This window comes from Phoxinus phoxinus (genome assembly GCF_949152265.1).
Source record: "Phoxinus phoxinus genome assembly, chromosome: 12".
Lineage (NCBI taxonomy): Eukaryota > Metazoa > Chordata > Actinopteri > Cypriniformes > Leuciscidae > Phoxinus > Phoxinus phoxinus.
The window spans coordinates 13,626,382-13,748,885 of record NC_136887.1 but is presented as its reverse complement, the minus strand read 5'-3'; the positions used below and the strand labels follow the sequence as shown (position 1 = coordinate 13,748,885).

Here is a 122,504-nt window from a genome sequence, read left to right as displayed (position 1 = left end):
TGCCTCTTTGAGATGGTACCACAAGATGGCGTTCACTTGCAGAGCGCAAGTTTCTGGATGGCACAGAAGTCTGAAGTAATGCGTTTAGGTAAAAGAGAGCAGAGCCAGTGGTTGTTCTGTAGGTAAACGTCTTGAATTTGATGCGAGCAGCAACTGGCAGTGGCAACCAGTGCAATTTTGTGAGGAGAGGAGTGACGTGTGCTCTTTTCGGCTCGTTAAAGATCACGCTTGCTGCAGCATTCTGGATTAGTTGCAGAGGTTTGACAGTGCAAGCTGGAAGACCAGCCAGGAGAGCATTACAATAGTTCAGTCTGGATAGAACAAGCGCTTGGACAAGGAGTTGTGTGGCCTGCTCTGATAGGAAGGGCCTGATTCTCCTGATGTAAGGCAAATTTGCATGACCAGGCAGTACTAATAATGTGGTCTGTGAAGTTCAATTGATCATAAATCACAACTCCCAGGTTCCTGGCTGACCTTGGAGTTATGGATGACGAACCTAGCTGAATGCAGAAGTAGTGGTGTAGGGTTGGGTTGGCCGGGATCACAAGCAGCTCTGTCTTCGCAAGGTTTAGTTGAAGGTGGTGGTCCTTCATCCAGCCAGAAATGAATGCCAGACCGTCGGATCATCAAGCTGGAATGAGAGGTAGAGTTGTGTGTCATCAGCGTAGCAGTGATAGGAAAAGCCATGTTTCTGAATCACAGATCCTAGTGATGTCATGTAGATGGAGAAGAGAAGTGGTCCAAACACTGAGCCCTGAGGCACCCCAGTAGCTGTTGCGCCTTAGACACCTACCCATCCACGACACTCTAAAGGACCTACCTTGTAGGTAAGACCATTGGAGTGCGGTTCCTGAGGTGCCCTTCGTCTTTAGGATTGACAGGAGGATCTGGTGGTTGACTGTGTCAAAGGCAGCCGACAGAGTGCAGGATGAGTACTGAGGATTTGGAAGCTGCTCTTGCCAATCTCAGAGCTTCAATTACCGAGAGCAGGGCAGTCTCAGTTGAGTGTCCGCTTTTTGTCCAGGAGGTTGTTATTGGAATTACTTGGTTTCCTGTATGATTTGATAATAAAATGTCTCATCTTCTTCATAGTCACAAGCATAGACAAACACAATGTGCTTAAGCCAACAAAATGCAAACAATTATAATGTGTTTGAACGCATCCCATTAAACATTCAATCAAACACAACCAAACAGTGATATGTTTAACAAATATAGATATGGTCGCAGTTCAAGGTTCGCTGTTTATTGCGGTTTGTGCTTGGCATAATGTTCTGCATGTTTTTTTTTTTTATATTCTGAATATAACATTATGTTTTTGCAATGCAATACAAACATTTTTGCTTTAGAACAGTGAAACTTGTCTCTCTTACGCAATTTTTATGGTTATACATTTTTAAAAATATATTTCTGTTTGATTTTCTTGCAGAATCACCCAGTACACTGTAAAAAATGTGGCTGCGATTTGTTAAAATTTGTTGAGATAACTTAAATATCCAACTTAACCAAACTAAACTAAAGTTAACTAAACTTAATATTTTAAGTCAAGCTTGAACACATACTTTTTAAAGTTGAAATAATGTTGGATTTTAAGTTGTGATAAATAATCGCAGCAATTTAGGGACAATGGAAGCTGATCAAAAACAAGGCTTTCATAAAGACAAAAGCTACTTGAACATATGGTGTTATATCGATCACATCTTTTCCAGGAATAACTTAATATTCTATTGTTTTAGAATGTTCCACAACAGTTGGCCGGCTCTACTGACTGCACTGTGGGATCTTCATGTTGATAGTAAGAAAAAGAATGGGATGGTAAGACATTTTTTTTTTTTGATATATTAACTTCTCTTTTCATTACAATGAAAAACATGAGGGCTTTTCACACTTGAAAAAGTTAACCCTGGGTGATTATAAACCCCAGGTAAACGGAAACCTGGGTTATCTTGGTTCCCGTTTCACACTGATCATCATTTACCCGAGGTTAACAATTAATCCTGGGTATTCATATGCTGCTAGCCTGGGAAAACCCAGACCACTCTCAGTTGTAACTGAGTTAGGGTCTGGCAAAGCTCCATAGACAATTCATTTCCACAGGGGCGTCACCAACGGACGTCAGATAGATCTAAAACCAATCAGAGCGATGAATGACATGACGTATGCAGAGCGACGGAGAAACATCTCAAGACTCTCAGCAATTCTCTGTTTGTGTTAATGAAAAGGACAATTTTAAATCGCTTGAAACAGACGCGATAGCTGATTCGAACGAATGATGTTGTGATGTTCCACGGCGGCATCCATCTTTGTAATGTACAAAATCTGCGTCAGCGTCTCTGCTCTGTCGTCATCGTGTAAAGCCCGCCCCAACGTTTCTGATTGGTGCCGCGATTTCGACGGATTGGAAATGGGTTTCAATGGGCTCTTTGCCAGACCCACTTGCAGAGCAAATCTAAATTTGCCGGAAGTGGTCTGGGTTTTCCCAGGCTAATATGCTGCTGTTTCACACTGCACAATATATTAAATAATGGGATAACGTCCTTATTTGCATATTTACTGTGTCAGTGTCACTGATTGAACGAACACAGCACACAATATGTTAACATAAATGCTCAAGCATTGCTCATCCTCATATTACATATAGCCAACTTCACTATCAAGTTGATGGACTTTTCAGACTATAGAATTAAATGGACTCTTCTTCACTGCAATTCTGCAGTTTTCTGACAGTGTTTGATGAACGCTGAATTAACCATTTTATATAGAATGCACAGTGTTTCAGTGACTGTCCAAAGCAAGTAAATATACAAGCGTGAAATGCTACTTTACGCGGGGTTAAAAGCGGTGTTTAGAAGGACAATAACTCAGGGTTGAGCTCAGTGTGAAAAGCGCTATGAAGTGCTTGCCTTTGATTTCTGTATACATTTTTTACTGATTGATTATGATTGATCAATTTGATTTGTGACAGGGTTTTATTTATGTCTCAAAACTTTATTAAACATGCTACATCCTGACTACAACACTAGGGGTGCTTCTCAATTCTTATTTGTGCATCCTCGTTTCCTTTCCTCGCTTCCTTTCCTCGCGTCTCAGCTCCGCCCCCTGGAGGACGCGGGGGAAGGCTGCAAGGAAAGGAAATGAGGACGGAGGAATCGAATGAAAGCTTTTTTATACATTGGAATACTTGATTACTCGAGCGTCACTTTACAGCGTCATCAGCAGCGCTAAAAAGATCTGCCCTTTTGTTGTTGAAGTTTGGTTGTTTAAGAAATTCATAATAAATAATAATAAAGCAAGATTCCCTGTTGAAATATGTGACATGTGTGGTTTATATAAACTGCAATAAAATGATATAGCTATAAAATTATTGTGACTGATGTGAAGGGGGAGGAGAATTTTCACGTGCGTCACGTTAAGTCAATGAAACACTTCCGCATAGGATACACTTGTGTATCCTCGCTCATAGCTCCTCTGGAAACCTCCTCACTCCTCGATCCTCGCCTCCTCACAGTGAAATTAGAGAATTGAGATGTCCTTCAAGATGGCTGAGCTCGATCGGTTTCCGGGTCATAGGATGGAGGACGGAGGAGCGAGGAGACGAGGAGGGATATTGAGAAGCACCCTAGGTATTGTTAAAGACACCTCTGTGCTGCAGTTGGATGGCTGCAGAACAACCAGCATTTCAATTAGATCATTTTGATAAAATGCTTGACATTGACCTGGTTTTAAACTTTGAAACACTCCAAATGGAGCAATGATTACGAAGATAAATTTGCTCTGCCAACTTCTGGCATGAGACTGCTAGCGTGGCGCTGTTGTCCTCAGACTGTTGTGACACATGTATAGTTCTGCAATTAAACCCATCTACGCTGGTGACCCCTGCTGGTCAGAACAGTGGAAATGCAACAAAAACTCAGGCCAAACACACATAAAAGCACCTTTTACAAACACCTTGCAAATGTTTTAAAGTGCAATTATCAAATGCAATTAACTAATCATCTAATACTACTAAATATCAAGTGTTTGTGTAATATGTGTTCTTTTATCAATTTGTCAGAGCTTGTTTTGTTTGTTCCATGGATTGCTCAGCTAAACAGGCCAATAAGAAACAAGTAAAGGCAAATTAGGCTTTTTTTTTTTTTAGCTTAATTTAACTGAAGTTAACCATTAACTTCCATTAACCATTAACCAACTAAGTCATTGGAATGGTTAAATTACTTTTTTCGGGTTGAATGGTGGCCATCTAGCTTCCCCCTGCATGGTGCCTGTGAGCGGAAAAAAACACCCTTGCAACTTTGGTCCAGCGGGCCTCAGCGTTAGGAAGTATCGCGTGATAGATCTCGCGATGTAACGAATTGCTTTATGGCACCGCACACATACACGCCCCGTCAACATTATAAAAGAATGCAACGTAAAGTTTAATTTTGATACTGCCTAATCTAAGTCTATAATTGAGAGACTAAGCTTAAAAAAATAAAATAAAAATAAGCAAAAATATTTCTTAGTCTCTTGTTTTTCGCCATATTATTAAGGATTACGTTTGATAACACAATACAAATATACACCATCTCAACATTTATATGCTAGCCTTCTGTGTATCATACCTCAGTGGACATGACTCCGTGCGTTCGCCGGCTTCTTTGAAAACAAATGCACATGACCAGAGGGAGAAGATGGGAGAAGGGGAGGAGTCGCTAACGAGTTTTTACGACAGTGTTGTCAAATATCTATTCCGAAGCTGTAGGGGGAGCTCTATAGAGAAACCTGCGAGCAAAATGTGAAAATACAGCAAAGAAATTACCAAAACTGCTTAGCACCGCTTTAAGAAATTATTTATTTTAATTATATTAATGTCTAATTAAAACGTGTACAAATTTATAAAACTGATCAGAGATCTGGTAAAACCCATTTGCTCAATGGTTCGCTGCTGGGAGGGCGATCTCAGTGAATCCGCATGATTCATGGGTTCACTGAGATCATCGCCCTCCAGTGGCAAACCATTGAAATTTCTAAAAGTTTCAAAAAGGTTATGACGTAACGATTCCAGGAAACCAGGCAGATGATAAAAATAATAACACGGGAAACCAAAGAGTAATTTCTCAGAATTGCAGTGTGACACAAACAATGATTGAAACCATAGGGCTTATAAAGGCAGAGATAATAAGGCAATGAGACACAGCTGAAAGTAATGAGAAATGAGTCCAGGCAATGGATTATGGGAAATGCAGTTTGTTATACGATAATGGACTAGAGAGGAGTGCCCTCTGGTGGAGATAAAGGGCACTCCAGCTGGTGGACCTGACAGTTAACACATGATATAGCTAAAATTGACTCTTCTGATTTGTCTGATTTTCTCTTTATGGTTTAAAACATGAGAAATCATCTTCATACCTGCAGGAGAAAATGGCAAGCAGTCATTAACTATGTATTTAGGACTTTTTAAATTGAATACACAATTTTAAATAAAACGATAATTAGCATTTTAAATAAAACGATAATTAGCATTATAGTCGACATGAATTGACTGTTCGCAAAGACCCGCCCCAATTAGTTACTGTCGCTATGTCCGACAAGCTACGCCGCTCTCACGCCACACCATGTTCTCACGCATTGAAAAATACATCGCGGAGCAGAGAGGACAACGACAGGCAGGACAGACCAGGTAACTTTTCAGTTACTTTTGATAAACATATTAAACAAAGTCTCACCTTTCAAATTTGGTCATTTTTTTAAAGAAATTTAAACAATAAATACTGTTTTGTGGCTCTTTAATGTGTCTGACAGATCGCTGTAGAGCCTCAGTTAAAGCTGCTCGTGAACCGATCATCTCTTCCTTCTAGTTTATTTATAGCATCAAATAAACATGTATGAACATAAGAAGGAATGTTGTTTTAACCGCGGAAGGCGTCAGTACACTCCGCTTTTCAAGTTCAAATCCTCCCATGTTAATCTACTAACTCTCCTGACTGCTTTGTCGGACAAAATGACGGATGGCGAAGTCTGATTGGTAAGATCACCTGTCAATCAAGCTCCTTGCGAAGGGTCAATTGGAAGTTGCGATGGTCTTTTCTTTCTAGTGTGTGTCAAGCCCTCGCGCCAGTATACACGTCATCAGAGAAGAGATTAAAGATTACGAGGGCACATGAATTTAAAAACAAAAAATTATTATGTGCACGGATAAATAATTTACAATAAATATTGCAAGCAAGAATTTTTCAATTTTGCTTTCATGGTGCAATACATATTTAAAAAAATGTTTGAATCTCTTGTTTCTCTCTTCTGCTTTAATGATGACAGCAGCACAAGAGCTGCATGAACTCTACAAGTGTGTGTAAATCAGCTGCTTTGTAGTATTTTTAGGTCTGTCCTCTATGGGTAATGTCATTTAGGTAATGTCATTCTGACATCCCAGCCCAGTGCTCCATGTATATAACAGTCCAGAAGAGGACACAACATCACACAAAGCCATCATTACACAAAGTCAAAAGTACTTGGAAAAAAGGTATGTAGGTTTGAGCATTACATTTAACTCATATTTTTTAATGGATTCAATTTAATTTGTGGTTACTTTTATTCAAAGTGACTTACAAATGTGAAAAAAAAACCTATCTAAAAGATCCTACGTTGTTTTACAAAAAAATATATGTTTATGTACAGTATCTAAACCAGGACAAAGGGTAGACTGTGGCTAGTTGTCAGTAACTATAAGCTTTTGAGTCAAAACTCCAATTACACAAATGCTTCTTCTGTGTTTTTATAACTGTTTTACCATTTAAATTTGAATAAGTTATTTAATGGGAGGTTCCATTGTAACTTACCTCATATAGGGTGACAACAATGCAATAACAGTTCGATGTTCAACAGATTGTCTGACCTTCAAAAATAAACCCACCCTGAGAAATATTCACGGGAGTAAAATGTGCAGCAACTAGCTCCAACCTCTATAACATAAATAATATCGAAATCATCAGAATTCGTCAGCCACCAGTATTTCTCAAGGATGTTTCACCTCATGCTTCGGGTTTAGTTGCATTAAAGAACACGGGTGGTAGGGTGACTTTGACTTCTGAAGTTGCACCAGCTTTAAATGTGCATGTCTCTTATTTGAAACAATTAATTACGAATGTATCTATCCTCGGAAACAGATATTAGATTGTTTTGCAGTAGTAGCTAAAATCAATTTATGTGGCTTTAAATACCTGAAAGATATCAAATTCTGGGTGTGAGGCTTTACAGAGATCTATTTTGCTAGGCCAGTAATGGCCATACCTGTAAGGAGTGCATTTAATCATTATGCACTGAGTTAGATGGAGTTATCGAAGTGCCTTCATGAAAAGATGTGATTACCACAGTGTGTGTAAGTAAGTTGTGTGTATATACATAGGGACAAGAACATGGTTTGGCACAGTAATGCGCTTAGGGATTTCTTCTATGTGGCATTCACTCTAAGGCTTTTTGTAATTACACTGGATATAATTTCATATATGTGTAACCCTTATTTCTTGATGCCGTATCTGCGTTTACTCCAGTCTCTTCATCGTGGGTAACATAAATGAAACACGGGTTACAATGGTGATAATTCATGTTTCTTCTTTAATCAGAAGCATCGGCATAAAAGCATGAACCGCCGCCTAACTCGCATAACTCACTTCACTTCTCTTCTCACCCCCCCCCCAGTGCGCTCTGCCTTAAAGGGGCAGGAGCACAAAATAACCTCTACACAAATATATATAAAACTTTGTATTAGACAAATAAAAATTTATGTTCAATAGATTATTACTGTTTAACATCTGTTTCTTGTGAAATGAAATAAAATAATGAACTAAGGTTACATAGGCAATATATATATATATATATATATATATATATATATTTATATATATAGGCTAAACCAGATTTTTGTTCCAGATCTTTGTCTGAAGAAAATATTTGTGAATGCTTGCCTATTCAGAAATCACACCTGCGAACTCTAAAATGTTTGGGGGCGGATTTCTTTTTTTTTTTTATCAGAAGGTGAAATCATTTCTGAAAGTTCTGATATTAGAATTGAACTACATTTTGTTTAGGTAGCAACATTTTGTTGGTGGTTGAAACACCAATATGGTAAGAGATGACCATAAAAATTACTATTAAACAACTTTACAGTTTTAATTATATGAATTGATAATATGGATTGACAAAAACAAAAAGTTTTATCTTATATATAAACCTCAAACCTCACATTTCACCCTAATAAATTATTACGTATGAATAAAAACAAATACATTTTCAATTTGTGAGTAAAATAAAATCTGAGGTAAACATAACTTGACGATACTTTGATATTTTGCTCTACATGTACACTGCACATACAGTACTCGCACCCAAAGCTGTCTTATTTAATATTTAAAAACATGTTTTCAAAAATGAACATAACTGCTTCAAGATTCACGTTTTTGATGTTGGTATGTGTAATTCACATTGTACAACAAAGCGTCAAACTATGGTCAAGTTATGTTCCCCGCAGACCTTATTTTACACATAAATAATAATAAAAAAACATTATAAAACCACATAGGAAAATCTCGAAGGAACCAGTGGCGAATTAGTCTTCTGGGTTCTGCTGTCATATACCTGAAGAACTCTATCATTATTTTATTAGGCACCATATCATACAGTATACGGTTTTCTGAGTAAGTTTTAGTGCATTGCTATGCAGTTTCTATGGTGTTCATACGTGGTTGCTATAGGTGGTTACTTACTGGCCCAAGTCAAAAGAGCCCTCCGTTATATTCTTAAGTTATGGTTCAGTCACTCTTTCAGTGCAAGCTTATATGATTTATTTCTCCCCCTGCACAAACAGTGAAGGACGGGAAGAGAAGAGGTTACTGGCATCTTGCACGTGTCTGGTGCTGAAAGGCTTTAATAACCTCTACACCTTTACCAGTGACCTCCACAACTACAAAATGAACAATAGCAACTCTGAGGCATCAGGGGAAGCCCCTGTTTACACTCTGACCTCATGGCTGACCCTAGGATATGAGCAACAGAGCAAACACGATTGCAAGGAATTCGCTGCAAAGATGACTCAATCCAAACAAGGACGGATGGAAGATATCCCAAAGGAAGACGCTATCAGTGTAGTTCTGCATAAAGAGTGGAAGTTAAAGATTGGTGGGTCATCAATCATTGATGGAAAAACATGTAGAATGACAGCAGGACCTCAATCAGTCAATACAAAAGAGCCAATCAAGAGCTCTGTGTTTGAAAAGGAGGCAATGATGGATAGAGATGAACAGAGGTCACTGGCTAAACGCCAACTGTTTGAAAAAAGGAAAAAAAATATTGTATCCTAGATTAATGAAGAACACAATGAAGAAAGAGGAAGAGTCATGGAAGACGTCAACCACTGCCTCAGGAAAACAAACATTAAATGGGCCCAGGTCCAGAAGAAAACTTCAAAAGGACCTAATCCCGAGCCCTGAGGTCTTCCACAAGGATGACACACACACACAATCAAAAATGGAAGAGAGGTGAAAGAGATCTGATGTCTTACTTGTTGGTGTTTTTGGATGAGTAAGTAGTTTGATATGTGTTTATTTGGATTTGTAATTTGCAGCTCTGAATCAAGCAGATTTTTTCGGTGCAAGCAATCATCCAGACAATCACACAGGGGGCGAGTGGTGATTTAGACAAACTGCTTGCCATCTGGATCTGGCTTTGCCACAACATTGGTCAGTTTCGGTCTTTCTCTCAAACACACATACTCAAGGGTATCTTCCACAGCTTTTCTTTTTTACTTTTTACTGATTTAATTATGTCATTTTCCTCTGTACAATAAAATCTTGGTATAACTTGAGCTGTGATGCTGCTACACAATAGCAGGATTTAATTAATTATTATCTGGATTTGAATTATTGGACACAATATCAGACATACCGTAGGCCTCTGTACATGATGTCCTATATTCTGGAAAGCATTATGGCTTGTCTTATAAGAATCACCTGCCTGATAATAATCATGAATCATTATTGCAATAAAGAAACCAACCGTAAGACATGTGTTGGAACTGTCATTGGCTGATGCATAAAAAAACTAAATCTGAATGGTTAGTGGTAAAACTTGAATAATTAATGGAAACTAGGCAAACATCTGCTCAGATGACTAACATATTAACAGATACTGGTTTTGTCTGTTACCTGTAGAGTATGATGTGAAGGGATATCTGAGCCTCACTGAAAAGGTTTGCTTACCTGAGCTGGTCATTTTGGTGCTTTGGTTACTCCAGCGTCTGTTTACAGATGTCCAGGTAAGCAATTTAGAATTATATAGATGGGGGCATATACAGTTTGGACACTACACTTAAGTTATGTAATTGTGTTGGATAAATTATCAAACCAAATCGCAAGACAGACAGTACATTCCTCCAGCAAATTATTTCACAAATAAAATTTCTTTAGATTTTTATACTATATAAAACAAGACATATACTGTCTATAATGGACCGTTCATATTATGTGATGAATTACACACATGTGGTTACTCTGATGGACACCTGTGTGAACTTGAGGGGACTAACTTTAACTGTACAGTATCCAATAAAAATCACTGACACTGACATTACATACATATTATGTGATGTATACACACCTGTGGTTTCTCTGATGGACACCTGTGTGAGAGGACTAACTTTAACTGTACTGTACAATAATGTACATTATTGTCTTATATTCTACTTATTGGGGTATTTTGGGCAATTATTATATTTAGAGTTCTGTTGGAACAAATGTTTGTCTAACTGACAGTTATTAATGTTTATGTAAATATACAGACAGCTAAATAAAGTTCTGCTCTTATCAATAGAAGTAAAGTAGATGCTTCCACTTTGGGCAGTCGTTATTATGACTTCTCACACATTTAAGTCAGAAAGAAAATGTGATATAAATGATAATTGATTCAAGGTATTTAACAAATAGTTTATTTGCATGAAGCACATCATAAAGGGTGAGTTAGCTCTCTTCTTAACAAATCAATTAACTACATTCATGCTGGCACACCCTGTGCGTTTCCCATTAGTAAATACGACTTTGCGTGATCATTCATGTGTGTTTGACCCATAATTCGATTTTTTTTTTTTGGTGTATAGTCACCCGAGCCATAAATGTCATGTTATTACTTACAATGTAGCTGTTTTTTTCACCCAAACCACACTAAAACCACCTATACCTAATCCCTGCACCTATCCCAAACCAGAAGAAGAAGAAGAAGAAAAATCTGCAAAGGCATGAAAGTGAATGATTGACAGGATTTAGTTATATGTTATAAGCTGGATGAGAGGTTTTCTCACAGCAACAGAGCCGTTATAATGTTATCCATGCAAAACACACAGTTTGGCTCTTTCATTTGCTGCCAGCAGGCAATGATAAAGAAAATCACTGATCAAAGTAACTTTGCTGTTGTTTGTGCTGTTACAGTACATCCAAAATCTGTCTTGCTCTTTTACCTGCAATGAGTTATTTAATTATATCAGATATCATCATATTTGTTCTGCGATGTATCATTAGATCATGCAGATTAAAAAATATATGAAACTAAAGAGAAACTTTCAAGGCAGACCTTCATGTTCCTTCCTGATCTCCACGCTGAAGTGGATAAGAAGTGGAAGAAGCCATATTCGAACTACACGAAGGATTAGCCGTGCGGGGATATGTGAAGATGCCCCCTGTGGAGGAGACGCTTGCGAGCTATCTCTCCCAAAGTCAGTCATCTTCTTTGAAGGCTCCTGCCCTGCTTATACCCATTATGTTTTTGCATATTTTCACCTAGTGAGGCAGGCATCACTGTGGCATGTGGAGTGGCTATTTCATCCCCCCCTAGCATCCGACCGGAGATGCAATGCGAGTTCACATTAGAAAGGGACTGTCTCAGGTTATGACTGTAACCATGGGTTCCCTGAGAAGCTTAACGAAATACTACGTCTCTTTCCTATTTTATTGGGTCTGCATGTCTCCTTGAGACAAAGAAGTTGATGACGTGTACTGTGGGCACCCTCTTACTTCTGGGCGCTCCGCTAGTGACGTCACGGGCTGTCGCCATTCAATTTGATGGGAAGTGTTTTCACATATGCACCAGACACCCTTAGGGCGTCCCACAGCATCCGACCAGAGATGCAGTGTCTCAATGTTGAATATAACTTATATTATATTATATTTATAAGTTACATTAAACATTACCTGAGAATTAAGTGGTGCGGCACACATACATACCGAACTGAAAGACCCGTACTAAAAAATCTACAAATACGTTTACCTTTACACCCCTAATATAAAGTCAAAACTCAGCAACCTTTCTGCAGCTCTGAGGAGCATTACTCTTTTCTAACTGCCCCCGGCTTCAATCCAGACAGAAAATGTGTGGTCAACAGTTGCAGGAAGGGCAGCACAGGAAGGAAATTGAAAAGCTGAAACCCAAGAGGTCATTTATCTCCCTCTACACCCCTGTGATCCAGACTATCAAATGATATGAGAACGTAATCTCTCCTGAGACCCGGACAGGCTGTTTATTTATCAGTCTGCTGAGACTCTGCTCTCACTACATCGAATTAAAAGCACCAGATTTAAACCTCAAGACTAAAAAAAAAACTCATGCAAATCTAATTCAAGCAAATAACCCAAACCATTATTGCCTCATGCTGAGTTTGCCATTTCATGTGCCAAAAAAAAAGAGACACTTTTGGGACAGATCATCACTGTAAACAGGGGCAGTTTTACATTGTCAGCCCTAGACCAGAGATTACACTAACAGTCTATCTATCTATCTATCTATCTATCTATCTATCTATCTATCTATCTATCTATCTATCTATCTATCTATCTATCTATCTATCTATCTGAGAAATCTGATGTTTGTGGCCTTCAAATGTTTTCTCAAATGTATCAGAATTAGTTGAGTTTATGCCTAAAACAAGAAAAATACCTGCCAAAAGGATTAGAAAAATAAACTTGTTTCCCGTTTGAATTAAGTTTATTTTTATTTTCCTATTGGCAGATTTTTGTTTTCTTGTTTTAAGCCACTCACTTATTTTTTTTATAAATATTTCAGAAAACTAAATGTGTCATTTTGCTTCTCAAGTAAATGTATCTTGATTTAAAATTGTTAAGATATTTGTTTTGGAAAACCAGAAGAATATAAAAATATATAGTAAAAATTCAGGAATAATACTGTAATTGTCAGGGTTTGAAACACGGAGAGAGATGACGTAAGTTGTAAACACACTTTTATTGAACAATGCAGTTGCGGACACACAGTGGAATGGTAAGTGAGACAGTCTATGGCAAATATGGAGAGTCTTAGCTGAATGATTGATTCCGTGATGTGTATTCAGGTGCGGATCCAGGAGAGGGAGTTGAAGAGAAGGAGCCTTGGGGACTGGACTGAGACGAGACGATGGGATCCGAGGAGGAATGCAGGTAAGCTCGGGTAAGTAGCGGGTTAGCATAGGAGAGTGTTCACGGTGGGTCTGTGGTCAGGAAATGACGAGATCAGACAACGGAGGTGAGGTGAATGCTGGGTTAAAAAGGGAACTGGTGATGAGTCACAGGTGATGGGAATCAGTAATCAGGGGACTGTGAACGGGTGATTGAAGGAGTGGGAGGAGTCAGTGATGATCTGGGAGGTAATGGAGAGTGATGTGAAGGAGGAATCCTGACAGTACCCCCCCCTCCCGAAGCGGCTCTTGACGCCTGTGAAGGATGCTGTCGGCGGCGAGGTCTACCCCGACCTCTGGGTGCTGGTCGATTGGGATGTTCCTCGTGAAACTGGGAAAGGAGAGTGGGATCCATTACGTCGTCGCGCAGCACCCAAGAACGTTCCTCCGGCCCGTAATCCTCCCAGTCAATGAGGTACTCGAGACGGGGGCCTCGCCGCCTGGAGTCCAAGATGGAACGGATCCTATAGATGGGCTCATCCTCCACAGGCACCGGAGGAGGAGGAGGTACGTCAATGGCAGGTGTATCTGAAGGAAGAGGAAGGACAGGGTCAACGTAAGGTTTTAACAATGACACATGGAAGGATGGAGAGATGCGATACTGCCTTGGGAGTGTAAGTCAGTAGGTGACCTCGTTCAACTGCCTCTCAATGGGGAAAGGTCCAATGAATCGAGGACTCAGCTTACGACATGGCAACTTGAGACGAATGTCCCTGGTGGACAACCACACCTTCTGCCCAGGCTGATAAGAGGGAGTTGGTAGTCTTCGACGATCAGCCTGGGTCTTGTGTCTCCTTATTGCCTGTTGGAGATGAACGTGAGCTGAGTCCCATACCCCCTCGCTCTGCTGGAACCAGAAGTCGACAGCTGGAACCTCAGATAACTCCCCAGACCAGGGGAACAGAGGAGGTTGGTAACCGAGAATGCATTGGAAGGGAGTAAGACCAGTGGTGCTTTGTCGGAGAGAGTTTTGAGCATACTCAGCCCAGGGAAGGTAACGGTTCCAGCTGTCCTGGTACTGGTGGCAGTAGGTCCTTAGAAAGCGACCGATTTCCTGGATCTTGCGCTCAGTCTGGCCATTGGTCTGAGGATGGTATCCGGAAGAGAGACTGACAGTGACCCCGAGGAGCTGAAAGAAGGCACGCCAAACTCTGGAGATGAATTGGGGACCTCTATCAGAGACGATGTCCTCCGGGATTCCGAAGTTGCGAAAGACTCCCTGGAAGAGGGCTTCGGCGGTTTCCAGAGCAGTCGGCAGTCCTGGTAGAGGGATTAATTTACAGCCCTTAGAGAAACGATCAACGACTACAAGTACCGTGGTGAAACCATCAGATGGAGGAAGGTCGGTCATGAAGTCGATACCGATATGGGACCAAGGACGCTGAGGAATCGGAAGGGGCACCAATTTACCCTCTGGCAGTCTCCTCGGGGTGTTGACAATGGCGCAGACTGAACAACCCTTGACGAACCTTGTTACATCCTCAGAGATGGTTGGCCACCAGTACCGTTGACTGAGAAGCGAGAGGGTACGCTTGCTACCCGGATGTCCAGAGCCCGGTACGGAGTGAGCTGAGTCCAGAAGAGAAGTTCTTAGATGTTCCGGTACAAAGATACTCCCTTCTGGACCTCCCGGCGGAGCAGGATGGAGACGGTTTTCTTGGTGGATCCGATTGTCAATGTCCCACACAATCGGACTGAGAAATAAGGCTGGAGGGAGGATAGGCACAGGTTCACTATCTTCGTGAGGGACTTGATGAATTCTGGAAAGAGCATCAGCTCTACAATTCTTGCTGCCTGGACGATATGACACCTTGAAGTCGAATCGAGTGAAGAAGAGGGCCCAACGGGCTTGTCTCGGATTTAGTCTACGAGCTTCTCGTAGATACTCCAGGTTTCGATGATCCGTGATGACCTCAAACGGATGGTTAGCTCCCTCCAGCCAGTGTCTCCATTCCTCCAGGGCTAACTTAATAGCCAGTAGCTCACGATTCCCGATATCGTAGTTTAACTCCGCCGGGGCAAGCTTTTTGGAGAAGAAGGCACATGGATGAAGTACGGAGAGATCCCCCTGCCGCTGAGACAAAACGGCCCCCACTCCTGAGGATGAAGCATCGACTTCCACGATGAATGGCAGATCAGGATTAGGGTGAGTGAGTATTGGAGCAGAAGAGAAGGCTTCCTTGAGCGACTGAAAGGCCTGTAGAGCCGCAGATGATAAGGACAGAGACTTGGGCCGACCCTTCAGAGCAGTGGTAAGTGGAGAGCTGAGTTGACTGTAATCTTGAATGAAACGTCGATAGAAGTTGGCGAATCCTAGGAAGCGCTGGAGTTCCTTTACAGTAGATGGTAAGGGCCAGTTTAAAATGGTCTCCACCTTCCTCTGGTCCATCTGGATTCCATCTTGGCTGATGATATAGCCGAGGAATTGAACAGTAGTGATGTTAAACTCGCACTTCTCCAGTTTGAGGAAAAGCTGATGCTCGCGTAGTTTCTGGAGCACTTGAACGACATGATGATGATGTTCAGCCTGGGAAGATGAGTATATAAGTATATCGTCGATGTAGACGATCACGAAGCGATTGAGGAAGGGGCGAAGGATCTCATTCATATACCCCTGGAAAACTGCTGGAGCATTTGACAGTCCGAAGGGCATCACCTGATATTCATAGTGACCGGAGGGAGTCACGAAGGCGGTCTTCCATTCATCGCCGTGGCGGATACGGATGAGGTTATAGGCGCTTCGAAGGTCTAACTTGGAAAAGATTTGGGCGCCTCGGAGCTGTTCCAGAGCAGCCGGGACCAGAGGAAGAGGATACCGAAACTTCACTGTCTGAGAGTTAAGCTGACGGTAATCGATGCACGGCCGCAAGCCTCCGTCCTTCTTGGCCACGAAGAAGAAGCTCGAAGCGGCAGGGGAGATGGATGGTCGAATGAACTCTTGCTGTAATGCCTCTTCTACGTACTCCTCCATGGCCTTCTGTTCCGGGATGGACAAAGGATAGATACGGCCCTTAGGTAGAGTTGGACCGGGTAGCAAGTCGATTGCGCAGTCCCATGGTCGATGTGGTGGTAATTTGGTGGCCAGCGCCTTACTAAATACGTCCTGGAACGCCCGGTACTCCACTGGAATTTCATACTGACGTTGAGTCTCAGGGCTCTCCACCGAAGTGGAATGCAGTGACACTTCGGAGACATCAGACGAGGATGGAGGGATAATATCCGAAGAAACTTCTGAGGAAGGACTCTCTATTTCAGCGGATGACGGAGAAGGGGTAATCTTGGTGATAGTGACTAGACAGGCAGAATGACAGTCCGAACCCCATTGGAGTATTTCACCGGTCTTCCAGTGGAGATGGGGTTGATGTTGTATTAACCACGGGCGTCCCAGGATGATTTCGGCTGTAGACTCCTCCAGCACCATAAAAGAGATCTCCTCAGTGTGTAAGCATCCAATCTGCAGAGTTAACATGGGAGAACTGTAACGGATTCGACCCCTTCCTAGCGGTTTACCTTGGATGGTATGAATAGCGAGATCGTACTCAAGTCGTTTCTTTTTCAGATTCATCTTCTGGAGACATTGGGAGGAGATGAAGTTTCCTGCGGAACCGGAGTCAATGAGGGCTTGTACTGGGAAACAGAATTTAGGGGTTATTAGATGGACTTGAGTTTTGATAAGATGTTCAACGCTAGGAGGATGGTAGATTGAGCTTACCGCAAGGCGCGGAGGTCGAATGGGGCAGCTGTTGAGTAGATGTTTGTCAGAAGCACAATATAGACAGAGATGGGCTTGTATTCTTCGTTGTCGTTCAGAACGGGTTAGTCGAGAAGAATCAATTTCCATAGGAATAGGTGCTGGAGGAGTAAGATGAGAAGGTTGGGACGCCGGGGGCGAAGGATGTGCAGTGGGTATATTGACGTCACAGGCAGTTAGTAGTTGAGAGACTCTGATAGTTTTCTGAATGAGCGCTTCTATGCCCATGACGTCATCGTAAACCACGACCAGCTGACGGATCTTCGGAGTTAATCCTTGACGATATGCAGTAATTAAAGCGGGTTCGTTCCACCCACTAGCAGCAGCGAGGGTTCTGAATCGAAGGGAATATTCAGTCACCGAAGAACGGCCTTGTTTTAGATGGAACAGCTGATCGTGGATAGAGAGGGAAGCCACGGACTGTCCAAACACATCCCTAAAGTGTTGAATAAAATCCTTGCAAACATGAATGGTCGGAGAATTGGAATTCCAAAGAGATTGAGCCCACTGGAGGGCGGAACCGGTGAGTAATGAGATGATGAAAGCCACGCGGGCGGCGTCATTATGGAATTGTTGTTCATTCATAGTGAAATATAACGATACCTGGAGGAGGAACCCACTGCAATCCTCCGCCTCGCCGGAGTAAGGCGCTGGTTTGGCCATGGGACTGGAAGAGGCAGTGAACGAAGCAGCGGGTGAATGCGGAAGTGGATCCGGGGATGGACTGGTTGAAGCAGACGCTGATGCGGTGGGCACTGGGTGAGGAACAGCGTCTCGTGTATCCGATTGCATGTTGTTGGTCTGATCTTCTGTCAGGGTTTGAAACACGGAGAGAGATGACGTAAGTTGTAAACACACTTTTATTGAACAATGCAGTTGCGGACACACAGTGGAATGGTAAGTGAGACAGTCTATGGCAAATATGGAGAGTCTTAGCTGAATGATTGATTCCGTGATGTGTATTCAGGTGCGGATCCAGGAGAGGGAGTTGAAGAGAAGGAGCCTTGGGGACTGGACTGAGACGAGACGATGGGATCCGAGGAGGAATGCAGGTAAGCTCGGGTAAGTAGCGGGTTAGCATAGGAGAGTGTTCACGGTGGGTCTGTGGTCAGGAAATGACGAGATCAGACAACGGAGGTGAGGTGAATGCTGGGTTAAAAAGGGAACTGGTGATGAGTCACAGGTGATGGGAATCAGTAATCAGGGGACTGTGAACGGGTGATTGAAGGAGTGGGAGGAGTCAGTGATGATCTGGGAGGTAATGGAGAGTGATGTGAAGGAGGAATCCTGACAGTAATACTATAATACCATTCATATATATATTTTCCTTCTACTTTTTAAACTTTATTTGTGAAAAGTTGTTTGGGATTCATTGCAGAGAAGCAACAAAGTTAACTTTAAAATGATGACAGCAGTGACTATCAGCTCTAGGACTTGGCTTTGTTTCATTATCATTAGCCTCACGGCAAGGAATGATTAGAGCCGTGAGGTTTGCCAATATTGCCTCTCCACTGGCTGCTCAGTCTGACCGGGAGTACAAGATGTACTGTGCCGAACACTAACCTGCCACAAGTGGCCTAAGTGGAATATTGTTCATAATCAATTTATAAAATGTCAATCTGACTCGCTTAGTATAGAAAACATACACTGCTGGACATTTGTTGATATATCTTTAAAAAATATCTTGGGTCTTTTCAGAGGTTGTGGACGGAATGTGCCCAATTCATTAAAAAAAAAAGTTTTTTAAAAAGATATTAAAATGCTATTATAAGTGCTGACGCACACAAAAACATAATGGCGATGATTAATACATTGAGACTGCAGGTTGAGATGTACTGATATCAAATGAACAGCAGGTTTGACATTACCCTTTACTAAAAACAAAATGTTTTGTTGATTAGTTGTAGAGGAGCAAAGTTACTCTTGTTATTATTCATTTGGATCTAATGTAGTCCAGCTGAGCTGCAGGGCCTAACACTTTGTGAGAAACTTCTCATAAGTGACATATGTGAGTTTCAGCCCTGAGCTCTGCACAGGGGCAGACTGGGACACAATTTCAGGCCGGGATATCTCACACTCATCCAGGCCATCCCATATACACCCACAAAAAATTTTAAAACCATGGACAACCCTATTTTTTGTATGGCCATCACCAGGGTTTGAAATTAACACCCACCATCCTGCCAAATGCGGGTAAAAATCAACTGTGGCGGGTAACAATGTCAAATCACTAGCCAGTTTGGCGAGTTACTTATGTTTACTCACTTTGGTGGGGAACTTCGTGTAAGCCAAATCTGCGCAGATTTAGCGCAAATACTCAACTCTGGAGTCATCATGATATATTAAATAAGCACATTGCGCAAAATCTGGCTTACTTGAACATGCACATCACTACACAACAAACTGTGCACTTGTTTATTTGCATTGGAGCAATAGAAAAGATTAAAAAGCATTTGGTTAACAGAAAATATATTGTTATTTTCCAACATCCTAATTAAAAAAAAATGATGTTCTGTGTACTTACTGATCTGTCCATCTAAAACACATTTTTGGTGAAAAGGTTGAGGATGAAAGAGGAAGGGAGGAGATGGTTGGATGACAGGATTGTGTTTGAATAATAAATAATGTATGAAATCCAAATGTTATAATATAAGCTGTGACATAGTTAATCTGGTTTATTTCCTTCTCTCTTTTTTAGGCTAGTAGAAGTTCTGAATGGCTGGTAACTTAAAAATTTAGTAGCCCAATTGGCCGGTGAGTAAAAAGTTAATTTCAAACCCTGGCCATCACCATCACATAAAAAAGGTTTAAATCCTTGCTAACGTTAAACCCGATTTGTCTCTGACTCATTTCCGCAAATCGGTTCATGCGAACAGTTTGTTTTAAAGAACTGGTTCAAACACAAATTCAGCTGTTATATTTTTTCATTACGTTTTACTTAGTGTTCAACGCATTGTCTGTGACAGTAACAATATGCATCATGTATCCCAGTTCGTTTTAGCCGTGATTCTGATAATAAACAAAGTCATTTAGAAACGTATTTATACTGTAAAACGTACTCGGTTACTAACGTAACCTCGGTTCTCTCTAGGAGAGGGAACGAGTACTGCGTCGAAAGAACGCTACGGGAAAGATATTTCTTTGTCGAGATTGAAGCCTAAAATTAATCCTTAATTTTGTAATATTGTAAAACGCTTTTCTGAAGCATACAACCTAGGCGGAGCAATACAGCTCACCCATTGGCTGCTCTGCCAGAAAAGCACAGCCTATGCGAGGCCAGAGACGCTGACCAATGAGGACGCTTCGCGCCCTTCTGCGTCACCTCCCGCCCAAACAGGCGTGGCCTAGGCCTATAAATACGAGCATAGCTGTCTAACACGCCGATTTTCGTCAATGAAGCGACGCAGCGTGGGCACGCACGGCCATGAGACGCAGTACTCGTTCCCTCTCCTAGAGAGAACCGAGGTTACGTTAGTAACCGAGTACGTTCTCTTACGTAGAGTTCTCTCGTACTGCGTCGAAAGAACGCTACGGGAACCCTATGCAAACCGCCGTGCGTGCTCTTGGATCGACACAGACACCTAAGGGCGCGCGCGCCCTGGTATACAAGTGCCTACCCCAAGAAGTATAGGGAGAGCGGCTAAAATAGCATCATCCCTTATAGTAGTGCCTCTTAAGGCATAATAGCATATATATGTAAATATAGATATATATGAGGGGTAATAGCATGCTCATGGGACACATTGTCAGTGAGTGATGCTTAAACATTGAAGTGACCTGGGCCACAGCGCGGGGCAGGAACACTTATACATATTAACATTGAAGTGACCTGGGCCGCAGCGCGGGGCAGGAACACTTATACATATTAAACATTGAAGTGACCTGGGCCGCAGCGCGGGGCAGGAACACTTATACATATTAACATTGAAGTGACCTGGGCCGCAGCGCGGGGCAGGAACACTTATACATAGTCTCCTAGACCGAGAGCAGTTTAGCCTGCAACGCAGGAACCTCTAGGTTATAGAACCTAATAAATGTAGACGGGGAGGCCCAGCCTGCCGCCATACAGATATCTTGTAACGAGATTCCGCTATACCAAGCCCATGAAGAGGCCATGCCTCTCGTGGAATGTGCTCTGATGCCCAAAGGGCATTCCAAGCCTCTAGATGCGTAGGCTAGCGCAATGGCGTCCACTACCCATCGAGACAGACTCTGTTTCGTTGCGGCTCGTCCCTTGGAGCGCCCGCTGAACGAAACAAAGAGCTGCTCCGTCTGTCGAAAAACAGCGGAGCGGGACACGTAGGCTCTTAATGCCCTGACCGGGCAAAGGGAGCTATTTCCGTCCTCTGAGGCCGGCAGAGCCGACAGGGAGATGACCTGAGCCCTGAACGGTGTGTTGAGGGACTTAGGCACGTACCCATGCTTCGGTTTCAATACGACTACAGAGTCGTTTGGCCCAAACTCCATACAAGAAGCTCTCACTGAGAGCGCTTGCAAGTCTCCCACACGCTTCACTGAAGCGAGAGCCAAAAGAAACACGGTCTTGAGAGACAGGTGTTTCATGTCAACTGAGTGAATAGGCTCGAAAGGGGCCCCTTTCATAGCGTTCAACACTGTAGAAAGGTCCCAAACGGGGACTGAAGGAGGCCTTGGAGGGTTTAACCTCCTGGCGCCTCTCAGGAAGCGGACCACCAGGTCGTTCCTGCCTAGTGAACGGCCAAGCGTTGGATTAACGAACGCTGATATGGCAGCCACATAGACTTTGAGCGTGGATGGGGTTCTTCCCTTATCCAATAGCTCTTGCAAGAAGGAGAGAATCTCCGGTTCTCCACACTGAAGTGGTGACAGACCTTGATCTGAACACCATCCAGAGAACACCGACCATTTGGAAGCGTAGAGCCGTCTAGTAGACGGAGCCCTAGCTTGTTCGATCGTGTCTAACACTCCTCTTGGGAGGTTAGTGGGTACCCGTTTATGGCCCATACGTGTAGGGACCAAAGCTCGGGGTGAGGATGCAGAATCGAGCCCTTGGCCTGTGAGAGGAGGTCTCTCCTCACTGGAATCGGCCACGGGGCAGTACTTTTCAGTCGCATCAAAGCTGGGAACCAGGTCTGATTCGTCCAGAATGGAGCAACTAGCAGTACTGAGCATCCGCTCTCCTTGATACGCTCCAGCACTTGAGGCAGGAGTGAGACAGGAGGAAAAGCATAGAGCGGGCGGCGGGGCCAGACTCTGGCCAGCGCGTTCGCGCTCTTCGAAAAGAATTCTGGGCAGTGAGCGTTTTCCTGGTTTGCAAACAGGTCTATTTCCGCTCTGCCGAACGTTTTCCACAGCAGACGCACTGTCTGTGTGTGTAGGGACCACTCTCCCGTAGGAACGTTGTTCCGTGAGAGTCTGTCCGGGCCTACGTTCAAGTGGCCTGGCACGTGCATTGCTCTTAACGAGCGCAGGTTGTGCTGGGCCCACACCAGTATGCGTTCCGCTAACCTGAATAGGTTCCGGGATCTCACGCCACCCTGGCGGTTTATGTAGGCTACTACCGACATGTTGTCCGAGCGGACCAGGACGTGGTGTCCTTTTATCCGGGGACAGAAGCGCCTCAGCGCAAAGTCCACTGCCATCATTTCCAGGCAGTTTATGTGCGGTAGTTTGGCTCGCTCTGCCCACTGGCCAAAGAGCGGTCTGCCGTCGAGCAGTGCTCCCCAGCCTGAGGTGGACGCGTCCGTGGACACCACCTTCAGGCTCGAGGAAGTCCCCAGGCTTACACCTGACCGGTACCAGTCTGACGCTCTCCATGGTGTCAGGGCTGAAATGCATTCCTGAGTGACTTTGAGGCGATAACGACCGTGTAACCATGCTCGGCGCGGTACGCGCGCTCTCAACCAGAACTGTAGTGGGCGCATGCGCAGCAGGCCCAACTGCAGCACTGTTGAGGCTGAGGCCATGAGGCCCAGCATTTTCTGAAATCTCCTGAGTGGCACTATGTGGCCGCTGCGGAAGGATTTCGCCATTTGCAGGGTATTTCGCCTGCGCTGTGATGACAGCTGTGCTGTCATAGACAGTGAGTTCAGATCCAGTCCTAAAAAGGAGATCCTTTGACTGGGAAACAGTGAACTTTTCTCCCAATTGACTCTCAGACCTAAGCACTCGAGGTGATCGAGTATTAGTGTCTTGTGGTGAGCGAGTTCTGACGGCGATTGAGCCAGAATTAGCCAATCGTCCAAATAGTTCAGAATTCGAACGCCCCGGAGTCTCAGGGGTGCCAGCGCCGCGTCCATGCACACTGTAAATGTACGAGGTGCTAGAGACAGGCCGAATGGCAGGACTGTGTACTGATATGCCCGGCCCTCGAAAGGCGAATCTCAAAAATCGCCTGTGACGTGACGCAATTTGTATGTGAAAATACGCGTCTTTCAGATCTATTGCCATAAACCAGTCTCCTCGGCGAATTTGCGCGAGGATACTTCTGGTCGTGAGCATTCTGAACTTCCGCTTTGTTAGCGTTTTGTTCAGACGCCTTAGATCTAAAATGGGTCTGAGACCCCCGTCTTTCTTCGGTACCAGGAAATATCTGCTGTACAGACCCCCTTCGCTCTGAGCTTGAGATAAAGGCTCTATGGCCCCTTTGCTCAATAGCTTCGCTATTTCGGCTCGAAGTAGATGTGCTACTTCTGTTTTTACCGTGGTTTCGACTTTTCCCGTGAAACGGGGAGGGCGTCGATGAAACTGTAGCGAATAGCCTCTTTTTATAGTCTCTAGCACCCATTCTGAGACCCCGGGTAGTCCTTCCCATGCATCTGCACGTGTGACTAGGGGTTGAATGTAATCTGGGCTCTGGTCGCGAAATGGCGGCGACACAAGAGCAACCGTGTGCTGTAACATGGACGCCGTGGCGTCTGAGGCGGGGGACATGTTTAACACAGTATGCGTCCCGCGCGCGCTCGACTCTCTGAGTTGAGAGAGAGCACGCGGGGCGAGCCCTACGGGGCTCGTTATGTTTGTGAATAAACGTGGGCGCTTGGTAGCGGGCACATTTATAACACCGGGGACACTGTGTTTGTGTACTGACTGACCGTTCGTTAGTTTCGTTTTTACAGAAAAACCGCGGAACGTGCAGTGTGTAGTGGTTGTGGGCACTTGGCAGTGGGTCACGCTCACTACATGTAAAACACAATCGGCATGAGCCGATTTTATGTGTGCAGACCCTGTGTTGTTCAGGGCTGTGCTTGCACGGGTTGAAAAACCGGGCTCTGGTCGCGAAATGGCGGCGACACGAGAGCAGTCGTGTGCTGTAACATGGGCGCCATTGCAGCGTGATGCGGGGGCGCGCTTAATCGAGCGGGCAGCCCGCGCGCGCTCTCAGCTCTCTCAGCTGAAAGAGAGAGCGCGCGGTGCGAGCCCCGTACGGCTCGGCATGTTTGAGAATAAATGTGGGTGCGTGAACGCGGGTACATTTATAGCACTGGGAAGTACTGTCTATTAGAACTGACTGACCGTGCATTGGTTTCGTTTCATAGAAACCGTGTGACATGTAGCTTGTAGTGATTGTGGGCGCTTGAAAACGGGCACGCTCACTACATATAATGCACAATCGAAATGAGTCGATTTATGTGTGCAAGCCCTGTATGTGTAGGGCTGTGCTTGTGTGTACGAATGGGCACTAGGTCGTGGGCATTACGGATACACACATTACATCATCGGCTGTGGCCGGGACACCGTGTAGCACAGAGAGTACTGTCTATCAGAACCGACTGACCGTACATTCGTTTCGTTTTTACAGAAACCACGGGACATGCAGTGTATAGTGATTGTGGGCACTGAAAAGCGGGCACGTTCACTAACTTACATGTGAAGCACAACCGACATGAGTCGATTTTATGTGTGCAAGCCCTGTATTGTGTAGGGCTGTGCTTGTGTGTACGAATGGGCACTAGGTCGTGGGCATTACGGATACACACATTACACCATCGGCCGTGGCCGGGACACCAGTAAATACATTTTCAGATTTACCTGGGGCGTCGTGAAAACGGCGTCTGTGTGCAGGCAAACGGGCATTGATGCCGATTTGGTGACTGCAAAATACACTGGCACGGTCGCGAATGTTGGGACTGTGCGAGCGAGACATTTTAGTGAAATCCGGCCGCGGCGGGATTTTAACACTGTAGCTTTCCTCGAAGCAGAAATGCGCATCCTGGCTGAAAACGGGGCTTTCCGGGACTCCGCGATTTCTTCGTGAAATCAGGAAGAAAAAGGCGCGGGTCGTGAGGACGGTAACGTACGTTCCTCTGCAGAAAAGCAGCCATCCAGCCGGTAAGCGCATCGATGCTGGTCTTTCTCCGTCGACGCTCACGAGCGGCGGGGGAGGGGAGATCCTCGGAGCTCGCCCATCCCTCGCTACCCGAAGCGAGGAGAGAACAGCAGTCGTCCTCCACAGACACGGCTTCGTCTTCCTCGTCCATGACGGACGCGGCGGCACACAGCGGCCCTTGTCCGTCGGTCAGAGAGTCGAGCGAAGCGGGCGGAGAAGCTAGCGGCAGCAGCGGCGAGCACCTCGTGGTGAAGGGAGGTTCCGGGCTCCGCTGAGCACGGCGCTTTTCACGGCGCGGCACTACAGCGGGCGGAAAAGATGCAGCTTCAGTAAATGAACGCCAGGCGAGTCCGCAGAGTCACCGTAGGCATCAAATTACAGTGATGGCAGCCGCCATCGACGAGAGCTGAAGCTGCGTGATACTCACAGGCAGGAAACACAAGCACGTGGTCCCTGTCGCTGAGCGGGGCTCTACACGAGCCACAGGAGGTGCGAGGCATCTTGAAAAAGACGCTCGGCTCTTTTAGTGGTGGAAAAACTGTGTGTCGCGACGGCGAACACACACACAAAACACACACACATAATGTAAAGGATATTCCACGCCGGAGAAGCGCAGCAGGGAACGGCGGCTGAAGGCGGCGATGACCAGCGGCTTCAGGTAAGAGGCGCGTCCTGCTGAGGTGCTTGTTCCAAACGGCTGTGGCGGCTCGAATCCAATCCAACGATGCGTGTAGCCTCGTGAATTTTAGAAAATCGGCGTGTTAGACAGCTATGCTCGTATTTATAGGCCTAGGCCACGCCTGTTTGGGCGGGAGGTGACGCAGAAGGGCGCGAAGCGTCCTCATTGGTCAGCGTCTCTGGCCTCGCATAGGCTGTGCTTTTCTGGCAGAGCAGCCAATGGGTGAGCTGTATTGCTCCGCCTAGGTTGTATGCTTCAGAAAAGCGTTTTACAATATTACAAAATTAAGGATTAATTTTAGGCTTCAATCTCGACAAAGAAATATCTTTCCCGTAGCGTTCTTTCGACGCAGTACGAGAGAACTCTACGTAAGAGAACGTTTTTTTTTTTTGCACAGACAGAACCCAGCCTAATCCGCGGTTCACTCCAGCTGCTCGGTTCATTATCGAACGTCGTTCACGAATTGGACAGCTAGTGTCGCCTGATTTGAGCGTCATCAGCTGCTGGCATACATCAAATGCTGGGGCCGTGCAAAATAGTTAAAGGTTCTTTCTTGAACTTCACTTCCATTTTCCCATCTCTCTGTCTCTCACTTGTGTGTGTTTACTTTTTGCACACATTTCCTTGAATGTCTCACCTTGTTGCAAAAGAACCAACACATTGTAATTTGTTTGCACATAATAATTAAATATATATAAGTTTTTTTTTTCTATGGGTAGAGTAGCAAACACATTATTAATTTGTGGTTACCAAGGTTTATAACTCTATTAACCATGGTTTTTGATTTTATTCGTAGTAAAACAGTTAGTAACAGTGGTTAGTTTTCATAAGGGTTGTGAAGATGTGGTCAGCCCTAGCTATAATATGTTTTATAAACCTATTATGAAACGATGTGAATATGTGTCTGTTAAATTACTACTTTACAAGTTAATGATGTCCTTTAGCATAGGCTACATTATTTTGAGTGATGCTAGTAATGGGGTGCTAAAAGTTGCTAGCAGTTTAATGCTTAACTAAGTAACCAAAGACAAAATTACAATAACCTATTTTACAATTACCGATGAAACTGACCTGCACATGAAGTCCTGAACAGGTCAGGAGTTTTGCCTCTTTGCTCCATCTTAGTGCTTCCACTCCCTGATCGAAACCATCCGTTTGGCGGAGGCGAGGAGCGCGGGCGCAAGCTGAACTTGCCAGTCTAGACTAACCAATGCATGCTTTATTAGAGATGTATTATTGAATGGCGAAATAATAATTTTAATACATTCGGAGGGCAATAATATATAACAACAACAAAAACAATAATAATAATAAAAATTAATAATAATAATAATTAATTAATTAATTTTAAAAAAGGCAGTTATGAAACCAAAACCCCGCCCTCGAACGGTCCTCGTCCAATCCTAACTCAGCAACTGTAACTAAGGAGAAGGACCCCCGTCAAACATTGCGATTTCAGCAAGAGGGTGAAACGATGCGCCTATGGCACCTGCAAGTCTGATACCAGGTACCCCAAAAGTTTAGAGAGAGGGGTCGTTTTTTTCGCCTTTCCAAAGCCCAAGACCCAAGCGGAAAGATGCTGACAATGGATTAAGCAGTGTGGGAGACCTCACTCACTCACAGCTAACTGTCTCGAAGATTAATAAGCATAAGTTACATATGTCTGCTCTAAGGTAAGTAAAGCTAGCGAGCTAACTTAGCATATCAATGATCAATAAGTAGTTTAAGTTAAGTACATACAATCTGTAAAACTGGACTTAAGTTAACAGTTGTGGTTCTATATAGCATTATTATCGAAAGTAACAGTTAGTAAAGTTAGAACATTAGATACTTTATTATTCCGTAGGAAATTCAGGCAGCCTGTACGGTAACGTTAGCTGTTATAGCCTGGAAAATATTTAAAATTTAAAACGTAGGCTACTTACCCCGGCAGTGCAGGAATATGACTGGTCCATAAGGCTGTGCTGGTTACATTGCAAGAACAGGTCGTGAGGTTTCTCATTCTTGGACTGAGACCGGTAACGTTACACCTTTGCCTCGATTGTTGTAATATTCCCGTCTTTGCTTATTTTAACATTTTTAACATATCCCTCCAATGCATATTGCAGCCCTTTTTGTCGTACCCTGGAGGATATGGCTGCTGGATTACTCCAAAACCAATCACTTATACCAATAGGTATGGAGCTCAACCCATGGCTATGTGTCTGGTTCTCAATTGTTTGACGGGCGTAGTAACAATAACTAGGGGGCGTGGCTTTTGCGAACGGTCAATTCTCAAATTCCAATTTCATTACCACAGCTAAAACTACTGGCCTAACTAATGTAAATTTAAAACATTATTACATAAAGACACGAAACAGTAATTTCCAGGTAGAGTCACTGAATAAAGTAATAAAATGTAAAATAAGAGTGGATATTCTTCACAGCATAAATTAAACATAGATTAATCCTAAAAGTTACAAAAGTTATTAATTGATTAAAGAGCAGTGAGTGTTTTTTTTTTCTTTGTCCTTTGATGTTTGATTAACATTAAAGCCAAAGGGATACTTCACCGATTAGCATTACCCGGTAGTATTTTCGAATGACCGTGCTTCCATCCCTCATGTCCTCGTGAGACGAGAGATTTATGTATTTTTTTGTCTGGAAAAAATCATCATTTTTGCTTCATCGGAGGCTTTCCTGACTAGAGGCTAAAAACTATATAAGCCTGGTTTGATATAGTGCAATATATTATATTTTCAATTGTACACTTCTGAAAAGATACAACAGCTTTGTGTGACGAACAGGACAAAATTTAAGCCGCTTTTTATTGAACATTTCGACTTCTACTGCAGTTCTCGAATGCTCTTTTATGTTCTTATATGGAAAAGAGAGGCATGAACATCATTCAAAATGTATCCTCCTGTTCTAGTTCCGCATGTTTTCAACCCGCCCATAGAGGGTGGGATCTCAGGCCCCATCCACACTACTGCGTTTTCGTTTAGAAACGGAGACCTTTTGCTACGTTTGCACCTCCCGTCCAGTCTACAACGGCAAAAACGAAGACCTAAAACAGAGAATTTTAGAAACGCTCCGACCCCGTTTTGAATCTTCGGAAGGCGTTTTAGTGAAGACGGTCAAAACGGAGGACATTACAAACGATGACGCAGAAGCTCACACTCGGCTCTATGATTGGGTGTCATCAGTCATGGCGTATCCTTCCCTGATTCGTCAGACACCCATCACATGACCCGTCCCTGGGAAGAAAACATGCAAAAACAGCCTGGACTACGTAACGTTAGTGACTGCAACATGGATAACGAATTACAAGCGTTACTGACGTTGATGTCTTTGCTAGCAGCTGTTATGCAAGTAAATTCTGCATTTTACAATGCTACAACTGCCTAAATGCGCCTGTTTACACTGGCACGCGCATGCCCAGTGTTGCTGAATGGTCATGTGATCCACGTTTTCAGTCGTTTTAATGTGGATGGAGATTAATTCTAATACGCAGCTAAAACGCTGGTGTGGACGGAGATTGTATTCGCTTTAATTCTCCATTTCTAAACTAAAACGCAGTAGGGTGGATGAGGCCTCACTCACAGAATGTACAAACAATGTCAGCCATCTTTTTTTTTTAAGTTAAGCTAACAGGCTCTTGTTCTGTGGAGAAAGCTGAGTTGTAGGGGTGACCATACGTCCTCTTTTTCCCGGACATGTCCGGCCGCCTCCTGCTCCCCCATCATCCAGGTAGCACTTAGACCTTGAGATCGCCCAAAATGTCTGGGACTCAGATCCTGCTTTCCACAGTCGCCATTCACTACGCTTACTTTACATTATTTGACACTGACACGTATGTGCCAGCTTTGCAGGTCATGCATTCTGCTTCACACGCATCCCGACCGAGACAAAAACACAGGAATTTTCTTATCAATGCAATGCAAATGTTACCGGCCATGGCCATTGACAACGTTTCATATATTCGCTAACGCCGATTTTTCTTTGCATTTGGCGCTTGGCGAATGTCAATTTTAGGCCCTGTGTGTAGATGAGAGACAACACATTTGAGGTCCATCCTGCTGAGCTGTATCTCTCTGCTTGTGTGTGAACTCTGTGACTCAAGCCAGCGCAGCCTGTCAATCATGCTTCAGAGTTCGCTTTGACCCAAGACACACTTTTATTTTAACTTATCTATTGGTGTGTATTTATCTGAATTCTATGGAAGCTTGTTTCTGCCACAGAATAAAATAAATAAATAAAGGTAATTGCTAGTTTTTATGTCACAGCCCTAACGTTTACTTTATATCATACTCTGATTTTATTTCTTAGAATTGTGAGACAAACTCAGAATTTAGAGGGGGGGGGGGGGGAAGTCAGAATAGTGAGATATAAATTATATAACTTTTAAATGATATAATTATATTATACTTTTTTTATATATACTTTTTTTACTCACAACTGCAAGTTTCATATCTCACAATTCTGATAAAAAATGTACAAGCGGGGAATAAACGGAAACAAGGAAGTTCCGCAGTAACCTTTTAAAATTAAAAAATAAAATACTGAAATGTTCATACACAAATGCACCATGAGGAATGAGAATGATAAAGAAAATGAGACTTTATTGACTTTAAATTCAGCCTTTAGAGAACCAAGAAAATCCTCAAGCACCACCAGGTGTCATATAATCATATGTTGCAATCAAAATATGTACCATCACCTGAGGAACACACACATAAACACACATAGAGAATCTCAAAACCCATGACCAGAAAGCAAAGCAAATAACTCATTGAGTTGGTGAATAAGATGGGCGCCATTGCAGCGTGATGCGGGGGCGCGCTTAATCGAGCGGGCAGCCCGCGCGCGCTCTCAGCTCTCTCAGCTGAAAGAGAGAGCGCGCGGTGCGAGCCCCGTACGGCTCGGCATGTTTGAGAATAAATGTGGGTGCGTGAACGCGGGTACATTTATAGCACTGGGAAGTACTGTCTATTAGAACTGACTGACCGTGCATTGGTTTCGTTTCATAGAAACCGTGTGACATGTAGCTTGTAGTGATTGTGGGCGCTTGAAAACGGGCACGCTCACTACATATAATGCACAATCGAAATGAGTCGATTTATGTGTGCAAGCCCTGTATGTGTAGGGCTGTGCTTGTGTGTACGAATGGGCACTAGGTCGTGGGCATTACGGATACACACATTACATCATCGGCTGTGGCCGGGACACCGTGTAGCACAGAGAGTACTGTCTATCAGAACCGACTGACCGTACATTCGTTTCGTTTTTACAGAAACCACGGGACATGCAGTGTATAGTGATTGTGGGCACTGAAAAGCGGGCACGTTCACTAACTTACATGTGAAGCACAACCGACATGAGTCGATTTTATGTGTGCAAGCCCTGTATTGTGTAGGGCTGTGCTTGTGTGTACGAATGGGCACTAGGTCGTGGGCATTACGGATACACACATTACACCATCGGCCGTGGCCGGGACACCAGTAAATACATTTTCAGATTTACCTGGGGCGTCGTGAAAACGGCGTCTGTGTGCAGGCAAACGGGCATTGATGCCGATTTGGTGACTGCAAAATACACTGGCACGGTCGCGAATGTTGGGACTGTGCGAGCGAGACATTTTAGTGAAATCCGGCCGCGGCGGGATTTTAACACTGTAGCTTTCCTCGAAGCAGAAATGCGCATCCTGGCTGAAAACGGGGCTTTCCGGGACTCCGCGATTTCTTCGTGAAATCAGGAAGAAAAAGGCGCGGGTCGTGAGGACGGTAACGTACGTTCCTCTGCAGAAAAGCAGCCATCCAGCCGGTAAGCGCATCGATGCTGGTCTTTCTCCGTCGACGCTCACGAGCGGCGGGGGAGGGGAGATCCTCGGAGCTCGCCCATCCCTCGCTACCCGAAGCGAGGAGAGAACAGCAGTCGTCCTCCACAGACACGGCTTCATCTTCCTCATCCATGACGGACGCGGCGGCACACAGCGGCCCTTGTCCGTCGGTCAGAGAGTCGAGCGAAGCGGGCGGAGAAGCTAGCGGCAGCAGCGGCGAGCACCTCGTGGTGAAGGGAGGTTCCGGGCTCCGCTGAGCACGGCGCTTTTCACGGCGCGGCACTACAGCGGGCGGAAAAGATGCAGCTTCAGTAAATGAACGCCAGGCGAGTCCGCAGAGTCACCGTAGGCATCAAATTACAGTGATGGCAGCCGCCATCGACGAGAGCTGAAGCTGCGTGATACTCACAGGCAGGAAACACAAGCACGTGGTCCCTGTCGCTGAGCGGGGCTCTACACGAGCCACAGGAGGTGCGAGGCATCTTGAAAAAGACGCTCGGCTCTTTTAGTGGTGGAAAAACTGTGTGTCGCGACGGCGAACACACACACAAAACACACACACATAATGTAAAGGATATTCCACGCCGGAGAAGCGCAGCAGGGAACGGCGGCTGAAGGCGGCGATGACCAGCGGCTTCAGGTAAGAGGCGCGTCCTGCTGAGGTGCTTGTTCCAAACGGCTGTGGCGGCTCGAATCCAATCCAACGATGCGTGTAGCCTCGTGAATTTTAGAAAATCGGCGTGTTAGACAGCTATGCTCGTATTTATAGGCCTAGGCCACGCCTGTTTGGGCGGGAGGTGACGCAGAAGGGCGCGAAGCGTCCTCATTGGTCAGCGTCTCTGGCCTCGCATAGGCTGTGCTTTTCTGGCAGAGCAGCCAATGGGTGAGCTGTATTGCTCCGCCTAGGTTGTATGCTTCAGAAAAGCGTTTTACAATATTACAAAATTAAGGATTAATTTTAGGCTTCAATCTCGACAAAGAAATATCTTTCCCGTAGCGTTCTTTCGACGCAGTACGAGAGAACTCTACGTAAGAGAACGTTTTTTTTTTTTTGCACAGACAGAACCCAGCCTAATCCGCGGTTCACTCCAGCTGCTCGGTTCATTATCGAACGTCGTTCACGAATTGGACAGCTAGTGTCGCCTGATTTGAGCGTCATCAGCTGCTGGCATACATCAAATGCTGGGGCCGTGCAAAATAGTTAAAGGTTCTTTCTTGAACTTCACTTCCATTTTCCCATCTCTCTGTCTCTCACTTGTGTGTGTTTACTTTTTGCACACATTTCCTTGAATGTCTCACCTTGTTGCAAAAGAACCAACACATTGTAATTTGTTTGCACATAATAATTAAATATATATAAGTTTTTTTTTTCTATGGGTAGAGTAGCAAACACATTATTAATTTGTGGTTACCAAGGTTTATAACTCTATTAACCATGGTTTTTGATTTTATTCGTAGTAAAACAGTTAGTAACAGTGGTTAGTTTTCATAAGGGTTGTGAAGATGTGGTCAGCCCTAGCTATAATATGTTTTATAAACCTATTATGAAACGATGTGAATATGTGTCTGTTAAATTACTACTTTACAAGTTAATGATGTCCTTTAGCATAGGCTACATTATTTTGAGTGATGCTAGTAATGGGGTGCTAAAAGTTGCTAGCAGTTTAATGCTTAACTAAGTAACCAAAGACAAAATTACAATAACCTATTTTACAATTACCGATGAAACTGACCTGCACATGAAGTCCTGAACAGGTCAGGAGTTTTGCCTCTTTGCTCCATCTTAGTGCTTCCACTCCCTGATCGAAACCATCCGTTTGGCGGAGGCGAGGAGCGCGGGCGCAAGCTGAACTTGCCAGTCTAGACTAACCAATGCATGCTTTATTAGAGATGTATTATTGAATGGCGAAATAATAATTTTAATACATTCGGAGGGCAATAATATATAACAACAACAAAAACAATAATAATAATAAAAATTAATAATAATAATAATTAATTAATTAATTTTAAAAAAGGCAGTTATGAAACCAAAACCCCGCCCTCGAACGGTCCTCGTCCAATCCTAACTCAGCAACTGTAACTAAGGAGAAGGACCCCCGTCAAACATTGCGATTTCAGCAAGAGGGTGAAACGATGCGCCTATGGCACCTGCAAGTCTGATACCAGGTACCCCAAAAGTTTAGAGAGAGGGGTCGTTTTTTTCGCCTTTCCAAAGCCCAAGACCCAAGCGGAAAGATGCTGACAATGGATTAAGCAGTGTGGGAGACCTCACTCACTCACAGCTAACTGTCTCGAAGATTAATAAGCATAAGTTACATATGTCTGCTCTAAGGTAAGTAAAGCTAGCGAGCTAACTTAGCATATCAATGATCAATAAGTAGTTTAAGTTAAGTACATACAATCTGTAAAACTGGACTTAAGTTAACAGTTGTGGTTCTATATAGCATTATTATCGAAAGTAACAGTTAGTAAAGTTAGAACATTAGATACTTTATTATTCCGTAGGAAATTCAGGCAGCCTGTACGGTAACGTTAGCTGTTATAGCCTGGAAAATATTTAAAATTTAAAACGTAGGCTACTTACCCCGGCAGTGCAGGAATATGACTGGTCCATAAGGCTGTGCTGGTTACATTGCAAGAACAGGTCGTGAGGTTTCTCATTCTTGGACTGAGACCGGTAACGTTACACCTTTGCCTCGATTGTTGTAATATTCCCGTCTTTGCTTATTTTAACATTTTTAACATATCCCTCCAATGCATATTGCAGCCCTTTTTGTCGTACCCTGGAGGATATGGCTGCTGGATTACTCCAAAACCAATCACTTATACCAATAGGTATGGAGCTCAACCCATGGCTATGTGTCTGGTTCTCAATTGTTTGACGGGCGTAGTAACAATAACTAGGGGGCGTGGCTTTTGCGAACGGTCAATTCTCAAATTCCAATTTCATTACCACAGCTAAAACTACTGGCCTAACTAATGTAAATTTAAAACATTATTACATAAAGACACGAAACAGTAATTTCCAGGTAGAGTCACTGAATAAAGTAATAAAATGTAAAATAAGAGTGGATATTCTTCACAGCATAAATTAAACATAGATTAATCCTAAAAGTTACAAAAGTTATTAATTGATTAAAGAGCAGTGAGTGTTTTTTTTTTCTTTGTCCTTTGATGTTTGATTAACATTAAAGCCAAAGGGATACTTCACCGATTAGCATTACCCGGTAGTATTTTCGAATGACCGTGCTTCCATCCCTCATGTCCTCGTGAGACGAGAGATTTATGTATTTTTTTGTCTGGAAAAAATCATCATTTTTGCTTCATCGGAGGCTTTCCTGACTAGAGGCTAAAAACTATATAAGCCTGGTTTGATATAGTGCAATATATTATATTTTCAATTGTACACTTCTGAAAAGATACAACAGCTTTGTGTGACGAACAGGACAAAATTTAAGCCGCTTTTTATTGAACATTTCGACTTCTACTGCAGTTCTCGAATGCTCTTTTATGTTCTTATATGGAAAAGAGAGGCATGAACATCATTCAAAATGTATCCTCCTGTTCTAGTTCCGCATGTTTTCAACCCGCCCATAGAGGGTGGGATCTCAGGCCCCATCCACACTACTGCGTTTTCGTTTAGAAACGGAGACCTTTTGCTACGTTTGCACCTCCCGTCCAGTCTACAACGGCAAAAACGAAGACCTAAAACAGAGAATTTTAGAAACGCTCCGACCCCGTTTTGAATCTTCGGAAGGCGTTTTAGTGAAGACGGTCAAAACGGAGGACATTACAAACGATGACGCAGAAGCTCACACTCGGCTCTATGATTGGGTGTCATCAGTCATGGCGTATCCTTCCCTGATTCGTCAGACACCCATCACATGACCCGTCCCTGGGAAGAAAACATGCAAAAACAGCCTGGACTACGTAACGTTAGTGACTGCAACATGGATAACGAATTACAAGCGTTACTGACGTTGATGTCTTTGCTAGCAGCTGTTATGCAAGTAAATTCTGCATTTTACAATGCTACAACTGCCTAAATGCGCCTGTTTACACTGGCACGCGCATGCCCAGTGTTGCTGAATGGTCATGTGATCCACGTTTTCAGTCGTTTTAATGTGGATGGAGATTAATTCTAATACGCAGCTAAAACGCTGGTGTGGACGGAGATTGTATTCGCTTTAATTCTCCATTTCTAAACTAAAACGCAGTAGGGTGGATGAGGCCTCACTCACAGAATGTACAAACAATGTCAGCCATCTTTTTTTTTTAAGTTAAGCTAACAGGCTCTTGTTCTGTGGAGAAAGCTGAGTTGTAGGGGTGACCATACGTCCTCTTTTTCCCGGACATGTCCGGCCGCCTCCTGCTCCCCCATCATCCAGGTAGCACTTAGACCTTGAGATCGCCCAAAATGTCTGGGACTCAGATCCTGCTTTCCACAGTCGCCATTCACTACGCTTACTTTACATTATTTGACACTGACACGTATGTGCCAGCTTTGCAGGTCATGCATTCTGCTTCACACGCATCCCGACCGAGACAAAAACACAGGAATTTTCTTATCAATGCAATGCAAATGTTACCGGCCATGGCCATTGACAACGTTTCATATATTCGCTAACGCCGATTTTTCTTTGCATTTGGCGCTTGGCGAATGTCAATTTTAGGCCCTGTGTGTAGATGAGAGACAACACATTTGAGGTCCATCCTGCTGAGCTGTATCTCTCTGCTTGTGTGTGAACTCTGTGACTCAAGCCAGCGCAGCCTGTCAATCATGCTTCAGAGTTCGCTTTGACCCAAGACACACTTTTATTTTAACTTATCTATTGGTGTGTATTTATCTGAATTCTATGGAAGCTTGTTTCTGCCACAGAATAAAATAAATAAATAAAGGTAATTGCTAGTTTTTATGTCACAGCCCTAACGTTTACTTTATATCATACTCTGATTTTATTTCTTAGAATTGTGAGACAAACTCAGAATTTAGAGGGGGGGGGGGGGGGAGTCAGAATAGTGAGATATAAATTATATAACTTTTAAATGATATAATTATATTATACTTTTTTTATATATACTTTTTTTACTCACAACTGCAAGTTTCATATCTCACAATTCTGATAAAAAATGTACAAGCGGGGAATAAACGGAAACAAGGAAGTTCCGCAGTAACCTTTTAAAATTAAAAAATAAAATACTGAAATGTTCATACACAAATGCACCATGAGGAATGAGAATGATAAAGAAAACTAGAACGTACATTTCCAGAAGAAAATGTGAATGGTGCTTGCAGTGGCAAAAAACACGACCCGGTTGCTAGGGTGTTCTTGGAGTTTGCTATGAAGATGCTAAGGTGTTCTGGGTGGTTGCTAGGGTGTATTGGGTGGTTGCTAGGCGGTTGCTAGGGTGTTCTAGGTGGTTGCTAGGCGGTTGCTAGGTGGTTGCTAGGTTGTTCTGGGTGGTTGCTAGGCAGTTGCTAGGGTGTTCTGAACGTACATTTCCAGAAGAAAATGTGAATGGTGCTTGCAGTGGCAAAACTCACCACTCGGTTGCTAGAGTGTGGTACATGATTGCATACGAGCCAACAACCATGTCTGTACGATGTTCTGCTGCTGAGATATGGCTTATTCATGTTGTTCGGTTGGTTGCTAGGGTCTTCTGGGTGGTTACTAGGGTGTTCTGGGTGGTTGCTAGGCAGTTGCTAGGGTGTTCTGGGTGGTTGCTAGGCAGTTGCTAGGGTGTTCTGGGTGGTTGCTAGGCGGTTGCTAGGGTGTTCTGGGTGGTTGCTAGGCGGTTGCTAGGGTGTTCTGGGTGGTTGCTATGGTGTTCTGGGTGGTTGCTAGGGTATTTTGGGTGGTTGCTATGGTGTTGCTAGGGAGTTCTTAGGTATTTTGGGTGGTTGCTAGGGAGTTCTAAGGTATTTTGAGTGGTTGCTATGGTGTTGCTAGGGAATTCTGAGGTATTTTGGGTGGTTGTTAGGGATTTCTAGGGTATTTTGGGTGGTTGCTAGGGTGTTATGGGTGGTTGCTATGGTGTTGCTAGGGTGTTATAAGGTATTTTGTGTGGTTGCTAGGGTGTCATGGGTGGTTGCTATGGTGTTGCTAGGGAGTTCTAAGGTATTTTAGGCAGTTTCTAGGGTGTTATGGGTGGTTGCTATGGTGTTGCTAGGGTGTTCTAACACACACAAACTTGCTCACACACACACACACACACAATATGAAGTTATTAAAACCTTTAGTATGGGGTTAGGGTTAAGGTTAGGCATGAGGCCGGTATTTAAAATCTCTATTAAACGAGTGCCTTATAATGAGTGCACGAGGCCTGCGGCCTCGTGCCTATGAGTGAGTTTTTATAGAGTATTTAAAATCTCTATTAAACGAGTGCATTATAATGAGTGCACGAGGCCTGCGGCCTCGTGCCTATAGCTTATGGTTGCTAGGGTGCTGTAACTGGTTGCTATGGTGTGGCTATGAGGATTTTAGGCCATTATTTATTGGCTGCATGATAATATAAATCCTCTGAGGGAGAGAGAGGGGGAGACATGCAGGGGTGTCAGGCCCTTTGTGTCTGTGTGTGTGAAAAATGACAGTTGGGATTTGAATTTCTGAAAATTCCGCAATGTTAAGTCAATGGGACTTTTTTGGCCGCTTTTTCGTCCGCTGTGCGAACATCGTACACCCGATCGCTTAGAAAAGATATAGCACACCTCTCCTCAATGAGCCGGTCGATTTGACACCTCACTCAGGGGTCTGTGACAAACGGTGCGGGGCGAGTTTCGCGCCAAACTTTTGTGTGGAATAATAATAAGAAGAAAAATAAGTATGCAAGAGAACACTAATGTTGCTTTGCCTATAGGCAAGCACCATTAATGAGACTTTATTGACTTTAAATTCAGCCTTTAGAGAACCAAGAAAATCCTCAAGCACCACCAGGTGTCATATAATCATATGTTGCAATCAAAATATGTACCATCACCTGAGGAACACACACATAAACACACATAGAGAATCTCAAAACCCATGACCAGAAAGCAAAGCAAATAACTCATTGAGTTGGTGAATAAGAGCTGTGTTGACATGCAGCAGGATTATAGGTGTACTGACAGATTGTTGCATGGTTTCCAAAAGCACTTTATTTCACAAACCATGTGATAAGCTGGAGAGGCTAAAGTGGTCGTTGAATGCGAATTCAAATCAAAAACATATGTGATGTGTCTGATGGGCAGCAGGGGGCAGTAACTCAATAACCCAGAAGAGCTTGCAAAGTGTCTTTGCACTTTGAGAAGCATAAACTTTCTGGTTTTCTGTTTATAAATGCCTGCCAAATGCACTTTCCTTTTCTTGTTATTTAGGTGAATCATCATGAGAAGCACACATGCTCCTGCCACCCTCATCATCACCTCGTTTATTTATTTAGCAAATGGAAGGCCGAACACCTCTTTTTAGCATGCTGGACAGTGTCCATATTCAGCCTGGCTGGAAAAATCGACATATGCGCAGCTCAGAAATAATCCTGCTTCACAGTACTTCTAAAAGTAATTGCATAGAGAGTATCTAGATTGCACTGTAATGGCTTGAGAAGGATCTGTACTGTTACCTACGTGGGTCTTACAGGACTTAAGAATACTTATTAGCACCTTAATGACTAACATCTCTGCCTGATTGTGTTTGAAGCACCTGTCTGATTGCATTTGGACAAGGTCTGATTGCAGCCCACTCCGTAAGGTTTACATTTTGCAATAAGTTCGCTGTGTTGGGCAAAAAAAAGGAGTGATGCTGAAATATTTATCCAACGCCTTTGGAGATCAGCATCTGTGGAAATATTCAACAAGCACAAGCAGATCAAAAAAGATTGTATTGCATTTGCAGTTGGTGGTGTTTAAAATTTTGTCTACGGAGAAGGATCTGCCTCATTGCAGGGAGGTCAAGCGAGTTTGCATTGCTCGTTATTTTTTTCCTGACAGAAGTGCCTCTTGCTGTAAGCTGAGGGAAAGTTTAGAGGGAGGTGTGCGCTTGGAATCCATCAGGCAAAGCCAGGCTTCTCTGAGTATATGCCCGAGGCCTGACTGGAAAGCCTGGGCCGCATGTGATAGACAGCTTACAGACTGACATACGGCCAGACCACGTGCACTGGACGAGGATGGCTATGCATGGTGAGGAGGGAGAGAAAGAACTGAGATTGAATTCTTGAGATGACAGATTGAAATCAAAGGACAGGCAAATAAAAAAAAGGCACGAAATCAGAGAAATCAGCTATGTGGCACGTGGCAGGATATCTACATCCTATTCTGCGCTTTATTCAAGTCATATTCCAGGCCTCAGACCGCACAAACAAAGACCAACTGTTCATTTATGGGTCAATGGCATCACAAATTTTTTGTCCTATTTATTAATTTATTCAAAAATACATATTAAATGCAATTTACACAAAGAATACAGCACTCTGATGAGCATGTTTTTAATTAAATAAAGGTCAGGGCAAACTGTCTTAATGTAGTAGTTTTGTAGTTTTGAATAACATGTTATTATTTCTTTTCAATTTTAAAATAACTGTTTATTAAATTTTCAAAATATAATTTGGTCTGTTTCAAGGTCAATAAGTCGCTTATAGCTACATAATATCTATATATCAGATAATTCAAATGTTTCAAGTGGTTTCCCCAAATTCAACTGAAAATGCAACTTTTAATGACTTCTGCAGTCTCAAAATTATTCAACCCCTTCATGGCAAGCATCTTTAGTACTTAGTAGAACACCTTTTTGCTGTCATGACCTGCTGCAAACGAGATGTATAACCAGACAGCAGCTTCTGACAGTGTTTCTGGGGAATATTAGCCCATTTCTCGTGAGCAATGGCCTCCACTACAGTAATATTCTTGGGTTTGCGCGCTCCAACCGCTGCCTTCAAATCCCACCAGAGATTTTCTATGGGGTTCAAGTCAGGTGACTGTGATGGCCACCGTAGAGTCTTCCAGGACTTCTTCTGCAACCAAGCCTTGGTGGAATTTGAGGTATGCTTGGGATCATTGGCCTGTTGTGAATATAGCCCCATGTCCCAAAAAGCATCTTTTCCCATTCACAGCCATTTAAAGTGAAATGAAAAAAAATGCTAAATTAATAGACCATCCAAGATGTCAGATTTCCAGACTGCATACTTCTGTTGGGGTGCAACTGAGCAACTGCCATTGAGAATGCTAACGGTTAGCTGGTCTTTCCGGAATAACCTGTTGCTCTAATAATGTTTTCATCTGAAATTCAGACACATTAACATCAATTATCCACATTAGAGAGTTAGACATGGAGCAGGAATCTTTTTAGAGACCAAAGTGTCGTCTGTATGCAACCAAAATAGACCGCCTTAATTGCCTGCGGATCTTTCTGTGAGCGATCAGAATAGCGCCGCTCATCTTGACTATCAATCTATGGACGGTTTTAATCACAAAGGGTTCCTGCATTTATTGGCTGCATGGACCTCTTTTAGTTATCAAGAGCGCTGTTAACATCTCTCATCCCTGTTTGTCTGTTCAAGTCTGTGCCAGAGTGCATTCCAATTAGCAGTTATATAATGAGAGAGAAGTACTTCAACACAATCATCAAATAAAGCACTGTTCCCTCCTCTCGAAGAACAGAAACCATTTGTGCATTTTCTGCTGAAATATTCTTAACTCACCCTCTGTTTTTTAATTTGGTCCATAGCTAGCCTTAAAGCATACAGACGAATACTAAACACCACAAAACTTAAATGTTGACTTCATGTGGTCTTGTAACATGCAAAATCAAGAAGACCTAGGTCCTGTTTGCCCCTGGTATCAACTTTCATATTCTGTCATCTTTCACAAGTTGAAAGGTGAGCTAGATCATCATTTAAACCTGTTAGTTGCATAAGTCACAAATGTGTCTGCCGTGACCACTTGTGATTGAATTTTGAGGGGAGGGTCTCTGATTTCGGGACTACGTTGAGTACATCACTCACTGCACTGTAAAAAAATATTTTCATGATTTATCACAACTTTTTATCTTTTGTCAAATCAACTTCGATAACTAATGTGGTGAAGATAACATACTATTTTGAGTTTCTGTTTATTAAAACATTCTTCTTCATTGTATTAACTCAAATTGTTAATTACAACGAACTCAAAATTTTAAGGCAACAAGGTAACTTGCAGTTAAACCAACATTTTTTTTACAGTGTGTTATGCATGGTGAAAAAGCTAAAAAAAAAAACAGAATTCTAATTGATATTTTAAGTCAAGTCACATTTATTTATATAGCACTTTTTTTATAACACAGATTGTTTCAAAGCAGCAGCACTGTAACATGATGCTTCAAAATTAGTCCATTGTGAAACTAATTCAATTTCAGTTATAAAGTAGCTTTACAGAAGAAGTGTCGTTATTCAGCTCAATTCAGTTCAATGTTGATTCAATTCAGTTACGAAACAAACTCAATTCAACCTAAGCATCTCTACAGAACAGAAGACAATAGTGTCATTATTCAGCTCAAGTCAGTTCAATGAAGATTTAATTCAGTTCAATAACTCTGTTGATGTTCCAAAGTTCATCAATTCTGAAAATAATTCGATTCAGCTATGCAGCTGGCTACAGATGGCAATACAGTCATTATCCAGCTCAATTCAGTTTAAGTTTTGTTCTCACCCGCTTTTAGTTAAGCTCCTGTTGGTATCAAACAAGAGTTCCATGAAGTCTTGTGGATAATACAGTATAAGCAGCGCTATCTCACAACCAAATTGTACGTATTTTTTGAGGTGGCTAATTCTGGGTCTAAACCCCAGTGATGGGTTTAGGGGCGGAGTAAGGGGTAGGTAATTCGTACGAATTCATGCTAATTTTGCAACTCGTAAAAAATGTACAATTTAGCACAAATCTTACGAATTTGTACGAGTGAGATCGTATGAATTTGTATGAATTAGCCACCTTGTAACATACAGTACACACGAATTGCCACGAATTTAAATCAGGTTGGTATAAGTGCTTTTACAATTTTTTCTTCTTGACATTTATCAGATGTTTTGTAACCAGCAATTTACAGTGATGGATGGACTGCTGAGTAGGTGGTATTTTGACGTTGCTGGGATGCATCAGGATTGTATAACTGATTACTGTAATTAATTATCATACACAAATGTGAAGTGGTCACTCTGAATGTGGTTTGATGGATCAGATAACCATCAAACCATTTAGCCCTGGATTTAGTAAAGTGACGCATGAAGGTCAAGTATCCATTCAAGTTAGTGCACACACCCCCGTAGAAGTGGGCAGCCATTGTGCTAGCGCCCGGGGAGTGATTGGGGGGTTAGGGGTGCCTTGGTCAAGGTCATTTTCTGCCAGTATTGAGAATCGAACACACAACCTTCGTGTTACCAGTCAGACTCTCTAACCATTAGGTCACAACTGCCCATAATATCCACTTTGATGAAAATCAGATTACACAAAATGGATGTTAATATCAGGTCAGAAGGGGGGGCATTGAACGTTGTACAGTATTTTTGTCTTTCATTCATTGAGTTTAAGCTACATGGAGCATACGGTACATAACACTAAAGCTGGTTGTTATTTTTCCTGTTTTTCTCTCCAGATTTGTAAAAGGGTTAAATGGGGTCACCATGTTTTTTTCTTTTCCAGTGGATTGGCAGGGAAATGGCTGCATGGGGCAGAAGTGCCTGAGGTCTCAGGTGGAAGGGCTGATGGGCAGCAGGACACGGCTTCCCTAGAGGAATACAGGACAAGAAACACGGGCCAGGACAATCAAGCTCATCTCCTTTACTCTTTAAAGTTCAGTCAAGTGGAAGCTTGTTCAAACATCTCCAATCACAGGCATGAGGTTGAACACACACACACACACACACACACACACACACACACACACACACACACACACACACACACACACACACACACACACACACACACACACACACACACACACAACACACACACACACACACACACAAAGAACAAATTTTCTCTGGCTGATGCACATGAGATGCTTTAGAAATAATTTTCCATGGGGGCCAAATGTTTGGAAAAAGTAGATCTTCCCAGTAAAAAAAATTGGGAAGCCATAAAAAAAAAAAAACATAAAAAAACCCATACCCATAAAAAAAAATCAATGGGAATGACATTTCAAGTTGGCCAGGTATAATGTGTTGTCTTGTGATTCTTACAGCTATGGAGCTTATATTATGACAAAATGATTTGAATTTGAATTGTGTAAATCTGAATTATTTGCAAGTGTAATCTAACAAAATTGAATTTTAGGTGGTAGTTTAAATAGTTCTGAATTTGAATTTTTTTAAACGAATATTGAACATTTGAAATTTAACAAATTGAAATGTTTTTATGGCTGAATTTTATAGACATGTATTTTCAAACAGTAATATTCAGTTTTAAAAAATTCAGATTCAAGTTTTCAAGATGAAGAAATTCAGAACTTCAAATTCAGTTTTCTAAAATTCAATGTCAAAAATTCAAGTTCAAAAATTCAGATCTGACAGAAAGTAGGTCACAGGTCATCCACAGGGAAGAGTATATGATCTCAGAAAAGTCGAACAGAGCATTTTGGCCAATTGGGGACTGCGGAAGTTTTCCAGCGCGAACGTGGTGGTGGTTCAAGAGGTTGCCACTCTCTGACTCTTGTCATGAATCGCCCGGAGGTCTATTACATGTACGACGCAGTCTAGACCGGACGCGAACGGTGCGACGCGACCCGTGAAATCCCCAACAGCACACGGATTCCCCATCCTATTTCTGACCTAGTCCCAGCTCTTTGCAACAGTCGCTTCAAGCTGTGTTGCGTCGCGCCGCTCGCGTCCTGTCTGTGTAACTGAGGTCTAGTAGACAAGGTGGCGTTCTAATCAATTTTACACAAAATGTAGGCTACTTTAAAACAAACACCAGAGACCGCTTAGACAAATGTCCCACGTGCTGAGAACGCTAACCTAACATATAAACACAAAATCATTCATGTTTAAGAATCTTAACGTTACCTCCGGGCGATTCATGACAAGAGTGGACATTCTAAAACGCTTACGTGAAAACCGCTTAACGTGGCTCACTGTACGAAGATAGTGATATTAAAGGACCAAACTCAGTACAAATCATATTAATAAACCATACTTTGTATAAAAATCAGATGAGCCCAGAATACCTACGCAACGCGTTTAATTGTGCGTTAACGTTAAGCATTTCCTTACCATAGAAAACCGTTATAAGAAAACGCTTAACGTGGCTTAGGCTACTGTACAAAGACAGTGATATATAAGGACTGTACACATCATATTAATAAACCATACATGTATAAAAAATCAGATGAGCCCAGAATATGAACGCAATGCGTTTAATTACGCTTTAAGCATGTTCTTAGAAAACCGTTATAAGAAAACACTTAACGTGGCTTAATAAACCTTAAACCTGATTTGTTATAGTAGGCAGGCCTATGGTTTATTAAGGACCATTTAAGGTTTATTAAGCCACGTTAAGCGTTTTCTTATAACGGTTTTCTATGATTAGAACATGCTTAATTAAATGCGTTGCGTTCATATTCTGGGCTCATCTGATTTTTTATACAAAGTGGTTTATTAATATGATTTGTACTGAGTTTGGTCCTTTAATATCACTGTCTTCGTACAGTAAGCCACGTTAAGCGTTTTCATATCGGTTTTCTATTAAGGAATTTGCTTAACGCGTTGCGTTCTTCTGGGCTCATCTGATTTTTTATACATGGTTTATTATTATGATGCGTAGGCTACTGAGTTTGGTCCTTGTCTTTGTACAGTAAGCCACGTTAAGCGTTTTCTTATAGGTTTTCTATGGTAAGGAAATGCTTAACGCGTTGCGTTCATATTCTGGGCTCATCTGATTTTTTATACATAGTATGGTTTATTAATATGATGTGTACGGTCCTTATATCACTGTCTTTGTACAGTGAGCCACGTTAAGCGTTTTCTTATAACGGTTTTCTATGGTAAGGAAATGCTTAACGCACAATTAAACGCGTTGCGTAGGTATTCTGGGCTCATCTGATTTTTTTATACAAAGTATGGTTTATTAATATGATTTGTACTGAGTTTGGTCCTTTAATATCACTATCTTCGTACAGTGAGCCACGTTAAGCGGTTTTCACGTAAGCGTTTTAGAATGTCCACTCTTGTCATGAATCGCCCGGAGGTAACGTTAAGATTCTTAAACATGAATGATTTTGTGTTTATATGTTAGGTTAGCGTTCTCAGCACGTGGGACATTTGTCTAAGCGGTCTCTGGTGTTTGTTTTAAAGTAGCCTACATTTTGTGTAAAATTGATTAGAACGCCAGCTTGTCTACTAGACCTCAGTTACACAGACAGGACGCGAGCGGCGCGACGCAACACAGCTTGAAGCGACTGTTGCAAAGAGCTGGGACTAGGTCAGAAATAGGATGGGGAATCCGTGTGCTGTTGGGGATTTCACGGGTCGCGTCGCACCGTTCGCGTCCGGTCTAGACTGCGTCGTACATGTAATAGACCTCCCGGCGATTCATGACAAGAGTCAGAGAGTGGCAACCTCTTGAACCACCACCACGTTCGCGCTGGAAAACTTCCGCAGTCCCCAATTGGCCAAAATGCTCTGTTCGACTTTTCTGAGATCATATACTCTTCCCTGTGGATGACCTGTGACCTACTTTCTGTCAGATCTGAATTTTTGAACTTGAATTTTTGACATTGAATTTTAGAAAACTGAATTTGAAGTTCTGAATTTCTTCATCTTGAAAACTTGAATCTGATTTTTTTTAAACTGAATATTACTGTTTGAAAATACATGTCTATAAAATTCAGCCATAAAAACATTTCAATTTGTTAAATTTCAAATGTTCAATATTCGTTTAAAAAAATTCAAATTCAGAACTATTTAAACTACCACCTAAAATTCAATTTTGTTAGATTACACTTGCAAATAATTCAGATTTACACAATTCAAATTCAAATCATTTTGTCATAATATAAGCTCCATATACAGCCTGATGCGTTTCTTCTGAGGAGGCAAGGGAGGCAGTGCCTCCTCAAAACATGGATTATTTTCTCATCCAATTTAACAGAAATAAAACAGGTGTGTTTGATTAGGGTTGGGGCTAAACTCTGCAGGACAGTGGCACTGCAGGACTGAAGTTGTCCATCCCTGCTCGATGGCTTCATTTGGAACAATATTTGTTGGTGAAGCATTGCATAAAATCATGTGTTACTCAACATGAACAGCTTGTTTGTTTAGGCTAACTGGTAACACTTTACAATAAGTTTTCAATAGTTATGCATTAAGTAGTATTAACTAACAATGAGCAATATATTTGTCACAATATTTAGGTCTATTAATCTTTGTTAACGTTAACTAAATTTACAATGGTTCATTGTTGGTTTGTGTTAGTTCAGGTCCATTAAATAATATCAACAGATACAACTTTTGATTTTAATAATGTAGTAAACCGTGAAATTAACAATAAAGGCTATAAATAAAGGGTATAAAGGCTATAAATAAAGGGATCCCTGAAATAAAAATTTGAGTTTTTTAGCTTTTAGTATGAATATGTAAGCCTTAAGGTTATGAATAAGCTGGTGTGTTCCAAAACAATGACAAAATTCGCATTTAGGAGATATAAGCATTCAAAACTTACAGTCTCTCACTGCTAAAATGGATTTGGGATTTTTATGACATCAACGCGGACTTCAGCTTCTCATCTTCTGTCTAATCAAATGCTCTCTAAAATCTAAAGCATCTATAAATACCACCTGGCCAAAGCGACCGTTGTCACATCACGGAGCAGTAAGGGTTGGAGATCTGTGTTCGGTTGCCCAAACGCTCAAGTTTTATTCCATTTTCCAACTGTATACGTTGGTTAAAAATGAAAAGGCTAGAATGTATTCACACCTCTACTATTGAGCACTCGGATTCGCTTCCATGGTGCTGTCAAGTACGACTTGCAGTCTGTGAGGTAAACTAAATGCTAACGGATATTTGAAAACGGAGAGGAGCCATTGATTCAATATGTCCTGCCTTAGCTTCCTGTTTCAGTGGAAATTACATCAACACCACACAAAGCTACGTGTTCCGAGGCACTTCGGTGGGTCTTTAAGCAGTATTTTTCATCATCAGTTCATATTAACTAGTGAGGGTAACTAATGTTAAAGCTATGTTTTTTTTGTCGCCGCTAGGGGTCGCTAACCTCTTACAATAACAAAGGCGTAGATTGATGACGCAGTGAATAAGCGGAATCCTGGAACTAATGGTCATGGTAATGGATCTAATAATGTTAATGTGAAATAATGTTTATGGATGAGTGAATACATTCATGTTTTTTTAACATGACTGAGGTATAAGCAGGTCGCGATTGCTAATGAGAGACAGATATCAGCACCACACGTGATCTCGCGTCCCACGGATATAAAGGAATGAGGACATTTCATTTTACCAAACTACCCGCAAGTGCTGAATTAATACTCACACAGGTCAGTTTATGTAACAAATTAAACTTGTGAGGTAACGCACGCAACGCTGTTTCACTTGGTCTACACGCTATCATACTAAACTGCATTTGAGTGTGCTGAAAGTTATGATGTTATTCTATGTGTTAGTTTGTTTGCTTTATGATACTAGCAGAAAGCTATTTCAAGAATAACATACAGATATTCTAACATTTCATCATGTTAATCTATAACTATATAGCTATAACATTGATAGCTACCACATTGGTTCGTTTTTATGTACATTTGCTCACCTGTCTAATAAAGTACATCCAAGAGCGGCGTCTCTGTCAAGTCGAAGTTTGTCGCGGACGTGGCATCTCGAAAACTCCACACGCTGATATTGATCCTCGTTTTATTTCTCCTTTTGTCTCAAAGTCTGCTTGCATGGTCCATGTTTGAACGAAACAACAACAGCGTGCCGCTAGACGTTACGCAGTTGTCCACGTCTGCCGCCATGGTTACTATGGCAGTACAAGCGGAAACCAGGGATAATGCGGAAATTGCATTGAGTGCAGACTTGAGAGAATCGATAAAAATCCCAGAATTCATATCGAGCGGACAACGCCTGTAAACTTTTAACTTTTTCCTTAAGAGAATCAGAGATTCCTGCTAAAAGCTGGCAAATATGTGACGGCTTATAAAAGAAAACATTTGTCCTTTTGTTTGGCATAAAGTTATAAATACCTAGCGAAAGCCTTCAGTACTTTTTAATTGGCATAGGCCTATTTAAAAGAATCTTAATGTTGACAAAGCGCAACATACTAATACTAATTAATACTAATATGTGCTGAATGGTCAGGTGAGCATATCTGAATTCTCACAAAGCGTGTCCTTCCGAGTTCACTCTTTCAAGGTAGCCAGGCAAGACCGGTCTCCATGAGAACGCAAGTCAGCTTTTGCGTTCTTAGAATTGAGAAACAGCCAATGTCACATTCTGGTCTGAATCAGCACAGAGTGAGTGCTGTTGAATCATATTTGGTCAAAAGCACTCTTGCTTGTGCTAATGCTCATTTAGATTTATCATATATCCACATAGATTGAATTTACCTGAAATAAAATTTGAAAAGTGAAGTCAACTGCAATCATATGTTTATATATCTGTGAATTTCCACTGATGTCTCCAATCATCTCAAATTGCTGATGTCCAGTCCATTATTTCTTTATTTGACAGGCGAAAACACAGTTCTGGATGTTTTATTTATTTATTTTTGATCACAGCCTGGCATACTGAATGGTCTTAATATTTGTACATCTACAGATCATTTACTCTGCTGGGCTGGTGAAATATAAAAGTCTGTGTATTGGCGGGATCATTATATGAGAAGTCATAACCCTTTTCAGAACCCTTTTAAAGATCCATCAATATTAATGTAGGGTGTAATTGTCTTTTTCTAGCCAACAGAGATTGAAAGCAGCACACTTTTTCTTTGCATTTGCAATTTGTGGGGTTTTAATTACCTACTCCAAGAAAGCACATAACACAAGGTGATTTCAACAATGGTCTAAATAATTAAACGTGGGCACTTGTATCGGGTTGCGCAGTTAAGCTTTTGAGCAAAAACTGTTTGTTTTACCCTAAAGACAAAAAACCCAGGAAAATTAAGTTGACATGCAGCATGACTTTGCTTTCAGCTTTTGTCACAATGTTTACAGCAGTGAGAGGGAAAAAAATCGATCATAATTCTTTCTTCGCCAATGATGGCTTTGGAAATAATGGACATTGTGTATGTGAGTCACTCCTTTGAATGCAAACCCACCACTGGGAAAAAGACAGACAACATCCATAGGAGACAGACAGATATACAGTGCATGCGTGGCGAGGATGCTGTTATAATGGCAAAAGGTTTCGAAACCCTGCCAGCACACTGCTGAATCGTTTTTATTGATCGTGCAGGGATTTATAATCATAGGTGAGGATGAACTTTGGAAAAAAAATGAGGACGCCACAGAGATTATTCCATTGCCAAGATTCAGCTTCTGTTAGTACAGCAGGAATCTAGAAAAAAAAGTAGGACAGCTAAGAGCTGACATTTTTGAACAAGTTATGAATATTGTGAAATGTTTACCATCTAACAGAACGATCTCTCCAAGTGCTCATGGCAAGAGCTCTTTTTCCAAAACAATCAAAATGAAATGTCAAACATAAAATCTGACATGTATGAAAAAAAGACATAATAAAGGAGGACAAACTCCCACGTAACCTGTCCTTTTACCACCAGTTTAAAGACTTTTTTAATGTTTTTTTTGAGGTTCACTTATAATGTTAATAAAGTTTTTTGAACAAAAGAAAAATATATATTTGAAAAAATTATTTGCATATATTGCATATATATATATATATATATATATATATATATATATATATATATATATATATATATATATATATATATATATATTATATATCATATATTTGCAAAACTTATTATTTTCAACCCTCATTGGGACCCTCTGAATGATAGGCTGAATGATCAGCTAAAGAAATTGCAGGGGAAAGTATCAACTCCCTGTCGCTATATATTATAGAGGGTATGCATTGACGTCACTTTCCCACCGGGACACGCCCCCTCAGCCAGACTGAGCCAATAATAACCAACTGCAGAACCGTAGAGCCATACGTCACAGCAGACTGAGGACAGCAGCGCAAGGCCAGCAGTCTCAAGGCCCTTTCAGACAGGACGCGGAATGCGCTACGCTGGCCGCTGGGTTCAACGTAGCCCTTCAGACACAAAGTGATTTGCACTACGCTGACCAGATCAAAGTCGGCAGAGTTTTTAAAACTCTTAGCGAGAGTCCTATACGTCTAGTCATTTGATTGTTGTTCCATCTTTCGTTCAACAGCAAAATATGTATCCGTCTCATGCTAAGAAGCGAGCGACCTGACATGCTAACTGAAATTAAGATGTCTCCATGATTTTCTCCCGATGTCCCTCCACAACCGCAGACTTGTATTGTATAGCTCTGAAAATTCCGACACACACAATACTAGCTGTTCATCCACTTTTGCTTTCCGCGCTTGTTTGGATACCCCGTTTCTATTGGCCGCTCGGGTTTTCGTCACAGAGCGCAGTGGCGAAAGTTAAAATATTTTGAACTTTGACCGCGGCGTGCGCGCAAGCTTGCCAATGGTACGCTCCGCTGCGTGTGCGCTTTGGTCGAAGCAGCAACAAACCGTCCGCGAGCGGCAAGCCATTGAAATAAATGGGTTTCATAGCACAGCTATGACGGGTGTTAGGGTGGAGCTTTGGGCGCCATTAAGGAGAGGTTTACTGGTTGGTTGGGGTTAGAGCTTATACAGTGATAGTGAAGGGAAGTGTTTGGGGCAGGATACGCACCACCCTAACTTCCAGTCTGACACTGCTGGCATGGCAGACATTTCCACCTACTGGCCTGAACAGATAATGAGGGCTTTAAAACTGCAGTGAGCTAAACTGCGTGTTTGTGCTTCCCCGGATATCTTGATGGTGATTTTATTGTATTTGTTGTGAAATTATTGTATAATGTTTCCACACATAGTTTCCATCTTTCAGGAAGGGAATTTTGGCCTTGTGATGAATATGGAGCTAATATTCTGACAAAATGATTTGAATTTGAATTGTGTAAATCTGAATTATTTGCAAGTGTAATCTAACAAAATTGAATTTTAGGTGGTAGTTTAAATAGTTCTGAATTTGAATTTTTTTAAACGAATATTGAACATTTGAAATTTAACAAATTGAAATGTTTTTATGGCTGAATTTTATAGACATGTATTTTCAAACAGTAATATTCAGTTTAAAAAAATTCAGATTCAAGTTTTCAAGATGAAGAAATTCAGAACTTCAAATTCAGTTTTCTAAAATTCAATGTCAAAAATTCAAGTTCAAAAATTCAGATCTGACAGAAAGTAGGTCACAGGTCATCCACAGGGAAGAGTAGATGATCTCAGAAAAGTCGAACAGAGCATTTTGGCCAATTGGGGACTGCGGAAGTTTTCCAGCGCGAACGTGGTGGTGGTTCAAGAGGTTGCCACTCTCTGACTCTTGTCATGAATCGCCCGGAGGTCTATTACATGTACGACGCAGTCTAGACCGGACGCGAACGGTGCGACGCGACCCGTGAAATCCCCAACAGCACACGGATTCCCCATCCTATTTCTGACCTAGTCCCAGCTCTTTGCAACAGTCGCTTCAAGCTGTGTTGCGTCGCGCCGCTCGCGTCCTGTCTGTGTAACTGAGGTCTAGTAGACAAGGTGGCGTTCTAATCAATTTTACACAAAATGTAGGCTACTTTAAAACAAACACCAGAGACCGCTTAGACAATGTCCCACGTGCTGAGAACGCTAACCTAACATATAAACACAAAATCATTCATGTTTAAGAATCACTTACCTCCGGGCGATTCATGACAAGAGTGGACATTCTAAAACGCTTACGTGAAAAACGCTTAACGTGGCTTACTGTACAAAGACAGTGATATTTAAGGACCAAACTCAGTAGCCTACGCATCATAATAATAAACCATGTATAAAAAATCAGATGAGCCCAGAATATGAACGCAATGCGTTTAATTACGCGTTAAGCAAATTCCTTAATAGAAAACCGATAAGAAAACGCTTAACGTGGCTTACTGTACAAAGACAGTGATATAAGGACCGTACACATCATATTAATAAACCATACTATGTATAAAAAATCAGATGAGCCCAGAATATGAACGCAACGCGTTAAGCATTTCCTTACCATAGAAAACCGATAAGAAAACGCTTAACGTGGCTTACTGTACAAAGACAAGGACCAAACTCATAGCCTACGCATCATAATGTATAAAAAATCAGATGAGCCCAGAATATGAACGCAATGCGTTTAATTACGCGTTAAGCATGTTCTTATCATAGAAAACCGTTATAAGAAAACACTTAACGTGGCTTAATAAACCTTAAACCTGATTTTTTTATACATAGTAGGCCTATGGTTTATTAAGGACCATTTAAGGTTTATTAAGCCACGTTAAGCGTTTTCTTATAACGGTTTTCTATGATTAGAACATGCTTAATTAAACGCGTTGCGTTCATATTCTGGGCTCATCTGATTTTTTATACAAAGTGGTTTATTAATATGATTTGTACTGAGTTTGGTCCTTTAATATCACTGTCTTCGTACAGTAAGCCACGTTAAGCGTTTTCATATCGGTTTTCTATTAAGGAATTTGCTTAACGCGTAATTAAACGCATTGCGTTCATATTCTGGGCTCATCTGATTTTTTATACATGGTTTATTATTATGATGCGTAGGCTACTGAGTTTGGTCCTTGTCTTTGTACAGTAAGCCACGTTAAGCGTTTTCTTATCAGTTTTCTATGGTAAGGAAATGCTTAACGCGTTGCGTTCATATTCTGGGCTCATCTGATTTTTTATACATAGTATGGTTTATTAATATGATGTGTACGGTCCTTATATCACTGTCTTTGTACAGTGAGCCACGTTAAGCGTTTTCTTATAACGGTTTTCTATGGTAAGGAAATGCTTAACGCACAATTAAACGCGTTGCGTAGGTATTCTGGGCTCATCTGATTTTTTATACAAAGTATGGTTTATTAATATGATTTGTACTGAGTTTGGTCCTTAAATATCACTGTCTTCGTACAGTGAGCCACGTTAAGCGTTTTTCACGTAAGCGTTTTAGAATGTCCACTCTTGTCATGAATCGCCCGGAGGTAAGTGATTCTTAAACATGAATGATTTTGTGTTTATATGTTAGGTTAGCGTTCTCAGCACGTGGGACATTGTCTAAGCGGTCTCTGGTGTTTGTTTTAAAGTAGCCTACATTTTGTGTAAAATTGATTAGAACGCCACCTTGTCTACTAGACCTCAGTTACACAGACAGGACGCGAGCGGCGCGACGCAACACAGCTTGAAGCGACTGTTGCAAAGAGCTGGGACTAGGTCAGAAATAGGATGGGGAATCCGTGTGCTGTTGGGGATTTCACGGGTCGCGTCGCACCGTTCGCGTCCGGTCTAGACTGCGTCGTACATGTAATAGACCTCCGGGCGATTCATGACAAGAGTCAGAGAGTGGCAACCTCTTGAACCACCACCACGTTCGCGCTGGAAAACTTCCGCAGTCCCCAATTGGCCAAAATGCTCTGTTCGACTTTTCTGAGATCATCTACTCTTCCCTGTGGATGACCTGTGACCTACTTTCTGTCAGATCTGAATTTTTGAACTTGAATTTTTGACATTGAATTTTAGAAAACTGAATTTGAAGTTCTGAATTTCTTCATCTTGAAAACTTGAATCTGAATTTTTTTAAACTGAATATTACTGTTTGAAAATACATGTCTATAAAATTCAGCCATAAAAAACATTTCAATTTGTTAAATTTCAAATGTTCAATATTCGTTTAAAAAAATTCAAATTCAGAACTATTTAAACTACCACCTAAAATTCAATTTTGTTAGATTACACTTGCAAATAATTCAGATTTACACAATTCAAATTCAAATAATTTTGTCAGAATATTAGCTCCATAGATGAAGGGGCCCAAGCCAGCTGACCCACTAAGGTTCTCTATGGTATAGCCCATTCATTAGACAAAAGGAAAAAGGGGCAACCTCAAAATGTATGTCCCTAGTCACTAGCCTACAATCCAATCTTGCTTGACTTCATATAGGTTCTTCACAAATTGTAATAGGAACCGGCATCAGCAGGGATTTATTCAGATCCTGAAGCTGACCCTTGCTCCGTGCGATGACACATTACATCCTCGTGTTTCTACCATGATGAAATAGTAAATACCGTGAAATGGCTACAGACCATAATCTAGACAGGAGATGACAGAAGGTTGGACTTTGCCAGCCATTCACTCAGAAACTCAGAGTATTTTGACATCTTCACTGTGAGATGAATGAAACAGGTGCAGCCATGCTGCGGAAGAACCCACATTTCACTCTGTGAAGTAAAAGATGGATTTAAATTGTAAAGGGTACTGGGATTTACAAGTTTTTTTTAAAGAATAAATGTCAGCGATAACCTGTCACCTTCTGTATTCACTGAGCAGAGGGTGAAATTGTGCAGCATGTAAAGTTGTATGTTTACACATATGGAAAGTTAGCTCATTTAAAAAAGCTGTGAAATGGCATTATGCTCTTTGCTAGTTCTCAGGAGTCACACAAACATAATGTCACTGTGACAGGGTGTTTATTCAGAATAAGAAATTGCGTCCCAGATCTCTCACTGGATCGCTGTCTAGATAGAACATGCTTGAATACTTCATTTCAACACATATTCAGATAAATGTACCCAACAATTACCTCTGATGGAGATGTCGGTATCATATTGAGATGGATCGTTGCGTGATGATGTGGGCCTACACTCAGGTGGATCAATGAACGGTCTGGGATTGAAAATGGAAGGATGAGGGCTGGAGAGGTGCTCGGTTGTATTATAACACTGTGCCCTTTCGGGATGGGGCCTCTGGCTCTTTTTTTAAATGAACTCCTTTTAACATGCCTCAGCAAATAGATTTAATTGATGTTTCCCCTAGCACGGTGATTATATGGGCTTAGTATAAATATTTTGCAACCAGTCCAAAATGCGATGCAGTGTGCTTGTTGCGCCGTTGCACCTGGTTTTAAATGTCAGCTAAAGCAAATGATGGTTGGGCTGCCCGAGTGAAAGCCACAAAAACTTTGTGTATACATCACATAGAACATTTAAATATTGCACAATTAGTTACTTATCATACATATAGGGAATATTTGAATTACTATGACTGTGATGTGTAGCTACTTGTTTTACTGGTTTGTAGGCTAAAAAAGAATAAATGAAGACTAATTTCTAATGAAACTGGAAAATGAGCTAGAGAAAAAGGAAATGAAAAGAAAAAAAAGAGCATAAACCATTTTTTTTTTTTGCTTGAATATGGGCCTTTTTATTTAAGAAATCCATATCTGTGTCTGGGATCTAATCAATAAAATATGTTAAAGAGGATTGGAATGGAAAAGCTCCATTATAACTGGGCACAGGGCCAGGACGGGCTGCAGCATTTTTCCATGTGGGTCTGAGGATCTTGATATCCTGCGCAATTGGGTAACAGACCATGATGAAAGCAGATGACTGAGTGTTTGAGTTATTTCACTAAGAATTTGGGTCAGAACACCATCACTCTGCTTATCACTCCCGTATATAGACCAAAACCAATGAGACAATAGATGAAGAGAAACTATAGTTTGCCAAACTGGCATATTTCAAACAGATTTATTTTTAGGTTATGCGTACTGAGCTAATAACACTTGTTTTATTGATATTTCATTTAATCTATTATTTATTGTTAAAGAAAAAATGTAAAACATATTTTATTAAATAAAATGTATTAAGCTTTGTATCAGTAGAAAACCTGGTCATTAGAGTGTTAGTAGAGCGTTAGTAGACTGTTAGGGTAATAAGTTGGCATGTAGTTGCAAAGTTACTAACAGTCAGTAGAGTGTCTGTTGGAGGAGCATCACAATAAAGAGTTTGCAGATATTAAGCAGACAGTCTACTGATACTCTAATGAGAGTTAGTTGACATGTATTTGCACAGTTACTTACTACACAGTTAACAGAATGTTCAAAAGGGACCATCAAAATAAAGTGTTACCGAAAACCTGTAGTATTTTCGAATTACCGTGCTTCCCTCCCACATGTCCCCCTGAGACGAGAGATTTATGTATTTTTTGTCTGGAAAAAATCCTCTGATGACGCAAAAATCGTAATTTTGTGTCATCTGAGGATTTTTTGGCCAGAGGCTAGAAACTACAGCCAGTAGTAGGAGCTTGTGCCGCATGTTTTCAACCCGCCCATAGAGGGTGGGATCTCACTCACAGAATGCACAAATAGTGTCAGCCATCTTTTTTTGGAAGCTAAGCTAACAGGTTCTTGTTCTGTGGAGAAAGCTGAGTAGTAGGGGTGACCATACATCCTTTTTCCCGGACATGTCCGGCCGTCGAGATCGTCCAAGATGTCAGGGATTCGGCTTTTGCTTTCTACAGTTGCCATTCATTGTTTACATGCTCACCTTTTGTTTCAATCTAACTGAATTCATTCCGATTGGGGCGTAGAATTTAGTAGGGACGCTAGGGACGTGTCCCTACCAATATCCAGTGACACTGATATATCCCTAGCAATAATTTCGATCAAACCTTAAAATATATGTCCCCGTCCCCACCAATTTAAAAATCAAACCTACGCCACTGGGAATGTAGTGTTTACTTGAACGCCAAACAAGTGATCGGTTGATGTGCGTTTTAGCATTGCTAAGAAAATTCCCGCTCCTCCCTGACCTTCTACACGAGAACGGTGTGTACGCTCATCAGTAATCACGCCATCGGACTCACGTCGTTCTCCCCCGGCTCTCAGCCTTGTCCTGCTCGCCACAGTAAACATAATGAATGGCGACTGTAGAACGCAAAAGCCTAATCCCGGACATTTTGGGCCAATTCCGGACAATCCCGGGCAGACTTGTCACGGAGACTCATGATAGAACGGAGTCATTTAGTAGCCTAGCCTAGATGTTTAACTGCGTTCTTACCGGTAGGCGTGGCTTGGGAGTGGCCTCGTAGGGCTGTGAAGCAAGTGCCTTCTGGGAGTTGTTGTCTTTCATCCACATGAGCCAAAAATACATTTTCTGGCTTTTCTCAGTCTAGAAGGCTCCAAATTCTACTACATAAATTACCCATTTTAAATACACATTCATTTTTCCAGAGGTGAAGTATCCAATTAAAGTTTAAGTTTATTTTATTTTTATCCATTTATTTTATTTTATATATATATATATATATATATACACCTCAGTCAAATTTTACATCAGAGGTAGTCAAATAACTTTAAAGTAACTTTTTTGTGGTACTTGTTGAAAAATTAATAGAGTTCCCCGAAATAATACCTTTTGTGGAATTAATGGATTTAGCACGCTCAAGTTTTGACAAAATGTTCTTCCCTTCTTGAGATCCAAATAATCCCCCTGCCACAGTTCACTTGATTTACCTGGCCATAAACTATCTCTCTGTCGGACAAGGAATCTCTATAGCTTCTCTTCTCGCTATGAATAACCGTTTCTCCACACATTTGGCCCCAAGCATGTTTTTGACAAAGACACACACCGTGTGGAGTTTCTCCTGAATAACTTTTCCACATTTTTGTGCCAGTTTGTTCAAGGTTTCTGAGTCACAAAGGAACAACAACAGGCTTTAAATGAACCAGCATCTTTTATTAGTGCCGTATGATGAACCAAAGAATGTTCCATAATGAGATTCCCAGCCTTCCTTTAGAAATATCAAGGGCTTTCTTACCAGGGGCCGGAGCGGGACGCCTCAAACACCTCTCCTACCCCATTACCACATCATCAGCCCTCATATATGATCATAACCACCGGGATTCCTTATAAACACACCATATTATACATAAAGGAGATCAGCTGTGATGACGCCAGAACAATGTTGAGTCTCGAAATCTAAAGATTGCTTAGTTGGACAAGTATATGTCCAAATAGCAAATTCTGCATTTGGTTTTGTGCTATGAGCTTTGAGAAAAGTATTGTTTACTTCCACCTAAAGGCATTACCATTCCATTATTGATTAGAAATAGCCTATGTCTTCTCTTCAGTCAAGTTGAACAGAATGATATTAAATCCCTGTTTTCCTCAAGGGGATCTCCAAATGGTTGAACTGATGCATGAGCAACTATAAATGACAGAAGAAAAAGCTTCATTTCTCTCCGCTCCACATTTCATCAGGAATTGATTTCGGAGTGCTAGAAGGTAATTTGGGCTTTAGAAACTTGTTGGATCTAGTCTTTTGAATTCACACAAAAATATGATTTTACACTGAAATTCTCAATGAACAGCACAGTTTCATATTGACTCTGTGTGACGCTATGTACATATGTACAGGTACATTTTCCACTGGCCTTTGTGTTTGACTAACCACATTCATTTCTACAAAAGTGCCTTGCAAATTCAGATTCTGTTGGTTTTACTGGCGGTTCCACAGAAACAGAGAAAACACGATGACTTCAGTGTTAGAGAAATGAGGCCAGTATGGCCGGTTTCTTCAGCTCTGTAGCTGAATATGTTCCAGTCTGTTCAAACGCATGGGCCCGTCAGAATAGATGTCCCAAAAGTCTTTAAGTCTGTTTACTCATCACAGCTGAGCAAGATGCTAAGAAACATACAAATCCAGACAGGTAGCGCCGCCGCAGCAAACGCTCGAGCAGAGTTCTGGTGTGTGTCGAAGGACGCGGTGGAGTCAGACCAAAGTCTCACCTTTGCAGAGTCCTGAAGAACAAGAAGAGAAAGCATTATCAGTCTAGTATAGTAGTTTATAATGGGAGTTGCAATCAAGACTACATTTGCATTTCCCAACAAAAAAAAATAATCCCAAAGTAGACTTGACACTTTTTTAAGTGCTTCTCATTAAAAGTTTGGGAAGATGGTTGCCGACTAGAGCCAACGGTATGGAACACACCAAAAAAAAAACTAAGCCAACCGATGCTCAAAAACGGCCCAACGCTGCCTGGCGGCCGACCGTCAGATTGGTGTGTCCCGGCCTTAAGCGGTCAAATACACACAGAAATATGTCAAAATGTAATACTTTAGTTAGTATTAATATAAGCACAGTCAACGTAAGCACTGTGCGTTGTTCTTCACTCACTAACACACAAACTATGAAGAGGATTTACAGTATGCTCCTCATGTGGTAAGTCAACCTCACAGTGAATTACATTTAGCTAATTATTATTTATTATTTTGCTGCATATTTGTATGTTTTTAGTTTACTATGGGTCTAATAAAGTTATGGGGGGGGGGGGGGGGGAATGCTGTTTTTTAATAATATTGATAAGGCTCTTTTGGTAAAAAAGCATTATCCGAAAATGAACAAATGGCTCTTTGGTCAAAAAAGGTTCCCGACCCCTGCTCTAAGAGAATCCCCATTTTCCATTTCATAAGGGCATAAAGCTCTAGAAAAATCTGCCCAATTTTGCAATCTCTCAGCATCACAGATGAAATACCTCTTTATTGTGTGAAGCCAGTTCCTTCGGAGTCACACGACATTCAAGGTAGTTATAAACTCATAACCAAACTGCTCTCCATCTCCAACCCTCACCTGTGTGGGTTTAGCTGGGCTCAGAGCGTTCTGCTCGGTCTCCATGGTGACGAACGCAGGAGTCGTCCGCCGTGGCCCTCTGTCCGTCACAGGACTTAACCGCAGCAGTTTGGGGGGAGTGGGCGTGAAGTCCATTCCATTCCCAAACGTCAGGAGAGCGTTCCCTATTCGTGTAACAGACAAGACATCCACAGCTCTGAGTGAAACAGACACCACTTTCCATCCGCAACCGCTTCTGTTATCAGACGCCTATTTGAATGCCGGACTGAGAAGAGCTTGGCGCTTTCGGGGCGCTCTGTATTCTGCTCAGGCCACACGGCTGCACCTGCCTCTCCACATCCTCTCATTAACTCACAGATGAGTGGCTTGACCAAACATCACTCTCATCCGCTCACATCGCTCACTCCGAGAGCTGCCATTTGGCTGTCTGAGGAGTTGCTTCATGTAAGAGATCTCTGTTTGAACAGGACTGAGCAGAATATTGCGGCGGAATCGACTGTTTTGATGAATTGCTATATATAATACATAAGGGCCTTCAGAAACGCAGGGACGGGACTGGAGAAGTGTGACTGAGCGGGGGCTGGATATCAATCAGAGATTCATTAATGCTTGCGGCTTCTGGCATACATCAGAGAGAGCTTTGCACTTTAGATAGCTCTTCACATTTTTAAACGTCTCTAGCCTGCTTAACATCAGATGCCAAACTGCAACAAATGATCTAAATATTGCATATTTATGGGGTTTTCCTCTATATGTGCACTGTGCATTTTCAGAAAACAAACTCGCACACATTTCACTATAGTTGAATTGCAAATGTTTGGGGTCAGTAATATTTTTGTTTGTTTGTTTTTTAAAATGAATTAATACTTTTATTCTGCAAGGACACATTAAATCGATCACAAGTGACAAATCTTTAGGTAACACTTTATGTTACAGTGTCCTTGTTACATGTACTGTACTTACAACGGTTAATTATGCATAATTGCAAGCAACTAACCCTCAACCAAACCCTAATCCTACCCTAAGTACATGCACTTAATTAATATTACTCAGTACTTCAATGTATAATTGCACTGTAACAATGACACCGTAAAATGAAGTGTAACCAATCTTTTTATTGTTACAAAATAAATGCTGTTGTTTTTAAATAAAAAAAAAGATTAAGCACCACAACTGTTTTCAACATTGATATTAATTAGAAATGTTTTTTGAGCCTCAAATCATCATATTAGAATGCTTTCTGAAGGAGTAATGAGTAATCTGTCATTACAGAAATAAATTACATTTAATATATTTCAATAGAAAACAGTTACATAAATTGTAGTATTATTTCACAATATTGCAGTTTTTTTAATCTATTTTTGATTAAATAAATACAGCCTTGTTGAGCATAAGAGAATCATTAAAACATGAGTTCAAATGTTTTTAATGTTCTATAACATAAACAAATATTCTTACCGACCCCAAAAAATATATATACTTTTATTTCTCTTTATTTTCTTAACACATCACATGTCTCATATCTCAAGCTCTTCACTGTCTGACACTATTGGTAAACAACATTTTGAAAAACATTAGTTTGTGGTCATATTGGACTGTAATTTATATACGGTAAATATTTTTATATATGAATAAGTTTTACACAATAAATGTTGAAATGGTTCACTATCTCTAAAAGCCCATTTATTCTGTCAGGTTTCAAGAACATTACTTTGGTGTTAAGGGTGAGGTGAAGGCAAACCCTTTTTCACCAAGAATTATTATAATTAATCTTTACAATTCTTATCATAGTCCTACATGGATAAAACCCTGTTACTGAATACATTCCAACACAAACCATAGAGAGACAATCTGAAAAATTGTCACTCTTCAAACGTTTTAAAAAAATGTCCCTGGTTCTGCTTAAATGGAGAATCGGGATACAAGCGATGAGAGGCCGATTAGGGGATTTCTGAAATGTTCTGTCGTGTGAGAGAGGGAGGCTGACAATTCTGTTTTCTGTGCAGTGGGGCTGAACACTAGTTTGATGTGATCCAGTATAACAGAGAAAGTATGACGAATGGTGCAGTGAATAGCAAGAGGAGATTTGATACTGTTCTGTACTGCTGTGAAGGACATTCAACTTTAATATAAACTTCTACTTTAAAGAATTAAAAAGTTTATGGGCAGCTAAAAGTAATTTAAATGCATTTTCCCTCATTGCCAACAGCCGTGGCCTTCATTTGAAAATCTGCACTTTTAGTGTTTAAAATTCATTTCTGAATTTAAAGTTCAGAAACTTTTGACTGTGATAAATCTGTTGCACCAAAGGGTTTAAAACAGAGCCTGTAATTCTGCCCTGACATTACTTTGTTGACTAACAATAACCATAGAGTTCTCATGCCAGACTACACATGCAACGTCCTTTCACATATCAGATGTTCATTACTCAGATATGACGGCTGACACAGATGATATACAGGAGCAGCATTGACTCACTTAGACAGACGTTTTCTGTGAAATAGTTCAGGAAGTCATTGCACTGATCTCTCAGATTCCCGCTGGCTGAACACGAGCACCAGGGAGACACGTTGGATGTGGAGTTGTCCACGTAGTTTGGGGTGATTGAGCTGCCTGCAATACCAAAAGGCCTGTGTGAGCATGGTGACTTTTGTGATTTCCAATAACATGATCAGTACACAAAACAGCATATATATATATAAAGAAAGAACATAATTTTGTATGATTTGTTAGATACTTTCCTCCTGGGGACCAAAAAAATCTGATTTTTATTCCTGACCAATTCTCCTGCATCCTGCATGATTACAAGAAATTATTGTTTGCTTGCCATCTTAATTTAGACCTTAATATGTAGCCTTGTTAGGAGATGTATATATATATATAATATATATTATCAGTGTATATATACTTTATATATATATTAGTGCTGGGCAAAGATTAATCACGATTAATTGCATGCATAATAAATGTTTGTGTTTACATAATATATGTGCGTGTACTGTGTATGATTGTTTTATATATATATAAATACACAGACATGCATGAATATATTTAAGAAAAATGTGTTATATATATATATATATCATATGTAGCCAATATTTATAATATAATGTATAAATATATATATACAGTATGTAAACACAAACTTTTATTTTGGATGCAATTAATCGCGATTAATCTTTGCCCAGCACTAATATATATATGAGATGTATATATCATCAGTGTGAGTATATATATATATATATATATATATATATATATATATATATATATATATATATATAAATATATATATATATATACTGTATATTTTTATTTTAATAAAATTTAAATACAAAGTATACATATAAAATAATATGTAGGCTATTATAACAATATGTATTATACATTTCAAAATCAAATTTCCTGTCAAAAGTATGTTTGTCGAATAAAACATTTTTGTTTAAAAAAGAGATTTATTTATAGGGGATTCTGTTTGCTCAATATATATCAAATGAGCATGAAGCAGAACTAAACAAACAAAACGGGGTTATGTAACAAAAAGCCTCGTAAAAAATATTGCTTTCAATATGTTTTATTGGGAAGTGAAATCAATCTCTCCATGACTTTGAAAGTGCCTGGGTAGTTTTATAGTCTCTCATCACACACACACAGGTGTCCCTGTCTATCTTTGAGCAAGGGAATAACAAAGGTATTACACTCTAAATTAATTACACAAGACTTGCTCTGTTTTAATAATGGAGATGACAAAGAAACAGCCACATTCACATGAAAATCCTTTGCCATACTGATTTGCAGAACAATTATCTAATACATTTTTAAACTACTTACCTATCAGTCCAGTGTAAGCAATAAGACATGTTGCATAGTTTCCCTGCTTGCAGCCGCTGGCAGCCTGCTCCTCTGGCTGGCAGTCGTACTGAAACTGGGCCAAACGAGACCTGAAGAACAAGCACAACTGTTATATGAATGGACAGCAGCCAAGTAGACAGAAACATCCTAATAAGTGTGTTAGCCATACTGACATACTCATGAAGACGATCACCAACATGGTCTTAATCGGCTTCTAAACTGGCTTCACTTCACAATACGTTTTAAATTCAACTGGACATCAAATGGCATCCCAAAACAGAAGCAAAATCGTTTCACATACAGAAGTAAAAACAATATGGGCAACATTTCCCCCCACTTTTAGACTTTAGATTTAGATTTTTCACAATTCACAATTTTAAAGCATTGTTTTCCCCTTTTTTTCCATGACGCTGCCAGCGACCTGCGACCAACCAGTTGGTTTAAATGCCAACATCATAACAAGGACTTTGATAAATAGTCACCATCATAATCACAGCGTGCTGCTTTTCTTGAAATTATTCACTAAGACATCTGAGTCAGTTAATCAGTTATTGGAAGAGAATTTGTTCTACCTCACAACCAAATATTATTTTTCAAAGCTGAACTGTTTAGATCCTCTCTTTAATACCAATGAATCATCACCTTATAGTTTTCTCTCTGTTATTTATAGTGATAGACTGAACAGTAATGCCTGTCACACTGCTGTATACTATCTGAGGATCCAGAATAGTATGCCATTAATATACCAATAAAGTCTTGATGAAGTTATTGAATCTGACTTTATCTAACTTGCACTGATCACAGTTTTACCAGCCTGACTTCTAAAACATTTCAGGGTCTCGTAGCTTTACTTTGTCTATCCAGTGCCCATTTATACAGACATCGATTACGAGGAATGTGAAGAATAGCTTTTTTCTTATCGTGAGTACTCTCTTTTCTCTAGACAGCTATAGAAAAGCCAAGGTTAGTGGCTGTCCAAGCCCAAAGAGAAGAGAGGCCTCCGAAACTGACCTGCAAACATAGTCGGCCTTACAGATCCTCATCTGGGAGAGGCAGCTGGGTTTATCTTCTCCCTCATAGGAGCAGCTGGGCACAATGGTCTGTCGCCGTCTCTCCGAACAGGCCATGTCGCTGCAAGGGCAGAACAGCAGCTCGTGGGTGTACTCCGGGGGCACGCGGTCGAAGAACCGTCGCAAGGCTTTGTTGCATCTCGATTGGTTACACAAACCCGACTTGGTGGATGGCTTGATGCATGTTGACACGTACTCTGTGCGCAGTTTCTGGCACACATCGTCGATGTTGCAAGCTTTGGCCGCATCCAGGCAGCGGTTCACTGTTGTCATACCGACCTCAGAATCTGTGGAGAATTCAAATGTTTCTCAAATTCAATCTTTAGGACTGACTGAAGAGATAAAATCAGGTCTGTTTGGTCACACAGTGCAGTTAATATCCAGTTAGTCTCAGCCTCATAGTATCAACCAAAATTCTGATGACAAAATTGGTTTTCTGTAAAGACAGTCAATGAGAATACTTTTTTTTTTGCCACATTTTTTATTACTGTGCTATGATTCATTTCAGATAGACTTGCTCCTAAGCACCAAGTAAAACAAAATAAACTTGGGTTGGTTGGTCTAAATAGGTGGTTATTGGCCAGAATAGGCTACAATAAGGACAAGACTTTACACCATCAAAGGTTAAAAAAATTGAAGTCAAAGGCAGTGTTAGGGCCCTAGGAAGAGAATCCGGGACACCCCTGCAGGTATGTCCTTAATTGAAATCGTGTTCTGGTGGTGGAGGATGGGGGGAATCGCGTTCCAGTTGTTGCGGAAATCAGAAAGCCAAATCGTCACCGCCTTTCTCGCCTCTAGCCCTGGCCCTGTTTGTAGTCGAGACCAGAGTCCAGGCTGAGACCCGAGTAGGTTAAATCAGAGTCAAGAAGAAGAGGGTCGAGTCCAAGGCAAGACAGAGACCTGAAGAGGGTCTGAATGATTCAGACAGTGTAGTTATGGAATCAGTCTCAAATCTGAAACAAGACTAAGGGTGCTTTCACACTTGGTTCAATTGCTTGGTCTGAGTTTGATTGCTCCCCCCACTCCCTGCTACCATTAGATTGTGTTCACATGGTATATTTGGGTCCAAACCACTGTACATTTCTGTCATTAAAGTGTCAGCTGTTTACCCCTGTTACTATGTAATGACAAAGCAGGAGAATGCTGAGAGTTGCTTGCCTCACTTTTATACTTTGGTTTTTTGAACGCTTGGTCTTGGTCCAAACGAGTCTGTACAGAAAAGCTCTCGCATCTAATGTGCCGCAAATGTACTGCAAAATAATGTTCTAAAGTATGCAGGAGTCTATTTCTCCTCTGCTTGCAGTGCGTCAGTCACACTTGTCAGGAATGTTAGAGAGAACACCCACAAACACACAGTTTTACAGAATCATATGTCATTAAAGGCACACTATGTAATTTTTCGCCACTAGAGGTCGTTTTTTTTTTTTTTTTTCAAAACAAAGACATAGCTTGATTATGTCTTAGTACTCATGGTAAATCAAGAAAACGAGATTTAAACAAAAATACTGTCAATGACTATATCCAAATAGATGCTAACCTGTCTATTAAAACACATAATATATGAAAGCGTCTTTGGTGTTTCCATGGTTTCTACAAAATATAACTGGAAATCGAGGGTAACACAGGTATGATGTCATTGATAGGCGACGCACAGACACGGTCCGTGTCCTGGTTAAAACTGCTAATTTCTCTGGATTTAAACATTCTTGGAAACATTTGGGATAATGTAAGTACACAAATCAACAACAAATATAACATTGTTCTGGTGGTCATTAAATATTTTGATCCAAAAATCGTACATAGTGTGCCTTTAATACTTCACTTCTGCAATTTAGTACGATTGTGTTATATCAGCAGCGACCCGAACCAGAGTTCACATGACCCCAGATCACCTTTCTGAAGTGGACTCGGAAAACTGTTCATCGAAAGTTCTAGTGTGAAAGCACTCAAAGTCCAAATGCTCCCGAGTTTATGATAAGACGAAGATCATGAAAATATGGTCTTGGAGATTAGTCCCAACTCATCGGGTCTCAAATACTATAACACTGGTCAAAGGTTTGGCTATACAATGTTCAGTATAGACATATGACAAGATGATGAAACGTTTATGTGAAACTGCATGTCCATCATGATATTTTGACTCATGAAATGCATCAGACAACATAAGTATCGTACATACAGCGGCACAGAGTGAGTGGAGATGAGCGGACGTTTTAAATTCACAAGGTGTTGTGGGACTAAAAATGGAGAGGAGCAAATGGGGAAAGCATCAAAACAGTGAGAAACTTTGTATTTAAATGAGAGTTGAAGAATGTGGGCTGACAGCCAATCTCTGTGAGGCTTTTTGCTGTTCAGCCTACAAACAACTAAATGGATTTGTTCGGATACATCAAAACATCAGACTTCAATGGTTCTTTGCAGCACCTTGTTCATCTTATCAAGACCAATTTTGGCTGGATCAGTCTTCTGTTCCTATAAGGTTCTATTGAGATTTAAAAGTTATTGATGTTACATTAGGCTCATTAAATCAGTGTTTTGATTTTAGGTCTTTTTGTTTTCCATATTTCTATTTATTTTTTACTTACTTTTATTTAGTTTTAGTAACACTGCCTAGGCTGTAAAACTGCAACAGCATTTTAGTGGCATGTTAAATTAAAAAAAAAAAAGTAATATTAGTTTCACTTTATTTTGATGGTCCCTTTAACACATTCTGTTGACTATAAATAACATTGCACCTACTGTACATGTCTACTAACTCTCATTAGGGTGTTAGTCGAGTATTAGTAGACTGGTAGGGTTAGGGTTAGAATAAGTTGACGTACTTGCAAAGTTACTTATAGTCAGTAGAGTGTCTGTTGGAGGAGCATCATAAAGAGTTTGCAGATATTAAGCAGACAGTCTACTAATACTCGAATGAGTTAATAAGTAACCCTAACCCTAAAGCAAAGAATGGGACCATCAAAATAAAGTGTTACCGTAATATTTCGAAAATTAAACTGTAACATTGCAAGAATTACGTTTTGAGAACAAAATGTTTCGAGATGAGAATGAAGATTAGATTATGAAGCATTTACAGTATTCTCATTTTGTCATTATGACTTGTCTTATAATGCTAAGACTTTTTTCCTCAATTTTTACTGTTTTAATCTCTTATTGATATGACTTCATCTGTAAAATAAAATTATTTTATTCTCTTCATGATTCTTTAAATCTTAGATGTTTGATTTTTGTTTTTACAAAGTGCTAAAACTTCTGCTTTTGGTTGTAACTAGAAACTTTATTTGTACGATTTTTGGGGTACTAGATGTTCTGTGGCTATCACATTCGCACATTTCAGAAGTTCACACTTACATTTAATCAGATAGAGTACAGGTAATGCGTATTTGGCCTGCTGTCCGATGGGGAGGGCTCTGAGGTCGGAATTTGTCAGAACCCAGAGTATTTCCCCATCCCAGGCTGGGATAGGAACAGTTAGCAGTGAGGAGATGGGGTGGTGGAGGGATGCTGGAGAACTGTCGTGGGACAGAGGGTATATATACCACCTGTCGCGCTAATTTAAATTACTATATGAACGTGCTCCTCCCGAAATCTGTTAATAAAACATCATGTTGTGAAAAAGGAAATGCAGGGGTAATGTACTGTAGGAGGTTCAGACAACTCAAATAAATGGACTACTCTGAGGCACAACTCATTAATTTACGACCAAAGGAAATGCCTCTTGATGTGAAAGGAGATGGAACAAATTAAAAGGAATACCGTGAAAAGGTCTTTCCAAGAAATCATTTTAGCATTCCGATCAACATCATCAAACAGAATGGTCTGCATCATGATGTTAATGCAAAAGCACAGCAAATAACTAAGGCTAAGGTCAGTAAAACCTGAGGAAAATGAAAATAAGCAGCTCACTCTGGCTCTCGAAATCTCTCTTTATTTCATTGCGATTAATAATCACAGAAGAACCAAGAATGTCGGTCCACATCATTCAGATAAAAGCTTTGTTGATTCTTACAGAGATGATGCAAAATCCAGTCCAGACACAAAGCTTTAACAAACAAACTGAGACTCTATGACTAATTTCCACAAGACAGCTGAGCAAAAACAAGGGTATGACTAAAGGAGATGACAGTGAAAACAAGTTTCAGAGCAACGCTAATGCACAACGACTGAGACTCTCCCACACCGGAGACACATTTACACTGCTAATACACATGCTAATAAGATGTTCTGGGAACCATGACATTTGAAGTGAAGATTATTGTACTAGGGTCCCTGTGTGTTATAGTGTGTGTGTTTTTTATTTCTAAGTGCCTTTTTGTTAAATTAGTCTTTTTCTAATCCCTGAGCTCCCTTAGTCACAATATAAAGAGGCTCTAGATAAAGACACATACATTGAAATGAAATGTTTGAAATATTCAAGCATTGTCCACGATTACATGCACTGCAATACGTTTTTCTTCCTTCACATGTACATCAAGGTTTTACAAACTTTTTTTTTTTCTTTCTTTTACATTCTTTTTCACAAACGCACATTCTTTGTCATTAAAGAGCATTTTCATATTTTAGTATATCTTTGTTATGCAAGTTTTGCATTACTAAAGTGTTATTTTAAAAGCCAGGTTGTGCAGTAGATTGCCATATTGTATTAAATTGATCTTACCTGCGGTGATGGAGGCCAGACGGACAAAGTCATAGCCTTTCTGCACTGCTTCATACGGATAGTTCTCTACCAGGTTAAGCCCTGCAAGAACAAATTTCAGAAATGAAATCCTATATAAAAGTTTTTATAGAGAACAATATATTTTATGGGATCATGTGGAGTCCAGCAATACTGTGAGTCTAGGTATTTTTAATCAAAAACAGGCATAATGAAGGGTAACGACAGCCGTTCAAACATTGCTGTGTAGTCTGACAAATCTAAAACTTTATATAACCAATATAGAAACTTGAAATACTTCATTATATCACAGTAGATGTTTTGCCTGTGCCTGATTTTTGTGAAATGAGTTTATATTTTTACCATCTACTGTACATACCAGTGAGATTTCACTCTGGGCTAGACGTGGCAAGAAATGCATCAAGAAACCAGGCAACCGACAAATTCTCCTGTTGTGAACTTAGTGCGGTTGGTTAGGATATCAACTTTATAAAATAAATTTATAAGAGATTTTATCGCTTGACGCTTTATTGTGTTGCGCCTGGCTAGGACATTGTGTTTAATGTACATTTTCCATTCTGTCTTTGACAGCTTTAAGAATTCAACATGTAAATGACTGCTGCATACCATAGTTTATACTTCATCAGGGCAGGTCAAGTTACTCAATACTGAGTATGTGTTGTTAGGCAGTCATATGTTAATATGTTCATGCTTGTGACGGCTGTACCAATTTCTGAGTTATACGTTTTTGAAGCTTTGTTTCAATAAACAGTTGGGGATAGGATTAGGGTTAGGTTATATACACTTATCCTATTATGCCTGCTACAGACTGTATGATTTCGGTAATCCTATAAGATTATTACAAATCACGCTGTATGACATTTATCTAAAAACTTGGGTGTACCTGTACATGTATGTAAATGTACGATGATGACACCTATTGAATCGTAGGCTACGACGCAAACTAATATAGAAGAATTTTTGTTTTTATGTGCGCTGGAAAAAGTGGAGGAAGCAAGAGAGGAGAATATGGATGCGGTCGTGGCAAGGGAAAAGAGGCCAACTTGGCATGCCAATTTTGCAAATGGACCTTGAGGTAAGTGGTTTTATATTTTACCGCCATGCCGCGTTGATAAATATGCCATTTCATGTTGCATTTTTATTGGCTAGTCAGTAGCAGTAAACACTGTGAGATGATTGTGCTAAATTTCAGACACTGTCACAAAAGTTTTCGCACGCTTTATTTGGTTGCAAGGCGATGACAACAACTGTCTTTGAACCTCTCAAATGTACCCCTTTCGTCTGGGACAGCCCAAAATCATACAATGTGTACCAGTCATAAATACAATTAAAGCATTAAATTGACCAAAAGTGACAGTTTTACATTGTTTTAAAAGATGTCTATGTAAAAAAGAAAATGCTGTTCTTTTTAACTTTCCAATCATCAAAGCATCCTGAAAAATGTATAATGTATAAATGTATAAAAAAGATATTAAGCAGCACAACCATTTTCAACATTGATAATAACAAGAAATGTTTCTTGAGCAGCAGATCAGCATATTAGAATGATTTTTGCTGAATCATGTGACACTGAAGACTGGAGAAATGATGCTGAAAATTCAGCTTTACCATCACAGGAATAAGTTACATTTTAAAACATATTCAAATGGAAAACAGTTGTTTTAAATTGTAAAAATATTACAGTTTTTAATACCTTAGTGATAATAAGACACTTCCTTTAAACTTTTTCCGAAATAGTTTACTTTCTCAAGGGTGGCCTCGAGACATTTAGATACGAAGAAAGGCATTATTGTGTTACTCACCATGCATTCCAGATTGGTGGAGACTCCAATATATGCTGAGACAGTTTTTCTCTCTCTTCATGCCTCGTCTGCACTGGCAGCCGTGCAGAGGGCTGGACAACAGCGCAGAGACAGCATTTGCACACTGACTGCGGGCCCCGGGGCCGAGTTTCATGCTGCCGTTCCCGGCAACGCATTGGCGAAGGGTCCGGAGGCGCGGGCTGCAGGTCTCGTCACTGGAGCAGGTGTCTCCCGCTATAAGACAGTCTCTCCCCGCAGAAAGCAGTACCTGCAAAGCTAAAGGATATGAGGCTAAATTTAATAAGGAAAGGATCTGGTTTTGCCAGATGTGGTTTACTGTTCTTTACTGATATCATTAGGAGAGCAAACAACCAACATTGAAATGTCCATCTTCTCAAGTTGAAGTGGCTGGTAAGTGGTACTGCAGCATCATAAACAGTGGCCACCAGACAAAAACATCTCCATTTCCACACAAAACGCCTATCAAATAACCATCAGGTTTCACCGGCTACCCTCAAACACCTGCACTTCATTAGATACAATCACATCCCATCTGCCGGTCAAATGTAATTATTTACTTTTACTAACTACAGCCTGCTGATCCGGGTCTGTATATTTATATGTTTGCTTTTGTTTACTCATGTAAACCCATTGTAAATTGTATTTACTTGAATTGTATATTGACACGTATATGCTGTATTTGTTAAATAAATAAAATGTCTGGATTGAGAAGTATAACTTCACTAAAATAGTCCATTTTAATTGCAGAAAAGTTGGGAAAATGTCTGACAAACATGATTGTGATACATTTGGGACATAAATATTTAAAATCTTTTGAAATAAAATATTATTCAAATGGTAGATATTTTAGCCAATTACCGACATCTATTTTGCATGAGCAAACACATTTGCTTGTATTTTATACATCATTACATTTAAGCGTTTGGCAGACGCTTTTATCCAAAGCGACTTACGTTGCATTTCAAGCTACACATTAACATTCTGATCAGTTCTTGCTTTCCCTGGGAATCAAACCCATGACGTTGGTGTTGCAAGCGCATGCAAAACATAATTTATTACTTGGAAAAATCAAAATGACTTTGCAATTTGAGGTTAGTAACACGATAAGCTTCTAATACTGGAGGTGTAACTTGGCATTGCATAAAGAGTCAGAATGAATGCATTTAAATAAAAGAATAGATGTGACACATTTCCTGAAATGACATACAGACAGATACATAAAACATACTTCAGGTTGCAACACCATCTGTTAATCCGCTGATTAAACTCAATGAGAAAAGTGCTCTGAACTAAATTCAAACAAAATGAGGAAATACATTATTTCAACATCTAACAGATTTATGCATGTGCTAGTGTTTTGGACTAATGACAACGTCAAATAAGAAGTAAAATCACAACCACATTTTTGGATCGAAAAGCGAATTAGCAGCTCACTGTTGAAAAGTATCATTGCATGTCTTTGACGTGGCTTTTCATCCATCTGTGTGCTTGTCGGTGATAGCCTGATGTTTTTCAGCCTCAGTCGGGAATAGCAGAACCTGTGGGCTGGTATTTTGAACCCAAAAAACTCAAAGGCTCTCTGACAGATGCAACCATATGCAGAGAGTTTTGTGGAGGCTGGGAAGGCAATGTATCATGACTACAGACATGAGAATAAATCAACATGACAGCAGGCAAAATGAGACTTTCTATATCTTATTGGAGCATTGTTCAACATTAGTGCCTGAGCTGGATTAGGGAGGGAATAGTCAGATAAAAAAATAAAATAAAAAAAACCCAGCCACAGTTTGATCAAACCAAACACAACGAGACAATTCATTACTTCAATTAAACAATCCTGTCCTCTCCTTCCACCAGGCTAGGACGCATATTAATGAGGGACGCTACTTTCTTAACTTTAGTTCCTGATGCATGTGTAATTTATTCCTTTTCTTTGTTTATTCGAGATTTACATTAACGACTGGAAATTGTGGCCATGAGGGAGACGTGTTTGAACTAATTCATATGGGAGTGAAGTAAAAAGCTTGTTTGTTAAGCCCTGAACAATTGGCCCTTGAGACTGGCTTCTGTAATGTGTGATGATCATTTCTGCTCTAATGACTAGAACTGCACGCCGTGATGAATGTCATATTTTTTCCTCATTACACAAAAATCTGACACTCATGAAGATCAAGTTTAGTATAGTTACACAGTGCGGTGTGTGTGTAAGGCTATAAAACTGTTTATGGTTCTTCTTCAAATGAAGCCGTTTCTTTGAGATACTCTGTAAAATCTTGTGTTGAACAGAACATTACAGGGCCCGGTTTATGGCCGGCCCCTTCTCTTTCCGAAACAGTGGACAAAGGTTTGCTACATTTTGATTGGATCTTGGTGGACTAACACAAATAAACTGTCCAGCGCCGTCAGATAAAGATGCTAGGACAACAGCCAGAGCCAGACACCTCTTAGAGAGCAAGAAGAAGACCTCTGGTACCAATCCCGGGAAGGACAGGACTTGGTCCACATGCAGTTTCTGCCATCTTCACCCATAGATACCATCTGTGACTGCCATAAGAATTCATCAGGATCAGCAGTCATGGGTGAAACAAAGAGAGATCACAATGATCCATCCAAATCCATTCATAACTATGTTTGGAAACCTTAAAACTGATGCAAACTACACACATACATTTCATATTTATTCTGAGAACTAAGAATTCTCACTGGCAGCTATTTGTATTGCAACATCTTACACAAGTTCAGCAGTTAATGTACAAATGAATACATGCATGACAGTTCCATCTTTTTCTAGTTTGGACTCTTTTTGTTTAAAATATTGCCCAAGGTATTCTGGTCGTGGTTTTGGAAAGTGTGAAATGCATTGGTAATACTTTAAAGACACTTTAAATACTTCTAACTGTGTTAATTATGCAAATAGGGGAAAGAAAGGCAGGCCACACTGTGTGTGTCCCCTCTAATACCAGCAGCCAATCACAGCACTGGAATGGAGAAGCGCCAAATCACATTCTCCTCCTCATCGGAAAAAGGTTAAAGGTATCCAAATTTTCAACAGACACTTCTTGTTCTGAGTCTCGGCCTGCAAAGGTGAGACAGAAACATATCCACCAAGTTCTGGGTCTCAGTCCTGTAAGGGAAGAGACTAACAGATACACCACAGTTTTGAGATACCGGGTCATCCTGAGAGACAACAACAGATTCCATGATCTGGGTCTACTACAGCTTGTGAGGCAGCAAAAGATATGACCACGTTCTGAGCCTCCAGTATGGGAGGAAAGAGACATTAACAAACATTGCGTTCTGAGTCTTTGTTCAGCGAGACTGTATCAACTACAGTACGTCCCGAGTCTCCATGCCAGAGAGAAAAAAGCTAATTGAACAAGTTTTGAGTGTCTGGCCAAGAGAGGCAGAAGATAAACAGACATTTGCACATTTGCAACAAGGTTAGGCTCATCTTCACTTCAAGGATCCTTCATCTGCGGGCTCCAGATTGTTACGGACCTTCTGCGCCTACTTCAGGGCAAGGACAAAGAGTCTTTCGTTTATTTGTTTGGTGCATAATCAGGTTCTTCACCTTATTAGTTTCAGAGAAACAGAAGTTTATCTTTCCATTAGATAACATAACTCTGCCATAGCCACGCCCAACTTAATCACACGTATTTTATAAGAGATTTATTCCTTTATCATTCATGCTATTCAGTTGTGTTAAGTTATTCTTGTGTGTTTTTTGGTAATAAAATATATTGTATTACACTTGTCTTCCTTTTGCTGATAATACAGTAATAGGCTCTACAAGTTAACAGACTCACCAATTTTCAGCTTTATTTCCATTAACAGAAGTCTTTTAGTTAACAATAATTACCCTGTTAAAAAAAAAGGAATGTTTGTTATATTTACACATGCAAATGAAAGTAGCTCTATGTGAAACAAGCAGCAGTTAAAAGTCCAACAAGTGTAATAAGATGTTCTGTAATAAGAAGCTTTAAATTAAAAACAACACAAAATTAACCATACATGTTCCCTATAAACCATACATTTCATAAGAAAGAATTTCCCTACCATCACAGCAATACAAGCATGCATTGTTGCAGTTTAAAACCAAATATTAAAGTATGTTTTAGCAAATTCTGCAGTTGAATTTGTCTTAATTTTCTCAGAAAATATTGATGTAATAAATCACAATTAATTTACTGGCACATCGCAATTTCGCAAGTCAATTTATGAATATGAAACTATAAAATCACATACTAAATGTGTCTGTGCAAAGTTATCAACAGCTCATGTCATCAGCATGTAAAGCCAGTAAGCTCTGTACTTCATAACATAAGAAGAAAAAAAATTAGTTTAAAGAATTTTTTTTTAACACTTTACAATAAAGGTTCACTAATATAATTCATGCTTAACTAATTCACAGATAATCAACTAAAAGTCATAACATAATGATATCTTTGAAAATCATTATGATTAATTAAAGCAGACAACTGGAAGTTGAAATGCATGGCTTCGACGTAATTAACACATTCATTTAGGCTACACTATTATTTAATGTTAAGGAATTAATACATGATGGTACATTTAATGAATAGCAATTCATATACATTACTTAATCAATTAATCGGACAGGCTCTTTATTAATTGGTGATGCAGTAATCATTAATGAATGGTTTAGATCTTTATAAGTCATACATTATCTGTGCATTAGTTGCATGAATTAATGCACATTAGTGCACCCGTATTGTAAAGTTGACTAAAAATGAACTGAGAGCACTTGAATTACAATAGTAGCAGAGGTTCAGTCTCAGTTGTTACAGTTCCAACACATTTTTGTGCAGAAGAAGGAATATGAGTGATAAAAAAAAGAAAAAAGGTGCACATTTCTGATTTTAAACATCCACAGCTGCTGGCAACACCGCTTAACTTATTTTGAACCTGAAAGACTTCAAGACCCTATGTGCTCGAATAAATAAAGTAAAACAATTTCAACAAAGATGTTTTCAGAAGAAACTAATATGTGGTGTTTATTATTGAATAAAGGCTCAATATTTGTCCTTCACACTCTTGCAGTCCTGCAGGCCATGCAGTATTTCCAATATGTTCTCTGACTGTCGGGTTCCAGTGAATGCCTATTCATGCGATCTCTTTTCAGATGCTTAGGTAGGCGAGTGGAGAGAGATGTGTGAAGGTGAAAATATGACGTTAGCTGCCAAGTCATAATATATAATGTAATCTAAAACTATTCGTTAGCTAACGTGACATTTTGTCTTGAAATGACTGTCGAATTCTTGAATGCTGACAGTGACAGTCTTGAACATTCAAGTTTAAATACAGACAATTGAGATTTGAGAGCTTTGCCAGAGGGCAAGATATTACAAAAAAATCATCAGAAAAATCATCTTCAGAAGACTTGGGAGTCATATAAACTACTTTTATGGTGCTTTTGTCTTCAAAATAAGCCAGGGCTTAACCAGGACCTTGTGTACCCACAGCCTTCATATAGCATTTATGTATCTTGTAATTCACAACGACAATGTCATATTTAAGTGTAAAAACCTGCTAAAGCTTAAGTAGAAGCCTGACATCACTGCAACCACAAAGCCTTCACATTTAACTATAAAATACAAAGCCATAATGTTTACAGTTAGGTTCAGGTAATTCAGCCAATCAAAAACACCCATCAAGTTCTATACAGTCACTTCTCTTTTAGTTCATAATTGTCATTCACGGCACATCAAAGCCTGTGGGCTTTCAACCAGCAAATCATAGCTTTTAGCTTCTGTATTTTTGTACACACACACACACACACACACACACACACACACACACACACACACACACACACACACACACACACACACACACACACACACACACACACACACACACACACTAACAAACACACAATCTCTTTTAAGCAGATGGTGCCCTGTCCATTGTGCAAAGTGAGAGGCAAAATTGCACAGCAAGAGTTCTATTGATCTAAAAATGATAACCTGTTGTTCGAGAGACCCCTAAGTGGGCCTGTTATTGTAAAGACGAATGGAACAATTCTGTGTCCACCTCAATCCTGATAATTATTGTCCCAAATCCACATGGGCTCATTGACCAATATCTGATCCAATCCGACAAGGGAGTTATTGATCAAGTCTGATTTCAAAGTTAGCACATACTAATCCGACTCAAAGTTTTAAAAGACTTGCCTTCTTTAAAGGTTACATGTGTAATTCAGGGATTTTGGCAATTTGGAAATCATCTTGCACCAATGTTTACAGCAGGCAACTGAAACACAGCACGAGCCGTCATGTCCGATGACTCTTATGACCTGGTTCTTTTTAATGAGTCAGGTTCACAAAAACATCACTTGTGATTTAGCCGTTTGAATCAGAAACGCTCAGAGCTGTTACTGAGTTCGCATAACTGACTCACACTGAACATGAGGCATTTATGAGTCCAATTCAGAGTTGCCAGCTATCCCGCATTTGATGTGAGACACACACAGCTATGAATCAGCAAATGATTGGTCTAACACAGACGTTCTCGATTGACTGGTCTAAAGCATCAAGAGTCTGCACCAATGGAAAATATCTTTCCATAAAAGTTATCTTTCTGCTGTACTGGAGAGAATGAGACGAAAGTGTTTTTGGAAGAGGCCACAAATCAAACTACATTAGGAAAAGTGCAGGACCCAAGCTCTCCCAAACATGAGAGTTCTTTACCAGAGGTCATACATGCAGTGTTATTGTGGTCAGGTGCTGATAGATTGATGCACTTGAGAGATGAGAACTGTTATGTTCTCTTTATTCTGTACGTTACGCATTCAGATTCATGTGCATATATCCATTTCACAAAACTATATGTTATAAGTAGCATGTCAAGCAGACAACGTAACAATGAGTGCAATAATTTAGAATATTAATTTTCATGAAATATTTGTTCTATCTAAAGCTTTTTAATTATCTTGCTGTTTAAAGCAGTTGACAAACAAGACGTATGTTTATAAGAAATATATATATATTGTTACACAGTGCAGAGCATCCAAAAATACATTTAGTATTTGCTTTTCAATTAATTCACTGGTAAGAAATGTGACTGTTTGGTAAAGATACTGTATACCAGGCAATACGTTTCATCCACCACATGTCAAATAGGCACATGTGATTTATTCAGCCCATGTGATCAAAATCTCACTTCAGCCTATAAATTTGGCAACCTAGAAATGAACTAAGAACTGTTACTGTTGTGTAATTTGTATATTTAACATTTTTTAAGACTAATATCAGTCTATGCATATACAACATAGTTTTGTAAAAATAATAGTATTTCTTTAAAAAAACTAATAATGGTATGCTAAAAAAAATCACAAGCATATTAATAGTTGTTGTTTAGCATAACAAAGTCCAATACGATTGAATCAACTGTAGGGAAAAACATTCACTTTGTTGCTCTGTAATTCATGTTAACTCTTTCTCCGCGATTAATGGAATTTTCCGTCATTTATGGCACAGCGCTTTCGGCACAGAAATTCCCCGGCGATCAATGTTTTCACTGTTATATGGTAGGGGGGTGCTGTTACGCATCTTCTGAAAGAATAGAGAATCTCCGGATCAAAACATTGATGAAAAAAAGAAGCAGAAACAAGCGATAAAAGCATTGCTTATGCACAGGTAAAATCCAGGATGAGGCATAGCCGGACTGCTGCTTAACCAAAATTTTTATTTTCTCAGCTTTTTGTTCAAAATGTTGCTTTTTTTAAAAGAAACATACCCACATTCAAGTGTTGATTAAAAAAAAGTAAGCATGAAGCTAAAATAAAACGAGGCTTTTGATATATTGCATGTTCAAATATTCTGGGGGCCATGAAAGTTTTGAGAAAATTATCAAAAAATGCAAGCTGGGAAAGAGTGTCCCTGTTATGTTACATGTACTTACAATAGTAAAAACAGTAAATTATGCATAATTGCATGAAACTAACCCTCAACCAAATTATAATCCTACCCTAACCCTATACAGTACAGTAGTACATCTAGTTGCTTAATATTACTCAGTCCTTAAATATAGAATTACACTGTAAGAATGACACCTTAAAATAAAGTGTAACCGAGTTAATTTATTATAGAGACAGAGAGGCACATAATGGTGTGAGAAATTACATAGTGTACTTCACCATCATCTATCCAAATGTTTGGGATTTTAAGTGAGCATGCACAGAAACAACACTGCGATCAAGTGTCCATAAACGTACAGAGCTGCAGAAGTGAAAGTCTTTTCAAGAAGATGGTCAGTTCCGAGATTTCAACGGTCGTCTGAAACCACAGCCTCTCTCCATCGCAAAGTGTGTCTGCTAATGCTGCATTGGCAGAAGCCAGAATAGACACCATACATCATGAATGCAAATGAAGTGCTTGATTTGACATTTCCAATAAGCCTGTCTCAGTGTACCAGTGGGTTTAGCCAATTAACCATGTCAGTAATCAATTCCTTCAGAGCCCTGCGCTAAGTCCTCACTTCTCCTTGCACATAAATCAAAGACAGATTAGCCGATCAGTTACCCAGATGCACCAAACTAACGACCCACTTTAGAATGGATGACAGTGGAAATGAAAGTTAATGGAGTCTGTTAGGGTGCCACCAACAGAGCCCCTTTATACCTTCACAGACACTCCCTGTGAGGAAAGAAAATGATGTTGTTCTACAAACGTGAATGTCATTTTAATTACAATCAAACATAGAAAACTGTTTTGTGTGGCTAAGGTGATATGTGTCATTTTTGCCAATGTTAAAATACCAACTCTCATCCCAGTTTTATAATTAAACACTGGGACTAACAAACTAACTTGAGCATCCCAGCCATCCTGACACAGCGACGTTGCCACATCCAATAGTATGAGTTTGGGGCGGGGCTACCTGTTTGTTTAACCAATGGCAGCTAGCAGCATTATGTTTAACTTTACTTTTTAACAGTTACATTTTTTTCGTTGACATTTTGGGCCAGATTTAGTGTTAGTAAATCTGGCCCAAAACGTCAACGAAAAAAATTTAACTGGTAAAAAGTGGCGCAAACCCTCTTGTGGCGTTAAAAAACTAATGTCAGGATTTACTAAAGACATGCAGTGAAAAATAAGCGCTGGACAGGGTTATTTTTGCGGCTGACCTTATTGCATATGTATTTGTAGGAGTTTCCCTTTCAGACGCAAATTTTAAGGAGAGTATAAATAAATAATTTTCTAAGGTTTGCGCTAGTCTATTTACTGGTATTCAAGACATTCTTTTCTGGCCCCTAAAAAAGCATGTCTTAAACCGGGCGCTAACACACGCTGCTCTTGGTAGACTGCGTTGGTCATTATGGAAATGATCCGGCTGCGTCTGTATTCTTTAATGTGTTCGTCGTCAGTAGATCACGAGCAGAACTTTTCATTCCCATCTGCGCTTTTTTGGAATTGCGCTCTCACGCTAATTTTCCCTGTTTAGTCAACCTGGCCCATTATCTCTTAACCTTGAGTGCTCTTGTGTAATGCTTTCAAGGCTTTGTTAGGATCTGCAATACTTTTATTGTTTTATATATCAACTTGAGTTTAATATGTCTCTATAGTTAAAAGCAACCCTTTTAGTTGGAGATGATGAGCCATCTAAGACCTACATAATTAGCCTGTTTGCCAATTGTCAGCGTCATGCAAATGATACATTTTACGCACGTGGCAGCCTGAGGCATGATGAATGTTCGTTAAAACTTAAAGACAGCATGAATGTTGAATGAGGGTGAATTCACAGCTGAAACATGAGGTACTGGCTAATGACGGCCGAGCCGCACATCCCTGACCTTTACGTCACGCACGCAGAATCAGATCGAGAATTCGATACTCACACAAAAACATTTCATTACACACAAAACCGAAAGAGATGATGTTAAATTTAGAGCAGCCAATCAAAAGTTTAAGGGATTTAAATATTAGCATGCCGAAAAGACAAGATGCCACGCATAGCAGAAACCAGCACAGACACAATTCCTCAACTGGGCACAAAAACCACTTACTGACATCAAAGGAAAATAAATTGCTCTTAGAAAATTGAGACAGCAAAACATTTTAAGGTGTTTAAAAATTGTAGGAATCACAACTGTTCCAATCTATATGCAACGCATCACACATATTGGTGTGTACCAGAGATACAGCCCAGAGCAAAGACAGATTTACTTGTACAATGTTTTGATAGAGAAGCAATTTCCAAAAGTCAGTTCCAGGGGAAATGTGTCCTCGTCTTCCTCTGCAATGCAGCTTTAGCACTGAAGAGAAGAGATATTTTATCTGCTGTTCAATATAGTAAAAAAGTTTCATATTTAATCATTTTTCCCCCCAACCTTTTCACTTCTAGTATTCTGACATATAATCAAGATACGTGTCCTGATTAAAAGGCAGCTGAATTTGAGTTGGAAAAATGTCACGTTCCAAATTTATAAAAGGCTTCCTACATTTTCCATTCCAAAATTCCAGACTCAAATTTTCAAACCTTTCTGTAGTTTTTTAGACCATTTTTGTAACATAAATGGTTCATACATCATTATTTTCAGCATTAAATGTGGTATAGTTGTCATCTGTAACATGCACTTACATCAGGGGTGCCGAATCCTCCTCGACTGTCTTGCACAGTTCAGGCCCTATTTTAACGATCTGAAACGCAAGTATCAAACGCGAAACTCAAGTAACTTTGTGGGCGGATCTCGGGCGCTGTTGCGATTATACCGGCGGGATAAATTACTCTTGCGCCCGACTAAACTGGGTTGGTCTAAAGTAGCTACATTACTCGTGTGGTTTGGGCGGAACGTGCAATAAACCAATCAGAGCGTCATAACATTCCCTTTCCATGGCGGGTTGCTATTATAATGGCGGATTTGCCAGGCGCACGGCAGGCACGATTCACAGCCGAGGAGGCCGACGTTCTCGTCGGGGCCGTAAAAGACAGAGAAGTTACATTTTATGGGGATGGAAGAATAATAAATATGTCCTTATATACCGATGTGTCTTGCCACTATTGATCAAACAGGTTTGATCTGTCATTACTACAATTAGCCTGAATAACTTGGGTAAATGTGTAAGCTAGATTTATGCATATTTTTTCACATCTTCATGGACACAACAATGATTTCCCTCGTGTGGTAATATTTTTCCTTGTAATGTAATTATGTATGGTTTGCAAAAATATGAACTGCTGCATCTGTGTAGATCAAGTGTATGCGTGTTTTCGCACATGCTACATTATGGCCAAGCATGCACCAATAGCATCTGAATAACGCGCCACTGACTTTAGACTAGGTTTTTCCTGGTCCGTGGCGGGATTGTTTTCTCAAACTGCAAAATAGCACCAGGGAACGTTTGCGCCGGAACACGCCTCCTCTTTTCGCTGAACCGCCCCGGGGAGCGCAAGTTCATTCCCTAATTTACCGACGTACGTCTGTGGAGGGAAAAGTCCGCTGTGCGTCAGGTGCAAAATAGGAATGATACATACATCGGTGTACTAAGTCAATTGCGCTAGGTGCAAGATAGGGCCCAGTAGCTCCAACCCTAATCAAACACACCTGCCTTTAATTTTCAAGTAATCCTAAAGACCTTAATTGGTTGCTTCAGGTGTGTTTGATTAGAGTTGGAGATGAACTGTGCAGGACAGTTGATCAGCAGGAGCAGGATTTGGCACTCCTGGCTTACATGATGAGAAGAAACCTAAAATGCTTTTTAACTTGCATATATTCACCTCTGACACATTGGTTTGATACTGTAATCGTGGTTTGTTCATTGAACACCAAACAGCAAAGTACAGTCCGATTTAGATGGTTCAAAAAAGGCTTGCTTGGTACAAGACAAAGAGTTTTGCGGATTGAAAATGCGTGGCTTGAATTCATTCAACTGAGTTGGACAATCACTAAAGAATCACTAAACTTTTTCCATGGAAACACTCTGCTTGTATGATTTTTTTATTTTTTTATTCTTAATTCTACATTTTAGAAAACTGAATAGGGGCAATAGTCTGGGAAAAAATATATTTTTCCATACTTATCCAGGGCTGGAAATTACTCAAATAAGATTCCATACTTTTCCAAATTGTATAGGAACCCTGTAACAAATGTTCAGGCGAACAATCTGCGAAAACCCATAATTAAAGGGGCACTATTATTCATAGTCAACTGTATGCTCCTAACGCTGCATATAATGGCTGGTCTTGTCTCATTCAGCAAAGGTACATCAGTGTTTCCTATAAAAATGCACAAAAAAATACCCATCTCTCAAGTAACAAGAGCATTTTATCACCAAAAATGGGATAAAATGCATCAGACACGAGCGGAATGGAAAATACATTAAGGCCACCTAATATCTTCCAACGGTCCACATAAAATAGACCTTGAATCTTGTAAATGCCGTTATAATATAATGCTGATAGCTCTGGAAAGCCAATGCTAATCAGCACGTCTGATGCATTGAACACGGTGGCCTTCCTTTAATCATGTATTTTGTCAGTAGTAGATGCCTATTCCCCACGGCTCACTTCCTCCAACAAAACACTGGCTGGTGATTTATCTGCACACATCACATGAGGCACGTCACTCTCATAATCTCCCACAAAGGCATAGAAGCATGCAGTTCCCTAAAGAAACATGAAATCACCTGCTGCAAACACATTTACGCATCCCCATTTCCTCAGATATACCTGATCGCTGCTTTGAGATCAGATAAGTTTCATTGCGCCTGATTGAGGATTTGTCACTGCATGTTTATGAATGCATGTGTTGTGCTGCTCAGCTCCAAAAGCTATAGAGCGCAACAGCGACTGCACATCGGTTCTGGAGGAATTTTTCTCTATGGACATGTTCAGACTCCAACCAACCAGCTTTGAGATGAATCACAAATCAGATTTTGTTTTAAAACAAAATCATTTTAGAAGTCAGATAAATTACTTATCCCATGAAAGCATTGCAAAATGTGTAATTGCATCAAAAATGCACGTACTTTATTATTTACAATGATTGACGAATTGTCAATAATATAATATAACAATAATTAAAAATAATAGTTAGAAAATAGTTACAAACGATATACACTATATTAAAAAATGTAGGGTTGGTTTTTAATGTTTTTGAGGATACATTAAAGTCTCTTCTGCTCACCAAGGCTCAATAAAAATACAGTAAAACAGTAATATTGTGAAATATTATTGAAATCTAAATAACTGTTTTCTATTTGAATATATTTTCAAATGTAATTTATTCCTGTGATGCAAAGCTGAATTTTCAGCATCATTACTCCAGTCTTCAATGTCACATGATCATTCAGAAATCATTCTAGTATGATGATTTAATTGCTCAAGAAACATTTCTTATTATTATTATCATCAATGTTAAACAGTTGTACTGCTAAAAAAAAAATTGTGGAAACTAGAATGTGACTTCTGATCACTTGCTGAATAAAAGTATTAGCTTCAAAAAAAAAAAAATCTTACTGACCCCACACTTTTGAAAGTTTGTGTATTTTATTGCGTAATATTCAGATATGCACTAAAGTTGGTTGAGAGTATAGGAAATCATGTCATTTGTAATGCTGATCTCTTGTGCTCTTTTCATGATTATGTGATCCAACTCCACAGGAATTTGGCGGTTAAACTTGACTTTAAAAAAAAAAAGAGGCACATACTGTTGCTTAATAATCTCAGAGGTGAAGGTAAGTCTGTATTGAAAGGTGTGGTATCTGTTAGGAGTTAGTAAGCAAAGAAACACACAAACTTCATCCATGTTCTTTATACTCTTCACTTCAGTTCTCACACACATTACGTCAGAATACAACAGTTCAAACTTAAAATAGCAGTCACAATACAATTCACTTATGAACACAACAAAAGGTAGAAGCATATTCATGTTTCATTAAAATGAAAGTCATTAAACATTCATCCCTTTATGGGAAAAATGAGCAGGATTGTAAATCTGAAACCGCTGTAGCGCTCTATAGAGAGTTAACACTACCTATCAAAGTGAACTTCATGTGTTGCACTTCAGTTGAACCCTAAACACCTACACTGCATGGACGATGACTATCAAAAAACAAATATAATCCATTGTAAAACGTGCAATTGCCCATGCTGGGAGTTATTTACAGGTGGTCGATAGGTTCACTTGCAGGACTAAGAGTTCTCTTCAAACAATTGCACCAACAGAGGTCCAGGCTGCACAAATGCGGGCGCATGCACCCAATCACACCTCAAAACAACACATTCTTATTAACTGACCGCAGAGAACATGAAAACAGGCTTGTGAAGGAGTAACAAACGAAGATGGCAATTAGTTACACACAATTGACTACCTCAGAAGGTGAAATGCAACATTCCAGTCATTTAGCCACGGTGGGAGGTTGGATTCTGACAGTGAGTATTTATCCTTGTTGCAGGAAAGACAATGGGATGGTATGAGAAAGGGGGGAAACAACTAAATTGGCAGGCATCTCTAGTAACGCAGGGCCATGCAATTGCAGGCTGCATTAATGAAACATTGGCGTCTTCACTTCCAGCATGCCTTGTGGCTTGAATAGAGATGAATCCTCTTTGAACGCAAAGTAAAAATTGATTATGAAATTTGGAATGAATAATAGAATAAACTCTTGTTACACTTGCAGATTTCGTACTTAATCCGTTCTGGTGTAATTGCCACATGTACGCTATCTCACTGTCATACTAGACTGACAAAAAGCCTCTCATACCCTCAGGATATATAAAACACAAGAGAGCACAAACGCGGGGGCGCCTCTATTTGTATTCAGAAGAGATTGCATGCAGAGTGACGACTGTTTAATTTGAGCCATTCTCCTGAGTTATAAAACAAGCATTAATTAAAAAAAAGAAGTCTAGTTCAAATCAGGTGTCGACAGATTCTCATATGCACCGATAGCTTGTCAAGCCTCAACACCCCCCGCAACAAAAGACGTTTATCTGAAGACAGGGCACGATGACATTACAGCCGCAACAGAACCTGTCGGTTCATTATGGTAGCAATTAACTTATCGGCATTTTGTCCTTCACTGAGCGGAGAGCAAGAGCGTGACTCATCTAATTTTTTCTGCCCGTTGTGTGGTTGAGAGACTAATGTCATTAAAAACACAGGGCCAGCGTCAGTCCTTCTCTAATGGCTGATTGTCAGGGTAAGAATTGAGCTCAGAATTCAGCCTCTTTATCATGCAAATACAGTATACTCATGAGTAACCCGCACCCGGCTTATGAGCAGTTAGAGGTTTGTCATTATATTGGCCGAACTAGACAAAAATGTAAATGTTAAACGTTTTCAATTGTACAATGTACAAGACGGCATGTTAAACTCTCACATCGTCACAATGTAGGTTTACAAATAATCTAACTTCATGGCCTTATTTTAAAAACAAAAATGATCATATTAAAACACTAAAATGTTTTGAAGAAATATGAATTGTGCTTTCCTGCAAAAGTTACTTCCATGTTGCTAGGTTGTTATCAGAGTGTCACTACGCGATTGCTTGGGTGTTTTGGATGGTTGTCAGATTGTTGCTTTATAGCTACCTTTAGGTCGTATTGCTAAGAAGTCTTTTCTTTTTGTACATCTATGGGATTTGCAAACTTATTTTTCACTTTGCACAACATTTTATGTGTTTTGGCCGTTCATTTACATGACAAATGTGTTTTTGGTGTCCTGAAAATGGTGAAAGTTTAAGTTCAAGGGGCAAGTTTTTGAGAATGGTACCGTAATCATCCCCATGTTACCAACAAAAACGCAAATTTGTGAAGTCATGTGCATGTCTATTATGTGTTCAGTCTATAGGCGCGTAGTGTTTCTTTAAAGGGCACCTATTATGGAATTTTGAAATTTACCTTTCATGTAGTGTGTAACATAGATCTAAGTGAACAAAAACATCCGGCAAAGTTTGAAATATGAAAGTGCACCGTATATAAAGTTATTGTCTTTCAAAAGTAAGAGTCGACTCTGAGTCATTTTTATGAATCGTTAGAAGACCGAAGCTTTTTCTCTGACTAGATGACGTCAACTTGTCAAGTTATTTGAATACGATACGCCCACTTATTGCGCTCCAAGGCCAGCAGGGAAAACATCATGGCGACGAGACGCTGTGCTCTGAAGTGCGACTCAAAAGCCAACTTTTTTTCATCTGCCCAAGGAGGAGCATTTGAAGACTAAGTAGCTACAATTCATATATACAACTATACCACAGAAGTGTAGTCCGAGCCTTGTGCTTTGTTCGCGCCATTTTGAAGACGATTGCTTTTTAAATGCAATCAAACTTGGATTCGCGAGCCGGCTGATATTGAAGGAAGGTTCATTTCCAAGTGTATTTGCATCAGCTTCCTCCTCCGTATCACAACCTGTAAGTGTTATTAATAATTGTTGCTTTTATGTTTTATGTAGCATGCTTAATTATTATTTTGTTTGTTGTGTAAGCACCGTTTAGCTTCTAGGTCTTCAATGGCATGTATTGAGATGTGAAGTGTTTGTCGTTGTTTTCGGAGTTGTCTTAAAGAATAGAATAATACCTCGTAGTAACGTAACTACATTTTTTTTTTTTTTTTAAACGTTATGTTTATGCATCGGGCTAATGCAAACAAAGACTGATTGTGCTTTTACAATATGAACTCTGGGCTATGCTCGCTAACATTAAATTCTTTATCTTATTTTTAGTTTTTTACTACAAACTACAAAGCAGTGGACTATAATCATTATTATAACACAATTTAATTGATAAAAGCATCATTGTACTCCGTGTTAAACAATAAGTATTATCTCTGTAAACACTGCTGGGTCATCTGACCAATCGCAGATTAGCGTCGCGCAAAGGAGGGGTTTGAAAAATGAGTCGTTGAACGAATCATTTGGGAGTCGGTGAGCAAATCAGGTAAAAATAAATGCATATTATACGAAAACAAAAGTGTTTTTTGACATTGCATGCACGTAAAACTGTTGTTGGGGACTCCCTAAACAATATTAGGAACATTTTAAATGTCATAATAGGTGCCCTTTAAGTGTCATCGCCAAAATACTGGCCTTGCATGAATAAAACAGCTTTTCTAGTCGTTTTCACTGATCCGTGAGAATGGGAATCGGTTTGGCGACATTGTCGTCTATATGAGGAAAAAGCAAAGGAAAAACTTTTTCCATTTTTTTATATATTGTTGTTGTGTAAACGTACCCATAGTCAATTCAATTAGAAATTGAACAGAATACCTCCCTTAACTCTTGCCCCGCCATTGACGGAATTTTCGGGTTTCCGTGTTTTCACTGTTATACGGTAGGGGGCGCTATTACTCATCTTCTGAAAAATTACTGAATCTCCTGATCAAAACATGGATGAAGAAGGAGCAGAAACAAGCAATATCATATGTAAGCAGATGCACGTGTAAAATAACGCGATCATCAATATTAAACGGCATATAAAACTGCCTAATGTTACTGAATGAAGTGTCGACCCAGGACGAACTACAGGACTGTGCAAGCTTTGATCTACTTGATCTGCACCATCTGTGTTTTGATCATCGTTCTGAATCCATTCTGGATGTAGTCTTTGACAAAAACACGATTTTCTCAGCATTTTGCTCAAAATGTTGCTTTTTTTATTAAACTTACCCACATTCAAGTGTTGATAAAAAAAAAATGCATTAAGCTAGAATAAAACGCTTTTTTGTGTAAAACAAAATGAGTATTTCCTTTAAGGAAACATTTATATAATTGGTCGCACCAAATGACGTTCTCAAATGACAAATGATGGTCTTGTCTTTTGACATTTTTCTTTCTATTCGACACCAATCCACATCTTTATTAATTAGAAACATATTTGACCAATGCAGGCTCCTTCAGCTGTCATATGTTTAGTCACTGTCATTTGTGCGTGTGTAACAGATTGACTGTTACAGAAGAGTACACAGAACCTCGAAGCTTGAAATAAGTCCATCCTTCACAAGTTATGATCTTAAAAAATAAAAAATCAAACAATAATGAATCAATAAAAAATTATAAATGCAATAAATTGATCACCAAATGTATTAATTGCAATGAGTCTAGAGTGAGTTCCAGTCCACATTCCCTAAACTCCTTCAGATGTGCTATTTTATAGTGGTTCCCCTTTTACCAAGAACAGAGCATCCGGATGACCGCATACGAATAAAATGCACCAAGAATGAGACTTGCACATCATAATTAGATTATTTTTCCAAAATGAAATGATTCAGGTCATGGAAAATGGTGTTTACATGCTGATTTCTGGGTGTCTGATCATTCAAAAATTCCAGCAGTCTAATTATTGCAGTCTGTTTACACTGCAATGATGAGCTCAGTGTTTAATCATATGACCCCCTGATGCATATCCGTTTTCTACAGTTAACCCTTGATATACCCTTTTCACCTCTGAATCATCACGAGCGGAGCTTGATAACGCTTGATGATGCAGCTGCTGGGACCGTGAAGCAGGCTGACAGACATCGGCAGCGAGGGCAACTGCTGCAGAAGATGGCAGGTCCGTGTGTATGGCAAGTGTTCCATCAGTGAGAAAGATTGGTGCTCGTTCTAATGAGACTCTCAGAGGTCTGTCGCAAATTGATCTTTGTCAACCACCGCTCTGTTCAGCAGGCTGCATAAAACATCCAGGAAGATTGCAAATCAGACGCAGAAAACTGTCTTGCAGTTAATAGTATTGTGGTTGTTTATTAAAGGCTGCATAATGTGCTGTCAGTTGATCTACACCTGGGCCAGTGGCAGAAATGAAAGGATTTTTCACCCAAAAATGTATATGTACAAACAAATTAACAAACCTGTCATTATTTACTCACCTTCATGTCGTTCTAAACTTGTGCTGTTATTTTTCTATTATCTGTTTATTATTTCTAGTGTGTGTTCTTTACACAAATCATCATATGCTGTTTTTTTATGTTTGTTTGTCCTTTTTAGAGATTCAAAGCACATGGTCACTATAAATTGTATGGAAAGACCAGAGTTATTAAAATTTATATTAAATTATAAAATACTTTTTTGATGCACCGTGAAGGTTAGAACCTTTGATGCAACTTATTGCTTTAATTTTGTTTATCACGAAGCAGTATTTGACCCTGGAGTTTATTTTGCGTGAAATATGTTTTTAATATTATAGCTCTCAAGGTTAAATAATCGTGAAAAGTGCTGATTACAGCATTACATTTAGATCTATAGCATCATATTTAGATTGTGGCATGTAAAGTTGGAGTGATGAGCATTGTTTAAATAACAGATGATTTTCATCCTACTAAGAGAAACAATGTGAAGTTGACCACTGGGTTGATTTACTGGCAACATAGACAAAGAACATCTGACTGTACATGAATCATTACATATCAGAAATCGCTGATCACAGATCAGGCATTTGATTACTTACACGTTGTCGCATTACTGTCGAGTCCATCTCGTAAAAGTCTGTTTGCAAAGCTGTTTTTGGACTAACAAGGACATTTTCAGTTCTGAAACTTACAGGATATTCTTATAGTATGGTGACCTCGTATGTCAAAAGCTCAAGAAAAATGTTTATTTCTTAGTTCACAACCCTTTAAGGGATATTTCATTTATGAAAGCATTTTTTTTTCTAACCATAACTGTAAACAATGTTAAATACTTCCGTCTATTTATTTAGAGGCAATTATTTATCAAATTGAATCAACATCAACTCATTTTATGGGATAATAACTAGGCCTTGAATAACATTTTAAGGAATGGCCTATATTAAAAAAAAACTGAACATCTTTACAAGGCACTGTTTGGGAGCATTTTTATCACGTTCTGAAACTGTTTATTTAGTTTTTACCCCACTTCTAGCTAGACTACTTGGATTGTACTAGTTTGCTTTAGCCAAGACATACTGTATGTTGTTCTGTTTTAAATCTGGCCCTCCTCTAGCCAACACTGCTGATACATACATATTTATTTCTCTGATCTATAACAGAATCTTTTGAGTTTGCTCTTGGTGACAACCAATTGTAAAGGACCTAGATTGAAACAGATTACATCTATAAATAGAGCAGAAACAAGAGAATGTGATGAACCAATCGCAGCTTATATTAGGTCACCCAATAGAGGGCATGGAGATGTTTCAGAGCGTGTTATCCGTCACACGGGTCTCTTGAGATTGCATGGCATTCCACAGGGCTTCGATTACACGCATTTCTCAGGTTTTATCACGACTCACTGCGTGCGAAAGAGCCAACAGACATCAGACATAAAGAGAACTGCATTCACTGGCAACTTCAACACACATTAGTGAGCGGTGGGATGGTGTACATGCTGTATCAGAGCTATTTTTTATCCATTTAATTACCAACTCGTGATATATTTTCACTGGCGGAAAACACTGATTGTAGCAAGCTGTAATAAAACTAGATTAATGAGGCAATGTAGTAATCAATGCCGGGTCAGAAAGTAAGAGTAACTTTTTAATCATCTTCCCAGGGGAAAATTATGGTCAAGAATAATTTCCTGCTCCTGGAGTTAATAAAAAAAAGAATGAAAGAGAGTGAAAGGGAAAAGCTACTGAATTTTTTTCTCACTGGATTTGAAAAAATGAGTTAAAATGAAGGGGCGCTATAGTCACAAGTTAAAATATACATACGAAAATAAGCAGCACCTTCAATGTTTATACTGTTCGAATCCACTTTATACATGCCGTGAGAGTGCATCAGCATAACGCCACATATATGCGGTGAGATAATGTTATTCTATGTGATTAACAAGCCTTTCAGAGAGAAAAAAACTCATAACAAATGGTCAAATATTCTTCAGGAGTGACATCATGTCCAAATAGTGACGCTTCATTACTTCTGACAACATTCTTGTAAAATTAAATTGGATAATCTGAAGGAAATGAGAGAATAAACAGTCCATAAGTACGTCTGGTTAGATTCTCCACTGAATTCAGGCATGACTATATAAATATGCACTGATGATCAACTGAGTTTATACATGCATTGTGCTCAGGAAATAGCTGTATCATTATGTTCAAAAGTAGCTTACTTTGCATGCATATGATAAGCTGTTTGTAGCTTACAGCACACGCATAACATTATTTTAAGGGTTAACATATAAAGCACTCAGCCACATTCATCAATGGGCTTTTAATCACATTTCAGAAAGTTTAATTATGAAAAATGAAAGGATTCAAAGCCCTTTGGTTGAGTTTTATGAAGGTTGTAGTGAGACATCCAAAAACATCTATTCACGTTAATTATAGAGTAACATTGTGAAGGTGTGAGAACGCAGTTTGTTTGGCATTGAAAAATATGACAAGCTAAATGAACGGTGCTCAGACTGTCAGCAGGCACTTGAGAGCTCCCTCATTACTGACTCTTTGTGCCTTTGTCTGATGTACACAAACTGACTGACTCAGGTCATCTGTAGGTCGCTTTGCGTGATGTGCGTGTTTCACTAGGAAAGAGATTTTGAGATTGTTATGCGATGGGCAAAGTATGTCAAGACCCATCTCCATCTGTGTCTTTCAGGTATTTAGGGCATATGAACAACGTAACTATACAACCTATCTGTGTCTGTCCATTTCTTTGAACCTTTTCGGGCATTTCTGTTGTCAGACTCTAGAAGTCAAAGCCTAAAATTGTGCACTTAAGCAGAAACCCCCTTCGCCAGAGATAACCCTGAAAAATCTTTATCACTCGTAGTAATGAAGCTGAGGTCTTAAACTAATGAAACGCACTCCTGTCTTGGTTTCTCAAGTCATATTCCTAGGCGTGTGTGTGTGCGTGTCCTGGTAAACCCTACATTATGGGGACAAAATGTCCCCACAAAGATGGCAATGTCTGAAATCCTTGTGGGGACATTTTTTGATCCCATGAGGAAAACAGCTTGTATATCACACTAAGTGATGTTTTTTGAAGATGTAAAAATGCAGAAAGTTTTCTCTGATGGCTAGGGTTGGTGTAAGAGGATAGGATATACAGTATGCACATTATAAACATCATTGTGTCTATGGAAAGTCGCCATTAAACATGGAAAAACAACGTGTGTGTGTGTGTGTGTGTGTGTGTGTGTGTGTGTGTGTGTGTGTGTGTGTGTGTGTGTGTGTGTGTGTGTGTGTGTGTGTGTGTGTGTGTGTGTGTGTGTGTGTGTGTGTGTGTGTGTGTGTGTGTGTGTGTGTGTGTCATATACAATATGAAAACGTAATACAGTCATTACCATCACTGCGCCATTGTACTTTTTGTTTTTTCACCAATAATTACTTTAACTATAGGAAGCTACAGTATTAACGCACTCCTTTATATTGTTAAATACCGTACATGTTCTTCATCTGTCCTTACCGGGCTTTAATTTACAGCTACTGTAATGATTTAAGAGTAGGTAATTTCATGGCGTCTCGTCATGAAGACCGGCAAGGCAATCTCATTTTTCTCATGATGTCAAGAGATGGCTAGGATCGGCCTTGCTGTGCTTATGGCTGTGTAAATCTGCTGAACACTGAGCATACGTGGGAATGTCATGTCATTTCACGCCATCAGTGAGGTACGACTCCCTCTTTGCATTTTCTGGAGAGAATTGTTCATTTTGTAGGCGTATAAGGGAAAAAACAGTGCTGTCTAATACTTGAAAACAGGAAAAGCCTGCTTTTAGCAGTGGCAAGGGGACACTGAGAAGAACACTTATAGAATGAAGACATAGGATGAATGTAAATGAAATGTCACATAAGAGTGACCTCAAACCTTTTATTTCATACGAATGCAGATATTTTTAGCCTAAATTTGGCACCACTGATCATTGACTATACAACTGCATCACAGTCTGTTTCAACATCAGCCATTGTGTATCAGCCAACAAATGTATCAGTTTGTTAATTAAATTAATTAAATATGTGCCAGCCAAAGAAGGATGACCTCTCCAAGTGACTAATGGTTTTTCTTAAGTTTCCTACTTCTTCCTTTATTTGGAAATCAAACAGAGAGAGGTTTTTTTTTCCAGGTTGTGGGCAATGGCATAGTGTTTTTACTTTTAAATTATAAATACATTTAAGAATACTTTTAATTTTTTATTTAAATAATGCAAAAATGCATGCTAAATACACATCTTCTATGATGAGTTTTTAATTTCTATATTAAAGCTTATATTTATATATTTTTCAGAAATGATTTCAGTCAAAATGTCAGAGTAATACAATTGTCCTGATATCATAATGAAGGGGGAAAAGCCTCATTATAAGAATGAAAATCTTGGGAAATGTTTTTTTTTTTAAATTAGTTTAACATACTCTTTTATTGATTTTTTATTAACTCTTAAACGCATACCTCGGGTCTTTAGTGACCCGGGACATTATTCACTACCCTCCTCTGCATATTTTTTTTAAAGTTAGACATCACCCTTCTTAGTATTCCTCAATCAATTCATTATAAACAACATAACAAGACAAAAATATATAAATAATGCCTTTTTTCCTATTTTTTATTGTATATTGTAAATTAAATAATAAAATATTAATATTTGAATGCAATCAAATTTAAGTGTCACTGTCACTTGATGGTGGATCTGGTGAAGAAGCTGTCAGCTATCAAAATATCGATGTTGAAAATGCTAGTTTTGAGAATATGTTTGAGATGGCGAATATGAGCAGATGCTGAATGTACTGGGAAATGAGCTCTGATGCGGACAGTGATGATGGTATAAAACATCTGCTCAAACTGATCTCTTCCCAGCTCAAAAATTTATCAAAATATGCTTTATTTTATTCATCTGTAATTGTCCATCTAATAAGGAGAGTTTTATATTATCACGCCAGGTAGAGATCCATCTGTGTTAGATATAGATCCGTGTCGCTAAAGACCCGAATATGTAATGATTGACGAAACATTCATGCATTTAAGGGGTAATATAATTATTTCTCAGAAAAAAATTAACTGCTTCACTCCTTATGTTAAAAAACATTTGTCTTCAGTCATGTGGTGTAATCAACATAAAATAGCCAAACAGGAAAATGTCATAGAGAGGACCCCTGTAGATGGTGTGTCAAGGTAACTGAGTCTTTTAAAATTAAAGATAATTTTTATGACAAAGCTAGGTTAGTTCAGGTTGTTAAATGTCATGTGGTGCAACTAGAAAACAGTGTCTGTATTGCCATAATGCAAAGTATGAAAGAGACTGATTTGTACAGTTACATTTTAAATGAGCTCTCACATCCAGCTAGAGTGTTTAAGACCTATTGCTCATCTCTTGATGATAAAATCCATTTCTGAATTAATGGAACATACGTAGTGGAGAGAAGAGAGTAGACATGGATGCTAAAAGATGTTGTTGTAATTTCAGACTGGCAAAAAAATATGATTCATCTGCCAACTTTCACATTAGAGACAGTAAAAGGACAGTTGGGTCCTGTATAGACTGACGCCTACAGAGAGTGCATCTCACTTTCGAAGAGAATGATGATTTCATTACGAGGAAGTTTAGAGAGTATCTAAAGCAGAGTGAAAATGATCCCACAGTCTTCCGGCGGTGTGATGGAAACATCGCACCATATGTTGACTCTTCACCCCAGCTGAACATCTACTGAGTTTCTCTGCCACTTCACATTTGGTGCCCACAGAGCATCTGTATCTCTCTGCCACAGCAGGTAATGTGCATTAGCAGGTGCATATGCTACTTTCCAAAATGCCCCTGTAACTCTTTGAAACATATGGCACTGGCATCACTCCTCTGCAGCGACGTGTTGTACTGGAGATAAAGTTTTCACGCATTTCATATGCATTTTTCAGCGCAAGGATGCCAAGTCGACTGCCAATGAGTCTCATCACCCCTCACCGTGCTGCATGATAAGGCTGTCAAAGGATTAACAAACATGACAAGTACTGAGACTTCTGCAAAGTTATATTTATGTGTATGTTCCTCGAATTTGTGCTAATGATTAATTGAAATAAAGCTGCGTATTAAGGTTTAAGCTGTCATGTGATAAAAGATGTTGATAGCAAGTGAGTCTGAGAAACTTTATTAGCACATGAAACGGCATTCGCAATATTTAACATTCATGTTGTGATATCTTTTTTTTGAGTGAAACAATCATGCAGGGCATGGCTTGATTGTAGCAAACCCAGGCTCATTGGAAAAAACGTTTTCAGCAACAACAACAAAATTCTGCTCAAAGATATTACGTTAAGTGAAATATCCAGTAAGTGATGCTAAAGGCGCATTCAGTTTAACCCTAAACAGATGAAAGTGAATCTGTCAATGTTTTATTAAATTATACTCTCTAAAGCAAAAGCAAACGTGAGATAAAAACACATTTGCTGAAGCAACCATGACATTTTGGCTTGCTTCTACAAGTCTTTTAGCTCTATTTTATGGCCGTTTACACCTGGTATTAAGATGCATTTTGGTCGATCAGATCACTAATGGACAATGCTAAATGTTGGTGTAAACATGGTCTAAAACCCTGTCCACTTTCGAGTCAGACGGGATTTAAACATAGCCAGCTGAAGACCCAAGTTTGGTTTAGAAGATGAAATATGTACCAAGCATGATGTTCTCTCACCATTCCTGATTTCTAACACACACTCACAGCGTTCGGCTGGTCTCGCGGCTGTCAGAGCACAAACAAAAGCTGATGCTCTCCGTTTGCTTTTCCGTCGTCTCTGGACATGTTTATATGTAAATTGCACAAGCTTATTTTGTCCATTAGATCGAAAGATATGAAAAAAAATGAGCCTGCCCATAGACCCTCCCCTGAAGAAATCTGGACGGAAGAAATTAAGAAATGGTTAAAAGTGGACAGAAAAGACAGATTAAAATAGCATTAATAGTAATTTTCTCCCTTGTCTACTTGTGATACGATTGATCAAAACGCATCTTACCAGGTGTAAACAGAGCCTATGACTCTTGCTTCACGGGACTCGTAGCTGCCGGCGCCGCTACGCATCACAAGTGCAATGTTGTACCAGGTGAGCTACCGAGCAAGAAACGTCAGAAAAGTTGTGATAAAATTGTCAAAATGTATTAGTTTACATCATTCTCCATGGTAAAAGTGTTTTTAGGTCATAACGGTGTAAGGAATTGGGTAAGCAATCATATGAAAATACGTGTTTATTATTCGATAATCTGCTCCTGCTCCTGATCATGATTTGCGTAAAAAAGAAAAAAAAATGTTGGTGCTTTACTACCAGCAATGTTCATCTCAGCTGGAAACTGCATTGAATTGTGTGTATAGGTAGAAGCACATTTTTCCAATGGGCCTTAACTGAATTTAAAATGTCTTAATTTTATTGGATATTGAAGTGTTTTTGACCTCGCCCACGTGGCCTTGATTACATCAGCAGAAAAGAAAAGTTGTTTTAGAGTCGGAGAGAGTTTTGATATATTGATGATAGATTATGAAACCCTTTTTATTTTTAATGGAGACTTAATGAGTTCATGTTTCATCATCTAGGCCTAAGTATTAACTTTGTATCAGATGTTTCAGAGAAACATCAGTAAGAATATACAATTACAAAAATAAACAATTTGGATATCATAGATTGTTTTTGGAAGAAGCTGATGTAAAAATGTTTATATAACTTCATTTTTTATTTAATTTTTTATCTGACTAGATTACAGAGTTTCGAAAAATCTGAGCATAGTTTTGTGACGTTAAGCTATTTTCTTTAACTCCAGTGAAGACAAATGTGCATTTGCTCCATTAGCCCTCAATTTAATCTCATTACTGTCTAGGGAAAAGAACTGAGTTATTAGGAAGATCTCATTTGTGATTGTTATTTACACTTGAGACATTTATTAAGAAGCTTAGCAGGGTGAATTTTTGATTTCAAGCTGTCTTTAAGGTTGGCTGTAGGGATCTCAGCAATGGCCTTAGCTTCATTTGACTGTTTAAGTTCAAGTTAAAGCTAATTCCCATTGACTCCGGGTGAGAGAGTGTGTAAATTGGTCTAATATGGAGCGAACGCTAGAGTCAGGGCTCTAAGCCACTAGTTTTGAACACTGTTGTTCACACTGAGCTGTCAAATGCTAACTGACATACTCTTTCTCCAGCTAATTTAGCTTCAACAAGCCATGGTAGGCAAGGTATTGGGTCTTTAATTACAACAGATACAAAATTATTATGTATAACAAGAACAGTTATCAATATTGTGACAAAAGTGGAGGAGACACAATCATGGACTAACATTCTTTCCAGTGATATGGATAAATAAACAAATGAAACCCTCAAGCACTCATGGAGAATGGCACAAAAACTCAGAGATGATGCACCTGCCATCAATGAATGTGCAAATGTTATGTTGAGAAAATCTAATCATTTTTACAACCGTCAAAATGAGAGTTCTATGTGCGATGACCTTGAACGGATGCTCTCTTAGAGTGAAAGACAATAAAATAGTAGACTAAACTGAAGCGTGATTTAGAAAATGAAGCATCATTTCGTAATAATGACTGAAGAATATTGTTGTGTACAGCGTGTTAGCGAGCACAGCTAGACGGTATATTAATCATGACATGACAGGAAGGGGTGGCAGCCTTTTTCTGACTCGAGCAGATGTTGTAAATCCAGCAGCATCTCGGCGAGGCAGGTGCCCTCCAGCCGGTTTCCGTCTACTGCACTGGTAATGGTTTGTTTCCATTCCTGGAACATTGGACAATACGCCTGCATGCACTTCCTCAGACCTTTATCATTGCCGCAATATGAGGTACTGTGACATTTCCATTGAACCCAAGATTAGGCTCAAATGTCTATTTCTCGAAAATCATAATGACCCCGTGTCCTAAGACCTATGAGTGAAACCGAAGGGAGCTATATAGGGTTAAATATATTTAGTGTGTTATATATGTGCAACTGGAGCTCTCTAAATTCATTATGCTTTTGGATATCGGATTTGCCTCAACATCCGAGCAATTGAGATAAGAACTCTCCAAGGATAGTTTTTTCCTCCACATTCATGGACACATTGATTTAGAAATGTTTTTGATCCAAAGTGAATAATGCTTTGTATAACAACTAGCAAAAAAAACACTTGCTAGCGCAATGCGCCGGGTGTAAGATAAGGCCACTAGTGTTGCTTGCAATGTATCGAAGTTACATTTTGGTAACACTTTATTTCGATAGTCCACTTAAGACATTCTACTAACTATAAGTAACTTTGCAACTACATGTCAACTTATTCTCCTAACCCGATCCCTAACACCTAACCATAACCTACCAGTCTACTGACAGTCTACTACAGTCTACTAATACTCTAATGAGAGTTAGTTGACATGTAGTTGAAAAGTTACTTATAGTTAGTAGAATGTCTAAAGTCGACTATCGAAATAAAGTGTAACCTACATTATTAGTGTAAATGCACTTTAGGAACACTCTTCAAACACAGGGCTGTATCCTGCTATTGCTGTTCAGTCGATGCCAACACCATCTTCCTTTTCCCTTACAACTGCATTCGCCTTTACATGTGTTCAATTATTGATTTTCAAAGCACTAAGCTGAGAGGTAGCCATCCAAAACATTCTACAGTTTTCTTTAACAAATGACAAATGTATTTAAAAGGTTTGTGTGACCTGTTAAACTCTACATGCACCACACAGGTTTCAGATTCCCCAGATTCCTACACAATATTTAATTTGGCCACAATTATCTCCAAGCTAAGATTCTGTTGAATGAACATGTAATTCATAAATGCTGTTCATTGACCTTTGTCTTGTTTAAAAAAAAAAAAATATTGCCAACTAGATCCACCCTAGATGTAATTATTTGCTTCAGACTATATGCTATAATAAGTTGTTCCCTATCAGTCTGTCATGTTCAACGTTACGTCAGAAGTGAACTGACGAATTAGGAGAGCCCAATTCGTCAGTTCACTTCTGACGCAACGTCTCCGTTCCCTCCTTCGGGGAACAGTGTTACATAAGTAACCTAGATATTCCGCTGTATGGAAAACATCAGTGTATACATTCCTCAGGCCTTTTGTATTAAAGTACCGTCACATTAGCAAAAAAAAATTAATTGTCTATTGTCAATAGTGATGTATGAGCAACACTCACAGAAGTCACTTTCACATCAAGAAGCTTTTTTGTTGGTCAACGTGGATAATCTGCATATTACACATGACTAATTTGAACCCATTGCGAAATCTGAATGCAGAAATCTGCCTTCACAAGAAATTCCCTAAAAATGACTCAAAAATTCAAACAGTGGTTAAACATGAGTACACCTTTAACTGAGGTGAAGTGTCTTGCTCAAGTGCACATTGGTGATAGATTCACCTCTTGTTGTGTTTGAACCTACAATACAACCTTCCAGTTATCAGATCATTAACCACTGTCCCCACACCACTGCAGATTGATTACTTCATTAAATTTCCAATTTAAAATTGGCCAATTTAAAACTAAAATCTTCATATGACATTAGAAACTATATCATGTGGTATAGCCCAGCTGTGCGGTAGAATTGCACACTCTTTTGTACCTGCACTTTTAGATAAGCTACCGTTTTGTAATTTACATCTCCTCAAATATGGGTAAACATCTGAGTGGCCTGTTATTAATTAAATGTCATAGGTATTGGACCTTAATTTATGCTTATGAAAGAAAGTGATTAAAAGGAAAATAATGCATTCATAGTGTGTGAGTACTATATAAGAGCTGTTCAGCACGAGGAGCTCATTCATTCTGGCTGTCATAAACGCTGTGTTGCGACTACAATGAGATCAGACAACCGCATCCATCACTGTTCTACCACTGACGTCCTCGTAGTTCCTTATCCTGCTATCCAGCTCACTTACAGCTCTCTCTCTCTCTCTCTCTCTCTCTCTCTCTCTCTCTCTCTCTCTCTCTCTCTCTCTCTCTCTCTCTCTCTCTCTCTCTCTCTCTCTCTCTCTCTCTCTCCTCTCTCTCTCTCTCTCTCTCTCTCTCTCTCTCTCTCTCTTTTTGCACAGGTATATTTGTGGCAATAGCCAACAATACATTGTATGGGTCAAAATTATCGATTTTTCTTTAATGCCAAAAATCATTAGGATATTTTAAGTAAAGATCATGTTCCATGAAGATATTTTGTAAATTTCCTACCATAAATATATAAAACATAGGAACTAGGAACTATACTCTCATTGTATTACTGTAATCAAGGAACTGTGCTGCCGTACAATGGGTGCAGCAGGCGCAAGGATATTACGCAGCACCTGAAAATAGTCCCCAGCTCGGTAACTTCCAACGTGACGACACTAAGTTTGTAATATCATTGCGCCTGCTGGTACGCCAGTACAGTTCCTTGATTATTACGCAGGAATGAGAGTATAATTCCTAGTCATATTGGCCTAGAAAATCTAAACTTTTAATTTTCTGTCGGTCTTAGTACACGAACTACAGAAGAGTCAGGTTTTAAATAGGAAAAATATCAAGAGAAATTATGAGAGAGATGCTAACGGTCTAATCAGATTCAATGATATATGCTAAGCTATATGCTAAAAGTGCTACCACCAGACACGGAGATCGGCTGAATGGATTCGAAAACGGTAAATCTCAGCTGTTTAAAGGTGCTCTAAGCGATGTCACGCATTTTTTAGGCCAAACATTTTTTTGTCACATACAGCAAATATCTCCTCACTATCCGCTAGCTGTCGGTCTCCTGAGCACACTTTAAAAAAACGCGGTCTCTGTAGACACCCCAGGCTCCACAAACAGCAACAAAAACAAACAGGGCTAACCCGCATCACGAAACATAACAAACAGTGTTCCAGCCAATAACTGACAAGAAGGATTTGGGGGTGGGGTTTGGGGGGTTAGTGCGCGGATGAGGAGGAGGGAGGGTCTAGCTAGCCTCCGTTTTGTTTGACAATAGTTCGAACGTCAACAAGAAGTGACGTCACCCAGGATCGCTTAACCTTTAACTCCAGGGGGGTTGTAAAATGAGCCTATTTCCAAAAAAAGTGGAGTGTTCCTTCCAGAACTCCAGAACACCATGTAGCATGTTGAAAATTCCTGACATTAATTCACCAAGGTAAAAATATGAGGAAAAAAATGTTATGTATCAGACATCATAATGCAAACCAAAAACTGATTAGTGTGTCATGCAAGCAAATGGATCCTCTGTGGCTCGTGTCGAGCAGTTCAGCTGAGAAGCGCAGTCCAACTCAGCGGTGAAACACTATGGTTGTTGCTCTCAAAACAAAATGATTGGGTATAAATGATTGGGTGTTTTTCTCTACACAATATAATAAATTAAGGGCCTGCCCTACTGAGATGTCATTATGAATTGTTTTATGTTAAAAATGTTGTCAAAGTGTGTTCTGGAAAAAAATTAATGTGCTGAAGATTGTGTTGGAGTCCATGCAGGAGGCGGTCTCCACGGAAGCTCAGAAGACAACAGCTCTTCATGAGAAAAACTAAAAGGCAAGAATCAGTCAATGGAATTAACCCGCTGTGACAAACGCACACACACCAAACAAAAAAAAGGAAGAAGAAAAAAACAAGTAGAAAAGACCTTCGGACTCTGAGGCCCCCTTACCGAAAAAATATCGACTGGCTCTTGTTGAGAAAATGACCTGACATCTAATTCAAGAGATTATTTCCCTCAGGATCCAGCCAAAGACAGAAGCTCCAGTTCCTGGTCAATGGCTGACAAAAGAAGACCTGTCCGTGGATGATGCCGACCTTGAGGAGGGACTCGCAGTAAGTTTAATTGCAGGTCTTTCTTTTTTTTTAAAGATCAGAAAAGATCAAAACAATCACATATTTTTCCTAAAGTCTAAAGATCCCACCACTGTGGCCATCCGTTAAAAAAAACATACTTCGTAGCAGCAGTTGGAACTAGGCAGAATCCCAAAGATCCTGCTGAGACTCTTGAGAAAATACATAAGCCCCCCGGTGTTCATCGTACTATAAGGCTTCAGCACAGACTCCGGGTACGGTTGTTTGTTCGCCTTAAACTGGCACTTACACTGTCAAACAGCAAAAGCCCTCTATTTGAAGTTACAGAGAAGACGGCTACATTTACATGCAGTGTAATATTCAGACTGCTGGCCTTTTCTAACTGAGCTGTTTGTGTATTACAGTTCAAGTTCCTATTTCATTCCATTCATATTTGCATTTACATGTAACAGACCGTATCCGGCACTATTACTGACACCAAAGAGGCTCTACCAAATACTCTGATTGCTGTATGTGCCATAAAATGCCAGACAAACTAGGATAGAAAGTCGAGATGGGCCAGGATGGTCGGTTCATCAAATGAGTGAGATTACAACAAGTTCAGTAACATGCACTTAGAAAACAGATTAGGTGAATTTTCATATCATCCTGACTTTAAAGCGTGTTTGCACACTGGTAATGGGTTGTACTAATAGTCAGCATGGTAAAACACTCTCTGGGAACTTTGTCTGTTAATTCATCTCATTTAAAGCACTACCATCATGATCATCAAAGCAGTGCCTTTGTACAAATTCACCTCCTTTAAATGGAAAGACTGACAGGCATCAAATCGCCCGCTGTGATCAATGTCCCCGTTATTATGCACAATCCACAGGTTTATTAGTGAGGTGTTGCTGAGAGATTTATTTTTTTATGACTCGCTGTTTATTGCTCGCTCCCGGGCGTCTGTCAGAACATAGCAGTCAGATGAATGCTTCAATAAATAGTTGCTGCACAAAAGGTCTAAACAGTTGGATGTCGTGAACTAGACGTTTCACACTCACAACATTTTTGATCTAATTATAAACTTTTGAACATGGGAGCAGAGAGAGCCCCGTGGGTCTAAGTGCTCAGGTTACACTGAGGCACATCATTCTAGTTGTGTGCTGATATTTATAGGAGCCTACGAGATTGATAGTTTTGTGCAATAAAAGGTTATAGATATTTCATTTATTTATGTGTTGAATATAATATTAGGTGCCATTATTATAGGCCTCTGCATTCATATCTTCTGTACTCACTTTATCCTCTGCAGGGCCAACAACTGAATGGAACACAATACTGGAGTCTTGAGATGCATTTAACTATTTTAAACTTGACTTGCAATTTAAACAACATTCTGTTAAAGACGACTGACATTTCGCATACAGTTTGGATTGGCGGTATGGTTCTGTTCTGGCCAAGAACTCCTTGCCCATCCATGCAGCCTAGCATGGATAAGAGCAGGGAGAGCAGTGATAACCCCCCTTAGGGGAAACAGAACAGAACCAACATTAATGCAGATATCATTAATGTTCTTAATGACAATAATTTAATGTAACAAAGATATCAGAAGGTCAAGTCCTGACTGTGGACAAGAGGAAGAGCTGGGGATGGAGGAGGGTACTTAGCAATGCGATGAAGCTGCTGATAATACTGAATAGACCTTATATAGGGATGCTGAGATAGGCGCCGGTTTCCTATAGTCAGCTAACGTGAGCTTGACTGATGTGACCTACCAGAACTAACGCTATGCTTGATTTTTTTATGCTATTAGACCAACTCTATCTCATGAGAAAATGTAACTATTTCGCAAAGTGGTGATTTCAAAGGAACTTGTATTCAATGTGATTTATATGGAAACTTATGGTGGCTTGAAGCTCCAGTAAGAGCTTAGTACGTCCTGATTTTGCCGAGTTAGACGTGTTCCTGGGTCAACATATTTTATTTATCCTGGAACAACATTCCTTTCTGAGAATTTAATCCTAACCCAATCCCTACCCCTTCCCATAACTTATGCCCAGTGGTGTAGTCTACGTGATACGCAGGTATACGACGTATACCCACTAGGAAATGCCAAGGATTTCCGTATACCCACTTAAAAAAGCGTGAGGATACGTAACAACTTAGTTTTGTGACAGTACTTTCACACTATCATTCATAAATTCACTGCGTCTGTGTTTGCGAAGCGACACGGATCGAATCGCGGAATCTACTCACAAATGGAAGTTAGCCTACTGTATAAAGCAGAACGTCACGGAATTTGGTCAGTTTTTGAATGAATAAATCAAAAGTAGGACTGTACAATGAATCAAATCTCGATATGGACTGGTGTCTGTGAATATTAAAAGCTCAATGATACTACAATTGTTCCACGCGTCTCTGGGAATGAACTACACACACACACACTGAAGCACGCGTGACGCTCGTGGTTTTTTCAGTATTTCAATGTATGAGGACATGATGTAGGCTACACATGATGTGAACTTCATCGCAGAGCTGCTATGAAAGTCACTTCACGAGAATTTCACTATTTAATTTGATATAATTACACACGCAGCGTGTGTAGCTACAGACAGAGTAACCTACTCTATAATGGGTAATTTAATAAATTTGTTGTTTCTTGGAGAAAGGTTTTCTTCATTTAAACTTGTCAAAAAAAACTTAAAAACTTACCATCTGCACCAAGAGCCACTGCAACTTCCTCCCATGCCTTTTCCTTTGCCTGTGAGTCTTTATAAAGTATGTTTCTTGGATCATAAATAATTGAACGTTTCTCAACCTCCACAATGAGACGAGTGTCGTCCATAGTTATATTTTCAGGTGCACTCGACCACGCCTGACACCATGTGCTTTTATTTGATTGTCAGCATGACATCCTGGCAATATATATATAATAGGCCTATGTGTGTATGTATGTGTGTATGTGTGTATGTGTGTGTGTGTGTGTATATACATACATATATTAAATTAATCTGTAAACTGGCAGTATACATCGATTAAACTTGTTTTTGTAGTTTGTTAAACAATTTTGTTTTGGACATTTAATTTTAAATTGATGAAGGTAATTTGATTGACTGTTTAAAACACAAGAGATCTCATCAATGTGCTTTTTGGGTGAAACTGCTGTGTGTTTTGGCCATGGAAAATGCATGGTCACTTTAATTCAGCGTAAGCGGCACGTTAAAAATAGACTGGGCGCCGAAACTATCGCGGCACTGCTGTTCCTGCTCTGCTCCTGCTACGCGCTGCCGCGCCGCTTCTGCGTGCGGTGTGAAAGCACTCATTGAATAACATGGACGCCGAAAAAAATACGCGCAGCTCACGCGCCGCTGACGCTTGCGGTGTGAAACCGGCGTAAGTCAGTGGGCCATAACAAGATTCATGTCAATTAGTCACCAATGGACTCTTTTCATATTTACAGGGTTCTCAGAGTGGAAATCTAAACATCTCTGGTGAATGGAAACTACAAAAAATATATTTTTGCATTTCCATTTGCTCCAAATGCAAAAGTAAAAAATCTATGACAGCGTTTCTATGACTGTTGTGATGTATATATGTCACGTTACGCTAAATAGAACCCAAGCGCAGACAGTAACTTTCACAAAAGACGGTTTATTTACAAACGGAAACAAAGACCCACGATGGGGCAAACAAACAATAACTAGACTTGACAATAAAACGGCGCTGGAACATTCACAGACAGACCACACTCACAGAACCGAATGTTAACAAGACGAACCAGCACTGAGGAACAAACACCGGGAGCTTACATAGAACACATAATTACAAAGGTACAGGTGACACTGATGAACATCAATACTAACGAGGGAACAAGGAACGTGGTAAGGACACATGATCACAATCACAGGTGACACTAATACAGATGTGGCATTGAGCTCTGGTTAAACGGGGTGGGGGGAGGAACTGTGCATATACTACTTAAGGGGGACAAGCACGGACTGATTTAAGTGATGCACCAAACTCATGCGGTGAAGACGCCACACAAATACGGCGCTGAGAATGAATTGGGTGAGTAAGATATATAGTGTTTGTGCTGGGGTTTCATGTGATAAAGGGAATAGTGTGCAGGTGTTTTAAGTATTTGTATTTGTAGATCGCAAGCGCTCCCGAGAACCCCGGTAACCAGAGCGGCCTGAGGGTAAAATTGATGTTTTAAAGGTATGAAGTGTTTGTTTAGTTAATAATAATTTACACCTTTATCTTGATTTAAGTGATTGTATGTGAATTGATTTATTTTTGTATGTTTGTAACAGATTGCCTTGGTTTTGATTTAATTTGTCCTATTTTGTGGAATGATTTGTTGATTTATTTTGATTTATCTGGTTTCCTTTCTGTAAAGGATTGTTATCTGTTTCATGCCCTTCCTGAGTGAGGGTGGATGTTTAAACCAGATTTTAAAGACTTTGTATGAATAAAATTAGTATTTATTAAGATATTTTACTACCTTTGTGGTTCGTGTAAGCACCCACACAACACAACATTAACTAACATGGAAACGAGGTAAAACACAAGACAATGCAAACACATAGTCAAAACAACCAGCCATGTGTTTGCACATAAAACAAGAGACAAATACATGACAATATACTGCAATATTCGGTTTCACTTTATTTGGATGGTCCCTTTAATACATTCTGTTGTCTATAAGTAACATTGCCCCTTCATGTCTACTAACTATCATTAAAGTGTTAGTAGAGCATTAGTAGACTGGTAGGGTTAGGGTTAGAATAAGTTGACATGTAGTTGCAAAGTTACTTTTAGTCAGTAGTGTCTGTTGGAGGAGCATCACAATAAAGAGTTTGCAGATATTAAGCAGACAGTCTACTAATATTCTAATGAGAGTTAGTTGACATGTATTTGCACAGTTGCTTATAGTTGACAGAATGTTCAAAAGGGACCATCAAAATAAAATGTTACCCAATATTCAATGCAAAAAAACAACAAGAATTGTCTTTTTTGAGCTAACTTATCTGGAGCAGTCAAAATGAAACAAAATGCCCACCGCCATTAGAAAGTCAGTTACATTTTGTGCCATCTTAATTCATTAGATGTTTACTACTCTTTCTTGTCCAATTACATGTCTACATGTCAATTTTGTCTTGTGAATATTTTTTAAATGGCCCAAATTATGGCAGTCTATGCAAACATAGTCCTCGTATATGTCCGCCAGGAGAGCACTCTATCCGTCAATCTCTCTATGCCAGGGAACCTGTCAACAATCACTCAACTAATGAGCCTCTCTATGGCCCTCAGAGGACACCGTAGTCATCTAACCCTGGAGCCATCTCCTGAATTTCTTAACAGGACTGGTGGGGAAAGTGATCTAACCTTTTATTCCAAGAAAATATCCCACTACACACAGTGTTTCAGGCTGCGGGCTAATTTCCATTCCACTGCTCAGCAACCATTTTAAATGACCTGCCACTAAGATTAATCCTAACCAGGGAACCTTATATTTCTCAACTGTGCCTCCATCTGACTCCTTATATTATGTACTGTTTGGAGCTATTACAGTTTAATATTGTAGGCAGATGATAATGTGAAGAATTGAACAATGTCAGCATGAAAGGTCAAAACCATCAAACTGACTGACGTTAGATGAATGGCAGAGTGGCCGCTTAACTGCGGGGTCTAGAGCATCTATAATTAAATATAAGAACCGTTTTAAAGGTTTGAGTATAAGAGCAGAATAGAGGTGGCAATATAGGTAGCCCATGTTGCAACCCATTCTGACTTTTAAAACCCCTGTCTGCCAGAGCAGATGATACGCTGGCACTCTGTTAAATCTGAAAGCCACCCCTGCTGCTTAAAGACTAAAAATGTGTCCCAGAAAGTGAAAAGGCAATTTTGAAAACGAATGATTAATTCGGATCAAGTCCAATAAGTACCGCAATCAATCGGCTATTGGGCCATCACAGTGAATGAGGAGTGCCCGGCAACGAAAGCGCTTGATCGATTATTATGAGATGAGCTATATAATAGCAGCACATAATGCTGTTGATCGTATGGATGCTAAATAAATAAAGGTTGTAGTACACGTACACTTATTAGCAGGGCTGTGCACCGTACCGTGCTCCCTACACGCAGAGTCCGCAGTTTGCGTAGGACACCAACTCCCAGGGGTGGCACCCTCTTGCATAAACATACAAATAAATTTAACAATTTTAATTCAAATAAATATAAACATATGTAACAGAAGCTACAGTGAGAGTTATGCAAGTAAACCTCACTCACCTGGACTCAAAAGGTGCACATAAATAAATAAAAATTAATCACTTTCAGATATGTTCACAAACATGTGAAACTTTATATGTTTGGCTATTGAAGTTAATGGGTGATGTTAATTAAATGTGTTTAATGTTGTTAATAATTTGACCACCACCACTGCATCTGGGCCCGGTTCCCCGATAACGCTCACTCTTACCGCGCTAAGAAGACTCGAAAGATATATCTTACCAAAGTAGTTTATGTTCCTTTAAGTGTGTTCCCCGAAATGTCCCTTAGGAAGCTTCTTAACACGCTACCTCTTACGTCCGACGTTACAAAGGCGCTGTCCCAAGTGAAGGTGCTGAATTAGTTGGCATCGATTGCTCAGGAATCGATTTTCCACTTCACACGAAGGTGCATTACGGCGTTAAGAAAGACAACACGTTCTATACAAATGAAACATTCCTCAAATGATTCCAGTAACATTTATTTTAACATAGTTTAAGTTATCAGTAAAATATAGACTATTAATTAAATTATCAAATTGTCAGTAATATGTTCACACGATATGTTGTGACGGGTAGACGAACCGTGTATCCGTTGGATGCCAGGGCTGGGCAACGGGGTTTGTCATTACGTTGTGCGTCAGTTTCAAGGGTTACTTTTTTGGTTAATCAATGCGTACGGCCGTCTGCCGGAAGCTAGATATTTTAGTCGATAAAGTTTTAAATATGGATATTTTTCTTACACAAATGCATCGCTTCGCTTCAGAAGGCCTTTATTAACCCCCGGAGATGCGTGGAGCACTTTAATCATGGATAAATGCGCTTTAATGGACTTCCAAAGACATACACCCATTCACTCCCATTATAAAGCTTGGAAGAGCAAGGACATTTTTTTATATAACTCCGATTGTATTCGTCAGAAAGAAGAATGTCATATACACATAGGATGACTTCAGTGTGAGTAAATCATGGGCTAATTTTCATTTTTGTGTGAACTATCCCTTTAAAAGTCTAATGTACACTTAGGTCAATTTTGTATAATACCACAAAAAAAATCTGATTACTCGATTAATTGTCAAAATAATCGACTGGTTACTTGATCACCAAAAGTTAGTTTTTATTTAAAGCTGCAGTCTGTAACTTTTATTGTGTTCAAAATGTACACAAATTATATAATGAGCGAGTACATCATGAATCCATTTTCCAAACCGTGATTTTATCTTATCAGCCCCTTTCACACAGCGCGTTGATCCCGGGAAATTGCAGTAAAATTGCTAGAGTGCCTTCTGTGTGAACGCAAACACGTCCCGGGATTGATGCCGTAATTGGTCCCGGAACGTGCCCTGTGTGAACAAAAGCCAGGACTAATGCCATACAAGGGTATTTTGTTGCTCTTAGAAGAAAGTTTGTGTTCGTCATCAACAAAGAAAGAATGAAAAAATGTCTGTAAAATAGAATGAAGCAGAGACCAGGGAGCTCCTTACTATCCGCGCTGAAGCTGAGATTGTTCGCCAGCTTTGTGGAACGGTACGCGATGCGTAAGTGTAGGAAAAAAATGCTTGAGCGTGGTTTCTCGAGATAAAAAAAAATCCACCAAGTGCACAACTACAATGGAAAGAGCAGTGGCGGAAGATTAGACTGTCCTTTCTACAACACATCCTGACGTCACGTGTCTTTACGGGATCTTTATGGGATGTGTGTGAGAACACACTCACAGATTCCGGAAAATCACTGGCAGTGTGAATGAACCTAAATCAAACGATCCCGAGACAAATCCCAGGACACATTATCTGTGTATTTTCCGGAATCTCTGTGTGAAAGGGGCTAATCCTGGTACACCTATAATAAGTGTTCATATTCTGATATTAGACTAGTTCGGGTTTTCCAACCACTGCAGAGCACCCGGTACCCGTGTGACTCATAAACAGAGATAACTTGTAACAATAAGTAGTGATGGCAATTTCAAATGATGCTTGGAAACCTTTACAAATCTTTTGTTCCGAATTAGTGGTTCGGAGCGGTTATCAAACTGCCAGAGTCACGTGATTTCTGTAAACGAGGCTTCATTACATCATAACTGTTTAGAAACGTTTCGAAATGTCAATGTTTCACTGCTGGGCGTGATGATCTCTGTCAACATGAATCATGAGGAGTCACTGAGAACCAATGAAAAACTGTCTGTGGGTTTTACCTGATCTCTGATCAGTTTTATACATTTGTAGACATTTTAATTGGCCTGTTTAGATGAGCCATTATTAGAACAAACAAAACAAACCCTGACAATTGATAAAAAGAACATGTAGACACTTGATATTCTTATTAGATGATTAGATAATTGCATTTGAACGATTTTACTTCCAATAAAAACAAATGTGCAATATATTTGTTATAAGGTGCTTTTATGAATGTTTGGCCCAGGTTTTTCTTGCATTTACACTGTTCTGACCACTAGGGCTCACCGTGGAGACAGGTGTCGGTTTATTTCAAAGCCTCAACACAATACGGCACATTTGCTTCAATTGTTTCAGTGTTCCACGAAGCCTCGATCTGCCCACCACTAACAATAAGTCCACTGAGGAAAGTTGCAGAAAAACCCATGTGCAGTTTATTAACTCCAAACTTGAACTAAATACAAAATAAACATGAACTTGACATAAACTTGATCAATAACCATGAAACAAGAAACTCACCAACAGCACGTTACATTGACAATTCTAGACAAGGGACAATGGTAACATGAGGGCTATACACATGACTAAACACTGTGAACAATCAAGACAATGAACCAATGACAACATAGGACACAAGACAAGGTGATCACATGACTAGAACATGACACAAGGGAAGGGAAGCACATGGCAAACAGGAAACATGACTATGACTATTTACAAAATAAGAGACATGAAAACAAGAACATGAAACAAAACCAAACGTAACAGAAGTAGTTCCGGCAACAGTGTTTATCCGCAAGACGCATGCAGTTTTGTTTATTAATCGCAAGAGTGTCAAAAGTTACGAACTGCAGCTGTAATATGTATACAATTATACACTGTCCGGCCAAGAAAAAGTCACTGTTTTGATTTAAATAGGCAAGAGGTATGATTGGATCATTTTTGCCATGATTAATGTTTCTAGCATGTTACTGTATATGTTTAGCAACAGTTCTTCTAACCCTAATTAATAAAGTGTGTAGCTTCTCATTTCTAAAAGTTAATGTAGGCATTATAGAGGCTATAGAGGCTAGCAATAGCAAACTAGCTTTGAAAGTTTGAGATCCCCCCAGCGTCTCCAAAGCCACTCCTCCTTCAAAACACACGAACGCACACAGCTGAGTTTGCAAAGCGTCATGAGATGAGTGGCAGCGTTAAATGACCTCATGTCTCAAAGCACATTACATATACTAAACATAAACAACTTGCAGAGCTCTTACTTGTATCACTTGACTGCTGTAGATTCATTACGCCGTTGATAGTGTTGACATAGAAAAGCATAGAACAGCTCGGGGTAGAACATCATGGGCTGCCATTTAATTGCAAACGGTAATTATGGTTATGACATGGCAAGAACGCAGCATAATCTCATTGTTTGGGTTCAGGAGGAAGTGTGAAAAGTGCTGCTTCTTTACGGCAACTGATGACTGTCTGTCTACAATTCTGCATAGCCTTACGAAACGGACTGATGATGTGTGATGTCTGCGCAAGCTGGGTGTGCTGAGGTATGGAAATACATGTTGACAGACAGGACCAAATGCAATAATTCGGACCGCATACAATAATTGGAAGAACATTTTTTGGTCCTGAGACTTCCACAGAATAGATATGTTTTAATATTTTCTATTATTGATTGCTATTAGGATGTGAAGAGAGTTTCAACCAATATAACAAAAAGTGTTTATAAGACAAATTACCTACCCTACCTTTAAACAACCATGTAGGAAGACATATCATGGCCATATTCCACGTCAAGATTCATCAGACTCAAATTGTGAAAGAATGGTTGGGAGGAGCATGAAAAATTATTTTCACAAATGAAACGGCACCTTAAATTCATTCTTTGGGGTGTGCTGGAGGAGACATTACAGAGTGCTGGACTCATGCATTGTCAACACAAGATCTTGACCAAAAAGGTATGTACTGTACCTAAAAATAACATCAAAAAATGTATTCCCTTCAAGGGGTGCATACATTTTTGGTCAAGATTTGTATCCCAAAGACTTTCATTGAATTTAAGGTCTGGACTCATGGATTCATGTGTGAAAATGATTTTTCATGATCCCTCCCAACCATTCTTTCACAATTTGAGCCTGAAGAAGAGCTGTTGAACATATAACATGCTAGAAACATAATAATCACTGCAAAAATTATCCAATCATAGACTCTTAAGCATATGCCTAAACCCAAACAGCGACTTTGTGTGCGTTCGCGTGTTTGTGTGTGTGTGTGTGTGTGTGTGTGTGTGTGTGTGTGTGTGTGTGTCATATGAAAACGTAATACAGTCCTGCACCATTGTACTTTTTGTTTTTTTCACCAATAATTACTTTAACTATAGGAAGCTACAGTATTAACGCACTCCTTTATATGGTTAAATACCATAAATGTTCTTCATCTGTCTTCTTCTCCTCTTACTGGGCTTTAATTTACAGCTACTGTAATGATTTAAGAGCAGGTAGTGTGTGTGTTTTAACTTTCATAACTTTTGGAGGAGATGGGGTAGGGAGTATACAACAATACAATTCTGCTTAGGAGAATTTGAGAATTTCCATTTGGCCAGCCAGCAGCAGCCATGGCTGTCATACACTTCATACACTTTCAGTAACAAGAAATATGTCTGTATGGCTTATTACTCTGTGCAGCCAGTAAAAATTGTTATCCACTCTATGAATAATGTGACAAGGGACATTGCTATTATTGATTCCGCCTTTTTAACATAGATCTATATTATATGTAGCCTATATCGATAAATCCCAAAGCCATCAATAGAATTTCTGCAGACAGTGTGACAAAGGCACACATTAATCCGCATACATTTGAAAACAGCGTTTTCGTTTAAAAACGCACTCCATCCATACTAGCGTATTCAGGCGTTTTCTGACATTACAGTGTGGATGAGAAACTTTTGGAAAACGCCTGAAAATGCTAAATTCCCCTTACTGCGCATGCGCAAAAACTCACAAAAACTCACTGAGATTATACGGAAAAATAAATAAAGTTATCGCACAATTCTTCTGACAAGACAATTTTATTTAGCAAAATATCTCACCATTCACTGATGCGTCCAGGTCGCACTCAGTCACCATATGTTTGGTCTAAAACGCTAAAACTGCTCTCATGTATTGCCGCAGCAAATGTGAGTAACTTTTCTGTCATCTTTGCAGGACTGTGATATGAGGAGTGTGCAAAGTTACATATTTTAGCAACGGTGTGAAAGTGAATAGCACATAACAGGCACATACCGGTATAAACATAAATATCTATTGGTACATTATGCAGTACATGACTAAACTTACGTCATCGTTTTTAAATACCTCCGTTTTGAAAGTCCACACTACAATGCGAAAACGGCGTTTTCAAATTTATCCACTTTGGAGAGCGTTTAAAAAAAGAAAAATTTCAAATGAAAATTTCAAATGAAAATTTCAAATGAAAATTTCAAATGAAAATTTCAAATGAAAATTTCAAATGAAAACGTATTAGTATGGACAAGGACGAAGTCTTTCCCATGCAAAGGTTAAGATGTTTGGGGTGTTGGTTGGGTGCTTAGCTATTTGACAAAGTCATGAGCCAGAACCTCATGATATGCTGGTCTCTAGATTTGACCCTCTTCTTCAATGTAAATCTAGGATTTGTTTGCAACCCAAGCTCATAGGAAAAACATACCAGAGGCGACATTTCTGCAAAATTAAATTACTTTGCTTCTTGCACATTTCACGACACTTTCGAAGTGAAATGTTCAGTTTTGCTAAAAGTTCAGTTTTATAACAGATGGAAATTAATCTGGTAAGCTTTTAATACATTGGTAGTTGTATGTACCACGGCAGTCCGGAAATTAAATGTCCGGTGAGTGGCAATTGTGAGATAAAAACACATTTTCTAAAGCATCTATGTCATTTTAGCTGCTTCTACAAGTCTTTGAGCTCTTTCATCGGGACTTGTACTCGGCGCTTAGCATCACAAGTGCAGTGTTGTACCAGGTGAGCTACTGAGCAAGTTTACAGCATCAGAAAAGTTATATATGGAGCTGGTTATGGGAAGCAAATGTCAAAAAGTATTTATTTACATCATGGACAATGGTGAAAGTGTTTTGGTGTCATAATATAGTACTGCGCAAGGAACCATGCAAAAACAAGTCTTTATAAATCAATAATCTGCTCCTGTAATCAAAATTTGCGTGAAAATGAATAAAAGTGTTCAGTGTTTTACCGCCTCTAGTGTTTTTTCAGCTGGCAACTGCATTGAATTGCATGTATATGTATGATTTGGGGATTTTGCAGAAATGTAGTTAGAAGCACGTTTTTCAAGCATGTTGATTTTTCCACCAGTTTTATCATCCATAGGGCATAATTCTCATTACTCTCAGAAAAGTAATAGCATTCGTCTCCTCAACAAGCCCCACAATTCATTCATATCTGCAGCACAAATGGGGCAGGGTGTTACGTGGGTTAAGGGTTTGTTCAAATCCAACTTTAAATAATTACTCATTTTCAGAGAAATTGCATGTCAGGGCTATCTATTCACCAGAGAAAATCAACCATTAATATTCAGAGCCATTTCTTGAAAGTTCAACGTGGAACAGCTTCTTCACCACCAATGACAATGAACTCATGAATGTTTTTCCTGTGAAATATTGTTAAATAAAATAAAATAGAGAGACGTACACTGTTCGAGTTCTATGCAGTTTGCAGCATTAGTCTGTCACGTTGAATGGCCAACACATTTGTCAAATAGATAAAATCAATGCATACCATGCTCTACCATCACTGCCTATGCAACTTTGTTATCACACAGCTGTATTATGCCATTAGACTTCAAGTTCACACTTTAACACTGCAAACAACCAGGGATTCGAGTCAGATTTCTGAAGTCCAGCTGTTCTGCATTCTAATCAGCAAGGAAACGTTCAGGCATATAGTAGTTTAGTTCGACAACATCAGTGGTGTCACATAACTAATCTCAGACCAAACGTGGTTAGTTAAGTGATGGGATGTGCTTAGAAGCCACTAATCAATATGGCTTAAACTAAAAAATAAATAAAAATTGATTGACACTAACACATTGATTGGATTTTGGCTCTTAAAAATAAAGGTTCTTTATTGGTATCTATGGTTCCATGGAGAATCTTAAAAATCCACAGAACCTTTCCATTGCACAAAAGGTATTTAAATTATTTAAATGTTCTTTTAACTAAGGACCCTAAAATGGTTCCTTAAGCCTAAAAGTTTGTGCAAGCCACTTTATTAAGAATCATATTTCTGTGTGAGTGCAGATTATGCGTGTGGCGTCAGACAGTGAGAGAGGCACTGTCGAGCGTAACAGTGAGACACAGTCGGCTGGTGGAGAAAGGCTGAACTTTAAGCTGTCGGCTACAATTCTACAGTTTGATTATGGCTTTAAACTGTATATTTCAGTAAGCCTGAGCTATGAAGCTCTGAAAACCTGAACCATAAATGATCAATTGCAGGTCTAGGTCCATGTCAATGCTGATAATGGCATTATTCTGTTAACAACAAGGTCAGAATTAGCATATGTCAGTCATGGCCTGAGCTAATGGACATTGATAGAGTTCCTAATTTACAAGCTCTCTGAGCATGAATCGATCTTCACCTTGGCTAATCGCTGACAAACTGCCTGCCTTTCACTTCCCTTGAGTGACAGTGGAATTACCTGCGGAACTGGAGCTAAGTCCTCTATTCACAAGTTCACATAATGTATACGTAGGATTTGAAAAAGGTAGACAGGTCTTGATTGATGTTCAAAATAGGGATTCAGATTTGGGACTTGACTCAAGCTCAATGGAACTATGGAAAATAAAAAAGAACTTTGGACAGAGGATAGATGCTGGATTAATAGAGTGTAACCGTTGGCTTCGGAAAGTAAAAATTCCCTTTTTTAAAGCTGCAGTCCGTCGTTTTTCCTCTTTGTCGCCATCTCTGTTAGAAATCTGCAATTGCAGTTATTCGCGGAATTATTAACTGTGCGTGGGTAGTAAATCGGCATGAAACAGCGCGGATGAACACAATGTATTGAGGCTGCCGCGTCGCTGTGGATACTGTACTGTCATCAGCAATCTCAGAGTATACTTTTTGAAACTGTCAACATTAGAATTTTCATCGGAAAATGTCATCTGAACAAGTAAGTAACATTCACTTTTGTTCTGACCAAATTCGGGGGGTGGGGGGAAGCATTGCAGTAGCTATATCATGCTGATTAAATCTAACGATTGCTTATATCACGTCAAAACGTGAAAAATATATTTTTTATGTAGCCAATCTGAAGTCCGAAGTCTTTGTGTTTTACAACTGGTGAATCTCCAGTTGTCACTGGTGATTGTCGCTTTAAACTTTCGGGATCCCCCATACCAAGTGCTAAGCTAAATCTCCACCATCATCCACACACGCTAGCCGGGGACTCCTTCTCTATGTGTACAGAAGTGACGTAATGACGCAAAGACATGCTCGAAATTCCCGCGGAAATCCACCAGTACCACTGGAATTAAAATCATTATTACAAGCTTACCGTTTTGAATCGAGGTAAGGCAAGCAGATCGTTTTGAACACTGGCTGGTTACGTTTTTTTTTTTTTATGTCTTTTTTGATATTTTTAAACCCAAAAAAGCGCCGGACTGCAGCTTTAACTATAATTTTTTTTACTAATATCGTATTGCATTTTGGCATGTCACATTACAGTATAAAGTAAAATGGTTTGTGATCACAGTTTCATGATATGAATATTTTTTTATAATAGATAAATTATAATTATAAATTATATAAAATTATTAATTATAAAAATTATATTAAAAAATACCATATCTATTTGTCTATATCTATCTATCTATCTATCTATCTATCTATCTATCTATCTATCTATCTACCTACCTACCTACCTACCTATACCTACCTACCTACCTACATACCTACCTACCTACCTACCTACCTACCTACCTATCTACCTACCTACCTACCTACCTATCTATGTATCTATCTATCTATCTATCTATCTATCTATCTATCTATCTATCTATCTATCTATCTATCTATCTATCTATCTACCTACCTACCTACCTACCTATCTATCTACCTATCTATCTACCTATCTATCTATCTATCTATCTATCTATACAGGTGAAACTCAAAAAATTTGAATATCGTGCAAAAGTTAATTTATTTCAGTAATTAAACTAATATATTATACTCATTACATGCAAAGTGAGATATGTCAAGCCTTTATTTGTTATAATTTTCATAAGCTGTAAGCCATAATCATCAACATTATAACAAATAAAGGCTTGAAATATCTCACTTTGCATGTAATGAGTCTATATAATATATTAGTTTCACATTTTAAGTTTAATTACTGAAATAAATGAACTTTTGCACGATATTCAAATTTTTCGAATTTCACCTTATATATGGGAGTTTTTCGCAATATTATTAAAAATAATTATAAAATGGTGAATAATTAAAGACTATTAGTTGTGTAAGTTGTATCATTCATAATGATGAGCAGTAAAATGTTACATATGTACTGTCTTTTTTTCCTGATATTTACAGTAAATACTTTTAGGTTTCAAATCAAATGTTATATAATGTGATTCAGAACTGGTCGGGTTGGCTCAAGGTTTATAATTATTTACTGAACAATTACCTGAAATGCAGTGAAAATGAATAGGAATACTTTCAGAACCAAGGCTGCACAAGTATCACTCTTCAAAGAAAAAGTTCTATTTAGAAACTTACAGGGTTTACATCAGGCACTTTAACCTTTTATGGGTTCCCATCATGGGATCATTTTATGGATTTATTTATAATTAATTAAGTTTGAATTCATTTAGTTTAATACAATTTTACGAATTAAACAATTCGCAAACATATTTTATGTTTAAAAATGGAAATAAACATGAAAGTCATAAATGTTTTTTTTCAAGTCAAGAGCATATAAAAACAATTCTGCTTCTATACAGAAGTAGATTTTAATTGGTGGGATGATTTCAACACACTATTTCTTAATATTTATTAGGAGCTTAAATGATCAGTGACTTAATGGCTTGTTGTTTCAGGGAATTTAACAACAGCTTGGCATGTTTTATTGTAGATAGACTTTGGAATGACAGAGGAATATTGAATAATTAATAGACAAACCAGAAGGTACATATAAAATGCAAAAAAAAAAAAAAAAAAAGCTAATAGAAAAAAAGTAATTAAATGCTATATGCTCTGCTATGAACTCTTAAATCAGTGTTCAAATCTATAATATAATCAGCCAATGATCAGTAATCTAGTCCAGTCAGAAAAAATACCCTATTTTTGTCAGTTTTCACACTGCCATATTAATGGACAATAAAATTGTTTCAAAGCTATGGTCATGTTTCATGTGGTTTCATCTGTGAATTCATTTTTCAAAGCTTTCATCTGTGAATCAATTTTTCAAAACATGCAAATGCACTTGTTATAATGCCACACATCCTCTCATTCATATCACACACACGCACAGACACACATACACAAAAGACAGTCTACCTGAAAATCTAATTATATTAACAGCAACACAGAGACATTCTTTGCACAAATCCAATCTGCTAAAACACACGGGCTGTTCTATCAACTGAGGCTACAAATGAGGTCCCTGACAACACATTGCATCCTTTATAAAATGACAGAATTTACATATCAGTGTTCTTTTGGATGTAAGAGAGTGACTGCACTCTCTTAAATGTGACAACATGTATGTTCATATGCATTCCTTATAATTTTATGATAACATAATAACATCTTTGTTCTCATCCATTCAATTTCACATAACTACTTATTTCTTTAAATTCAAAGTGGTCTAAAAAGTGCAATGAACTTATTAGTAGCCTACAGGTTGTGACTTTGCCACCACTTTGATTTTACTATGGCAACAATAAAAAGTTATAGCTTAAGTGGGTTAAATTAGAACAGCCCATTTATTAATCATAGTATTAGGACTCGGGAGTAATGTTTGACTGTGCCAAGAAGCAGTAACCTTTCACACCTGAAAAAACACTTCATTGGCTGACTAATAAGGCGTAATGTATTCATAAATCCAAATGAGAAGCTGGTTATAGTCCTCATATTTATTCAGTTCAATTTATTCTCATTAATCAATCGAACGTCTATTCCTATAAAGCCTGTGCAAAACGATAGAGCACATCAACGAATAGCCACACACAAAATAATAATAATAAACTCTCAGCATTGTATCAGCTCTTCTGTGGCGGAACTTTGATGTTGGTAAGTATACAGAATATAAAAGCGCATGCAGCACATCACCTACCGGCAAAGATGAGATGAAGCAGGTAGATTCCCATAAGATCCATTTCTGCGCGTATCTGAAGAGAACTGGCTCGAAATGTCGCGAAACTGTCTCTTTTATATTCTGAGGTTGCCGACAGAGGAAAGCCGTCCTGTTTTCATATCAATTCAACACGTTAAAGACTCTTAAAACAGTCAGAAATTAGAGTAACGTCTGTACACGCGAGCCGCGCGCGCAACACCGCCAAGTGCCAAACTGTCAATCAGGACGTCAGATAAAGCTTGAAATGAAATTAAAGCGCTAATGAAAGTTCTCCATCTGCTCCATTATCTCGTATTGACATTTGTTCCCTCCGAGGGTTAGAACACGAGTGAATGAAGAGTCAGATTTCATTGACTGAAGATCAAACTCCGAGCAGAGAAAGAGAGAGAGAGAGAGAGAGAGAGAGAGAGAGAGAGAGAGAGAGAGAGAGAGAGAGAGAGAGAGAGAGAGAGAGAGAGAGAGAGAGAGAGAGAGAGAGAGAGCGCGCTCAAAACCTATAGAGCTGCCTATAGAGCTGCCTATAAATGGCCCCAAACGAGTGTATGTTAGATGAGTGCCCAAAAATTAGGCTGTCTAGATGTTCTGAGCCACATCCATTATATCAGAGAGGCTATCAAACAATCCTGCTCTTTGATTTCAGCTTTGAACTGAATTTCAGTGCTGAAATATATGCAAAAAATGGCACAATGGTAGTTATTTTTCCCTCCCTGCCTTCTAGAACTACAGATGCATTACACAGTGAATGAGCTGAATAAGAGTCCCACACACTGACTGAAAGCCAAATGGTAAAGAAAACATTGACAGCACTTTTAAGGGGACCAAGTTAAATGATTTTAGGAGACCAAGATCAGTCGATCAAAAACCTGTATTGATCGACCGTAAATGTAAATGTATTGGCTGGTGGGATGCGTCTGGTGGTTACTTACGGCCCTGGTTTATATTGGGAATCAAAGTGAGCCTTGGAGAACTGCTAACCTTCTTACCAAGGCTTTGGTGTTACAACTTAAGCCATGGCCTTCAGTCTTAA

The 122,504-nt window shown here is 39.7% G+C and overlaps 1 protein-coding gene across 2 annotated transcripts; it reads right to left on the bottom strand.

The window, feature by feature from the left end:
- Positions 1-58,739: 58,739 nt before the first annotated feature.
- gfra4b (GDNF family receptor alpha 4b) lies at positions 58,740-121,833 on the bottom strand. Of its 2 annotated transcripts, none has more exons than XM_079630987.1 (8): positions 121,457-121,833; positions 72,051-72,326; positions 70,231-70,311; positions 65,515-65,860; positions 64,483-64,592; positions 63,130-63,264; positions 60,652-60,815; positions 58,740-59,822 (listed from the first exon to the last, which is right to left on the bottom strand). In XM_079630987.1, exons 1-8 carry the CDS (start codon positions 121,497-121,499, stop codon positions 59,682-59,684), a joined length of 1,296 nt encoding a protein of 431 aa, XP_079487113.1. In that variant the 5' UTR covers positions 121,500-121,833; the 3' UTR covers positions 58,740-59,681. The 2 variants fall into 2 exon arrangements, with proteins under 2 accessions (XP_079487113.1, XP_079487114.1); XM_079630988.1 differs by lacking the exon at positions 121,457-121,833 and adding an exon at positions 72,427-72,553.
- Positions 121,834-122,504: the final 671 nt, after the last annotated feature.

Bases quoted from the DNA above. Each gene is read 5' to 3' on its own strand.
- gfra4b (XM_079630987.1), bottom strand. From the start codon at position 121,499: ATGGATCTTATGGGAATCTACCTGCTTCATCTCATCTTTGCCG. The intron at 70,312-72,050 runs GTGAGTAACACA...TTGTTCTTGCAG, and splicing joins CCACCAATCTGGAATGCATG to GGCTTAACCTGGTAGAGAAC. The intron at 60,816-63,129 runs GTGAGTCAATGC...TTACACGAATAG, and splicing joins CACAGAAAACGTCTGTCTAA to GGAACGCTCTCCTGACGTTT.